At 36.9% G+C, this 144,179-nt stretch overlaps 2 protein-coding genes across 4 annotated transcripts; one reads left to right on the forward strand and one right to left on the reverse strand.

Annotated features, from left to right (window-relative positions):
* Positions 1-55,164: 55,164 nt before the first annotated feature.
* On the reverse strand, positions 55,165-66,766 carry LACC1 (laccase domain multifunctional purine nucleosidase 1). Its single transcript, XM_028106150.2, has 7 exons — positions 66,680-66,766; positions 64,961-65,576; positions 64,143-64,321; positions 63,243-63,408; positions 60,045-60,270; positions 58,795-58,955; positions 55,165-57,816 (listed from the first exon to the last, which is right to left on the reverse strand). Exons 2-6 carry the CDS (start codon positions 65,520-65,522, stop codon positions 58,796-58,798), a joined length of 1,293 nt encoding a protein of 430 aa, XP_027961951.1. The 5' UTR covers positions 65,523-65,576; positions 66,680-66,766; the 3' UTR covers positions 55,165-57,816; position 58,795.
* A 172-nt stretch (positions 66,767-66,938) lies between these two features.
* CCDC122 (coiled-coil domain containing 122) lies at positions 66,939-98,691 on the forward strand. Of its 3 annotated transcripts, none has more exons than XM_088021847.1 (7): positions 66,939-66,972; positions 70,106-70,191; positions 73,956-74,045; positions 74,565-74,680; positions 88,221-88,619; positions 89,556-89,672; positions 98,211-98,691. In XM_088021847.1, exons 3-7 carry the CDS (start codon positions 74,000-74,002, stop codon positions 98,358-98,360), a joined length of 828 nt encoding a protein of 275 aa, XP_087877973.1. In that variant the 5' UTR covers positions 66,939-66,972; positions 70,106-70,191; positions 73,956-73,999; the 3' UTR covers positions 98,361-98,691. The 3 variants fall into 3 exon arrangements, with proteins under 3 accessions (XP_087877973.1, XP_027961987.1, XP_087877972.1); XM_028106186.2 differs by lacking the exon at positions 66,939-66,972 and adding an exon at positions 67,066-67,164; XM_088021846.1 differs by lacking the exon at positions 66,939-66,972 and having other exon boundaries at positions 69,115-70,191.
* The last annotated feature ends 45,488 nt before the right edge of the window (positions 98,692-144,179 follow it).

The following is a 144,179-nucleotide window of genomic DNA, read 5'->3' on the forward strand; positions in this document are numbered from 1 at the left end:
TCCTATAGGAAGGGGAGACTGACTTCTCTGCCCAGAGCAAGACACACCTATCAGTATACTGGCTGACTATTGATATATAATTAGTGACTTTTATGTGCCTCTGTTTCACTTTTTCTTCACATAGTTATCTCTCCATATTTATATTTCTCCCAAGAGTTACTATTTTTAGTTATTTAATCATCTGCCTCTTGGCTGCAGCTCTCTGCCCACATTCACATCTCTTGCTCCACGCCAAGGATCAGCAAACACCCAAGGAGAAAAGCAGACACTGAAGTCAATTCCTCCCTCTGCTATTCCCTTTTCTCTGGGATCTTAGCACCTTAAGCTCTGCTTGCTTTTGCAAGACTTCAAAAATAATTTTTTAATGGTTTTTAATTTTTCAGTGGGAGCACAGGTATGCCACAAGCTCTTCCATCATAGGTGGGAACTGATGACATAGTTTAGTGTCATAAACCAGACAACTGCTCCTAGTAACAGAATGAAATTCATAAATGAACATCAACCATTCTAAAATCCATCATTTTGAGGCCAGAAACTCTAAATTTTAGTTAGTTTGTATTAAATAGTGTTTTATATTAGTTCTTTAAATTAGACTATCTTTGGTTTTCTAATGGATACTTCAGTTGATTAATATCACCTAATTGTAACATTTTCCATGATGCTAAAATTTCTGTGGGCATGTATTATCCCATAATACTTCTAGATTGTATGGTGAAGTGAAACAATTAGTTAATTAAATTACTTAAATTAGCTAAACAATTAGTTAATTTTCTGGGGAAATTCTTAGCCCTACCTAAAGATTTATCAACCCTTGTGTGAAGGTGAGGCTGCCACCCAGGCAGCCACACTCCCTGGTTAGACCTCTTACTTAATACTCATAAAATTTCATACAGAAAAGTCAATCCTGCCCTTCCTTAAAATCCCTATATTCCCTAAATATATTTAGGAAACTTCCTCTTATCAGTAACCTGGAGATTGGGTTCTCTTCTATCTAGAAGAGCTAAAGAGAAAAAAAAAATTGCTTTAGATTTCATTGCTTTTTGGTCCCTCATATGCAAACTATGTTTCAGCCTTTTGCCTTTAACTTGCATACAGGGAAGTAATAAGAGGAAGTCATTCTAAACTTGCCATTTTATTTATTGCAGAAATATTGTTAAGGCTGTTGATCTGCTTGAGAAGTTATAGGAGATGTTTCTGCCAGCTCTCAGTATCGGGAAGAGCAATGCATCTCTGAAAAAATGATTTGTTTTCATTTTTAGACACTCTAAACATTGTAATCAATTATGTTTCATTTTGTTTGGCAACTAGGAAGCTCAGAGCCAAATCTGAAACCCTCTTCAGGCTGTTATTTCAAGTATTTTGTATATTAATCTTGTCTCCAGTTTTACTTTATTTTCCTTATTTTTCCTTTCCTCTGATTTCTACACAGTTATCCTGCAGCATTGTAAATATATTTTCAGAGACAATCTGAAATAATTTGCAGAATAAAACAAGGGATAAATAATATGCAAATAAATGACCTTAAGAATGGGGATGGGCTCTCCTTAGGGCTCCATTGTTTTCATCTTTTGGATCTACCCTCAGCATGGGCAGAGCAGGCTGCTGCAGGACTCCACTGCTCCAGCCTTTAAAACAGTGATTCACCGGAAGCTCCCGTGTGGCAGTACCAGGAAAGCGAGGTGAGAGGAACATGGCAGCCCATCAAGAAGGTCAATCCATAATTCATTACAATTGATAGGTTAAAAATCTGTTGTAAATATTTGTGACAGTCCCTTCCAGCTCTAAAACTTTATTTTATTCTATAATTCTATAAGCAGTCACTGCACTAACAGGTTAATTCTAGTTTTGTAAGTTCTTGATGCTCTTGTGACCACTCTTCTCTGTGTTTCTTGAAGCCCTTATCTGTAAGAGTTCCTGTGCTCAGATTCTTCCAGAAGGTTCTGTTCAACATTAAAATCTGAATGAGGAGGACTCACAGTCTCTGTTCCCATGCCTCAACAGCACAACAAAAATGAGATTAGTAGCATACTTGCATCAGCTACCCTAGTCCCTACGGAAGTGATTCTTAAAGGCGGTGGGGGGTGTGTGGAATATTAAATGTATTTACCCTTTTAAGAATCCTAAAGAATTGGGATTCTATGGAAAAATGTAATCAACTTCAGAATTATTTGCCTCCCTTTCACCCACTTTGTTTTCTGTGACTCTTTGCTTAGACCTGTTGCCTGGGGCAGGGTATACATAAATGAAAACATTTTCTTCTTCTATGGAACACATCTTACAGTCCTATGATGAACTGCATATGTAGATTGCTAGGAGGATATACCAACCTTAGTAGATTTCAGAAAGGGTCCTTAGCAGTCTCTCATCCACTCAGTCAATATCAACCATGGGCCAAACATAATGCAAAGCCACTGAGGGTAACTTCTGAAAAGGAGCTTAAGGTCTGATAGAATAAAAAGAAGAGAAAGAGAGAGAAAGAATTTGAATATGTACTACAGTTGAGAAACAGGGAAGGTACAATAATGCCTCTATGAAGAAAACGATCTACCATGGGGGACTTAGAGAAACTTCAGAGACTTAACCTTGGTAGTGAAGGATAAGTGGTGGTTTGCCAGGCATAGAAGGGGAGGGCACAACTCAGGCAGAGTGGGCAATAAGTACAAGATGTGGCAGGAAAATCTGCAACGCATGTTTGGGGAACTTCCCAGAAATATGCACTATTTTTCATGAAGACTGAGAAAAGACCAGAAAAAAAGTAAGAAAGCCAAAAAAAGAACAACATAATAAAGGTGAGAAAGAGAAAGAGAGGAAGGGATGGGACAGAGGGAAAGAGGGAAGGAGGGAGGGAGGGAGGGAGGAGAAGGGAAGAGGAAGGGGAAAGAAGGAAGGAAAGAAGGGAGGGAGGGAGGGAGGGAGGGGACTTCAAAAGTAATCAGGATTGCTACTGATCTGGACTTCTAATGAACTTGAGTTCAAGAAAATCAGAAGCTACATTTAAAAACTGGAAAACTATAATTCATATATTTTGAGAGAAGCTGGGTGGAAAACTTCATTTTTACAGAGTAAAGTCACAAAATGGTTAAGGCCCCCCAGAACCTCTCTAAAGTCTTTGGGATAAAATCTATACAAACTCTTTTGGTAAGTACATATCTGTTCTTTTCTTTTTCTTTTATTCCTTTTTTTTAATGATCTAGGCTCTTATTCTCCTTCCTAATTCTTTGGAAAATTGTCATTACCCATTGTGCATAGGTTTGGTGGGGTAAGGTCAGAGACTGAAACTTACTATTTTCCCTTCCCTATCTCTTGGCATTTCAGATCTCCCTTGGTTTCTGACCATTGCTAAGCCCTTGTTCTCAAGCCTAAAATCAAATCTGTGAGAACTATGACGTTCTCATAATGCCCTCTTATGCTCAGATAAGCCCAATTAGTGGCTTTCAACCAAGAATGACATTTTGACCAAGTATATTCATTTTCAATTGCTGCTGTAACAAATCACCGCAAACTTGGTGGCTTAAAGAATACTAATTTATTATCTTTACAGTTCTGTAGGTCAGAAGTCTGACAGAAGTGTCACTGGGCTAAAATCAAGTTGTTATTGGGCTGTATTCCTTTCTGGAGGTTCGAAGGGACAATCCATTTCTTTGTCTTTTCAGCTTTTATCGGCTGCCTAAATTCTTTGGCTTAGAGCCTCTTTCTTCCAGTTTCAAAGCCAGCAAGGGTGGATTGAGTCTCTCTCACACTGCCATCTCTCTGGTTCTCTCCAATCTAATAAAGGCTCTGGTCTTTATAAAGGACTCATTGGATTAGAATGGACCCACCTGGGTTATCCACCAGAATAATCTTCCCATCTCAAAGTTTTTAACCTTAAATATACCTGCAAGGTCCTTTTTGCCATTTAAGGCAACATATCCACAGGTTCCTAGAATTAGGGCTAGGACATCTTTGGGAGCCAGTAGTCTGCCTGCCACATGAGGTGATGAAGGTTTACTTCACTATGGTGGAATGGGTCAACATCACACTGTCTCCTGTGGGGTGCCCTGTGAGGAGCACTGTTAGCAGCATCCCTAGGGAATCGCTGCCAAGAATGCATGGCATGACTCTGGGCAAGAGGAATCACTGAACAGACCCAGGCTGAGGGACATCATACAGAATGAATACAGAATTAAATACAGATACAGAATTTAAAATGTCACGGCCATAGAATACAGGAAAAGAGTGAGGAAATGTTCCAGAGAGAAGGAAATTAAAGAGATACAACAACTAAATGCAACACATAATTATGAATTGGGTTTTACATCAGAAGAAAAAAAGAGAGATTTGGGAACAGCTGAGGAAATGTGAATGGGTCTATGGTTTGAGGGGTCGTGTTGCATCAATATTAATTTCCTAATTCAGCAGCTTATATGGCAGAAACATAGAAAAGTTTCCTTTTTTGAGGGTAGAGGTGGAAAATACACACTGGAGGGTCTAGAAATGATGGAGCATCATGTTTGCAACTTTCTCTCAAATGAGTCAGAAAAAGACTAATGACAATGGAGATATATATATATATATATATATATATACATATATATGTATGTGGTGTGCATATGTGTGTATAGATATAGAGAGAAATGGAGTAGTAAAAGGGGTAGAATGTTAATCTAGGGGGATCTGGACAAAGAAAATATGGCGGTCTTTAGGTTTGAAATTATTTCAAAATAAATTATAAAAAATTATGATGTGGGATTTATGTTTATTAAAATGGGAAAATGCCCATGATTTATTTTTTTTAAGATTTTATTTATTTATTTTGAAAGAGAGAGAAAGAACATGAGAGTGAAGTGAGGGGCAGAGGGAGAAGCAGACTCCCAGATCAGCATGGAGCTCGATGCCAGACTCAATCCCAGGACACCTGGATCATGACCTGAGCCAAAGGCTGATGCTTAACCAATTGAGCCACCCAGGCGCCCATCCATGATTTATTTTATACATTATTCCATACATTTATGTGTTAACAGGAGTAATCTCTTTACCATAGAATTATAGATGATTGTTAACTTTCTCCTTACACTTGTCTGAATTACCGGACATTTTTATAGGCTTTTAAATTTTTCTAATCAGAAGGAAATAAAAGGCATTTATTTCCATTTTGAAGTCAGTTTTTTAAAAACTCTATCATTACAATTTCTTATTTGCAAACCTTTTCAAGTCCCTTTGCTCTTCACAAACATTAAGATTAAAATTACACTATTGGAGGAGGAGAACCATGAGAGACTATGGACTCTGAAAAACAAACTGAGGGTTCTAGAGGGGAGGTAGGTGGGGGTTGGGTTAGCCTGGCGATGGGTATTAAGGAGGGCACGTTCAGCATGGAGCACTGGGTGTTACAGGCAAACAATGAATCATGGAACACTACATCAAAAACTAATGATGTAATGTATGGTGATTAACATAACATAATAAAAAAAAAGAAAAGAAGAAAAAAATTACACTATACATACAAATACACCCATGCACATAAGGTACTCACACTTATGAAAGGCTCAAATACATAGATGTGAAATCATCACTTAAAGCATACATTTCAATCATTTCTAAGCAATGACCTAAAGTTCTCATTATATATACTCAATTACATAATTAAGTGCTCAATTACATTAATAGTCCTAAGTCTTACGGACCAGCAGCTCAGAAAATTAAAATTAAATCCAGTAACATTTATATAACATTCTACAGTTAACAAAGTGATTTCATTAAATCTTCAGAATCACATTGTTTGGCTGTATTGCAAGAATCCATCTGTGCCTCACCTCAGACCTCTCCTCCAGTAAGACAGAAGCCAGCAAAGGCCTCCTCTCACTTGATGGAGCTCCTGAGAGTGTATGAGTTACCAAGCCAGTCAAGGGTGGGGAAGATCAGGAATATGCCTCCACATATCAAAGATCACTACTCTCGTCCTCACTTCTCACCCTGAACTACTGACTCAGGCAGTCAGCTTGTGGTCATGCTCACAGCCCAGCCTATCTTCTGAATCATCCTCAGAGAAAGAGAGGAATCTGGTCGGAGATCAGCAGGCATCCTTTTCACCATTAAGCTCTTATCTTCATTCATTAATCCTAAGAAAGAGAACTGAAACCCATGGATGTGGGGAAGTAGGACACTGAAGAGATGGCAATTAAAGTCTCCTAAACAGAGTAAATGATGAAAGCAGTTTTCCTCGAATCAAAAATCATTAGCAGATCAATACCCTTAAGTGATGCAGATATACATACAAAGGTCAACCTCATTAATAATAAAGCATCTGCATCTCCAATTCTAGCTGTTGAAACTGAAGCTGAGCAGGGCCTACTTTTGTAGGGATCTTAATCTGGTTAGCCATTTACTTTCCTTTGCAGAAGGAATTTTGTCTTTTGAGTATCCCACTAGTCCCTTATTTCTGAGTGACTTCCAGTGGCCTTTACCTCTTGGTTTCTTTCCACATCATGCTTTTTCACTAGTCCTGGCAGATCTGCACCATTGCTGAGAGAATCCCATCTTACTCCTTTGTTAGGAATCTGTGGTTGTCATCAAGGGGGAAAAGGAGACACCATGGCATTTGAATAGAACGGCAAGAGGAGCAAAAGTTGTTTCTGGATTATACCCTAGCATCCAGCCTGCTCGCGAAACCAGTCGCACAGGTTGTAACTTGCCAGCAGATAGCAGGGCAGGAGTGAAACTGCTCTGTATAAGGGGGTGAAGATAGACACAGAGGGAGAGAGGTGGACGAATATTCAGGAAGCAAAAAGGCTAAGCACCAGGAGGAAGAGAGGCAACAAAGATCAAGGACAGAGATATGAGAGAGGAAAAATGTTTACTGGAATATTTAATTAGAAACAGTCTTCTGGTTATGCCATAATCCATCTTCTTTTACCCTCCCCCACTCCCTCCACAAAAATCCTCAGCGATAAATGGATTTCAAATGATCTCAGGCAAATGGAGTTTTGTTTGCTCATCTCCCCTCTTCAATTCTTTTCCCTCTCATCCATTCTTCACATAGCCACCAAAAGACTATTTTTAAGATATAAAATGAGAGGGGCGCCTGGGTGGCTCAGTCAGTTAAGCCTCTGCCTTCAGCTCAGGTCATGATCCCAGGGTCCTGGGATAGAGCTCCGTGTCAGGCTCCCTGCTCAGCGGAGAGCCTGCTTCTCCCTTTCCCTCTGCCCCCTCCCCCCAATCTCTCTCTCTCTTTCTCAAATAAATAAATAAGATCTTAAAAAAAAAAAGATATAAAATGAGACCACTAACTCCCCTGTCTAAAACACTTCATTTGTTTCTCACTGTACTGATAATAAAAACTAAATTTCTGACCATGACCCCAAAAGTCCTGTATGATCTGGCCTCTACATTTCTCCCTAGCCCCAAGTCATATCCCCTTTCCCCAACTTACTCTCCTTCAGCCACTCTAGATCCTCATAGTCTCTTAAAAATGCCTGGTCCTAAAAGTGCTATTCTGAACCAGATAAACTGTGTTTACAGGTAAGCTACCTACAAATCTCAGGTCTTCCAGAAACCCACAGAAGGGTTGAGATGTCAGCCAATGAGGAAGCTTTATTCTGACGTCAGACCAACATTTGTTATTCTACAGTCAATATATGAAAAAACTAAATGGGCAGCTGCCTAATTCTTCCCTGAGTGCCAGGATATCCCCATCATCACTCAAGTGAGGCTGCAAGGTAACATCAGGCTCCTATAGTAATAGGATGTCATGGTTCATAATACAAGTTTGATTTAGACAAAACTAGGTTTGAAACCTGATTTTACCACTGTGGCTGTATTACTGAATCACATAATCTTACTGGGCTTCAATTTTTCTACACTAAAATGTGGTAATTTAGTTGACTTTATGAAAATGAAATTAGAAAAAGCACAGAAAGCTCTTTGGCATAGTAAGAACGCAAGCACTGCTAAATCCTGAACAGTAACTAAACAGAATTGCAATTTTGGCTTTTATTTTTTCTTTTACAAACCTCATAAAAGATGGGTTAGGCAAGGAAAGAGCCAGCAAAGCAGTCAACTTGTCATGGATTGGGACTGTGTTAGACTTTGCCTGAAGCTTTGGGAATATCTGGTATAGTACTGGGCACACAATGAAGCAATGTTTCTCAAATGAGGCATGTCAACCCCTGTATCAGAAACTTTTGTCATGAGGCACATTCTTGAGATCCACCCAAGACCTTTCATCCAGAATCCCTGGGTTGAGGGCAGTAATGGATATTTTAAACAAGTTTCCTAGATGATTTTTATTGCACACACACATTGACAACATGTAACTGGCACTCAAACCAAAATTGACTGATTTATTGAACAATAGAATCTATAGTTCTGATCTCAGATGCACACAGTCTCCATTTAGCTTTGCATCTTTTTAAAAATCTTTCTCCAAAACATAAGCAATATGTTAGTTTAGTTTTTTTTTTTTTTTATGCAATGAACAAAAGGTCAAGGGTTGCTGGGATATTTATTTCAAGGCCCCAGAGACCTCCTCAACATTCCAAAAGCCCTCAGTGGGCTTGTAAATTGAATATTATATAACCACATGCTTATTAAAATCCATTCTCCCAGAGACTTGCCTCCATAATGCAGGTTCTAACAGATGGAGGCTTATAGTTCATAGTTCATTTATAATATTAACATAGCACCCTCATTCAGCACTTTATCACTCTTATCAGTCTATGTATCTGTAATAAAGAGTCTGACTCCATTTTTGGTTTCTGATTGCTGACAGTGTGAAGCCACATCATTCCCCTCCTCCTTCTGCTCCATATCTGGACAAGCTGATAAGAAAGTCTGGGTGCTTCCTCCTTTGGCACCAGCGGGAAGTTCAAACCATGCAAGCCTCAGCACATGGAAGGAAATACTCACTCCAGCCATATACTCCAGCCACCATAAAAATCCATGTGGTCCCCCCTCTCTGTTCTCCTAAGCCTTGTGGACCTGCTTGGGAGTTTGCTTTGCCCTCCCTAGAAAGCCTCATTGTGTGAGTAGTAAACCTTTTCATACCTTCTTAGAGTGTGTGTGTGGCATCATCAGTCTAGACATCCAAATCAAATTTTGCATGGTGGGAGCTCCATCTTGTATCCACAGAGTGACCTAAACAATCTGAAAAAGGGAAGTATCCTTTTAGTCCATCTCAGTGTCTGAAGTTTCTCTGTCCAGTCTGCATATAACTGAGATAACTCCATCTCCCTAACATGCTGCTCTGATTTTGTCATTTCTGCACTTAAGGTTAGAATTAAAATTTTCAATGGTTTCCCTATAAAATCAAGTTCTAAAACCTTAGCCTGGCATCTAAAGCCCATAATTTTAACCCAATTTATCTTTCTAGGCTTGTCTCCTGAACCATTTTTCAAAAATCCTGTTCTTTAGTCAGATAGTTGAATTACTGATTCCCAAAGGAATTTTAATGTCTGATTTGTATTGATAATTGCCCTTGTGTGTTCTTTTCCACTGTGGTCTTAAAGTATTACTTATGTCTTATGATGTTATTTAAACTTTTAGTCCTCAACAATTCTCCTCTACAAGCTTTTAAGAAGACAGGAACCTCCTTTGTTCCTCCCATAGGACTTATGGCAAAGCCTGGCACATCATATGTCCTTAATGAATAGTTATTCTTCTGATTTGATTTTATAAAGAGTCATAAATCTACTCTAAGATTTCTCAAGGGTGAAAAATTAAAATACAGGATAATTTTTGATGTTGACTTTTATCCAAATTTTATGTTTTAATCATGTATGACTTTATGGGATTAGATCTGGGAAAATATTTTTTAATGAAATGGATCTGTCCTTTAGTCTGTTGTGATAAGCAAACTTAAACTTTTCTCACAATTATTACTTATCAAGGATAACATTTACTTAAACTGAATTATTAAATCAATTGCTTTGTTTCAAATGTACTTATTTTTACAGGACTATTTCTAATCACTGCTTTTAGTGCAGATTTGAATGATTCAATCAGCACTAGTAGGCATCTTATTAATAAAAAAGTAAAACTTGATCTTTTTTTTCCAATGCATTGGGGTTTACATGGGCATACACAACAGAGACTTATGGCCCCTTCAAAAAACATTTCTCTTCTTTAAACTCCTCCATCTAGTCTCCTTCCTGAGCAGATAATAATTCAAGAAGAAGGACTTGGGTCAAAACAACTGTCTTAGTAACAACCTAGTCATATCAGTAAAGCTTTTATCCAAAGATATAGGATATAGCATGGCAACCAACAGAATTCTAAACCGTTCATGGGAAGGCCAAGGAACACAGGTGGCTCACTTTTCCCTTAAAGTTGGCTAGATACAAAGTAAAGGATGGCCAGGCTTCTATGATCTACAAGCTACTTGAGCAATATTTATACCAATATCTTTCTCAAAATCCTACTAGTAATAGCCCCAAACAGGTTCTATTCTTGTTTATTAGATACCTTGCTCAATAAAAACATTTGTCTATTGATCTGCATACATAACCACCTGGGAGCTGGGTGCTGCAGATTAGAAAAGAGAAGGACTTTAGTAAGAAATGCTTTGAATCACATACTTGGACTTCCTCAAATATTTTTGAGAACCATATTACAGCTTGGACTGCCTATTTGTGCTGTGCTTTTGTAAATGTGACACTGCTTAGGAACACGACCACATGGGTCATAGCTTTATAAGTATTGTATCAGCCCCAAACTCTAAATTCCACAACACTTTGTCAGTTTCTCTGCTACAACTTTAGTTCTCATTCACTTTATAAAAAGTTCACTATACATACACAACACTCAAGACATTCTTCAGTGTCCAGGCATTTCTCCAACTCACTCAACACTCTTCATATATCTCCTTCCCTCTAATTAAGTGTAATTCCATTCATTTTCCTTTTTTTTACTCACAAACTCCTACAAACAGGGTCACATGTCTGAAATAATTCTCATTCAGCCACTCTCTACATTCTGCACTTTTACATGTTCCACGTATTTAGATACCTGAAAAATTTCAAGTTTCTGAAGTCTCCTTACAGGAGTTTTATGACTATCCCTATTAGTTTACAACTCTCAAACATACTTTGCCATATTTTCTTCCTATCTTCTAATTTTTCTGGCTGTGTAATGTTGATCATAGCAGCATTTAAATCTGGTAATGGAAGACTGTCCCTTATTGATGGGAAATAAATCTTCCATGATGATGGAAGCTAATAAAGCAGTTATCTGAGACAAGGCTGTGCAAGTCACAAATGATGGCATGTGAGCCACATGTTACCAAGCTCCAATTGCCAAGATTTATTTCATTCCTTTAAAAAAAATGCAGTCTAATTTTCCAGCTGCACAAAGCAAAGTGGAAAAAAAATTATCACAAATTAGTGTTAGGTTTCTCAAGAATGTGTATTTTTTGGAATCGCCACCTATGACTTGTTGCAACACAAGCGACATTTATCTGTAAAATATGGAAATAATTCTGTGAAGACTCAAATTGTAAGTAGAGAATATTTAAAGCACACTCAAATGCTTGAAGAACTTCCTGTAAATAAAATCTGAATGTTCCATTGATATTCCAAATTAGGTTTCTCATCTTTGCAACAAATGAATAAAATAATCATTCCTAAATAAAGACCATGTGTTCAATAATGATTATATTCTGTTATTTCTTTTGTATTCACCCTGTAATAATCAAGCTAACAATTCCAGAACAGCAGTTTTACATTATAATGCTGTCACCTTCTTGTGGGGATTTGATCCTAAATATGACCAGAGAAGCCAGCCCCCAAATGTCTCCTTGGCAATGATCCATCTTGGCTCCCATTCCATTCCATCATATTCCCCAAAGGGACATGCTAAATAGAGGTATTTTTCTTTATCAATTGGCTATTAGAACAACAGTAGGAAAAGTAGCAGTTCTTACTTCTGTCTCCGAGACTTCAAGAGCCGGTCACTCTGATTTCAAGCAAGAGCTGACTTTGAATTTTTGAATACTGACTAACTAGCTTCCAGTTAAAATGTAGACTGAACAAGTATTTACTATTTTCTCTCTAGAAACCTCACTAAGAAGGCAGTAAAGGTGTTAAGATATATACATCCACAAGTGTAAAGAGAATGGAAAAAGAAATGACAATAAAATTTTGAAAGCTGAAAATCAGATGGATGAGTGGTTACTAACTTAGGAAACTAGAAAAAGCCCAGAAGTGGTTTGAGGTGGGGAAACCTCAAGGTAACTTCAGAAACAAACAGATGCATGTCCTAAAGCCACAGAAAGCCTGGGTATTTCGGGTGTCAATCACCTCTGAAAGTGGAGGTTAGAGTGAGGAAGAAAGCCAGAAGCTTAGTTGATAATCTGTATAAGAAACAACCTCATAGATCTCCTCCCCCAGCCTGTTCAGCCAAATGACCACCTCTTCCCCCACCGTGAAAGCAAACAAAAGGTTTGCTCACTGGAGAAACTGAACCAGAGAGATTCCAGCCTTACTTTGCCACAAAATACAAAAGAAATGTACTAAAAACAGGGAGAATAGATTAACTATGAAACTTCTGAGAGGTGAACTTCCTCCACATCTGCCCCAGCCTCTTCCACTTAGTCCCAGAAACTGGCAGGAACTCATAACCTTAAGGCATGAAAATGGAGGATTCACCTCTAGGGAACCTGAGCCAGCAGAAAGATGCATTGATATTGACAGCTGGATCCTCTAAGAAAACACCTCAGCCAGATTATTTTAGAGTGAAGCCCACTACTCAACAAGGCCTATCCACTCATTCAGAGTTTTTAAGCAACCTTTTTTGGTGCCTAAAATATGAGCACACAGCCAATAATAACACTGAATATGAAAAAAACCTATGATATAAAGGGCATTGAACAAAACAAAACAAAAAAGAACCAGAAAAGAGGTATTGAAAGAAACAGAAGAAAACTTCAAATAAACAAACAATTAATACTCATAATCCTCAGAGAAATGAAAAAGATATAGCATCCACCAAACAAGAACAGAAGGCTATAAAAAAGCAACATTTACTGAACAAAAACAAACTCTTGGGAATAGGAGGACACAGCAGAAACAAACATTTGAATTGAAGGAATATGAGATAAAGTTTACTAAGTCAAGTAGAAAGTATGACATATCTATTTAGAGATAGAAAATAGGAAGAATGATAAAATTAGAGGATCAATCCAGAGGTCCATCATCATTTGAATGGAATATTCTGAAAGAGAAAAAAATAGAACAGAGGGGTAGAAATTATTACAGAAATAATTTGAAAATGTGTCAGCACTAAAAAATTATCTTGCAAAGGAAGAGACCCATAAAATGCCCAGCACAATACATGAGCAAAGATCCATATCAATTCCTTTAGTCTGGAAATTTTAGGAGCTAAGGGACAAAAAGGAAATCCTAAAACCTTCCAGAGAGTGAAAAACATACAAGAGCAGGAATCAAACTAACATTGATTACATCATGTTATTACAGCAACTGCAAAATAAAGTGCAACATCAGAATCTAGAAAATAATGGAGTGATATTTCAAACTCCTGATGGAAATGATTTTCACTCAACCAACCTGGTCAAATGATCCATTAATTACAAGACTAGAATAAAGACAGCAAGTTCTCAAAAAAATATGTCCAATGAACTCTTTCCTAAGAAGCTATTATAAGATATGCTCCATCAAAACAGTAGAGGAAACCAAGAAAGATGAAGACATGGGATCTAGAAAACAGTACGGTCCAAGGTCCAACATAGGAGAGAGGCAAAGGAAATCTCAAAAATAGTAATGAAAGAAGATTCTTTGGCAACATCTGTGTGGCAGGTCTAGACAGCCAGTCCAGACTTGAGGGAGGATAGAAGGTTACAAGAGATGTGTCTTCAAGAAAAAAAAATATAATATGATAGGTTACCTGATGTAATTGAATATGTTCAGAGGAGATTTGTATTTCTAGCAGAAAGTTTAAGAATGAATTAATGGTAGTAAACAGCACATAAAATTTAAAATTGAAGAAAAGAAGTGATTAGTCTAGGGAAAACAGGTATAAAAAATGCTGTGAATAATATTTACAGGAGAATAATAATGTAATTAATGAATACTGATCTAAAAAAATATGTTGAGAAAACTGTGAGAGTTAAATTATCTTCCATAGTAGGAAGTTGGTGGATAATATCTAACACTGAAAATCAAGTAATAAAACTAGAAGGATATTATTGACAAATATGAAATTAAATACAAGAAGGAAACTAAAAGATGAGGGGGATTGCACCTTGAAATGGAGTAGAAAGAGGCAAAGTAAGAGACCACCGTTTTTTACTGAAGCCTTATAGAGCAATTTGAGACTTAAAAAGCTGTTTAAACTGTGTATATAAGTAATTTTTATTAAAAGTAAAATTAAATATAAAAAATAGAAATTATAAAGAAAAAAGAGCTTAATTAGAACTGATTCTAAAATGTATATGAAAAGGCAAAGCATTGAGAATAGCCAAGACAAGATAGAAATACTTTTTTTTTTAATGTAGGCTCAGCATGGAGCCCAATACAGGGCTTAAATTCACAACCCTGAGATCAAAACCTAAGCTGAGATCAAGGGTCAGACACTTAACTGACTGAGCCACCCAGGTGCTGCAAGATATAAATACTTTTTATACAGCTTCATAATTAAGGTAGTGTACTACTGGCATAAAGATAGACAAAGCAATGAGAAAAAGTAGAATAAACAAAAAGATCTATACATGTACAGTCATGTGATTTACAACAGAAGCACTACTGTAATTTAGGGGGAAAGGACTGGAATTTTCAATAAATATTGCTGAACTAATTGAATATCCGTTTGCGGGAAGGATATGAACCATGGCCCTTACCTCACAGAATATACAAAAGTTAATTAGATATGGATTATAGAGCTAAAAGTAAAATATAAAGCTTTTAGAAGAGAACAGAATAATAGATTTGTGAACTTGGGGTTAGATTTAAGTAGCATAAGAAAAGCACTAATTATAAAACAAGAGATTGATAAAATAAATTTTATCACAGTTAAGAACTTCTATTAATCAAAGACTTAAAAGGCAAGTCACGGACTGAGAGAAGATGTTTACAACACAAATATCTGACAAAGGGATTGAATTTAGGATATATAAGTAACTACAAATCAATAGTATAAAGGTAGACAACCAAACTTTATGGGCAAAAGACCAGAGTAAGAACTTTATAAATGTGGATATCCACATGGGCAACAATTATTTGGGAGAAAATGCTCAATTTCATTACTCATTAGGCAAATACAAATTAAAACCAGAATGAATACCACTGTGCACTCACCAGGATGTCTAACATTTAAAACACAGGTAATAGCAAAAGTAGGTGATAAAGGGGGGCAACTGGAATCTTCATATGCAGAAATTTAAATTGTATAACCACTTTGGAAAATTGTTTTGGTATCTATGACACATTAATTCCACTCCTAGTAATATATACATTCGAGAGGAATGTATGCATACATCCACCAAAAGATGTATACGAGAATGTTATAGCAAATTTATTCATTAAAGAAAAACACTGGAAACAACCCAAATCTTCCTCAGCAATGGAATAGATAAGCTATGGTATTTTCCTACAATGGAATATGAAGTAGCAATTAAAAAGAACAAGCCACTATTAAATGCAACAATGTGGATGAATCTCACAGACTTATGTTGGGTGAAAGAAGCTAGACACAAATGAGTACATATAGCAAGATTTCATTTATCTGAGGTGTGCAAGCAAAATAAATTTTTAGTAATACAAATTATAGTAATTACTCTGAGGACAGAAATAGTGACTGGAAAGAAGCACAAGGAAGCCGTCTGAGATCCTAGAAATGTGCTGTATTTTGATCTGGCTTGTGGATCCTTAGGAATGCTCATAAATAAAAATTAAATAAACTACACACCTAAGATTAATGCACATATATATATGATATACCGCAATAGAAAAGAAAAGTTTGTTTGGGGGACATCTTTTTAAGCTCCTTCACCTCACTCAGGGTCTCCCTGTTGCTACTACCCCCGGTTTCCAGGAACCTCTGTGCGCTCTATTTACTCTTAGAGTCCAAGCTGAAAGCAGGTTCCCAGTTGTTCAGCCCATGAGTTTTTCAGTGTCACAACACTAAACACCTTCTTCCCCCAACTATTCAGAAGTTAGAGTTTAACCATCTCAAGCTTAATGTTCTAGATATCCTGGCCTTCCATCAGCCCTAAGTAAAATTGCTGCTCTTGTGGAAAGTGCACAGACTATTTTTAAGATTCCATGCTGTCATCTTACTCCACATTCTAAGCTTGCTGAAGTCCTCTTCTTCACCTAAAGAATCTCCCCAGAAAAAAAAAGAAAAGAAAATGGGTGTGTGGGGGGGTGACTATAAGTTAAAAATTTTTTTTTCTGGTGGCATAAATTCCATTTTCTTTATCTTTTTGTAATTTTCATATTTTTCTACCTTTTTCTTTCCTTTACACTATTCTTATTTCTTCTTTTCTATCTATACATGAAGAACGAGACAGTTCTAGAATCATTTTTTTTAAATAAATAGACTTTTTAGAGCAGTTTTAGGTTTAGAGAAAAATTGATCAGAAAGTACTAGAGAGTCCCATATACCCCCTTTCCAAGACACCCATCTTTCCACCTAGTTTCCCTAATACTAACATCTTTCATTGATGTAGTACAAATGATGAAACAATATTGATACAATATTATTAACTAAAGCCCATAGTTTACATTAGGCTTCACCTTTTGTGGTGTACAGTTTCATGGTGTTTTAATCTTAAGTAGGCTCCATGCCCAATGTGGGGCTTGAACTCATGACCCTGGGATCAGGAGTCATGCTCTACCAACTGAGCCAACCAGGTGCCCTTTATGGGTTTTGACATATGCATAATGTCATGCATCCATCATTACGGTATCACACAGAATAGTTTCCCTACCCTAAAAATGCCCTGTATTCTCCCCTATTCACCTCCCTCCTCCTCTATTGCACCCCACCTCAAACTTCTGGCAGCCTCTGATATTTTTACTCTCTCTATAGTTTTGCCTTTTTCAGAATGTCATATAATTGGAATCATATAGGATATAGCCTTTCAGACTGGCTTCTTTCACTTGCAATATTCACTAAGTTCCTTACACGTATTTTCATGTCTTGATAGCACTTTTTACAAAATTATTGTTGGGTAATAGTTCATTGTTTGGATGTACCACAATTTGTTTACCCATTCACCCATCGAATTACATCTTGGTTGCTTCCAATTTTGGCAATTATGAGTAAGGTTGATATAAACAGTTACACAACTGTGCATGTTTTTTGTGGACATAAGTTTTCAATTCATCTGGGCAAATGGGGGTACAGGTCATATGGTAAGATTATGTTCAACTTTGTGATAGATAATTTTTTAAACATTCTAAATATAAAAAAAAATGAGGTGCTTATTCAGAACAGAACATTGGAAATGGCCTTTTTTTCCATTGCTACCTCAGTCCTACTTAGTAAGAGATCTCAGAATAGTGTTTTTACATTTTAACCTACGTTTCTTCTCTTTAAGGAGCCTCTAAGCTCCTCTGTAAAACAAGTCAGAGTCAAGTAGATTTGGGTGGTGAGGAAGAGAACCAAAATGTTATAGAAAAAAATTCCATGGGTAAGATTCCTTTTTCTTGGGTTTATGAGCTTTGAAATGAGGTAGGTCAAGCTTGACTCCAAAATCTACTTACTAGTTCCTCATTACAGTTACTTAACCTACCATAGCCTCAGTTTCCCATTCATAAAATGGTCATTAGTGGCATAATGGCATTGGAGAAAGATTTGATGAAATGGCATATTCTAAGCACACAGAACAGAACCAGGTATATGGGAGACCCTCAACAAAAGTTTATTTCCCTCCTTTGATTAAGACTACTTGAATACCACACTATACTTTCCCTCCCCCACCTCATTGGGGCAATAACAGTAGGACCTCCTCTCGAGAGATCAGGAAATCTCCTCCAATAAGACTTCCAAATGAATTCTTGAAAAGACTTCTAAGAATGAGTGACAATTCTGTGGAAGTCATTAGAAGTAGGATGGTAATAGGCCTTGGGAGTTCTCTTGATAGCTTTACTCCCTAATGCCTTTTAATATATTACCCTCCCTGTAGTATTTGCATTTTAAATTAGGATTTCAGAAGATAATATGAAGAAATTAGTGCCCAGTTGAAAATTAATCAATCTTGTGGTTGACTACCCTAAACCTTCCCCAAGAAATACCAGTCTTTTTGCAACATAGCCTAATTGGTCCACAGAATTCAACTCAGATTCTTCAAACAACAACGGAATGGAGGATCATTGATTCTACACTACAAAGTTCAAATGAAAGGAACACAATGTTGAGACTGCTTGGAGCCTTATGAAAATGAGACTGCTATTTTCTATGGATGTGAGTGTAAAAATCACTTTTAATGGAAATATATCTATCTTTAGATGTGTTAGCTCTACCTACCACAAGGAGTATCCAATCAAAGTTAAGTGACTTCACAGAGATCAAAAGTGCTGAGATTTGCTGATCACATCTGGGATATGTCAGACTTTTTAGAGCTAGCCCTGTGCTTTCAGTATCATAATAAATGACAGGTCCATTTTTTCTCCCTAGATGATTACCAGGGGATTAACAGCTATTTAAATGCACCAATATCATGGCTTTCTGCAAGATCCCAATATTATTTCCCAAGATAATTTACCCTCCCAATTCTAAGGGTTATATTTGTGTCATGGAGCCAGTGTGTCCCTTCCTCAAAAGAGGGCAGGACCCATGTCTTATTTGTCTGTGTACTTGGTAGCATGAACACTTGTGTACATGGTATTGACTATCTATTGGCAAATGCCATAGCCTTATTGTAAAATAGGAAATTAAAGATGCAAATTCTCTCTTTACAATGTGATTTGATTACCAACCCAGCAGTTAATAATTTGCATTTTACAATTTACAGGAACTATGTGGTAGTAGTAAAAATAATCACAGCAGACCCTGACATTCTTAATATATATGTCCTGAGACATTTACAAACTCCTCAAATCACAGATTCCATTTATAGTATAGAATTTTTCCTGTGAGGTTCAGTCAAGTATCATGAAAAACTTTTAATTGATCCCTTAAGACCTTTATAATTCTATAAATAGAAGACTAGACTCATTTATAAAGATAACAGTATGAATTCTGTCTGGAAAATTTATTGAAATAGTTTGCGAATTGCCTTTCCTTTTTTCTTTATGGAGCACATGGTAAAAACACTCATATCGTGGATCCAAGCCACTGCCAATGTAGCATTCCCTCTCAATAATGCGTCCCAAACATCTATTTCTCTATATAAGCAGCATCTATTTCTTAGATTGCTTAACTTTCTCTTCACACCATGACAACTGTTTTTAAAGATTTTATTTATTTATTTATTTATTTATTTATTTATTTATTTATTTATTTAGAGAGCGAGAGCCTGAGCAAGTGAGGGGTGGAGCAGAGGGGGAGGGAGAGAGAATCTCCCTGACTTGGGGCTTGATCCCATGACCACGAGATCATGACCTGAGCTGAAATCAAGAGTCAGAATTTTAACCAACTGAGCCTCCCAGGCACCCCACCAACACTGTTTTTATTCCCTAGTTGGTTTTAGTTGTCTGGTTTTTTTTCTGTTTCTTCGTTTAGCAGGGGCACTTTCCATAAAATACAGACTTCCTTCCTTCACAGAAGTTGCATGGATGGGGAGATGAGCTAAGAACCATAAAGTCAAGCTGAGATGAGGATGTTTGGCATTGGATAGGCTCCACCTGAAGAATGTGACTCACTCCTGCCAACTAGCCTCCTCTCCATATGTAGGATCCAATTGTGTACCTCGGCAAAATTCAAACTATTACATTATTTGGACTATTGGAATTACTTAGCAATAGTCAAAACTGCACATATTAATTCCCTGAATGCCAAAGGTCTTATAATGATTTTTTTAAATTTTAATATAATTTGTGAATATACAGCCTGTTTTGAGAGGAAGAAAGTGGTAAACTAATTAGTGAGTCCTATTGTGAGTAAGGAACTGGGTTGCTTGCCTTATGCTCTAGAGACATGACATCATTTAATTCTCCCAGAAACTTTATGAGGTAGGTATATTATTCCTGGTTTTACAAGAAACTAAAGCTCTGAAAAGATTTAAACTTGCCCAATATTATACAACTAATAATTGGCTGGAAAATCATTCAAAGCTGGGTCTGACACAACAATGCTATTTTCACTGGAATCTTTGCTGTTCAAAATGTCCACAGCATTAGTGTCACTGCAAGGTTGCTGAAAACGCAGAATCTCTGAGAAATATAAACCAATTTACAGATAATTCAGATTGAGGCCTACCAAATCTCATAGGTGCCTCGGAGAGAATGGAAAACTAAGAAACTGAGGTACACAGGGATTGAAAGTGTTGACAGAGTTTAATTCACTACTTAATTGTGTAATCTAACCTTTGAATCTGTTCCTTTTCTCCAGGAGAAGTTCCACAAGCCAATAGCAAACAGGATAATATCTCTTAATAAGCCAATAAAGAAGTATTATGCTCCAAGCTAATGACAGATTAACCACATTATTTTTCCAGGCAAGGGAATAGGAAAGGAATAAAGTCCAAGTTTAGTTGAGGTGTACCCTTTATAGGAGACCTGATGTCCAGCTGCTAGTGCCAAGAGTCCCCTGTTGCTAAAGCATGTTGCTAGGGAATGTGGGCCATGGTGTTGGTGTTGTCCTGCAAGAAGATCTCTGAGGGCCACTCCATGGTCTTCACCACTGCAGGGAAGAGTTGTCTTTACTGGCAGGAGCTAATAAACACCTCTTGGATAGTCTTCACAAACCCTCAGTCTTTATACTCTAAATGTCCCCTTGCCATAGGTGCTTCTTCATGTTTTTATTGATGAGCCCCCAGGGGCACCCCTCAGCAGCTCAGCTTATCACCGGCAACAGAGGGGATGACAACACTCTGTCACAGTGGACTTTACTCTTATAGCAAAGACAACTTTACTCTTAACAATTTTATTTTTGTCATAAATAAATGGATTTGAAATCATATCAAACCCATATACAACCTCAGGTTACTTTCAATTTCCTCTTCCAAACATGGTCCTCTACTAGTCTTTCCGAGTTGTGACACTGCCCCAGGTGCTCAGGCCAGTCCTAAGGGTCATCTTTATTCTCTTTTCATTGTTCTACATATAATCCATCACAACTTCTTTTGGATTCCCCTGCAAAATATATACTAAAAGTCAACCACACTTCACCATCACCACCTCCTCCAAAAAACCCCATCTTTTTCCTGGGTAACTATATGGTCTCATAATTCACTATTCTTTCTTATTCTACTCTTTAACTCCTACAAGTCATTCACTACACAGAAGTCAAAGTGATGTTTTTAGTTACTTCTAATAATTCCTCATTGAATTTAGAATAAAAATCAAATCCCATGATCCATCCACTCTTTCTACCAGCCTCTTTCTCATTAACCATGCTTGAGTTGACACTGGCCTTCCTTCTTTTTCTGGAACATGTCAAACTCATTCTCACCTCAAGGTCTTCATGTGTCCCCATCTGGAATGCTACTCCCTCAATTCTTTCTGTGCACTTTCTCACATTCACATAGCTCAAATATCAGCTTCTCAGAAGAGCCTTCCTTACCTGACCATCTTAACTAGAGCAGCCCCTCGTGGTACTGAAATTTATTCCAAAAGACAGTTTCTTTTTTTTTTTTTTTCATAGCACTGTTGCAGGTTGGGTTCCCCAGGAACCAGAGACTGGGCAGTGGCTTTGCTTATAGGAAGTTATTAGAGATTTTCTTGGTCAACATCTGATGAAGAGAAGGAAAATAAGAGGCTTGGACAAAGGGAGAAGTTGAGCTACAAGTTCAGTCTCAACAAAGGCTTCACCCAACCCCACAGGGAGCTCTGAAGCTGCAATGGCCCTTTAGAGATAGATCAGCAAGGCAGGGGGACACATTTTTATATCCCCACATCAACCAATTACTGGCTGCCAGTGGCCCCAAGGAGACACAATGGCTCTCTTCAGTTGAGACAATTCCCAAAGAAAGCTGACAGCTAACACTGTCTGTTTGTAGCACCCCAAAGAGCTGCAGAAGTATGTTTTTTTATACTAAATGAGGTTTGGGTAGCACTGCACAGAGTTCACCAGAGTCTCCCTTTAAATCCACTGTTTTGTATACAATCTGGAAGCAGCTTTGTTAGGATGCTGGTGTATCTCTTTCTCAGGTGAAACTTAACAGAGATTTACTGGAATGAAATACAGCCCCAGCCACTGCAGCCAACCTTAGGATCACATGTGAAACTCATTGTCTTACTTACTTTCTATTCTATATCTTCCCCAACCTCACCTAGCATCTCCACAAGTCTAGGTTTCTACCTGGTGGCATGACAAGACCCTTAGACCTGAGGGGTCTGAGCTCCAAGTTACTACATTTTTCTCTGACTGTGGCTTCTGAACTTATCTATTAATGTCAAAATTGGGCAAAGGCGTACCAAGAGGCACCTAAATAAATCACTTGGGTGCCAAATAAACTTTTCCTTATCTCCATTGTGTAATAGTCATCCAATCCCCTTCTGATACCAAAAGGGCCGTTGGTCCCTGAGCACTTTGGGTTCCTTATGCCAAATTCTAATTTAGTGTCTGGTTTCTTAGTCCCATGATGATACTACTTTTGCAGGTCGGGGCTCTCAAGAAGCAGACTGAGGCAGAGATTAGTAATCGGAAGTTTATTAGGGAGTGCTCTTGGGTCCTTGTCTACGGAAGGAAAGGAAATAGGATTGGGCAGAGGAAAAAGTTGGGCCATGATGCATTAACAAAAGCCTCAGCCGACCCTACAGAAAGCTGGTATGGACCTTTAGAGTTGTTCTGAGCTAAGATGAGGGTGTCCATCCATTATACCTCCATGTTGACCAGTTATTGGATATGGACTACCCTAGAAAAGGAACATGACCTTGAGCAAGGTGACTCTCTTTAGGTAAGGTAATTCTCAGAGGGGGCTGGGAAGTGAGGGCTGTTGGCTGACTGCATTCCCAACGGGAATGTCTAAGAACATTAGACCTAAAGGGGTATCTGGAAAGGTCATCATAGAATTAATTATAAGCATGTGTCATTATCTGAAATTATTTTGCTTTTAAAAAATGTTCTCTCATTTATTAAATATCTCCCTCAATTAAAACTAAACATCATAAGGACAGACACCTTACCTGTCTGGCATGTAGTAGGTAGGTTCTCAACACAATAGTTATTGAATCTGAATGAATGAGTTTAAAACTGATTATAGTGGAGGCACCTGGGTGGCTAAGTCAGATAAGCGTCTACCTTCGGCTCAGGTCATGATCCCGGGTACCTGGGATCAAGCCTCATGTCCAGCTCCCTGTTCAGTGGGGAATTTGCTTCTCCCTCTCACTATGCCCCTCCCCCACTGGTGTGTGCACTCTCTTTCTCGCGCTCTCTCTCTTCTCTCTCAAATAAATAAAATCTTTAAAAATACATAAAATAAAACTAATTATAATGCCTATCAAAATAACCAAAGATAATCTATGGAGTGTTATTTGAGGGAGCGATTTCACTGTTAGATTGGGAGTTTGTGTGCATTTTTTTTCTCTTTTTTTCTTTCTTTTTGTTGTAACTCAAAGACAGAATATAAAGGTCTAGAGAAGTCACAACCCAATAGTTCAAGGTCATCCTTTTTTTGTATGTCATCTGCAGGATAACAAATATTTGGGGGAAAAAAAAGAAAGAAGAAAGAAAGAAAGAACCTCCATTAATATATATACTCTGTTTTACTCCAATCTCAAATTATATTTTAAAGAAAACAAAAGGAAAAATTATATTCTTTAAATTAATTATGTGGATTTGCCAATTAGATGAAAAACTAGATGCTGGCTTATTGCTCAAGCCAAGTGGAACTGAGGTTAGATTTTACATACAGTTACTTAAAGAAAAACACATATATACTTAATATTTTATGTGTAGAACTATCTGTATATCTATGTACAGTGACATATATAGATATGTAAGGATATATTAGATGCCAGCTGATTTCCAGGTAGTGAAGTTTATAAGATCCTATTGAAAATAATACTCTTCAGAGCCATAATTTTTTACTCAATTGTTAGGACCAGTCTATCCAAAACACACTTTTAATAATGACATGAGATATGTGGAAATACAAGGAAGAAAAATCTATGCAAACAGCAAATGCCAAAATCAAACTGAAAACGCAAGGCATGCCAAAGTCTAAAAGGCATTATATGTGTACAGAAGCAAGCTGAAGTGGTCAGCCAGGCTCCATGAAATAGCTCTCAGCTCAGCTGTAAGGTCCAGGATAGGATTTTCTCATCTACCGTGTTCTTCATTCTTTGGTTTCTGCATGAACCTAAATAAATACGTTCTTTATCTAGACGGGTATGTCTGCCTTCTGGTGTGGGTCTAGTTACTGGTTTTAGAGAGGAACTGAGTATTGAAATTGGCCACAGAAATCTTGGTTTACATTGCCTTTGAGCCGCAGTCTTGTTTGCTCAGGGAGAGGAGCTGGCTGCAGGGAGGAGGCACCTTCTTCCTCTGCTGCTGAATTTCAATGAGCAGAATCAATCAACAAAGGCAGGTCACTGTAAGACCTGACAGGCTCTGGGCCTCCTCTGGGATGAGGCCAGACTGGGGATTTAAACCTGACACAGAACTTGTTAGATTTAATATTAAAGAAACATGAAGCAATGGCATGTCCCCAGGAGGTTCTTTCTCCTTGACACAAGAGTGGAAGTTATGGCCACATGGCCTTCTTTTTTCTGCCCTGCTGTCAGAGGCTACTCAGAAATAAAAGACGTCTTCTTTTAGAGAGAGTTATGGAAACAATGTAAAATAGTGGCTAGTTATATGTTTTACGAACATAATTAGCAAACAAAGGCCATAGGTTATAAACTGGGAGTGTGTGAATTTAGAATTTCATTCTGTCCATAGTTTTCCCTTCCTTGAAACTTGAAAGCCAGTACATTCAGCTGCCGGAATAAATCAACTCCATATTTTGGAGGCTTAACCCCAGCACAGTCACTAGGCAAGTGAGATTCAAGGGTTTGCCACAGATTCTGGTGTGTTTCTGGTTTCCCAGGTGTACACTGCTGGGATAATGTTTAGTAGTGGTAACTCCTTCAGTGTTACTCCTCCCGAGGTGTCTCTGATTCCCCTCAATTTATTTCATCAACAAAAATCACATTTTTAATCTGTCTGTATCTCTGAGCCAACTGAGAAAAGAGGGAACACAAAATGGCCCCCATTTCTTGTGAATTATCCAAACACATTATTAGCAACTCTAAATCCTGCTCAAGATTGATTGCTCCTTTGGTTTCTTTCTTGTGCTTTGGCCCTGAGCTTTGCTAACTGTGACTTTTGGCTCTGGTTCCTGTTGGGCTTCCTCCTCCTGGCTTTCACCTTGTCTCAGTAGCTGAACTTTCAGCTCTGACCATCAGCTATGTCCTTGATCTGGTTTGTTGCATGTTCTTAAGGTCTCCTGTTCTCTTTTCCCCATAGACCTGCACTGAGGTACTAAGGCCATTTCAAAATTCATGGCCTGGTTCTGCTGGCATGTCCTGGAAAGGAGAAAGGAGACCAGAAAACCTTATCTTCTAATGCTCTTTCCCTACCCTGAAAAACAGACTACAAAATGTATTTTGCCCTTCTGGACTGCATAGGTGTGTTATAAAGATTAATATCCGGGGAGCCTATGTGGATTAATGTGAAAAGCAGCCATGTAGAAGATTGCCAAGCTATTGCCTTGGCAACATCTCCACAAAAGAAGAAACCTTTAACACAAGCTGTAATTATAAACTAAGGAGACTGTTTTTGTTTTTATCAAGCACACCAAACTCTGTACTTCCAGGTGCTTCTGTCTCCTTCAAATTAGCCATTGGATGAAACTGTCACTTATTTCACTGATTTATGCAATTAATCCCTGCTCAAAAAAATTGGAATGAACTTTTGGTATTCCCTTTAGGCCTGGTGGCAAATTTCTTTCAAATATCCTTAATGGTAGAAAGTCTTCATCCTATTAGGGTGGCCCTGAAAGTGCCAAATGTAGGTGGAAAGTTAGCCATTAATCTAGGAAACATTAGAGAAAGAGAGAGAGAGATGGAGAGAGAAACTAGACTCTATCTATAACTATAACCACATATAGAAAGAGACCTGACTCTAAAGTAATAAGGTGGTTGTGTGTGTACAAATGCATGCACGTGGGAGGTAGGGGTGAGTGTGCGCATGAAAGAGAGAAAGAGAGAATATTCTAGGTTTGTTGGTAGAGTAGTGACTTTATGTTTCACTGAACAAAGAAAGCAAATCTAACAGACCATGCATGTTACAACTTCTACTCTGTCAGGAAAATTTCTCAGCTTCACTCTTGATTGGAAGCACACACACACAAAATTATTTTTTTTGAAATAGGTGATGCTGTCAGCTAGAAGGCAAAAGGTCCCATGGGGCACACCACGGGAACATCCTTCCCGCATCCAGGATTCACATAGCCTTGTCCTCATCTCCCATCTCTGCTGCTATAGAAGACCAGCCAACAGGACTGGATGTGCAGACTTGTCAATGCCTTCAGTTGGATTTTTGAAGAAAATGTTACTTTGCAAACTGTCAGTCTGCCCCTAAAATGCAAGCTCCCCCCTTCCCCAACCACTCTCCCCTTTTTCCACTACTGCTAGTATCTATTCCCATTATTCCTTCCCTCAGGCCTCTCTCTACCTTTATAAAGATAAGCAATTATTTTCAACTTCAAGAAGGATGCTGCCCCTTAGGATCTTTCCAAATGTAACAAATCTGGGAAAGGTGGATGATTTACAGATCAACAGCTACCTGGCAGATACTGTGTGATATTTTGCTGTCAACACTGTCAACACCAAGGAACTGATAAGCATAGTTTGCTAGCCACAGAAAATCTGTAAGAAAAAAAAGAGGAATCAAAGCTTTTCCTCTCTGGTTGTTTCTTTGCTTCCCATTGGCAGATAATTCCAAAAAATGGAATTTTTTGGAGACAGAAACATTCTTACTTTGTAAATTCTGGTATTTCTGAACTCATACTGTATTATGATTCTTGATTAACATTAACAAAGGATGGAATTCCTGGGCTTGTAATATTTCCTGGATCCACAGGTCAGTGTGTGTGTTGGAAGGGGCAGGGTTTTACCTATCAGATACTCCTGGGGACCACTTGAGGCTAAGTCAGGACATGAGAACTCAGTTTTTTGGGTTTTTTAAAAGATTTTATTTATTTATTTGAAAGGGAGAGAGAGAGAGAGAGCACAAGAGCATGGGGAGGGAGAAGCAGACTCCCCGCTGAGCAGGAAGCCCAATGTGGGGACTCTGGGCTTGATCCCAGGAGGCTGGGATCATGACCTGAGCCCAAGGCAGATGCTTAACCGACTGAGCCACCCAAGTGTCCCGGGAGCTCACTTTATGTTGTCACTCCTAATTCTCAGTGGTGCTAGTCACCTCTCACCCTGTAATTGACATCCCTTCTCACTTTGCCAGACTGACAATTTGCCACATTTCAGGAAATGCTTTCATGTACGCCAGAGCATACCCTCCAGAAGAAGCTGACTTCCTTCCTCCAACAGAAAAATTATTCTATCAGAAACAGACGGTATAACATTTCTCTAAATAGACCCAGAAGTGACTCATTTACTTCCTCCTTACCCAGTAACCTTTTCTTCAGACAATTCTGTTCATCTTTCTTATATCAAGAGGAAGTCTACTTCCCTGCAATCTCCACCAGATGAACATTAAAACCTTTTACCATGAAAGCCCTGGGAACAGGTATCATGACCCATCATTCATCAGTTGCTCACCTTACCCCTCCATACCATTCTCTTCTGCAGCTCAATTCACCAATCCACTCAATAAGTATTCCCTTACAATTCTTTTATTTTGTTTGAATGCAAAAATAATCAGTGATTATAGTAGAAAATATATTAAGGCATTAAGGAACAACTCTAGAAGCATGTGGTCTAGTTAGAAAGACAAATGTGTGATATGGATTCTATAAGAGCATAAAAGAGGGGCATCTGAATGAAACTGGGTGACAATGACACTGAGCTGACTGCTGATGGATGAGTAGAAGGATAAGAAGCAGATCTAGAGATGTTTCAGAGAACACATTGTGATGTCCAGAGCTTGTGCCATAGCCCAGAGATTGGAAAGTGGGCAATATTTAGAGAATGGCAGGAGGTCAATTTGGCAAATGGTTTTTTTGACAGTGGTAAAAGATGAAACTATGAAAAACAGTGTGGAGATTCCTTAAAAAATTAAAAATAGAACTACCATATAATCCAGCAATCCCACTCCTGGATATGTATCCAAAATAATTGAAATCAAGATCTTGAAGACACATCTGCATTCCCATGTTCATTGCAGCATTATTTACAATAGCCAAGATATAGAAACAACCCGAAAGTCCATCAACAGACTAATGAATTTAAAAAAAAAAGTGTGGTATATATGTACAATGGAATATTATTCTGCCTTAAAAAAGAAGGAAATCCTACCATTTGCAACAACATAGATGGACCCAGAAGCCACTATGCTAAGTCAAATAAGATATGAAATGTTTGGAGCCAGAGCCTAGTCCATGGAAAATTCCTCCGAATTTTAAAATTATATATGAAAGAAACTTTACTGAGGTTTTCCAAATTTGATAACATTAAAAATGTTTATGATCATTCCTATAATGAATTGTAAAAATAAAATAAACTGTTTTAAACATTATCAATAAGAAAAATAATTTTAATTAACCAGAGAGGATCATCTATTATTTCTATAGAAAATATTGTAAAAGTTATTGTCCTATGAAGAATCAAAGGGTAAAAGGATATGCAACCCAAATATATTTGGGCAGTCATTTATTTAAAAACATGTTGCTTATTTCTGGATTTCCTGATGTTTGTGGTATTTGTCAGCTTTCTCAAATTTGTAACTTAGTATGATCTTATATAAAAAGTAAATAGAAAAAAAGCATAAATTTAAATTAAACAATAGCACTAATTATATCAAATATTATTGGCCTAGCCACATCAAATAAAAAGCAGACATTGTCAGATCAGATATCAAAAAACAACTATATGCTCTCTATAAGAAACCCACTTTAAATATGAAAAAGCAGGTAGGTTAAAGGTGAAAGGATTAAAAAGACAGTTCATGCTAACGCTAATTAAAAGAAATCTGCAGTAGTTGTATTAATATCATATAACGTAGATTTCAAAGGAAAAAATATAAGCAGGGATAAGGGAGTCATTTTATAATGACAGAGAAGGAATTCATCAAGAGGGCATAACAATTCTTTTTTTTTATTTAATTTTTTCCTCTGGTAACTAGTTTATGTTTTATTTTTTCTTTAAATTTTTTATTGTTATGTTAATCACCATACATTACATCATTAGTTTTTGATGTAGTGTGCCATGATTCATTGTTTGTGCATAACACCCAGTGCTCCACGCAGAACGAAGAGGGCATAACAATTCTAAATGTGTTTGTACCTCTTAACTGAACTTCAAAATACATGAAGCAAAAACTGATAATACTGGAAAAAGAAATAGACAATTCCACTATGGGACTGCTCTCTCAATAACTGACAGAGGTGGACAGAAAATCTTTAAATGTGTAAAATACTTAAACAGCACTGACAACATACTGGACCCAATTAATACTTACAGAAGACTTCATCCAATATCAGCTGAATACACATTTTTTTTTTTTTACAAATGTACATGGAACATTTACCAGATGTATTAGTTTCCTAGGGCTACCAAAAAAAAAAAAAACACCACAAACTAGATGACTTAATTTATTTATTTATTTTTTATTTTTAAAAATTTTTTAAAAGATTTTGACAGAGGTGACTTAAAACAATAGAAATTTGTTCTCTTGCAGACATTGAGATATAGGCACACTAATCCAGTATGACCTCATTAGATTTGCAAAGATCCTATTTCCAAATAAGGTCATATTCACAGGGACCAGGGTTAGGACTTGAACTATCTTTTGGGGGGACACAAGTCAATCCACAACACCAGATTAGACCACATTCTGGACCAATAAATAAGTCTTAATAAATTTTAAAAGATTGAAATAATATAATGTATATTCTCTAACTTCGATTGAATTAAATTAAAAATCAATAACAAAAATATATGCAGGATTTCTCCAAATATTTGGAAGCTAAACAACACACTTTTAAATAATCCATAGATCAAAGAAGAAATCATAAGTGAAATTAGAAATTAAGCTGAATGAGGGGCGCCTGGGTGGCTCAGTCATTAAGCGTCTGCCTTTGGCTCGGGTCATGATCCCAGGGTCCTGGGATCGAGCCCAACATCGGGCTCCCTGCTCCGAGGGAAGCCTGCTTCTCCCTCTCCCACTCCCCCTGCTTGTGTTCCCTCTCTCACTGTCTCTCTCTGTCAAATAAATAAAATCTTTAAAAAAAAAAAAATTAAGCTGAATGAAAATGAAAACACAGTATTTAAAAATCTGCTGGATCCAGCTAAAGAGTGCTTAGGAACGTCATATAGTTGTTTAAGTGTTTATAGCATAATATGCTTATATTAGGAAGTAGAAGGGCTCAAACAGCATAACTAAAGTATGTACCTCAAGAAAGTAGAAAGGGAAGAGCAAATTAAACTCAAAATAAAGATAAAAAAGGAATTAAATGGATACAAACAGAAATCAATGAAATAGAAAACAGAAAAGCAATAGAGAAAAATCAGTGAAACAAACAAAAAAAAACAGTTCTTTTAAAAAAATTAATAAAATCAATAAATTCTAGCTAGACTGGTCAGGTAAATACATAAATAACCAATATCAGGATTGAAAGATCCTTGCTAAAGATCCAACAGTCACTAAAAGAAAAATTAGGAACAAGTTTATGCCAATAAATTCTCAACTTGGATGAAATGAAAAATTCCTTTAAACACACAAATAACCAAAGCTCACCTAAGAATTAGCTAGCCTAGATTACCCCTATCTATATCTTTTAAAGAAACTGAATTCATAGTTAAAATTCCAAACGCACACAGCTTTTTAAGAGTTACCTTTTGTAACTGATTTACATATTTTAATTTTTTGTCCCTAATTGCTTTCAAAAATCTCTTTATCTTGGTGTTCTGTGGTCTCACTATAACGTTGTCTACTATGTTTTTTTGGCATGGGACCCATTATGTTTCCTAAATCTGAGGATTTATGGCCTTCATGAATTCTGGAAAATTCTCAGTCATACTGCCAGAAATGGAACCTCCACCATTCACTCCTTACTTAAGTAGTGTTGGGCTGTTTTTGATCTACAACTGCAGACCATATGTAGGCATACAGCTCCTACCTCGCTCAAATTCCAGTTCTCCTGGGCACTCAATTATTGTGATTCTTTTAAATTTAGATAGACTCTTTCATAAATCACCAATGCCCTGTCTCTAATTAGTGGATGATTGAAAACTCCAATCCTGAAGTAGATGAATTTCAGGGTATCTGCTGAGTCCCCGCCCCTTCTTTATGACTGGCCTTTCACCCTCAACCCCTGCTGCTCTATTAGTACCATGTTACCTCTTCGCCATTAACTAAGCAAGTTGAAACAAAGACCGATGAAGCCCAAACTGAGTTCCTTTCTTAGAATTTAGAATGAGAACATGAGAGAGAGTCACTTAATGGAAGGAAAGAAGAGAAAGAAACCAAATGAAGCTGAGGCTTTTTGAAGGAAGTCACGACAGTGAGGACCAGAAACTCCAACTAGTAGCATCCCCAGAACTGATACTCTCTTCCTAAAAGGATTAAATTCCACTAGATTTGAAGCCTCAAAAAACCACCCAATTTACTTAGAGAGTGTTATGCTTAGTGAAATAAGTCAATCAGAGAAAGACATGTATCATATGACCTCACTAATATGAGGAATTCTTAATCCCAGGAAACAAACTGAGGGTTGCTGGAGTGATGGGGGGTGGGAGGGATGGGGTGGCTGGGTGATAGACATTGGGGAGGGTATGTGCTACGGTGAACGCTGTGAATTGTGCAAGACTGTTGAATCACAGATCTGTACCTCTAAAACAAATAATACATTATATGTTAAAAAAAAAAAAAAGAAGAAGAAGAAGAAGATAGCAGGAGGGGAAGAACAAAGGGGGGGAAATCGGAGGGGGAGATGAACCATGAGAGATGATGGACTCTGAAAAACAAACTGAGGGTTCTAGAGGGGAGGGGGGTGGGGTGATGGGTTAGCCTGATGATGGGTATTAAAGAGGGCACGTTCTGCGTGGAGCACTGGGTGTTATACACAAACAATGAATCATGGAACACTGCATCAAAAACTAATAATGTAATGTATGGTGATTAACATAACATAATAATAATAAAAATAAATTAAAAAAACTAAAACTAAAAAAAAAAAAATTTCCCTCTAGTCCCAAGTATGGTCCATTAAGCAGGGAAAGGGAGAAAAGGGAGTGAAGAGGAGGCAAAAGAGAGAGAGAGGAAGCAATAAATAAAGAGAAATAAAAAGGAGAAAGGCAGATAGAAAATGAGGAAGGTAAAAAGTGACAAAAAGGGAGTCAGATATACCAATAAAAATAAAAGAGGAACATCTGAAATGAGTACAGATAACAATTTTTTTGGTAAAAATTGAATAATTATAAAATACCTCTCCCTCCTATTCCTTTTACCTTCTTCTTTACTGGATTTGTTTTTGTTTTTTGGTTTAATTTTATTATGTTATGTTAGTCACCATACAATACATCATTAGTTTTTGATGTGGTGATCCACGATCCAGCATGGATCGTATAACACCCAGTGCTCCATGCAGTACGTGCCCTCCTTAATACCCATCACCAGACTAACCCATCCCCCTTCCCCCCTCCCCTCTAGAACCCTGTTTGTTTCTCAGAGTCCATAGTCTCACATGGTTCATCTCCCCCTCTGAATCCCCCCCTCATTTTTCCCTTCCTTCTCCTAATGTCCTCCATACTATTCCTTATGTTCCACAAATAAGTGAGACCCTATGATAATTGACTTTCTCTGGTTGACTTATTTCACTTAGCATAATCCCCTCCAGTTCCATCCATGTTGATGCAAAAGTTGGGTATTCATCCTTTCTGATGGCTGAGTAATATTCCATTGTATATATGGACCACATCTTCTTTATCCATTCATCTGTTGAAGGGCATCTCAGCTCTTTCCACAGTTGGGCTATTGTGGACATTGCTGCTATGAACATTGGGGTGCATATGGCCCTTCTTTTCATTACATCTGTGTCTTTGGGGTAAATCCCAGTAGTGTAATTGCTGGGTCATAGGATAGCTCTATTTTTAATTTTTTGAGGAACCTCCACACTGTTTTCCAAAGTGGCTGTTCCAACTTGCATTCCTACCAACAGTGTAAGACGGTTCCCTTTTCTCCACAACCTCTCCAACATTTGTTTGTTGTTTCTTTCCCTGTACATTTTTGCCATTCTAACTGGTGTAAGGTGGTATCTCAATGTGGTTTTGATTTTAATTTCCCTGATGGCTAATGATGATGAACATTTTTTCATGTGTCTGTTAGCCATTTGTATGTCTTCTTCAGAGAAGTGTCTTTTCATGTCTTCCGTCCATTTTTTGACTTGATTATTTCTTTTTTGGGTGTTGAGTTTGAGAAGTTCTTTATAGATCTTGGATACCAGCCCTTTATCTGTAGTGTCATTTGCAAATATCTTCTCCCATTCTGTGGGTTGCCTCTTCGTTTTGTTGACTGTTTCCTTTGCTGTGCAGAAGCTTTTTATCTTGATGAAGTCCCAAAAGTTCATTTTTGCCTTTGTTTCACTAGCTTTTGGAGATGTATCTTGAAAGAAGTTCCCATGTTGACAATAAGGAACATATAAACGTTTGAATTTTTTAATGCTTTAATTTTTAAGTTTTAAAGAATCATAAAAATATAGTTATCTAGGAAAGTTATCTAGAAATTTTCAAGTTTTAACAAGGTCTCTTTTGATAAAATATACTAACATTGTTTCTTGCATTATTTTGAAAGTCATCATGATACAATAATTTGCAGAGTTGAAATATAGAAGGAGATGGGGGGAAAATTTGTTCTTTGCTGTTGTTGTTGTTTTATTTTCAAAGTTCCTATATCTTTTTGACCAGAAAATAGGCCCTGAGCTTGTATTCAAGGTCACAACAGTCTCTTTGAAACAAAGAAAGGAAAAAGGATTACTACTTCCCAATGCCTATTAGTTAAAATACTGGGAAGATCTTCTTTTTCCTTCTATTCTTTCCCTCCTCCCACTTTCCCTCCCTCCTCTCTCTCTTTCTTCCTTCCTTCCTTTCTTCCATTTTGTAAAAGGGTTAAATGATCAACCAATCTGTTTTTGTCAAGTGAGTCTGTCAAAGTGTTAAATCTAGTGAATAGACAAGGGGGGGAAGTTGCTGGATATTTACCCATTCATTCCCTATGCTACCCATAGCAGTGACTAGAGCAATATTACTTAGTTTGAAGTCATCGAATACAATCTATATCAAAGGTTTCATCCTACATTAAGATCATGCCTAGTACTACTCCAAATGGTTCAACTATCTAAATTTTCATTTCTTAACCGGTCAAATTTCCTCCTCTTATGTTTGTATTAACAAACTTCGGCAGCACATATACTAAAATTGGAACAAACTATGATAGTCTTATTTTGTTACTTTTTTTTTTTAAAGATTTTATTTATTTGACAGAGAGAGACACAGTGAGAGAGGGAACACAAGCAGGGGGAGTGGGAGAGGGAGAAGCAGGCTTCCCTCCGAGCTGGGAGCCCGATGTGGGGCTCAATCCCAGGACCCTGGAATCATGACCTGAGCCGAAGGCAGACGCTTAATGACTGAGCCACCCAGGCGCCCCTTATTTTGTTACTCTATGAAAACTCTAATGTACCTGTAGTGCTGAGATTTAGGTACAGATTGGGGCTATATATAAATTCCCTATACTTTAAACACTTAAACACTTATACAACTATGAAACCAAAAGAAATTTATACTTATATACTATACATATTAAAACAAAATTAGTAAAATTCAAATTTGCAACATTAATTTAGTTTAATGTATGGTACTGATTTGCTGAAAGTAGAACTCTCATATAGAAAAATGTCAGTTCAGATCTAGTTTTAAAATATACTCTCTTTAGAATGGTGGGTTACCAGGGATTTGGAGGTAGAGGATATGGGGAGATGCTGGTCAAAGGGTACAAGCCTTTAGGTATGAGATGAGTAAGTCTGGGTATCTAAGTACAGCACAGTGCCTATAGTTAATAGTACTACCTTATGCATTTGAAATTTGCTAAGAGAATAGACCTTAAGCATTCTTACCACACACAAATAAAAAATATTACTTACGTGAGGTGATGGATGTGTGGTAACCATTTCACAGAGTATATGTATGTCAAATCATCACTTTGTACATTATAAATACATGCAATGTTGTCAATTAAACCTCAATAAGCTGAAAAATTTTTTTAAAGATTATTTATTTGAGAGAGAGAGAGAGTGCACATGAGCAGGGGGAGGAGAAAACGGAGAGGGAGAGAGAGAATCTTAAGTAGGCTCCACACCCAGCGTGGAGCTTGAGGCAGGGCTCGATCTCACTACCCTGAGATCATGACCTAAGCTAAAATCAAGAGTTGGACACTCAAATGAGAGAGCCACCTAGGTGCCCCAATAAGCTGAAAATTTTTTTAAAAAAATTTACTCTTTTCCACCATGAAAAAGATTATAGTGTATAGAATAAAGCCTAACTCCTTAACATGGCATTCAAGACCTTCCAAATAGATCCCTTTCTAAACTCTTTTCTTTCTGTATTCCCCACTCACCATTCACCAACTTCCAACTTGATGATTTGACATGATTTGCCAATCAATATCCCAGAAAAATCCAGTCCTTGCACCTGCCTGTGACTTTGCCCATGCTATTTTCTCAGCCTCTAGTCTCTGCTGCCTATAACATTCTAATTTTGCTCTCAGTTTCAGTTCCAATGCATTTATTTCATAAAGCCATCTTCCAGCCCCCTAGACCTAACAGCTGCACCTTTCCCTGAGTTTCCAGAGTGCATTGTTCATGTCTGTTTCACATTTCCCAGTATCATGTTAACTGTTTATAGACCTGTGTTCTTTACTATATTGTTAACCTTATAAAAAATAACAACTTTATTGAGATTAATTCATATATCATACAATTCACCCATTTGAAGTATGCAATTGAATGATTTTTAGTATAGTCACAGAGTTGTGCAACCATCACCACAATTTTAGAACATTTTCATTACTGAAAAAAGAAATCTCATACCATTAGCAGTCACTCTGCACCGCCTTACCCCCAGCCCTAGGCAAATCTTAATTTTCTTTTTTGTCTCTGTAGATCTGCCACTGCTGCACATTTCATATAAATGGAAACATTTAGATACTTATAAATCTTTTAAAGTTAAGGACAAAGCCCTATTCATGGAAGGAGGAGTTAATGAGCAGGATATGTGATATAAGAGAAAGAGAATGAGTATGGGGTCAGAGAGACCTGAGTTAAAATTTCAATTCAGCCATTTACTAGTTGTGTAACTTTGGACAAGTCACTTCATCTCTCTGAGTCTCAGTTTACACATCTGTAAAATGGGGATAAACAATTCCTCTCTTGAAAGATGGTTGTGAGGATTAGAAAGAGGATATGAAAAGTTCCTAGAAAAGAGCTTGCTCAATAAATGGAAGCTGTTATGTGTATTTATCTCTGCATATCCACAGTACCTGGCCTAGTAAACAGTAATGCATATTGATTTAATTAATGGATGAGTGATAAAAAAATTCTAATGCCTTTCATTCGGAGTGCCAATGAGTTTTCAACAACTTAGGTAAGGACATGAGTTCCTAGGGTCAAATCTGACCCGGAATATCTAAACTAGCTTCCTTTTGTTTCTCAGTCATTGTTCTGTCTCAGAGACTGGTCAATGAAGAGAGACAACAAAGCCAATAAACAAATCTAGGATCTGAAATCAGAGAGAAGAAGTTGCTTTCTGGCCCTGATACTGGCATTCTGAAGGCACTTTGAAAAACAGCTCATCCATCTCAACCTCTAGTTTTCATTTATGTACACTTCTTCATTAAATAGTAATTTCTGCTTTCCCTATTACAGAACAAAAGAAATGTGAATCACACCTGAATACTGCTTGATTTCTAAAGATAGACGGTCAATACCATCTGAATCATGAGTAGATAAAAGTACAGAAAGGGAGAGGCACAGAATAGGTGTCAGTCCAAAGGAAAGAGAAGTCCCACCACCATAAAACAATTCAATTATATCTAGAGATGTCCAAATAAACTGGTAAATAACAGCAATAAGGCTTCCTCACAGGAAAGAAAGGCACTAGCATACCAATCCAATTCTCAAAATAAAGATTTTTTTTCAAAAAGTCATAATAATAAATTTAGCTGAGTCATACTTATCATAGAGAATATAATGATTGAATCAATGGCCTGAAAGAAATTGAATAGTCTGCCTTAAAACAAAAAGTGTACACAAGTAATTCAATCTCTATGGGAGATAAAAATGGCAGGGTTTTTTTTTAAAGGATCTAATTTCTAAAAGATGGTAGGGCAAATTACATGAGTTGTCTGTAGGATTTAATTTTTAAAACCATAATCCTGCAACTCATGGGGATTATTAAGTATATAATCATTTAATTGGGCAACTGAATACTGAAGTAATGTAGTCTTACCAAAAAAAGACACTAAAAAAAGGTAGAAATGATCTTGGAAACTTTTGCCATTTTAACCTTTTTTTTTTTTTTTAATATATAAAAAGCCAGGAAAATTACCTTCGAGCTAGAAGCAACTATGCGAAATTCAGATGGAGACATATCAAATTGGTGTCATGGAAATGCCTGAATTGATAAATTCCAGCCCTTATAAGCAGGCTGAAGAAAATCTCAAGCACTGACATGAAGTAATATCCATTATTGTCATAAAGATAGGCTAAAGCATTCCCATCTCAAATTGTTCTCTTTCATTTACTCTTTTCCCAATAATTTATCCCAAGATGAGAGAATGTTTACCTTCTCATCCAAATAAAGAGGGCCAACAAGTTTTTCTATCCACTTACCTTTTTAAAAATAAGACAAAAAAGAAAATATATTGATTCCTAATGGGTCTAGTTCTTTATACCAGTGGCCTGCTCACATATGTTCATGGACAAGTCATTCTAAAAATCTCATGCCATCACCTCACCTCCCTTTTGTGTAAACAAATATTCTCTCAGTGGGTACAAGCAACCTGAGACCTCATTTCTATTTCAAATGTACACAGGTGGGAATAGCTCCTAAAACTCTCCAAAGATATTTGCCCACTGTAAATAAAAAATTCTTTGAGTATCTAGACCTGAAGTTAAGATGATGTATATATATTTTTCTTGTCACTATTCTCCAGATTCTATCAGAGGTCCATTGAAAGTGAAAGAAACAGAGACATTCTATAGGAACAGCAACTTTATAGATAATACAATGGTACTAAATTCATATCTATCAATAATTACTCTGAATGTAAATGGACTAAATGCTCCAATCTAAAGACAGAGGGTATCAGAATGGATAAAAAACAAGACCCATCGATATGCTACTTACAAGACACTCATTTTAGACCCAAAGATAGATGGAAAGTGAGGGGATGGAGAAACATCTATCATGCAAATGGACATCAAAAGGAAGCTAGAATAGTCATACTTATATCAGACAAACTAGATTTTAAACTAAACACTGTAATAAGAGATGAAGAAGGGCACTATATCATAAGAAAGGGGTCTATTCAACAAGATCTAACAATTATAAATATTTATGCACCCAACTTGGGAGCAGCCAAATATATAAATTGATTAATAACAAACTTAAAGAAACTCATTGATAATAATACAATAATAGTAGGGGACTTTAACATCTCACTCACAGCAATGGACAGATCATCTAAGCAGAAGATCAACAAGGAAACAATGGCTTTGAATGAGACACTGGACCAGATGGACTTAACAGATATACTCAGAACAGTGCATCCTAAAGCAGCAGAACACACATTCTTTACAAGTGCACATGGAACATTCTCCAGAATAGATCAGGCGTCAATAGATCAGGGTCACAAATCAGCCCTCAACAAGTACAAAAAGATTGAGGTCATAATCATGCATATTTTCTAACAGATCAAATAGTTGGGTACTCCCTGAAGAACAGGCCAACTCAGCTCCAATACTCAGTCATCAAGAAGGGGAAACAATGTCTGCAGCTTTGACTGGACTTCTGTTTGTATAAGAAACTCTCAGTACTGAGACAGACTTTCAGTACTAAGCATCATGGAAGGGTTCCCTCTAGTGCTGACAAGCTTGGGAAATGAGAAAGAAGAGGGAAAATTGAAGTAATAAATGTTGGCATCTAGTATTACATTAACTATAACTGAAGTGAACCAAAATTCAGACCCTAAATAACCAACATGAAACTCACTGCAAGAAATGAACAGAACACAAACATCCTCCAGTGTAAATGATGGCATAGAAAAATTCTTCTGATTCACCAAGCTTCCTTATCCTTTCTAATATTCATAATTATCCTGGTTCTTGCCCAAGCATTAAATGTGTTCATTAGTTTCTGACAGGCCACATAAAAATTAAGCCTTAGTGGTTGGGTTTATTTTTGTGCCCTTAACATTCCCCAAAAGTGTTGTTTCAAGAGCCAAAAGTCTACCATCCAGGCTAGTAGTCACTAGATTCGTGTGCTATACTGGACTTTTCCAATGACTTGTTACTTTACCTTAGTGAAGTGCTGGTTTCTCTTTTTTTAACATGGGAACAATAACATGGTACCTATAATTTGCCTTAACAGGGTTATGGTGAATGTTCTGCAAACATTAGCTCATGGATATTCTTCTGAACAAATACGAAGAGCCATTTCATATTGAAACTGTTATTACACACTATTAAATATTGATATAGAACATTATAGTAATAGCTTCATAGTGGCTAACAGGGCTGAAAGTCATAATTATACATACCTTTCAGTCCTCAGGATACCTTATTACTGCCCATAATCCTTTTTACTTCTCAGGAATGGAAGCCCCAATGGTCCATTTAGTTTTCCCTTTATCATCAAAATAGCTTATATTAACAAAAATTCAATCCACTAAAAGACTATGGCCTGTAACTCAGATATTTTTAAAACTGACCAAAGTTTTAAATCTCTATTAGCCCAGATTTCTATTAGCCCAGGCTAGGTATGCAAATCAGACTTATGATTTAAATATTATAAAGGTTAGTTTGATGAAGAATCTAAGTCAAATAGTAAAAAAGGAAGATTTACAAATCAGCAGAAAGCGTATGTAATCCATTCTGCATCCATTATCAGGGTGTTCAATTCACTGAGATGTTGGTTTTTTGCTGCCTTAAGGATACAAGGATTCAGCGCCAAGTGAAGTATCAGACGGAATCACTTTTGTGTTCATTTTCTGAGGAAAGATATGTGGAATGACAGGAAGTTTAGGTTTTTAATCCTCTGCCCTAAAAAGGGGTAGGATTTCAGTTTTGTCTGTTATATAATATTGTACAAATCATTTAACCATTCTTAGTCTGTTTCTTATGTAGAAAATGAAAACAATAACACCAACCCTAGAGAGCTGTAAATGCTTTTGATGCATTCATCACACGAAATTCTGATTTGCTTATAGGTTAGTCTCTGAGCTTTTTTTTTTTAATTTTATTATGTTATGTTAATCACCATACATTACATCATTAGTTTTTGATGTAGTGTTCCATGATTCATTGTTTGCGTGTAACACCCAGGGCTCCAGGCAGTACATGCCCTCTTTAATACCCATCACCGGGCTAACCCATCCCCCCGCCCTCCTCCCCTCTAGAACCCTCGGTTTGTTTCTCAGAGTTCATAGTCTTTCATGGTTCGTCTCCCCCTCCGATTTCCCCCCCTTCATTTTTCCCTTCCTACTATCTTTTTTTTTTTTTTAAGATTTATTTTATTTATTTAAGAGAGAAAGGGCACAGGAGCACATGTGAGTAGGGGGAAGGGCAAAGGGAGAGGATCTCAAGCAGATCTTGCTCTGAGCAGAGCCCAACATAGGGCTTGATCTCATGACCCTGAGATCAGGACCTGAGCCAAAATCAAGAGTCAGACACTTAACCAATTGAGCCACCCAGGCACCCCAGTCTCTGAGCTTCTTGAGGGCAGGGACTGTCTCATCCATCTCTATTTCTTGAATACCTAACACACACCAACAAATAAAAATCACTCAATAAATATTTGTTAAATGGTACTGAGTCAACTATTTGCACTGCTTTTGATAACAACATACTAAACATTATTTTTGTAAAGAAGAAAATACCAGTTTTAAATTCAGATGGTAGATTAGATCCCTGTTTATCAGATATTCATCCTCATCCCTCTCCTGAACGAGAAGAGCGTATTTTCTCACCCCTTAAATTTAGGCTTGGCCATTTGCTTTGTTTTGCTTTGGTTCACAGGATGTTAGTGGACATGACATGAGCAGAGGTTTGAACTATACTTGCACAATTGGGCTTGCTCTTGTGAACTCCTGCCTTTCACCGTAAGATAAGTATGCCTTGAGTAGCTACTAGTCCAAGAAGGATGAAAGACACTTGGTATCAAGCCTTGGAGTCTGGGCGTAGTTTGATAATCGGCATTTTTAACAAGTTCTCAGGTGATACTGATACCAATGTAGATTGTGCCTGCAGATTACAGATTAGATAAATGGAAAGAAATCTTTTGAAAAAGACTTAACCAGCCTAAAGTATTCATCATTCTACCTGCGTCAGTCAGTTTTTTAAAGAGAAGGTAATAGAGATATAAGTAGTGAACTTGGTAAGTCGATTAAGCAGCATTTTGGTTAAGAAATCTCCTACTTTCCACTTCATACAGTTGCTGGAAATTTTCACTGAGGTTATGACTGTAAAGTAGTCAGCAGGGTGCCTGGTATGTGAAAGCACTCAATAAATGTTATTATTATTATTTTATTACTATTCTAGTTTTCTTTTTATTAATTTTTAAAACTCACCCAACACAGCCAAATAATCACCTCTGCATCTTCATGTAAATTATTTAATCACCTGGTCACTGAGTTTATTAATCTGTAAAATAAAGTGGTTAGAATAGATGATCTTTATTGTCTTTCTCTAGATCTAAGTCTCTAGTTTTACATTAACAGGAATTTATCACACCTGTTTTAATTAAGGTTTTATAGTCATTGAGGGTGCTCCCTCTTTCTGATCACAACTGATGTCCTGAAAATCTTGTTTCTTATTTATCTCATTTGAATTTCTCATCCTGTAGAATACTTCTTTTTTTTTTTTGGTAAAAAGTACATTGGACTTTAGGTCAGTTTCCACCCCTATTTATGCCTGAGAACTTAGAACTGAAGCATTATAAAGAGAAAAACCCAAACAGGAAAGGTTGTATTTTCTGTTCATAGGGTCATACTTTTCCCATTTGGGTTTTCTCTGAGGCTTTCCTCAAGAAAACTAAAGCCCCATTAGCAGACATGCTACAAAAAGAAGCTGCTATTGCTTTAATGATGTGGGTCTAATTACAATAATGTGATGTGACAGATTACCATACACTGGAGAGTGTACATCTCAAATTATTCTAGGATTAGACACTACAAATAATTCACTAAGATAACCACTGACCTCACTGACTGGTCACTGTCTAAAATTCTGTATATCAACATTCTCACTACCAGTGTAACTTCACTTATTCACTTAATTTAATGATGAGAAATCAAAACAGAGAAGAAATGAAATGCACACTTGCCAAAATGATTAATTTACCATTGTCTGTTTGCCTTCTTTGGCAATGCCCTAAGTCTTTGGCTGAAAGTTGTTTTTACTGGAAGAAATGTGTTCTGCACGCACACTGAATCTGCCTCTTGCTTATATGATAACCCCTCTCTCTTGCCATCATCAGCTTCTCTCTGCTGCATCTTTGTTCTCTGCTCACAAAAATGGTATTTTATTTCTCCCGTTTTAGAAAAATCAAGGCTTTTCTTGGTCACGGCTCTCTCTAGGTTCTGCCATTTTCTGCTTCCTTTTGTAGCAATGTGCTGCAAAAGCACTGTGTATATTCACTCTCCATTTCTTCTCTCATTCTCTCTTGAGCAGACTCCTATCAGGGTCCCCTCCATTTCAACAAAACAGTTATTTCCTTGATCGCCAATTAACTTCTAATTGCCAAAATCAAGTCGATTCTTGGTCTAAGGTGACTGTCCTCCTTTTTGAAATACTCTCTCAATTCGACTTCCAGAACGCTACTCTCCTGCTGGCCTGTCCTTCTATCTCAGTGGCTAGTCCTTCTTGATCTTCTTTCCTGAATCCTCCTCAGTTCCTCACCTCTAATGCTGGAATGCCCAGGGCTGAGTCCTCAGACATTTCTTCACTAAGTATATTTATTCTCTACATTATCTCACTCATCTGTCCTATGGATGGATGGCTTTCAGTAACACATTATGCAGATGATTCCAAAATGTCTCTAGTCCAGGTCTTCCCTGACCATTCTTTCTAAAATAGCACTCCCTCCTGTTATTTTTTTCTGAATTACTTTTAAAATCTATTCTCTTAGCAACTTTCAAATATATAATATAGTGTTACTAACTATAGTCACCATAATGTACTTTAAATCCTCAGGACTTACTTATTTTATAATAAGAAGTTTGTACATTTTGACTATCTTCATTCATTTGCCCACCTCCCTCTGGCAATCACTGATCTGCTCTCTTATCTATGAGCTTGTTTTTTTGGGGGAGGCAGTTAGAGTCCACATATAAGTGAGATCATATGGTATTTGTCTTTCTCTCTCTGACTTATTTCACTTAGCATAATGCCCTTGAGGTCCATCCATGTCAAATGGCAGGATTTCCTTCTTTTTATGGCTGAGTAATATTCCATTGTATGTATCCTCTTTATTCAGTCAGACATTGATAAGACACTTAGATTGTTTCCATATCTTGGCTATCATAAATAATGCTGCAAGGAACACAGGGGTAGATTTATCTTTTCAAATTAGTATTTTTGTTTTCTTCAGATAAATACCCAGAAGTAGAATTGCTGGATCATATGGTGGCTCTATGCCCACTTCTCAGCCCATCATAAAGCCCATCTTCGCACAATGGAAGCAGTTTGGCTGAGATTGTCCTTAGGGCCCCATGGTCACTGAGCATCTCACTTGTGGCTTCAGTCACTCAGTTTTGGTGGCTCTATTTATAATTTTTTGAAGAAACTCTCTACTATTCTGTACAGTGGCTGCACCAATTTACATTCCCACCAAGAGTGCACAAGGCTCCCTTTTTCCACATCCTTGCCAACACTTGTTATCTCTTGTCTTTTTGATAATACCATTCTAACAAGCATGAGGTGATGTCTCATTGTGGTTTTGATTTGCATTTCCTTCATGTTAGTGATTTTGATTAATGATGTCATTTTCTATTCTCTTTCCCTTTGTTTCTTCACAACACTTACTTTTTAGCAGCAACTTTATATATCTATTCATTTACTTGCTTATCGTGTTCCATCTAGACTAGAACGTAAACTCCATGGAGGGCAGCGATTTGGTCTTGTTCCTTGTTGTATCTCTAGCACCTGAACAGCATGTAGTATGGTATATATTAGGTACTCAGTAAATATTTGTCAAGTGAATAATTAATGACAAAATTAATTCTTTCAAATTGTTCAACACCAATTTCTTTTATGTAACAGTGATAGACAAACAAGAGCTTTAGCTCTCAGAGTGGGATTATAGGCAGGATGCCTGAGTTACATTCAGCATGCCAGGATGAAGGAGGATGAGCTGAGGGGCACAAGGAAGGGGACCCTGTGTAGTGGTAGCAATTCTAATTTGTGTCCAAACCAGGGAATGGGAAATCCAGTCCAGCCCAATGCAGATGTTGGTTTTAGGGTGAGGAAACAATGGGATGGGACGGCCAGAGTGTAGGGACACAGCTTTATAACTATCAGGTGAAGAGTATACACTACAGGTCTCTAAATAGCAAACAAGGTTATCCAGGGAAACTATCAGATGTTCTGAAGCAAAAGAAAATGTGCTAAGCCCACAGGAGACCTACCACCTTAATGCCTATCTCCTTAATTTCAGTGTAGGACCATGGCTGCCTGCAGATGGCTTCATGCTCAATCCAGTATCAGATGTGGGATGTACTGGTGCAGGTATTGTGGGAAATGCAAAAATAAAACAAAATTTCTACTTTCAAAGTTCCTATAGACTTATAGGAGATGATAAGACACAGCTAATAAAAATAAGAGCATTACATAACATGTAACCTGCTCTGAGAGAGTCATGGAATCAAAGCAAATTATATCTGTAAAGAGGTTATTTCTGGATTGTGTTTAAATATAGAACTAGTCTCTTGAGAACAAGAAAAAAGAACAATTTACCAGTCACAAATCTCTTCATCTGTAAAACGTAAGCTTTAAAGAGAATTCTTTTTATTTCCTTCCAGTTCCAAATTGCTATCATTCTTAATTCACATATGTATATACATGTACATATTTAGATAATAAAATATCATTAATTTGGAATTGGCTTATCTGGAATTTATGATCAACCATCAAAGTGAGCCTAGTTGAATTTTAATTTTGCTCTAACAGAGACATCAGTAGCCTGTTCACTGAACAGTGTAAACAAATTATAAAAGGAATGCTCACAAAGTTTAAAGAACAAACTGTTTTCAAAGACTTCAGAACTTGTATTTGTGAACAAATAGCTGAAGTAGACATCAGCCACTTGGACTAGTATTTTGATATACTTCATACAGATCCCTGAGCTAGGGCCCAATGGACAGAAGGGGGTTGACACACCAGTTCCCTGACCCTCACCTCCATTCAGAGCATAAAAGTCAGCTTGATTTGACTGAAGAAGACAGAGGAAATCATATCCAGAAGAACCATGGCCTTGCTGCTTATTCCTTGAGCCTCCTATGGTATTACTTATTCTGATAGTAAAAAGTGCTAGGCAAAGTGTGCACCAAAACAATGTATTCTTTTTTTATTGACAGATTATTATGTAAAATCCATTCATTTGGGAAGATTTATCAAATGTCTACTGTGCAGGAGGCACTAATACATATCCTTGTCACATGATGGATTTTTCAGTGCCACATGTTTATTTGTCCACAGCTCTTGAAAATATGCTAAAAGAATATCTCATTATTACATAATTCTAATGGGAATTTCAACTACATTGCCTCAAAAGGCTGCATGTGGACCTCAGAGGCAAATGGGAATGTTAACAAAAATAGAAACTAAGGTGATTAGAAATAGAAAATTTAGCAAAACTTTTAGGATGAAGGCCAGAAAAACAGAAATTCAGAATGAAATGCAAATTGAAAAAAGCCAGGAAGGAAATGGAAAAAGAAATCATGGAAACCATACAACTAGAAATCTTCACTATAACTCAGAAAAATAATAAAGTGAATCATGAAGAAGAGGTGGATATGGGAAAGCAGAAATAGGAGACATACAACCTATCAGCCGCTCTGAGTCAAAAGACAAGTCAAGATAGGCCATGGTCCTCAATCTCCCTTGAATACACTGAGGTCACTTCCAACTTGGTGTCTTTCCTAATGCTACTCTCCTCACCCACGGCCTGACTTTCCAGATACTGGTCACTCTTTAGAGCACTGTTTCCAAATCTCCATGTGTTCACCAACCTGCAAGCTCTCAGAACCCCATCCTTTTGGGTTTTTATGGAGGCTTCATTACGTAGCACAACTGATTAAATCATTGGTCATTGACCATCAGTGACTGATTCAACCTCCAGCCCCTAGATGCTCTCCCCGCCGCCCCTGAGGTCAGGGGGTGGGACTGTAAGTTCCAAACCTCTGATCATTTCCTTCTTCTCCTGGTAATCAGCCTCCATCCTTTAGTTATACAGTTTTCCAAAAGCCACCTCATTAACATAATAAAAGACATCTTTCTGGTTCTCATTACTTAAAAAATTCCATGGGTTTTAGGAGCTCTCTGCCAGGAAAGGGGACAAAGATCAAATATATATTTCTTATTATAAATCACAATATCATATTATCAAATTCTGCTGATGCTTTCAGATCCATCCCTGCCTCTCCTTAAGCACAGTTTTTACCTTGGCTCAGGCCTTAGCATCCTCACCCAGGTACTATGGTCATTTCCTAACTGGTTGCTTTATATCTGGCCTTACCTTTCTCCAATCTGTGCCATACAGAGTTGGGGATGATCTTTCTAAAATGCAAATCTATTTGTGTCATCCCCCTTCCTAAATATTGTAATGACTTTTAATGCCTCAAGGATAAAGTCCTAACTTCCCTGCATGTCATTCAAGGACCCTCATAATCTGGTCCCTACCTTTCCTTTTAATAATCAACTTTGGCCATTTACCTATACATCATAGCTTCTAACCATGCTAAAATTGTCAGACTTTAAAATACCATGCCATTTCATAAATAAAACCATATTTGACTCTGTATCCATTTAAACTATTGAGTTACCTCCAGACCTAACTCAAGGGCCAATTTCTTTGTTGACCACCCCTGCAAGGCTGATACTTTGGTCATCACTAGTCCTGGTAATTGCCTTCAATCTATTTGTTCATATACCCATTTTACCAACTGGATCTTCTTTACTCTCAGAAGGGTAGAAAGGGACATAGCAGATTCTGGTATGGAAATAGAGTACACAGTTTGTCTTCTAGTTTATCAGCATCATCATAATAACCACTCAAATGTTTGTTGAATACTGGTAAGTCAATGATGAGTTTACAAGAAAAGGAATTTCAGGGAAGAGAACAGCAGGAACAAAGGCTCAGAAGTAGCAGTGAACTTGTAGTAGGCGGAGACTAGCCCAAGGTGTTGTTTTTCTGAGGTTGCTAAATTGCAGGTTTTTATAAAGAGGCTAAAGGTGAGGAAAGGAACCAGTTTGAACAAGCAGTGAGTCAATGAGCAAAACATGAAATGAAACAGAAAAATAACACAAAGAGTTGTGCCTGGAAGGCTGGCAGATCGGCAGCACCTTAATAGAAAACAAGTCTGATTGCACATTCAAACCAGTTCTCATCATCTGAGTTTGAAAAAAATGTCTAAGAAGGAAAACTGAATGGTTACCTACAAACTACCTATAAATGTCCTTGCCAGTCTGAAGGCTTATGCCACCTGGTGGCAGTTTACTCAATTTTAGCTTCAGCTCTTTAAAGTGGTGTCACTATAAATTTGTACCTGCAAACCTTAGCACAGTTCCAGGAACAGAGCAGCTACTTAAACACTTTCTGATGAATAGATATATGAGTTGAATGTATAAATCAATGATTAAATGAGACAAAGCTCTGTGGTGAAAAGAGCTCTGACCTGAGGATCGAGACAGTAAACATACAGCTCCACATTATTACCTGTGAGATGACCCTAAGAAAGTCACCAGATATCTGGGTCTCAACACTGGTGTCTGTAGACTCTCTAAGTAGACGATCTCTAGCGTTGTGTCCGGCACTAACATTACTGACTTTATATTGGGACTTCAGTATGCTCATCTGGAAAAAAAATTAGGTAGTCAAAGTTGATGATATGTAAAAATCCCTTAACATTATATTATTTGGTTTTGAATAAGTGTATGTGGAAAAAGGGAAAAGTCCATTGTCATGCAAGAACCACAGAAATAAGAGGATACTAAGACTACTGGAACTGAAAAATAGGGGAATTCAGACAGGGCATGTGTGTGTTTAAGGAGTGAGGTATGAACAACTCTAAAATGGTGAGGGATAAGAAGACCATGAAGGATCATCTATTTTGCAAATGTGTGTGTGAACATATTGGGAGGACACAGAATGTGGTTGAGAGTCAATGGCAGGAAGTATTAACATTATTGAAATCTCTGTAGTCACTTCTGGGTAGGAGCTTGAATATAGATAAAACTGTTTATGATTTGATACAATGGCTATTTTTCAGGTTAAAAAAAAAGTTTCACATCTTAAATTCAGTTACAAGGGGGGTGGTGGGAGAAGAACAGGGTACTAGAAACAGTACACATTCTTGAGTATATATTGCCACCCAGTGGATGAATGTGCATAACACACAAAACATTTATAAAGGGAAAGACAAAGGAAGACATTAAGAGGTTATGACCATGATGCTAGTGTTAAAGCTTTGTTTATGCTCAGTGAAGGCCAGATATCATAGGTGATCCAAACTTGAATCACCACTCTTAGAATGCCAGACTAGATTTTAATATACATTTTCAAAGTATTCTGATAAACAATATCAGAGGCTTTCGGCAATGAGAGAAAAGTATTATGAGTGTTCTTACCTCTGCGTTAGATGCTAAAAGTCTCATTAATACTAATGAAACTTATGTCCATGAATTTCCAATAAAACTTAACTTACAATAAGGCAGAAAGAGGGTTCTCAAGGCAGATTAGAGATTCAAATCTTGACTGCCAGGGTGCTAAGAGCTTTGATATGAAGTCTAGAACCAATTATATTTTTGGCATAATAATCTTGAGTTTCCCTTCATCTGAAAGCGAATAAAGATTTATTAGAGGAGAGATATACAGAGACAATGGATGGAAGTTGGATCATTTATGTATTGAGGTCATGTTTCTGGAGGGATTTCCTAGTGGTTCAACTTGGAGGGGCACAACAATATCCTTCTCATTGGATAACTCCATAAGAATCTTCTGGTATTCTGTAGACAAGTCTAAACCTATTTACTAGGTCTTCTAAAAGGAATAATAAAATTCAGGCTATTGTGTTTTTTTAAGATTTTATTTATTTGAGAGAAAGAGAGCATGAGCAGGGGGAGGGGCAGTGGGAGAGGGGGAGAGAATCTTCCAGCAGACTCCCCTCTGAGCGAGGAGCCTGATTGGGGGCTTGATCCCAGGACCCTGAGATCATGACCTGAATGGCAGATGCTTAACCGACTGAGCCACTGAGGTGCCCCAAAATTCATTCTATTGTAATGACATTAGAAGTCCAAGGAAAACTAGTCTGGGGTTTTATTTCTTGCTATGTTTAGGTAGTATCCCCAACAGGGGATTTATCCATCCACTTATGAACACCTCTAGATAGGGAGCCCAGTAACAAATGAGCTTCTTCTTTGTTGGGTCTGGAATTTCTTTATCTAACCCTTCTTATAAGCTAATAAATTATCTAATAAACAGCCTATCACTGTTTCATGGATGTTGGCAGAAGACATGAGATACCTGAGTCAGGGACAAAAGACTTCATTATTCACAATTAGCAAGTAGGATGAACACTACATTTGAGTTAGTTTCCCTAGCCGCCAAAGTCCCATGGGGGCACCAGAGAGGGACCTAGGTATATTCTTGTGTACACAAGTTTATGTCCTAGGATAAGAATACTGAATTTCGGGAATCTACCACTTTTATAATATAATAAGTGGTAAGGAACTATGCCTTTTTCCAAAGGGATAATGCAATGCCTGTCTGGTCCAAGTTGGGAAGAAAAGCTTTAAATTTAGATCAGATTGGACTCAATATTCTCAAATTTACTACAAGCTGGAAACAGGAAAGACTAATGACGGGTAAAAAAAAAAAATGGCTGAAAGCCCGAAGATAGATCTCTATTGCAAACATTCTTTCTTTATACTGCATTAATATATAATTATTTAAATAAATTCAACTAAATGAGGATAAACAAGTACCTGGTGACCTGTGGTTCTCAGTTGGCTTTGAAATGCACTGATGCCTGCTCCTAACACTCCCACCTGTCATTCTAATTGAATTGGTTTTGGGTGTTATTTATTTAAAGATTTTTATTTATTTGAGAGAGAGAGAAAGAGAGAGCACAAGTGGGGAGAACAGAGGGGAGCAGAGAGAGAATCCCAAGCAGACTCCACCATACGACCTCAGAGCCCGACATGGGGCTTGATGCCATGACCCTGAGACCATGATCTGAGCTGAAATCAAGAGTCAGATGCTTAACCGAGAAGCGACCCAGGTACCCCTGGTTTTGGGTGTTTTTTAAAGCTTACCAGGTAATTCTAATCATGTAGCCAAGGTTGAGAACTACTGCTCTAGAGTCTACCAAAACAAGACTCTAGAGAGTCTACCAAAACAAAAGAAAACAATTTTACTATTTTACTTTCAAATATCAAGAGAGCTATTGAAAATCCATTTCATTTTCATGGAAAAGACCTACCTATTTGACCTTTACTCTCTGGATCCCTGTCATAGTGATTTGATTAAATGGTTGTATTCATTTCATTAACAGGATGTAAATAAGTAAGTGCCATGGGGTCAGGGACCATGGCTCTTGTGTAATATAAAATAAATATTAAAATATATTATTACAGGAGTGAAAAAAATCAAGTTTTGCAAAATACATATTGGTCTCTAACATACGGCATTCCCATAGAAGACACATATTTTATTTTATTTAAGATTTTATTTATTTGTCAGAGAGAGAGCACAAGCAGGGGGAGCAGCAGGTAGAGGGAGAAGCAGGCTCCCCACTGAGCAGGGAGCCCGATGTGGGACTCAATCCCAGGACCCTGGGATTGTAACCTGAACAGAAGGCAGATGCTTAACCAACTGAGCCACCCAGGCATCCCGAAGACATGTATTTTAAAGCAATAATTTAAAGTTTATATTATTATACAAACTGGAAACCAGAAATTCCAATGTTTTTAAGAAACATGGCTGAACACTTTAAACAGATGTTCTCTGTAAAGAAACATGGCTGAACACTTTAAAACAGATGTTCTTTCTTTAAAAAGACAATGTATCATGATTATTTAAATTCAACTAAATATTGAAGATAGAAAACTACTTGGTAAAAAATGACAACACACACACTCCCCCCCCCCAAATGGTTTATAATCTTTATCTTTGGACTTTGTATTGGATCATTAAAAGATTCCTTCCCTTCTCCCTCCCTTTTTTCCTTCTATAGATATAAGTGATTACAATGTGTTAATCTTTGCCAGATATTAAAAATATGAAGACAAGTGGCCTGGTCCTTACTCTGACAGAGCTTACACTTACTAGTAGACAAGTAAACAGAACATTTAAAAATCAGTACACTGAGGACTATAAAAAGTGATGCATAGGATGCTAGTGAGGAAAATGACCAAGGAAAATGTTCTGGAAGAGAGATCACTTGTCTGAGCCTTAAAGAATGGTTATGAGTTGTTCAAGAAAAATGAGTTTGAGAACTATGCACACAGAGCCAGCAATAGGTACAAAGCCAGGAGGCAAGATAAATCACCACTATGAAAGATAATGGTAAGACCTGCTGTGAACCCAATGACATGGCAAAAAAAATTATTCACGTTTAGATACAGCAAAATTTTGTTATATGGCAGAAGGTAGACTTTGAACATTAACATGGCCCCTCACCCTGCCTAATGGAACAAAAACTACTGAGCTGTTTCTATATATGACTGGCATACCACTCACTGAATATATACTACAGTGACAACTGAATTTTGGTCATATCTCCCTAAGGAACTAGGGGGACACTGGAGTGCTATATCCATCCACCTAGGTGTTTATATTATATGTCCTTGGTGTTGCTTGTTTTCTAATTCAGTAGAAAGCCTACGTGAAAGTAACCTTAAACCTAATTTGACTTCTAGTCAATCTTTGAATGCAAACCAACCTTTGTGGTCTGACCTAGCTTAATGTATATTCTAGGAAATGAAAAAAAATGCAGAATGGCTAGAATATGTGATATAGATATAATGCGGAGTGGTGGAAATTGAAAAGGTAAGCAGGGGTGAGATCATAATGGCACTTATAAAAGTCAGTGAGCACGTCTTTATCTTGGAGACAGTGGAAAAACCATAAAATAATTCAGAGGGATGTAATATGACCAGACTTGCATTTTAGAATAATCAATAACAGCAGTGAAAGAAGGGATTCAATGAAGGACTAGTTAGAAGGCTGCTCAAATGATGCACATGAGACATAATGATCTGAGTATCTGGCAGTTTTGACGGAGACACAGGAATGGATGATAGATTTACAAAAGTAGAAGCATAGGAAAAGAAGAGGTGAAGGAAAGGGAGACATTCAGAAATACTCTTAAGATTTTTGGATGGGCAACTTCATGGAAAATGATTTCATTCTCTGAGATAGAACATGAGAGGGGAACAAATTTTGGAGGGAAAATGGTAAGTTGGAGGATATTAATTTAAGGGCCCACAGGATATGTCCAACAAGGAACTTTTATATCCAAGTCTGAATATGTACTTGAAAGTATAAAATTGAAAGAATTAAGTTACCTTATGAATACGAAACATCAATTATGAAAACAAGGATGATGGAGGATAAGAAAATATAACTCTAAAACGTACTTAAGGAAAGTAAAGGAATAGGGAAGTACGTGTAAGATATAAACTGAAGCAATGTGCAATGCAAAAGAATTAAGAAAATGGAAAACTCAATTGTTACCATGAACAAATCTATTTTCCACAAATGTTTCTCATGAAATGAGAATACTCTTTTTGTTGTTGTTGTTAGAAAGGAATGTGACATTCTGAGCTAAAGAGTCTGCTGAAAATTTTAGTTGGTTAATAAAATACATAACTGAACACCCCAGCCTTCTGAGAATTAAATAAAACAAAAAGCCTGCTCCAGATTAAGAAAAGACATAGTTTACCACCGGCACTTGGCACAAGGACTCAGGAAATACGATGTAAGCATTTATTTCTCCATTAAAAAAAAAAAAATGCATCTAAGGAGAGTAGGAAAAGTTTATCTCCACAAAATTGACATGCAATCATCATGAGTCCAAACTGAATGTGTTAACCTGGAAAAAGCAGTACTGGCAGATTCTAATTCCTTCACTAAGCAAATATCTAGCACAGAATAATGCATTATTTGCAGCAGCTGCGCCATCTTCGAAATCAGAAGTTTTAGAACACTGCCTACAATGGAAACGTAGGTGCACCAGACCACAGTTCCCATAAACATATACAGTAAGCACATAAACCATGATTCCCATTCTTTACTGCACAATTTACAAAAACTTTATAGAAAGAAATCTATTAATTCGACTGCATCCAATATGTTTTGTGTGAATTTACATTTAGGGCAAAGAGGCTATGTATCATATATAACATACAGATTTCTTGCTTGCCATTTAGCATGAACACTCACAGATCCACACATACACACACACAAACACATAGATAACTGAGCAGTGCTTTCTTGAAAGTCCTGAACTTCTATAGGTTGGTGGCATTCTCTAAGAGTTCACAAAAAAGTAGGATGGATATGTTCTAAGTATAACTTTAGGACAACCAAGGGAAAACCATATCAAATCCACTTTGGGATATAAAATGATGTAATTCATATGTAACTGACAACTTATCTTTCAGCTTCTGAATTCGTGGGTATTATTTATGTTTTTGTCATGTGTCACAGAATAAGCTTCTGTGAATTTTTCCCCCAAAAATCTACTTCCAGAAAAAGAGTTACTAGAGATTCTGTAGAAGTGAGATAGTTCCAGGGTTCCTAAATGCTTTTATATACTTGAACTACAAGATATTTGCATATAAAGTAGGACCAATACATTCATTAAGTTTAAATGTCCCTCTTTTTTTTTTTTTGGTATAACTAAATACAGAGAATGGATTGGTTCAACTTTGTATCAAGAAACAGAGCAGAGTTACTTGTAGAAATACTGCCTCCTAGTGGAAAGATCACTTTTTTGTTTTATAAAGCACTGTAGTATAGCATATTTAGTCACTATGCTACTATTCACAATTTAAAATTACAATTAAATTTTAGTTTGATAGTACCTCCAAAATAATCAAGTCATGAACTCTCATCTGATTTACAAATTTAATTCCTCTTCTTAATAAAACGACAACCAATATTTCCTATGTGCAGTTAGTAGCAGTGCTTAGATTGAAAACAAAACTTACTAAAAATAAAAATTATCATTGTGATTGTACCCCCAAAGTCCCAGAAACCTATATATAAATGCTTGAGAGTGACAGAGATCTTATAGAGATAATAAGATATGATGATTTAATAACCTAGTCATTATGTTTCTCAGTTACTGAAAAAATATGTTTCACTCAGTAAAACAGCAAGGAGACTTTTCATTAAATACTCTGAAGCAGATAATCTAAAATCACAGATAATCAAATATAATTTTTATTTGGTTTTAGAATATTTTGGTACATAAAGTGAAATATGGCCACCTAATACTTTTTTTTTTTAAGATTTATTTGAGAGAGCGAGCGAGCACAAACGAGCAGGGGGAGGAGCAGAGGGAGAAGCAGACACCCCACTGAAAAGGGAGCCCAACATGGGGCTCAATCTTAGGACCCTGGGGTTAGACCTGAGTAGAAGGCAGACACCTAAGTGACTGAACCACCCAGGTGCCCCAGCCACCTAATACTCTTGTAAATTTGTAAACTTCAAAAAAATAATGCACAGAATTGGAAAATTATCAACCTTTCTAAATGTATGAAATTATTCTTTATAATTATCATTAAACAGAAAAGTTTTTTGCATGAGTCTGAAATTATCGTCCTATGCTTTGTGTTTAATGCCTTTCACCAACTGGAAGAAATGAGGTATTTTATTTAAATTTTACACTGAGCTCCGAGTTGCATAGAAGAATTCAACTAAATAAGGTATCAGGTTGTGACAGCTGTACAACATAAATCACAGTATTGAAACTGCTGGTTTACTGATTCCACCTTTCACTAGATATTAAACATCTGAAAGGCTACGACTATATTGTTTTTAACCTATCCTTGTATCTCAACAAAATTTTGGCTGAATGTATGAATGGATGATTATTAACAAAAAGTTGAAAATAAAAATTAACTTAGATAGCTTTGATTAACTATAAAATCTGAAATGAGATTTCAAGTCACAAGATATGGGTTCAAATCTTATTTTACCATAAATTATATGATTTTAAGCTCCAACGAGACTCAGTTTTCTCACCTGAATAAAAAGAGTAACAACTGACCTATGTATTTCAGAGTAGCTATAAAGGTAAAATGAGATAATGTATGTAAAAGTCCTTTGTAAATACCTAACAAATGTAATTTTCCATTATTCTACTACATGTTCAGTTAGAAACAAATGTATAATAAGATAAATTTTTAAGGTGAAATGTAACTACTCACATTAAAAATACATGTCATATATTTTATGTCACACCATTTTCTCCCAAGTGAAAACAGCTTGACTCCTCTCTTCAGCCTACAAATATACTTAAAAGTACTGATCTGAGATACAACCCCAGTACTTTATTTTCTCTAGTAAATACTATCAAAGAAGAGTGGACACTTATGCATCCTCCTCCTCAATGCACTGAAATCAGACTCTGTCCCCATTGCTTGTAGAACAGCTTTGATGGGGTTAATCCACTGGCTTCCTTCTCAGTCCTCCTTTTATTCTCTCTCTGAAAATTTCTTGTACCTTGTATCTCTGGAAATTCTGAGTACCTCTCACATTCATACTGGCTACTTTCTTCAAAATAAGTATACTCTGTTTTTTCCCCCCTTATTTCTAATGATTCATCTTTTTTTACTAGTTCAGCTTCTTGTTCTTCAAACGTAGGTGTTGTATGAGGTTTCACACTTGAACCTCCTTTTTCTCACCCTGTAGTTCTGTCTAGATGATTCAGCCTACCCCAATGGACTCAGGCCTCATATCTGCATAGCCAACTTCTAAATCTGTATCTTTCTCCCAGCTCCCACCAGGACGGGACGTCTGTATTTCTAGTTATTGACCAAATAGTTTCCATCTGGATATACTTCAGTCTGCATGTCAAACTCATTATTTTTCTCCCTTTTCCCAAACATCTTCCTTCCCCTTACTGCTGTTCTTAACAGTCAACCAAGCAGAAATCTTGGAGTCATCCATGACTTCTCCACTCTTGCTCATCTGTCATCTTCATTATCTATTAAGAGGATCTACTGATTCCATGTATGAAATGTCTCTTCATCTACTCTCCTCCATCTTAATTCCACTGTCTTGTTTCTTTTTTAAAGTATTTTGCCTCTTAAAAAAGTCGCTCTGCTTTGGTTTCTCACAATTTAAATCCATCCTGTTACAAATGACACTAAGGAAATAAAAACACTCCCCTACTTTTTATGCCTCTTTACCCAGAAAATCAACTCTAAACTCTTTGACATGGCATTTGAGACTGACTAATCCCTTCCCAACCTGTTTTTCTGGTAACCTCTGCCTACACCCTTCTCTCTCTAGAACATGTTTTACACTTTCAATTTCACGCCCTAGTACATGGTGTTCCCTCCACCTGTTATGGTTGTTCTTCATTTATCAAAAGCCTGTACATCTTTTGGGCCCATGTGACATATCATTTTCTCTACAGCCCTTTCCTGACACTTCCTTCCTCTGTACTCTTCCACTGCTATCAAAATTAAAGTATTATAAGTGTTTATCTCCTCCACTGCATTAGACTCAAGGAGAAAAGGTCTTACTCACTTTGATTCAAAGTGAATTGAATTACGTTTCACACAATGCCTGACAAATAGGGCATACCCAGTAAATACTGAACTGAACAGACCTATTTCTGATTTATATAACAAACAGAACAAACTTTAAGAATAATCCTCACCTAAATTTTACTAGAATCAAGTGAAAGTCATTTGGCTTTGGATAATAGTGAAAATATACCTAAAGATGAGTTATCCATTGTAATCCTTTCGGTTTTAAGTAAATCAAACAGCTAAATTTCTCTCTTGTAATCAGTTTAGAAGGAGGCAAGAAATAGTTGTATAAAAATCCAGTCAAGTATCTGTAAAAATACATAGAAAACAAATATAAGACCCTTACTAGTGCTATTACAATATCAAGGTAAGGATCATTAAGCCTACTAAAGTCTCTTTTATATTAAAGAGTTAAAGACATTGTGAAGATTAAAAATAATATTAATTCAGTTAAGAGTAAACTTAAGGAAAATTAGATATATGCTAAAGGGTCAGCACTAAATCACCGTCATGAAATATTTTTGTATAACTCTAAAAAAACATCTGAAATAAATACTAATTTAATGAAATTATACTCAGTCTTAATGACTATAGATCGTGTATCAGCAAATTATAGCCTGTGGGCCAAACCTGCCTGGCCCCTCACCTGTTTTTTATAAATAAACTTTTATTGAAACACAGTCATACTCATCTGTTTGTGTTGTTGTATCTGCTTTTGCTCTATAATGGCAAAGCTAAGTAGTTGAGACAGAGACTGTATGTACCACAAAGCCTAAAATATTTACTATCTACCCTTTAAAGAAAATTGGCCAACCCTTGCTACAGATAAGCAGTTGCAAATCTAGTTGAAAACCAAGCCAGTTTGGATATGTGAGGACTTTTTATTATCCTAGAATTTAGAATCTTTATGAAAAGATTTCTTCTCAAAAATCAAAAGAAGAAAAAAGAAAGGTATAAAGATGTTATGATAGGAAATATACTGATGTCAAGTACATAGGTAATAAATGGTATACATACAGGATTTTTTAAATAAATTATTTTATTTTTATATGCTGGCTTGATTATTCTTCATTAAATAGGAAAAGGAGTGGCTATTCTTTATATTAGAGCATGCCCCTAAAAATTAACTTTTCTACCTCTATTCCTTCACTAAAAAGTAGAAACTTAATTCTTCCTCTAAGAATAAAGGGGTAAAGTTAAATGTAATTATTTTTTAAAATGAGGGGACAGAAAGGTGGAAAGAGGAAGAAGAAGAGAAGTAAAGGGAGAGAAAGAACCTACTGTACCTCATTCTCTAATTGATATGAAGCCAATCTGTGTACCAAAATTAAGGCCATCTCGGACACGGGAGAAAAACTTGTCAGGATGGCAGGATGTACAGAGGTTAAGATCTTGGTTCAGGTCCTGGATATTCTGTGGTAGAATTCCTCCCCGTTCTAGAAGAATCCTTAGGATAAAGATTTGTCAAAAGATACCAAGATTTTATTTTACCAATAGCCAAAGCAATAAAAAATATACACATATGAATACTGGTGTAAAAGAATTCTGGGAAAGATCTGCTTGAAACAATGCAAATTGGTTTTCAGACATAAAACATGAAAAAGTCAGGAAATGGAAGATTTTATCACCATTAATCTAAGTTCATATATGAACTGTAAAACCTTCTATATTGTCCTGCAGACATGACGTGGGTACAGAATTTTATAATCAAAATCAAGTACTTATTTAGAAGAAACTTCTAAAGTTACCAGGGTATTTGCAGAAAGATTCATTTGGTTCAGATCAGACAGAGCATGCTTTTTAGTCATTTGGCCCTCCCATCTCTTGTCCTCCTATTAAAAAATTTTTCACAGAGAAGTTGCTTCTCCATAAATACTTTATAATATAAAATATGACTATAAATTAGTGATACTAATTCCACAAGTTACATTTAAGAATCAACTTCAATCCTTCCTACTTATGTGCTAAATCATGCAGAATCTGGGCAAGGTTTTGTTGACGAATAGAAACACAATTCAGATCAATTTTCTTTTTTAGAAAAGACAAATAATGGCTTTTAATAGCAAAACTTCATAATTCAAAATTGAAAGGGACCATAGAAAGCTTGAAAGTGACTATGTGCTTATATTATCTAACATTTTTGCTAAGAAATATATTCCTCTAGTTAATTAGAGAATAATTTTAAAATATCATCTTCCTGATAGTTTATTACATTAGAGATTTTAGCTGAAGGGCTATGAAGTACATGCAACTTTTCTATATGAAGTTTAAGTAGATCTCTCAAAACTATATGCCAAATATATCTTCTTTCACTTTAAAGTCAATTAAGAGATAACAGGAAAATTTGTTAGTCAAACTTAAATGAGAATATATTTCATAATCAAAATAAGTTTTTGTATATATGTGTATGTCAGCTACTTATTTATCTGCCACCTCAAATTTTCTTGGAGTTACTAATTGTTGTCTAAAATAATTTTCATTTTAGAAACAATAAGCAATAACCAAACTTGCAGTTCTGAAATGAAATCAAACATACCTGGTGGCTTTACGAATGTCAACATAGGGATTTGGTGAATCAAATAACCGTACACATTCAGGATCAAGATTATGAAACCCCTTTGCTGATTCCCCTGGCAGAGTAAAACAGCAAGGTCCTACTGAAGGTCCCAGTACAACAATAATGTCTTCCAAACTACAGCCGTATTCTGTGATCATAGCATTCACTGTAGCCATAGCAATACCTAACAAAGTACCCCTCCAACCTGGTAAATAGGAAGAAAAAGAGATAAGGGATGTTAAAACATAACATTTCACCTTGATTTATACCTAACTTAAAAATGAGCAGAGTCAGTTTCTTTTTTTCAAAGTCAGAAATAGCAAATGAATCACAAAATCAATTAATTAAGCTAAGTAATCAATTAACTAAAACACTGGTTTTTAAATGAGGTACACTTTGCAAAGCATCTGACATGGGAGAGATACTTAATGGGAGGTCCCTTCCACTTCCTTTAAAAATATTCTACACTTTCAGTTTCCACTGGGATTATACCATGTTAGTCTTCTTTCTCTCCTTCACTTTTTATTCACATTTTTTTAAATTGGGGGGAAATACACATAGCATAAAATTTACCATTTTAACTCTTTTTAAGTGTATACTTCAGTAGTATTAAATATATTCACATTGTTGTGCTACCAAGCTCTAGAACTTTTTCATCTTGCAAAACTAAAACTTTATGCCCATTAAATAACAATTCCCCCTCACCACTTTCTCCCAGCACTCCTGCACCCACCATTCTACTTTCTGTTTCTATGAATTTGACTACTTTAGATACCTCATATAAGTGGAATCTTACAGTGTCTTTTTATGACTGACTTATTACATTTAGCATAATGTCTTGAAGGTCTTCATTCAGGTGTTAGGATTTCCTTCCTTTTTAATGCTAAAATAATATTCCATTGTATGTATATATCACATTTTCCTTATCTAATCATCCATCCATGGACACCTAGATTGCTTCCACCTCTCTGCCATTATGGATAATTCTGCTATAAGCACGGGTGTGCAAGTATCTTCTCAAGATCCTGCTTTCAATTCTTTTGGAATGACACCCAGAAGTAGAATTGCTGGATCATATGGTAATTCTATTTTAAAATTTTTGAGGAACCACCATACTATTTTCTATAGCAGCTATACCACTTTACATTCCCACCAACTGTGCATCAGAGTTCTAATTTCTCCACATCTTCACCAACATTTGTTATTTTTTGTTTTTTTAGTATTAGCTATCCTAATGGGTGTGAGGTGATATCTCATTATAGTTTTGATGGCATTTCCCTAATTACTAGTGACATTAGGCATTTTTTCACCATTTGCTTACTGGCCATTTGCTTATCATATTTGAAGAAATGTCTATTCAAGCCCTTTGCCCATTTTTAACTGGGATATTTTCTGTTGTTGAGTTGTAGGAGTTCTTAATATATTCTGGACATTAACCCCTTATCAGATATATGAATTGCAAATATTTTCTCCCTTTCCATGGGTTGCCTTTTAACTTTGTTGACTGTGTCCTTTGATGCATAGTTTTTTAATTTTGATGAATTCCAATTTATGTCTTTATTCTTGTTTCTTGTGCTTTTGGTGCTGTTTCTATGAAACCATGGCCTAATCCAAGTTCACAGGGATTTACACTTTGTTTTCTTTGATAAGTTTTATAGATTTAGCTCTTACATTTAGGTCTTTAACCTATTTTTTTTTAAAGATTTTATTTATTCATTTGGAAGAGAGAGAGAGACAGAGCACACAAGCAGGGGGAGAGGCAGAAGAAGAGGGAGAAGCAGGCTTCCTGCTGAGCCAGCCAGGAGCCTGATGTGGGGTCAATCCCAGGACGCTGGGATCAAGACCTAAGCTGAAGACAGATGCCCAACCATCTGAGCTACCCATGCGCCAGGTCTTTAACCTATTTTGAGTTAATTTTTATATATGATGTAAGATAAGGATCTAACGTCATTCTTTTGCATGTGAATATCCAGTTTTCTCAGCACTATTTGTTGGAGACTGTCCTTTCCCCACTGTATACTCTAGGTACCTTGTTAAAAATCTTTTGATCATATATGCAAATGTTTATTTCTGGGCTCTTTCTTTTATTCCATTGGTCTATATGTCTGTCTTTAGGCCATTACCATACTGTTTTGATTACTGTGGCTTTATAACAAGTTTTAAAAATCATAAAGTGTCAGACCTTTAACTTTATTCAAGAGTGTTTCATTTTGACAGCTTTAATCTTTGGTATTTAAAAATAATGTTTCAAAACCTAAGAAATAACAAATAAGATTCTCTTTTTATATCTAGGAAATAAAACTCAAATGTTAAATAACTTTTTGATACTGTCAAATCATAAATCTGACTGCTAGTTATCCAATCCTGTAAGTTTAGCTAGATCAAAAAAAAATATGCCACTTCCTTATTTATCTTTTGTCTAAAAAGCAAAGTCAGAGATTTACAAGCAGAAGGAACTCTAAAAGATCCCTCATTTCACAAAGTCATAACCACAGGATAATCCAAATAGCATTTTAAAATACCTTCAGAAAACAAAATTCCATACCTTAACACAACATTTAAAAATCCTTTGTTCTTAACTATACAGAATAAAGGCACTAGACTATAACATATTAAACTAAATGCAGTTTTCCAAACATATCTTGCTTCTTAACTCTTTACACATGCTGCTGCACCTTCATCTTCATGAATACCTTTCTCCAACATGCCTTATCTTCCTATTCCCCATTGCCTAGACTTCAAGGGTTCTCAACCAGAGGCAGTACCACTCCCTTTGGAGTGCTATAAAAAGCATGTAGGCGCTTTTTTTGTTGTTATTACAACTGGGGGTGCTACTGGCATTAGGAATTTTGAAAGCCAAGCAAACTGCAATATAAGATTATCTTGCCCAAAATGTTAATAGCGACCCTGCTGAGAAACCCTGGCACCTAGTCAAGTCCTACAAATTTCTCAGAAATCAGCCTGGGTATTGCTTCCTTTGGGAATTCTACTCTGATTCACATAAAATGACTGAGGTACTGCTTTTATCTGCTCCTATAATAAAAGTATCCTGGCTCTATCCCTATTTTTACACTTAATACCATGTAAAGTAATTAACTGTTCATGCCCAGCAGAAAGAAATTATAATTTTTCCTATACTACAAAACTGGTAAAATCCTAAATGCTTAATATACTTACCAGAGTGAGCAACACCACATGCTTTTCTGATAGGATCCGCAAAAACAATTGGTATACAGTCAGCAGCAAGAGCTGCTATTGTGACTCCCCTCTGATCTGTGGTGATTCCATCATAAGATTCAGGTTCCTTCCTTCCCATAATCCAGACGTCACTGGCATGATCAGTCTAATACCAAAGATGTGTGATAAAAATATTTTGCAAGAAGAATTTCTTATACCATAAGCTTTTTCTGAAAATACTCATTTTGTATAAAATTATATAACTAGTTTAATATTACTAGTAAGCATTAAAAATATCACTTCTATGGTAAAATACCAAATTTACTTGTCATTTAACTTTTGGTATTATAATCTCTGCATATTTTGTGAAAAGGAAAACAGACTTTAACACTCAACAATTTAATAAAGTCCATCACAAATATCTCCTACTACAGATGGGTAAATCTCTACTTGTAGCACTTTCCATAAAGTACTATTTATGGAAAGAAGTTAAATTAATTACCAAATTAAAGATATTTTTACTTTCCCTGACCCAAATAAAGCTAGAATTCTGTAAGAAACAAAGCATCAATAGAGATCCTAGTTCTTCCTAATGTTGATTTAGAAAATAATGGCCTTTCCCACCATTCTGGAATCTTCCTTCTAAATCAAAAAGGGCAGTGGTACTATAAGAATTGACTGTACTTTTAGATATACTGAACTTCAGGTGAAAGATATCTATCATAGAATTGATTTTTAGGCTATAGTGTATAGATCTAAGAAAAACAACCATAAGCATTATCCTGAAATTTTAGATAAAACACCAGATGCAAAGTTAAATAGCTTGATTAAAGTCCATGTAGTCATTAGCACAGTCAGGAATATATTTTAGAGCTTCTAAAACATGAAACAAAATTTTACCTTTATTTGGTAAAATTTCTCCACGTTAAATCCTGCAGCATTTCCCAACCTACGCAGATTTTCTTTAACAACCACCTTGGGATCTCTCCTTTTGGAACTACTGAAGAGATTGAATGAGCTAAGAGTTGGGATGTAAGATATTCCACCTGTTCTTGTAGTAAATCCATGTAAGAAAATATCTGTTGAATAGAAGTAATAAAGATTAAAAATACGCTATACAAAAGACTATAAGACGTTATAAACCCAGTGTCTCACTAAGACTTTCCATGATCACCTCAAGCTGCATGTTTTTCTGGCTTCCAATTTCTACAGCACTGTGTACCTCATGTGTTCTTGTTACATATGGCTTTGTGTTTTCTTTACCGTCCCCATGGGATTATTGCTCTTCAGAGTATCTTCTGTCCCCTTCGTCTTTGTTAATCCTAACAGCATATAGCCCACACTAAATATCATTTAACCAAGAAATAAGATTGACTTTTTTAAAATTTCATTCTTCTGTGAAGGTGCCAATGAGTTAAGGTATCAAAATTTCTAAACAGGAGATGCTTAGGGTCATAAATCTCATTTTAAAGGAAGGCTGGGGGATTTGTCTTAAAACTGAATTTGCATAAAACAAATTTATTTATGAAGGGTGGCTTTGAAGGGACTATCCCTTGATATCCCTTGACATCCCTCACACTCCCATGGTGCAACTGATGCCAATGAGCTCATAAACCTATAGTCTACAAAAGAAAGGAGGGGAAAAAAAGGCGAACATCCTCTAAAGAAAGACTAGTTTTTTCATGTATACAGTAGAAACAACACAATGTTTAACATACCTGAGATCAAAGGAGATGTGATAATGGTTAACTCTCCTTTCAGTGCTGGCAGACTTCTCAAATATGTTTGTATTTCATTCTGGATTGCTTCTACTTCTTGAGCTGTGATCTTGCTTATTTCAGTGGATTGTTTCAGAGGACCGCCCCTCAAAGTCACCTGTAAGTCTTCAAACTCAAAACTGTAAACATTGGTGAAGAGTTGATCAATAAAAGCCTTCAGTAATGTCTTCCGGTGCATGGGTACAATTACCTTAATGCTGCTCAAATTTTTTTCATCAATTTTTTGCTTAATAGTATACAAGGAGGCGGCCATACTAGGATTGCTAACAGTCTCAAATTCTCTCAAGAGAGTTGATAATCCATTGCTTGCTTCTAATTCACAGTTATTATGTGCACCATCCCTTTCACAGCTGATGTTATTGCAACACATTATGCAAAGAAACTTGGCCTTGGCAGCATGGTGGTATCTGACAGCATTCAATGTCTTCAGTAATGCCTGATGACTATTTTTCTGAGAGTTAAATTTCAAACCAAAGAAATCAATCAACACTGCTTCTGCCATCCTTCAATACCGTACAAAGCCCTTCAAAGATTTCTGTACCTCCTAAGAAATCACCTATAAAGAAAAATTAGCCTAAGAATGCAAAATTATATCAATCTTTTCATAGTTACAAATTTGTACCTACCTTTTAAAAAAAAGTTTCACTGATCTAAAAACGTAACAAAATAGTAGATCTGGACGATTCAAAGCAAAGATAGTCCATTATTTGTCCTAAGAGAACCATAAGAGTGGAACCATCTCTTAATTCGTTTTATGAAAGTGATTTGTACATCTTTCCAGCAGAACAACGGTTACTCTGTGTGTGTGATGTTCTTCCATACAGCAAATTTTAAGTAGGGAATTACTTATTAACTTTGACAAAGTTCTGCTTTTTAATTACAGGGTGTCAATTTATCTTATATGTATATCATTAATCCTGACATGACTGGCATGTTGGGTCATATCCTTCATATGAAATATCGGGGCCTTCAATAGGTTAATGGAGCTGCACCTAAAATTTACGTTTTATAAGGGGATAAAAGCTGAGACGATTCCAGGATTTACACAGCACTCCAGGTGAGCGATTTGGATCAGACGTGCTACCCACCTACTTCCTTACTCCGTACCAGCACCAACCCCCCCTCGCCCTGGCAGTCGGTTTCTCTTCAGGGGCCGCCTTTGGTGGTGACCCCCTTGGCCCGGGACGCTTTTCTCCTGCAGCCACTCCCAACCTCCACTCCGTACGGTACTGGGCTCCCACTGAAGTTCATTTCGCCAATTTTGAAAAACGAGAGCAGCGAGGGGGGTGACGACCATACTCCCTTCTGCCTTGGGAAATGCCCACTAAAAGCATCTGTCCTCCCCGCCCCGCCCGGTCCTGCGCTCGGTCCCCACCTGCCCCGGCGCCCCCACCAGCCCCGGCGCCTCCACCGCCTCCACCCTGGCCCTTTGGGACTTTCCGACCCACCGACGCACAACGCAGGCAGTTTTCCCCGTCCCGCCTGCCGGCGGTCCGCCTTCGCTTGTACTCTCAGTCTTCCGCGAGCTCCTCGGCGCTCAGCCGCCGCCACCCCACGCCCAGAGCCTGGACGGAACCCGGAAGCCACGAGCGTCGCACCTGGAGTTCTAAGCCCGACCCCAAGACTCCGCCGCAGCAGCGCCTGCCCCACCTCACCCACCTCACCGCTGACCGACCACGGGCGCCCGGCCTGGCGTGGGCACGACGGCTGGGGCTCCGCGACTGCGGAGGACCGGGCTGGGTTAGGCCGGAGACCCGCAAGGAGGCACGAGCGAGTTCGGGGGAAGAGGGCTGGGCACCGAGAAGCGCGGGGAAAGCCCGGGAGGAGCCGAGCGCCGGCCTTCGTAGCCGCCTCAGCAATTCCGGGTCAGCGCAGCCAGTCGAGGCCGTCCTCCGCCGCCCGGTCGAGACTAGAGAAACAGGAACCAGAGACCTCTGGCAGGAGCCAGCCGGGTCAGCTGGCGTGGGCCGGGGCGGCGGACCATGAGGGAAGCTGGGAGGGAGGCGGGCCCGTGACGGGGGCGGGGCGGAAGGCGGGCCCTTGAGTGGGGGAGGCACGTCGGGCGCGCAGGTGAGAGAAGCGGGGCGACTGGCAGGCGTGCTGGCTACTGAGTGGAGCCCGGCGGCTGAGAGGCTTGCTGGCGGGTGAGGGGAGTAGGGCGGCTGGAAGTCTGATGGGCGGGTGAGGGGAGCAGGGCAGCAGGAGAGCGAGCCAGTGAGGGGGGCTGGGCGGCGGGAAGGCGGGCGGGCCCCTGAGGAGAGCAGGGCGGCGGGAGCGACCCGGGGAACAAATGGCAGATTCCCTTCTGCGAATGGAAGCCCTCTCCCCAAGCCCGTTCCCCAGCGCTTGAGGACGAGCAGTGTGGGTCAGACACGGTTTAATCACCAGAGCCCAACCCCGAGAACCAGCCTGTGTTAGCCCTTGGCAGTTCCCCCCAACCAGGGTTCAAGTAATCGGCCTCCTTGGGTGGAGTTTGTTTGTTGTTCTTGGTGTTTTTTACAGTGTGGTTTTTTTGTTGTTGTTGTTGTTCCCAGAAACACTTGGGTTGAACCTTCCTTTGCCTTTTTGCGGATTCCATCTTGCTGACTGGACCAACACTCTTTATAGCTCCTTTATTTGTACTGACAAAGTCTTGTATGGCCGTTTAAAATCTGTGCCACTAGGAGAAAATTAGAAGACAGTAACTCTTAGAATTGTGATAAATTAGCATCCCTTGTCTAACCTCAAAGAGTATAACATTTATTTAGAAATAGCGAACAGCTACTACTACATGGAGGGCAGATGCTAAGATAAAGGGACAATCTCTTCAGCCATTGAAGAGTAGGAGAAAGGATGCTTCCTATGGAACTGATTATGGTGGAAGGAGAGGTCCCTTTTGTCTTTACTGTTGCTCAGACCGTAAATGCTGAAGAAGTTTTGCCTGAAAGAGAAAGAGTCCTAGATATCTAGGAGTTTAGAAGAGCACTTGGAGGTGGGCAAGTGCTTCCATTCTATTTGACTAGGTAATGGGATCACCAACCCAGAATAGGAACATGCTGTTCAGTATCCCTGGCAGATATTTTTGCCAAATTTGTATTTTCATGATTTTTGTGGGGCATTTAAGAGCCCTGAGCGGTAGATGGTACACCTGATCAGAAGGGACACTCTGCAATCTCTGAGTTTGTTTATGTTAAATATTATCTTAAGCAAAATAGAGATCTTTTGAGGTACAACCCTGTTTTTATAGACAATGATGGGAATTCATTTTCTTTCATGAAACAATAGTGGCAGTAAAAAATTTAAAAATATTTCAAAATAGGAAAGCTGGCAGGGAAGAGATAGTTTGTCATTGTGTTGTATTTACATAGCATTTCCTTTCACCATTTTTTCCTAGACTATCTACCCCCATCTAACTCTCTTACCTCATCTCCATTCACCCCACTCCAGTGGTTCTCCTGGCTGTACGTCAGAACTACAAGCAGAACTTAAAACTAAATCTAGGGACTCCACTTGGTATACATTTGAATCAGAATCTCTGGGAGTCAAGTCTGGGCATGTTTTTCTTTGCTGTTTATTTTGTTTTAATCTATACAGATGATTCAGATCCATAATTAGGTTTGAAAAACAACTGCCTCATTTCCAAGCCACTCAAACTGGAGGCTGTTTCTTGGATGAGCTACGAGATTTTACCCTATACATATGCTATTCCTTTTACTTAGAACACCCTTCTCTTTTTATGCTTACCTAACTGCTACTTATTTAAGATCTTTCAAGCTCAATCATAACTTTCTTTGGATCCCCATTCCCTCACCAGGCAGAATTAATTGCTTCTTCCTTAGCATTTTGTTCATACAAAAGAAACCCTCATTGATGCAGTCTGGACCCATAGCCTAGTAATAAGTTGAAAAAGTCAATTAAACACTGAAGTGTACACTTTATAAGGATGAACTTGATAGTATATAGCTGTGTGACTTGGGACTCTATGTCTTCATACTCATATGGTCTTCTTAATGTGTGTCTGAGTTTGAAATTTCCCTCTGCCTTTCTGCTATAAAAACAACTGTGTGGAAATAATGACCAGCCATATGAGAAAAAGCAAAGAATTATTTATTCAGAGTTTGCTATGGCAAGGAAGTCAGCCACCATCACTTGTGTGTTGGCAGAGTAGGAAAGCTTTAATAGTGGAAAAAGGGGAAATCTTCAGGTATATCCCGATTGGAGGCTACTGGCATGGGGAAGCTGTACGTAGGCTAACTAGAAGCGGGACTTCCTATGTGATTGGTTAAGAGTGTACATTTTGGCTTTCTCTGATTGGCCCCAATTAGGGAAGCTGTTAGTTATTCATCAAATACTGGTCATTTGGGGCCAATTGTTATAGGACTTATTGTTTGGCTTCTGGAATTGTTATTAGAGATAGTGATCTGGCTTCCTACAAGTCTGACATAGATAGCCGTATGGCTTCCTAGTCTGGTTACTATAGATAGCAGATTGGTTTCCTGAATTGGTTGCTGCAGGTTGTGGGTGAAAGTGCTGTATTTATATATGGTCTGACCACTTTTTACATAGCCAGTCTCTTACCTGTCATTGGATTTAGGGCCCACCCTAAATCCACCATGATCTCATCCAAGATACTTAACTTAATTACATCTGCAAAGACTATTTTTCCAAATAAGACCACATTCACAGGTTCTGGAGGTTAGGATATAGACTTATGGGCGGGCACCATTCAACCCACTACAAGCTCCTTATGGTTTAGAAATCATGCTTACTTGTAGAGTAACAGAAGACCTTGCTTCTTACTGTTCTCAGTGAAACAAGCAGGTAGGTTATGACTGGATTTCATCATAGGCCTAGAATTTCTATTTGAAACAGTGGCCTAGCCATCCCTTAAAGCTTGGATTCAAGCTGCTGATCAGTCTCTGTATGTCTACACTTTAAAAGGACACAGTTGGTAGTCCAGCACTATCAGAACATTCAGAGAAATCTCACCTTTGGTAGAAAGCTAGAAGCAATGTGGATAATATATTATTGTTGTCTGTATTGTCTTTGATAGGAAGTTAAAGAACAGTACAAATCCTCTGGGTTTTTGTTTTATTTTGTTTTCAGCATCCTGAAACCTTAATCTCACTGCCTGGTCAAAGAAGAGAGTAATACCTAGTCCTAGCAGATCCTAACACACAAGTATATAACAGGTATGAATAAATTTTTAATGATTCAGTGAATTAAATCCTTTGGATGACTGATAATGTTGTAACTTCTCTTGAAAACATGTGGTTGAAAACACTTATGGTCTTTTTTTACCTGAAATATGTCTTATTCTTACTCATTTGCACAGTGTGTCACATTTTCCCCACTATTATCTTGTTGGAATTGAACCACTCAAATTTGATTTCATCATGCTTATGGCAAATATAGACCATAATTTAAAATTTGCTTGATACCAAGGAACTCTTTTATCTCATCTTGCCCTAGGCTAATTTTTAGCTTTCTCAGTTAAATGTCAGGTTTACCCCCCTTAGAAAACAGTTTCACACAAGGAAAAATTATCTGTTTTCTGATAAAGTATCTATTCTAAAGGGGTAGAATGAAATTATAAACTTAACTACTTTAACTACCTAGCAGGTTCACGTGATAGCTTTTCCCATTCAGAATCAAAAACAGTGCCTGTGTGGTATGGATGCACATGTACAATTGCCTCTTAATTCTTCTAAGCTAAAAGCTCTCAAAAGCCCCAGAGTAGTTTGACAATCTTGCTTTATTTTGCTCATTAACGTGGAGGAGGTACCAGATGATGAGTTTCCAAAAGCTGGAACCATGGCCTTTTTAAATTCTCCCAAGGGTCAAATAGAGGGGTTTGCCTCTTCAATGGAAAAGAGATAATGCACAAATCATGCTTATCCCAGTGCTTTAGTACATATGAAGTGCCTAATAAACGTTAATTTGGATCCTAATTGTTTCAAATTCCATCCTTCCTACTTGTTGGATGTGTGGCCTTTGGCTAATTTCTTAATTTCTCCAAGTCTTAGTTTACTCATCTACAAAATATAAATAAAAATAATATCTAGGTTATAGGATTGCTCTGAGGGAAAATGAAGATAATTCATGTAAAAGCACTTAGAAAAATGCTAGTTACTTATAAGTACTCAATAAATGTTAACTATAGTTATTATAAGAGAATGGTAGTTTAATATAGTATCTGCATTACATTGTTTTCTGTAAAGCTAATTTTCTTTGTTAAAAATATTTTTTCTAAATGTGTTTTAGATGTAAATTGGACATTTACTATGGAATACTGTAGATATTTTTTTAATCAGAGTCACTTAATTCATCTTTATATTCCTCACAATACCTTGCATATTATATGTACCTACATATATGGTTTGAATGAAAGAGTTTGATACTGTCTAGTCTAAACTCTGTTTTCATTGATTTAAGCAATTGTAATGAATTATCAGTAGGTGGCAGTAGTTTTCATTTTTATCTTTTGTCCATTCTACAATAGAGATCCAGAAAAAACAAAAACTTTCCCAATTTAATTTTATTTTTTTTAAGATTTTATTTATTTATTTGAGAGAGAGAGCACGAATGGGGAAGGCGGGGAGAGGGGCAGAGGGAGAGAGAGAAGCAGACTCCACCCCTGAGCAGGGAGCCTCACTTGGTGCTCAGTCCCACCCATGACCAGATCATGGACCTGAGCCAAAGGCAGACACTTACCTAACTGAGCCACCTAGGCGCCCCTAAAACTTTCCCAATTTTAAAGTAGATATCCTTGGGGCACCTGGGTGGCTCAGTTAGGTAAGTGTCTGCCTTTGGCTCAGGTTGTGATCCCAGGGTCCTGGAATTGAGCCCCGCGTCGGGCTCCCTGCTCCACGGGAAGCCTGCTTCTCCCTCTCCCATTCCCCTTGCTTGTGTTCCCTCTCTCACTGTGTCTCTCTCTGTCAAATAAACAAATAAAATCTTAAAAAAAAAATAAAGTAGATATCCTTTCACAAATAGTTGGTTTAAATAAATGTCACCCAAGAGTTTTTCAATTTATGTTGCTTCAGAAATAAAGATCAAGAAGTATCAGTTATTTTATTTTTTGTTATATAAATCTAATTTTCTTCATTTTTTAGATTTCTAAACCAAATTTTTTAGGGAATACAAAAATGTATAAGACATTATATCTGTCTTCCTGGAGCTTACAGTTTAATGGGGAAATATAGTATAAAGTAATGGAAATAATAAGAACAAAAACTTTTGAGTAGCAGGAATTTGCTAAATGCTGTCATGCATTATTTCATGTAGTCCTCCCAATAGTCCTAATGAGACAGGTATTACTATTGTTTCTTTTTTTTTTTATTTTTTATTGTTATGTTAATCACCATATATTACATCATTAGTTTTTGGTGTTTGTTTCTGTTTTATAGATAAGGAATCTTAGGCCCAGCTTGGAAAGAATTTACCTAATAAAGTAGTAAGTGGTACAACCTGAGTTCAAAGCTAGCTCTATCTTACTGTATGACCTAAACTGTTACAGAGATATAGAAACAATTGCACTAAAGAGAGGGAAGGATCATATCTGCCAAGAAAGATCAAGAAAGACTTCTTAAAGAAGATGCCATCTATGATGGAGTTGAAAGATTGGCTGTGATGTTGACATGGTGGGAACAGTATTTTAGGAGCATAATTCTATCATTAGAACAGGGTAAATTGGAGTGGAGATAGACTACAAATAGACACCTATTAAGTAAGTGCCAGGCACTGTTCTAAGGTCTCTGCCCTGGTGGAGCTTACATTAGTAAAAGGACATAGAAAAGAAACAAATGTATATAAAATATCAGTGGTGACAAACGCTATTAAAAAAAATCAGGCAGGGTAAGGAAATGGAGAATGAAGGAGGAGAGGTCCTGTTTTAAAGGTTATGAGGGAAGGCTTCTCTACTAAGATACTATTTAGAAGTGGTAAGCAGTGAGTGGATTCTAATATAATTTAAACGTAGAACCAATGAGTTTTGCTAAAAGAATTGCATGCAGCATATAAGAGAAAAGTCGAGATTCTGGTTTGTCCTTTGAGTAAACAATTGGGGAGAAGTCCTGGGCCATATACTTGGAAAATGTCTTAAAGGATTTCCCAAAGGGCCTATGAAACATCAACAATGAGCTCTCATTTATGATTATCTTGGGCAAGTCTTGTTGAATTTCCATGGACTCTACACTCTTCTAGAGACCTCCTTGCTAATGTCTCCAGGGTTTGGGGCCTGAACAAGAAAAACTTGTAACTTACTGAAAGGAAGAGACTATGAAGGAGGAGGTTTAGTGGTGGTGATGGAGTGAACAGAGACATCAAGAGTTCAGTTTGGGATGTATTAAGTTGAAATGACTCTAAAAATCCGAGTCAAGATACCAAGTAGGCAATTTAGAATGAGTCTGGAGCTCAAGAAGGATGTTCAAGTTAGAGATATAAATAAGATAAAACCTGTAAGTGGATTTTAAAGCTATGCAACTAGATGACATCACCTGAAGAGTCAGTTTAGAGAAGAGGCCTAAAGACTTAGCACTGGGACACTGACGCTGAGGAGGAACTAGCAAAGGAAACCCTAGACAGAATCCATAGTAATGAATTACTCACTATATATGTAAGGTACTATGCTAAGCATGCTACGTATATTACTTTATTATGACAGTCCTGGGAGGTTTTACAGATGAGGACCCTGATGATCAAAGAGGTTAAGAAACTTGCTCAAAATCATAACAGCTAAAAAGTAGGAGAACCAGGATTCAAATACAGTTCTATTTTCTCTATAAAACTCTCTGACTTAACCATTGTGTTTTAATTCTTGGAACAATGATGAAATATCATTGCCATCCCTATGAGGTATTTGACAGTGAATTTGCTTTCAGTATCACCAGGATAAATGATGGGGGAAAAAAAAACAAAGAAGAGTGAAAATTTGTCAATACTGATTATTTTGTAGGCATAAAGAAGGTGAACAAAAAAGGGAGAAAGAGACAAAGTAGAATGTCAGGCAACAAAGAAAGGAAGAGTCAAGGAGTTCCTGAAGAAGGTAATGAAGCAATCTTAAATAAATAATTAAAAGATAAGCAGCAACAAAAAGGTAGTATGATAGGATAATTGTGTTAACATGTATAGCCAAATAGAATAGAGGGAAGCTATTAAATTTCTCCAGGAAGAAACTTACATGGTGTTTAGAAAAGGCATAACAACCTAAAAATGCAGGCCTGTACTGAAAATTCATCAACTATAATTGTTATATGGTTATTATGGTAGCACTGTAATTATGTATATGTATAAGTGGTCTGGATTAAAAAAATGAGGACTATCAAAATATTTATCCTGTTCCATACAGGAACAGGTATAACATTACAGTAGGCAATTCTGAATTGTGTATTAATATGGCTTTTGATTTTGGTTTTGTTTGTAGTCAGAAAGGTAATATTACCAACCCTAAATCTACTTTATTTAGAGAAACATCACATTTTTCATGACTATGTGTGAAGAAACAATAACTTTCTTAGAGTATTTGCAACTTTCATTTTTTTATATACTTTATTCTTTTGTTCAGCTCTGGCTAACCAAGGCACATCTTCATTAACTGATGCTGTAGAACAAGTTGCAAAGCAACAACAATCACAAACATCAGAAATAGAAAAAAACAAAAAAGTTCTGTTCCATTTGCAGGTAATCTACTTCATATAGTCTTTTAAATGAGTCATTACTATCTTCAGAACTATATTAAATTATTAATAGGGAAGTTATTAAGGATACTTAACTTGGGAGGCTATTTGAAACTCCTGTTTTTCATGCTTACTCCTTCTTAATTATTATGTTATCCCAAAGTGAAGTCTGTACAAGTATTCTAGTTTCATGGAACATTTCACACACCCAGTATACAAGGATTCAGCAATGTCCTTACAACTGTAGTGTGTACATATAAAACCCAATGTATCACATAGAATTATTTTAAACTCACTTCTATTTGATAGTTTTTCCTAAAATGCTAAATTGAAGGAAGGTTAAGTTTTTAAGCCAGTGTTTTTAAAGCCATGGCTTTTGAGTTATTAGTTGTCAGTGAACATTTCAAGTTGGTAAGAAACATTTTTGTGTTCCTTATATTTCATAATATAGTCATAATTCCACTGTGCGGAATCTGGAAGCCATACTTGTTTTTTGTATGCAGCACAATTAGATATAACTATACTCTGTTAATATAGCTAAAGAAACAAAAATGGAAATGGTATGTTTACTTTGTGCTTTGTAAAGGTTATTATTAAATATATCATAGAAGTGAAGACTAGGCTCTACAGCCCAGCTACCTAGTTTGAAAGACAAGGTTTGCCACTTTCAGTGCCATGGTTTAATTTCTCTGTGCTTGTGTTTTGGTATTTGTAAAATGGAGATAATAATATGACCTGCTTACAAGGTTTTCATGAGGATTAAATGAATTAATATTTGTAAATATATGTAAAGAATCCTGCTGGGGCCCTGGTGGACAATATAGAGCTAGATTTTGATGTTGGCTTTAGGTATTAATGCATCAGCAGAGCTGTGACGATAATAATTATACTAAATATGGATCTCATAAATATTTGCATTGCATAGTCGCTTTTAGAAAAGAATACATTTTTTGCAAGAGAATATAATATAAAAATAATAATGTCTTAGCTTCTTATGAAGAAATTTTCTGTAAACCTTCTCAGTCTTCAATGAGTTTCACAGGGGTTATTTCACTTATATCAAGGGCCTACTTTTTTTTTTTAAGATTTTATTTATTTATTCATTTGACAGAGAGACAGCGAGAGAGGGAACATAAGTAGGGGGAGTGGGAGAGGGAGAAGCAGGCTTCCTGCTGAGCATGGAGCCCGATGTGGGGCTCATTCCCAGGACCCGGAATCATGACCTGAGCCAAAGGCAGCCACTTAACCAACTGAGCCACCCAGGCGCCCCTTGAGGGCCTACTTTTTTTTTTTTTTTTAAAGATTTTATTTATTTATTTTAGAGAGAGAATGAGATAGAGAGAGAGCATGAGAGGGGAGAGGGTCAGAGGGAGAAGCAGACTCCCCGCCGATCAGGGAGCCTGATGCGGGACCCGATCCCGGGACTCCAGGATCATGACCTGAGCTGAAGGCAGTCGCTTAACCAACTGAGCCACCCAGGCGCCCGAGGGCCTACTTTTTATTAAGCATTTTGCCAAACATTGTCCTCACTCATCTATTGAATAGGGAGACAACGAAATAAATAATTATATGCAGGTTAGTAATGTCCACAATAGAGGCATGAACACAAATTTAACGCTGAAGACGGAATGATCACAAAGCGATATTTCAGTTGAGTTTAAAAGAAGACAGCTGGAGTTCACTTGAATATTGGGCATCTAGGACAGGTTTAAGGGTTAGGGGGTGAGGAGGATGGTATTCCGGACAACAGGTTTCTGAGAGAATTCACAGAGGCCTGAAATAGCATTTGATACATTCATAGAACTACAGTTGACCCTTGAATAAGGTGGGGGTTAGGAGTGTTAACCTCTGGCCCAGTTAAATCCACATATAAATTTTGATTACCCCAAAACTTAACTACAATAGGCTACTATTGACTAGAAGACTTAACAATAACATAAACAGTCAGTTAAGACAGATCTTTAAGTTACATGTATTATATACTGTATTTTTACAATAAAGTCAGCTAGAGAAAAAATGTCATTAAGAAAATCACAGGCGGGGCGCCTGGGTGGCTCAGATGGTTAAGCGTCTGCCTTCGGCTCAGGTCATGATCCCAGGGTCCTGGGATCGAGTCCCGCATCAGGCTCCCTGCTCCTTGGGAGCCTGCTTCTCCCTCTGCCTCTCTCTCTCTCTCTCTCTCTCTGTCTCTCATGAGAGAAAAAAAAAAAAAAAAGAAAATCACAGGCGGACGCCTGGGTGGCTCAGTTGGTTAAACAACTGCCTTTGGCTCAGGTCATGATCCCAGGGTCCTGGGATCAAGCCCTGAGTTGCAAGTTGCATTGGGCTTCCTGCTCACCAGTCTGCTTCTCCCTTTGCCTCTCCCCCTGGCTTGTGCTCTCTCTCTCGCGTGCGCGTGTTCACTCTCTCAAATAAATAAAATCTTAAAAAAAATTATAAGGAAGAGAAAATACATTTACAGTACTGTAGTGTATTTATATATATAAAAAATCTGCCTATACACGGACCCATGCAGCACAAACCTGTGTTGCTCAAGGGTTAACTGTATATGTAGTTTGGTGGCAGTATAGCACAGGGTATGTTTTGAGGTCCGGAATACCATCCTCCTCACCCCCTAACCCTTAAACCTGTCCTAGATACCCAATATTCAAGTGAACTCCAGCTGTCTTCTTTTAAACTCAACTGAAATATCGCTTTGTGATCATTCCGTCTTCAGCGTTAAATTTGTGTTCATGCCTCTATTGTGGACATTACTAACCTGCATATTAAGAAACTTGGACATTATTCTAAAAGTGATGGGAAGATTTTGATGGGCTTTAAGCAAGAGAGCAAATGATTACATTTATATTTTAGAAAGAGAACTATAGATGCATAAAAAATACTTTTCATAATCCAACATCCATTCATGATAAAAACTCTAGGAAATTAGGAGTAGAACTTCCTTAATCTAAAAAAGGGCATATACATCCCTTTATGAATCCTATAGCCAACTTCATACCTAATGGTGAAATACTGATTGTTTCTCTCCTAAGATGAGGAACAAGGCAAGGATATGTGGTCTTACCCCTTCTGTTATTTCTATGGTACTGGTGGTTCAAGCAAGTGCAGTCATGAAAGAAAAATAAATAAAAGGGATCCATATTGAAAGGAGGAAGTAAAACTTTTTATTCACAGATGTTCAGTACAAGCACTTTGGAAACAGTTTACATTTTCTTAAAAAATTAAGATATAATTACTGTATAACTCAGCCATTCAACTTCTAGATATTTGTTTACCCAAGAGAAATGAAAGTGTATGCTCACTGGAAAATTGCATACAACCCAAATACCCATCAGAACAAAGTGTGGTATATCCATACAATGGAATGCTACTCAGCAATAAAAAGGAAGAGCCACTGATATATACAACAATACAGATGTATCTAAAAGTAATTATGCTGAGTGAAAGTGGTGAGACTAAAAAAATATATATGGTGAGATTCTATTTTTGTAAAATTCTTGAAAATGCAAACTTATCTTTAGTGATAGAGAGCGAATGAATGATTGTCTGGGAATGGAGAGATGGGAGAGAAGGATGGATTGCAAAGCGGCAGGAGGAAACTTGTGGGTAATAGATATGTTTATTATCTTTATTGTGATGTCTCATGAGCATAAAAGTAAGTCAAACTCATCAGTTGTAAAGTTTAAATATGTGCAGTTTATGTAAATTCTACATCAATAAATCTATAAACAAAAAAAAAGGAGAGGGGAAGAGGAAGGGAAGGAAGAAGAAAAGAGGAGGGGTAAAAGGAGGAGGAGGGCTTTGGCATGAGGAGAAGGAGAACAGCATCAACAAATTCTAGTGAAAGGGTAGAAATGGGTTGAAGGAGGAATTGACTAAAGCCAGGGAGAAACATTAATAGTCTATTACATTAGTCCAGGAGAGAGAAGAGATGATGACCAAATCAGTGGAAATACCATCTTTCCCCATATTGATCAATAGTGTCAATAGCCTGATCTAGCTGGCCGTGCCTATGTCCCTGTGCATCACTCATTCAATCATTTAATATTTATTGATCACCTTCATTTTACCAAGTACTATTTTAAACACTGAGAAGATAATGGTAAAGAAGACAAAGTTACTGCACCCATGGGGCTTACTTTCTAGTCAGGGGAGGCAGGCAATAAAGAAATAAACAAAAAAGGTAATTCCATTAACGGATATGTTACAAAGGAAATATAATAATGTGTAGAGAGTAACTCAAGGAGAAGGATAGGTGGTTAATTTATATTTTAATTCAGGGAAGACTATTTGAAGAGTAATAATATAGCTGAATTGTGAAAGACAAAGACCCCAACAGGTAATAACTAGGGGTAGAGAAGTCCTAAGGTTGAGAGAGCAATTACAAATATCCTCAAATGAGAAGGCACTAGGCATATTTAATAAACAGAAAGGAGGCTGGAAGAGGGGAGAGTAAAACATGAGAGGGATGGCACAGTAAATAGTGACTAGAGGATATATGACCTTATAAGCCACATTAAGGAATTTAAATTTTATTATTACTGCAATAGGAAATCACTGGAAGGTCTTGAGCAGGGAGGTAATAAGATAGGCCTTATGTTTTTGAAAGATTCTTCCATCTAATATGTGGAACATGATTGTGGGAGAGAGGGAAGAATAGAAATAAGAAGACCAGGCAGGAGGCAGGCCACACTACAAAAATTGGTCAGAAGTCAATTTGGGATTTTATGTTGGAGGCCCAACCATCAAGCTTTGCTGGTAAGTAGGTTGTGGGGGGATTAGGTAAAGAGAAGAATCAAGAATGACTTGTAGATCTTGAGTATTAATTAGGTGTAAAGTGGTGCAATTTATCGAAATCAGGAAGACTAGGGGAGGAACATGTTGGGTGTATAGATTATTCTTTTCTGAACATGAATAGTTTAGATGTCTATTGGGTATCCAAAGAGGAATGTCAAGTGGGCATTTGAAATCTCAGAGCTGGAGATAAAAATTGAGGTTCATCAGCATGTTGTACTTTTCTCTCTCATCTCTGCCAGGAAAAGGATAACTGGGTCTGTCTTTTTAATGCACTGCTCCTTCCCAAAATTATAAATTTATTTAAAGAGAATGCTATACTAGATAGGGAAAAAAAAAAAGAATGGATGATGGTCTGCAGAGTTGTTTTGGTGAGAGGATCTATAAAATTTGGTGAAGAGATATAAATAGCAAATAGAAGGAAGGAATTAAGGCTGGCTCCCAAAGTAGTACCATTAGTTAATTAGTTTGGGAAACTAGGGGAGTGGCAATTTGCATTTTTGGTCCCAGATCCTCATCTTTGTCTATAGTTACACCCTTGCCATGTATCATTACAGTAGGTGATCATACTTCTACCCTTTGACTGTGAGTTTCATCATGTGACTAACTGGGATATTACCAAGTATTATAAATAGAAGCTTGAAAAAGCTCTTCCATAATTGGACTTCCATTCTTTTGCATCTGCTGTCATCTTGAGGACATGCCTAACCTAGCCCACTAGAGGATAAGATACATATGAAGCAAAACCAAGATACCACAGCCACCCAGTCAGCCAAACCAAACCATCTTACAGCCAGTCAAGCCCAGACATTTGAGCAAATCTAACCAGTGTCAACATCTGGCCAACTCCAACTGTTCTCACTCCTGTGAGCAATAAATATTAATTGTCACTGAGGTCTTATGGTTCTGACAATAGATAAGTAATGCAAGGAAGAACAGGATGGGAAGGGGAGTAGGATTAGTCTGACTGGTCTGATTTGAGATGGCCAGTGGCACCTGGGTGTAGGACTCAACAGCCACTATGTTCTGTGAATCATCAGCATATATGTAGCTCAGTATGTAAGTATGGATAAGATTACCCAAGGAGTATACATAGAATGAGCAGAGGAAATTATGATAATTGCACCCTGAAGAAGACCTGTATTTGAAGGAACAATTGAGATTGAGAAGGAATGCTCAGATATCTGAGGAGAACCAGAGAAGAATGGTGGTGTGAAAAGTAGGTTTTAAAAAGGAGGTGCTGGTGAGAAATGCCAACTGTCCCAGAGAGGTAAGGCAGACATCTTTATACTCATTTACAAATGAAGAAAGTGAGATTTGGATAGGGCAATTAAGTTTGCTATGTATGATCATACCAACTAGTAAATGGCAGTAAGGCCCTGGAACCCAGACCTTTTGATTTTTACCCTAGGGCTTTATCATTTTTATCGTATTAACTTTCTTCAGTGAGTACTTCTGATGTCCATAAATATATTATTTAAATGATTATAGAGTAACTTTTACAAATAAATGTTAACACAAATGATAAAATTTTTAAAAAATTTTTTATTAACACATAATGTATTATTTGTTTCAGGGGAACAGGTCTGTAATTCAGCACTCTTACACAATTCACAGCACTCACCATAGTACTTACCCTCCCTAATGTCCATCCCCCAGCCACCCTTTCTTTCCCACCCCATCACCCTCCACTCCAGCAACCCTCAGTTTATTTCCTGAGATTTAGCATCTCTTATGGTTTGTCTCCCTCTCTGATTTTGTCTTGTTTCATTTTTCCCTCTGTTCCCCTATGATCCTCTGTCTTGTTTCTCAAATTCCTCCTATCAGTGAGATCATAGGATACTTGTCTTTCTCTGATTGACTTATTTCACTCAGCATAACACCGTCCAGTTCCATCCACGTCGTTGCAAATGGCAAGATTTCATTTTTTGATGGCTGCATAATATTCCATTGTATATATATACCACATCTTTATTCATCTGTTGATGAACATCTTGGCTCTTTCCATAGTTTGGCTATTATGGACATTGCTGCTATAAACATTGGGGTGCATCTGCTCCTTCGGATCACTACATTTTTATCTTTGGGGTAAATACCCAGTAGTGCAATTGCGGGTCATAGGGTAGCTTTATTTTCAATTTTTTGAGGAACCTCCATACCGTTTTCCAGAGTGGCTGCACCAGCTCGCATTCCCACCAACAGTGTAGGAGGGTTTCCCTTTCTCCGCATCCTTGCCAGCATCTGTTGTTTCCTGACTTGTTAATTTCAGCCATTCTGACTGGTGTGAGGTGGTATCTCGTTGAGGTTTTGATTTGGATTTCCCTGATGCCGAGTGATGTTGAGCACTTTTTCATGTGTTTGTTGGCCATTTGGATGTCTTTGCAGAAATGTCTGTTCAGGTCTTCTGCCCATTTCTTGATTGGATTATTTGTTCTTTGGGTGTTGAGTTTGATAAGTTCTTTATAGATTTTGGATACTAGCCCTTTATCTGATATGTCATTTGCAAATATCTTCTCCCATTCTGTCAGTTGTCTTTTGGTTTTGTTGACTTGTTTTCCTTTGTTGTGCAAAAGCTTTTTATCTTGATGAAGTCCCAATATTTCATTTTTACTCTTGCTTCCCTTGCCTTCAGAGCTGTGTCTAGGAAGAAGTTGCTGAGGTCAAAGAGGTTGCTGCCTGTGTTTTCCTCTAGGATTTTGATGGATTCCTGTCTCACATTTTGGTCTTTTATCCATTTTAGTCTATTTTTATGTGTGGTGTAAGGAAATGGTCCAGTTTCATTCTTCTGCGTGTGGCTATCCAATTTTCCCAACCATTTGTTGAAGAGACTGTCTGTTTTCCATTGGACATTCTTTACTGCTTTGTCGAAGATAAGTTGACCATAGAGTTGAGGGTCCATTTCTGGGCTCTCTATTCTGTTTCATTGATCTTTGTGTCTGTTTTTGTGCCAGTACTATACTGTCTTGATGATTACAGCTTTGTAATAGAGCTTAAAGTCCAGAATTGTGATGCCACCTGCTTTGCTTTTCTTTTTCAACATTCCTCTGGCTATTCGGGGTCTTTTCTAGTTCCATACAAATTTTAGGATTATTTGTTCTATTTCTTTGAAAGAAGTTGATGGTATTTTGATAGGGATTGCATTAAATGTGTAGATTGCTCTAGGTAGCATAGACATTTTCACAATATTTCTCTTCCAATCCATGAGCATGGAACGTTTTTCCATTTCTTTGTGTGTTCCTCAATTTCTTTCATGAGTATTCTATAGTTTTCTGAATACAGAATCCTTGCCTCTTTGGTTAGATTTATTCCTAGGTATCTTACGGTTTTGGGTGCAATTGTAAATGGGAGTGACTCCTTAATTTCTCTTTCTTCTGTCTTGTTGTTGGTGTATAGAAATGCCACTGATTTCTGTGCATTGATTTTATATCCTGCCACTTTACTGAATTCCTGTATGAGTTCTAACAGTTTTGGAGTGGAGTCTTTTGGGTTTTCCACATAAAGTATCATATCATCTGCAAAAAGTGAGAGTTTCACTTCTTCTTTGCCTTTTATTTCTTTTTGTTGTCTGATTGCTGAGGCTAGGACTTCTAGAACTATGTTGAACAGCAGTGGTGATGGTGGACATCCCTGCCGTGTTCCTGACCTTAGGGGAAAAGTTCTCAGTTTTTCCCCATTGAGTATGATATTCACTGTGGGTTTTTCATAGATGGCTTTTATGATATTGAGGTATGTACCCTCTATCCCTACACTGTGAAGAGTTTTAATCAAGAAAGGATGCTGTACTTTGTCAAATGCTTTTTCTGCATCTACTGAGAGGATCATATGGTTCTTTTTTTTTTTTTTAAGATGTATTTATTTATTTATTTGACAGAGAGACAGAGAGCACAAGTAGGCAGAGGGGCAGGCAGAGGGGCAGGCAGAGGAGCAGGCAGAGGGAAAGGGAGAAGCAGGCTCTCCGCCGAGCAGGGAGCCCGATGCGGGGCTTGATCCCAGGGCCCTGGGAACATGAGCTGAGCTGAAGGCAGACGCTTAACCAACTGAGCCACCCAGGAGCCCCAGGATCATATGGTTCTTGTTCTTTCTTTTATTAATGTATTGTATCACATTGATTGATTTGCAGATGTTGAACCAACCTTGCAGCCAGGAATAAATCCTACTTGGTCGTGGTGAATAATCCTTTTAATGTACTGTTGGATCTTATTGGCTAGTATTTTGGTGAGAATTTTTGCATCCATGTTCATCAGGGATATTGGTCTATAGTTCTTTTTGATTATTGGGGGTCTTTGTCTGATTTTGGGATCAAGGTAATGCTGGCCTCTTAAAATGAGTTTGGAAGTTTTCCTTCCATTTCTATTCTTTGAAACAGCTTCAGAAGAATAGGTATGAATTCTTCTTGAAATGTTTGGTAGAATTCCCCTGGGAAGCCATCTGGCCCTGGGCTCTTGTTTGTTGGGAAATTTTTGATTACTGCTTCAATTTCCTTACTGGTTATGGATCTGTTCAGGTTTTCTGTTTCTTCCTGGTTCAGTTTTGGTAGTTTATACGTCTCTAGGAATGCATCCATTTCTTCCAGATTATCTACTTTGCTGGCATATAGTTACTCATATGTTCTTAAAATTGTTTGTATTTCTTTGGTGTTGATTGTGATCTCTCCTCTTCTGTTCATGATTTTATTTATTTGGGTCCTTTCTCTTTTCTTTTTGATCAGTCTGGTCAGGGGTTTATCAATCTTGTTAATTCTTTCAAAGTACAAGCTCCTTGTTTCGTTGATCTGTTCTACTGTTCTTTTGGTTTCTATTTCATTGATTTCTGCTCTGATCTTTATTATTTCTCTTCTCCTGCTGGGTTTAGGCTTTATTTGCTGTTCTTTCTCCAGCTCCCTTAGCTGTAGGGTTAGGTTGTGTATTTGAGACCTTTCTTGTTTCTTGAGAAAGGCTTGTATTGCTATGTACTTTCCTCTTAGGACTGCCTTTGCGGCATCCCAAAGATTTTGAACCGTTGTGTTTTCATTTTCATTTGTTTCCATTAATTTTTTAAATTCTTCTTTAATTTCCTGGTTGACCCATTCATTCTTTAGTAGGATGCTCTTTAGCCTCCATGTATTTGAGTTCTTTCCAACTTTCCTCTTATGATTGAGTTCTAGTTTCAAAGCACTGTGGTCCAAAAATATGCAGGGAATGATCCCAATCTTTTGGTACAGGTTGAGACCTGATTTGTGACCCAGGATGTGATCTATTCTAGAGAATGTTCCATGGGCACTAGAGAAGAATGTGTATTCTGTTGCTTTGGGATGGAATGTTCTGAATATATCTGTGAAGTCCATCTGGTCCAGTGTGTCATTTAAAGCCTTTATTTACCTGTTGATCTTTTGCTTAGATGATCTGTCCATTTCAGTGAAGGGGGGTATTAAAGTCCCCTACTATTATTGTATTATTGTTAATGTATTTCTTTAATTTTGTTATTAATTGGCTTATATAATTGGCTGCTCCCATGTTAGGGGCATAGATATTTAAAATTGTTAGATCGTCTTGTTGGATAGACCCTTTAAGTATGATGTAGTGTACTTCCTCATCTCTTATTATAGTCTTTGGTTTAAAATCTAATTTGTCTGATATAAGGATTGCCACCCCAGCTTTCTTTTGGTGTCCATTAGCATGGTAAATGGTTTTCCACTCCCTCACTTTAAACCTGCCGGTGTCTTTGGATCTAAAATGAGTCTCTTGCAGACAGCATATCGATGGGTCATGCTTTTTTATCCAGTCTGATACCCTGTGTCTTTTGATTGGGGCATTTAGCCCATTTACATTCAGGGTAACTATTGAAAGATATGAATTTAGTGCCATTGTATTGCCTTTAAAGTGACTGTTACTGTATATTGTCTCTGTTCCTTTCTGGTCTATGTTACTTTTAGGCTCTTTCTTTGCTTAGAAGACCCCTTTCAATATTTCTTGTAGGGCTGGTTTGATGTTTGCAAATTCTTTTAGTTTTTGTTTGTCCTGGAACCTTTTTATCTCTCCTTCTATTTTCAATGACAGCCTAGCTGGATATAGTGTTCTTGGCTGCCTGTTTTTCTCATTTAGTGCTCTGAATATATCATGCCAGTCCTTTCTGGCCTGCTAGGTCTCTGTGGATAGGTCTGCCAATCTAATGTTTCTACCGTTGTGGGTTACAGACCTCTTGTCCTGAGCTGCTTTCAGGATTTTCTCTTTGTCTCTGAGACTCGTAAGTTTTACTATTAGATGTCGCGGTGTTGACCTATTTTTATTGATTTTGGGGGGGTTCTCTGTGCCTTCTGGATTTTGATGCCTATTTCCTTCCCCAAATTAGGGAAGTTCTCTGCTATAATTTGCTCCAATATACCTTCTGCCCCTCTCTTCTTCTTCTGGGATCCCAATTATTCTAATGTTGTTTCGTTTTATGTTATCACTTATCTCTCAAATTCTGCCCTCATGATCCAGTAGTTGTTTATCTCTTTTTCTCAGCTTCTCTATTCTCCATCATTTGATCTTCTATATCACTAATTCTCTCTTCTGCCTCATTTATCCTAGCAGTTAGAGCCTCCATTTTTTATTGTAGCTCATCAATAGCCTTTTTTTATTTTGATTTGGTTAGATTTTAGTTCTTTTATTTCTCCAGAAAGGGATTCTCTGGTATTTTCTTTGCTTTTTTCAAGCCCAGCTAGTATCTTTATAATCGTCATTCTGAACTCTAGTTCCAACATCTTACTAATGTCTGTATTGATTAGGTTCCTGGCAATCGGTACTGCCTCTTGTTCTTTTTTTTGAGGTGAGTTTTTCCGTCTTGTATTTTGTCCGGAGGAGAATAGATGAATGAGAGAACAAAATGCTAAAAAAATGCTAAAAGGGTAACAAAGGCCCCAGAAAAATATACACTAAACAAATCAGAAGAGACCTGAAACCAGGGGGAAAGGAAAGGGGGGAAAATGAATATGATCAGCCTGGTGAAAATAACAGAGCCACACACTAGATTTTGGGTGTATTTTTGTCTGTTAGAAGAAATTGCCTCCCAAAATTTTAAAGAAAGAAATACACACACACACACACACACACACACACACACACACACACACAAATAAGGGTAAATACAATGAAGGGATAGAATATGACTGTAAAGACGAAAATTAAAAAAGATTTTTTAAAAGGAATTGATAAGTTGGTTGAAAAAAGAATGAAAAAAATTAAAAAAAAAAGATTGTGAACAGGCGGGAGACTAGGACAACGTCATACACTAGATTTAGGGTATATTTTGGTCTGTTAGAAGAAACTGTATCCCAAAATTTTAAAGAAAAACTTATATATATTCAAAAAGTAAGGTTAAATACAATGAAGAGATAGAATATGACTGTAAAATGAAAAATTAGAAAAGATGTTAAAAAAGGGATTGATAAGCTGTTGGTTGAAAAAGGAAAGAAGAAAAATTCAACTAAAAAAATAGAAAAAGAAGAAAATAAAATTAAAAAAATTAACTTTGAAAGACTAAAGAATCATGGGGGAAAAAGCCATGAATTCTATGTGCTGTACTCCCTTAGTGTGGGGGTTTTGCCATTCTCATTGATTGGTAAACTTGGTCTTGGCTGGCTGTTCTTGCTAATCATCTGGGGGAGGGGCCTGTTGCAGTGATTCTCAAATGTCTTTGCCTGAGGCAGAATTGCCCCACCCTTGCTAGGGGCTAGGCTAAGTAATCTGCTCCGGTTTGCTGTAGCTTTTGTTCCCTGCAAGCTTTCTGTACAGCTTTGGAGGACAAGAATGAAAATGGAGGCCTCCCAGTCTCTGGTCCCAGAGGAGCCTAGAGCTCAGGGCCCCACTCCTCAGTGTGCCCTCAGAGAAAAGCAGCCAGTCACTCCTGTCTCCCTGGTCTCTGGCTGCACTCTGTGCTCACCCGGCCTGTGACTGAGCATTTCTATCTCTGGTACCCGACCCCATGGGGAGTCTCCAGACCCAGCAGATTCCTGCAGTGCGCTGCCGTGCCACTCCTCCCAGGGGAGGAAAAGGAGAGAGTCTCCCCAGATCTGCCACTTGTTGGGTCTCTGCTGGAAGAGCAGTGGCCAGACTGTGCCGCGGATGATGGTTTATGGCCACCCCGAGCTGAGAGCCCACTCCTCGGCTCCATCTTTGCAGCCGGCTTCCCTGCTCCAATACCTGGGAGCTCTGCCATACTCAGGCACCCCCAGTCTTTCTGTGACCCCGAGGGTCCCAAGACCACACTGTCCCAGCAAGGGTTCCATCCCCCGCTTAGCCACTGGAGTGACGTCCCTCAGTGAAGCAAACTTCTAAAAGTTCCGATCTTGTGCTCCACTGCTCTATTGCTCGCTGGTAGGGGCTGATGGAGGCTCCCTACCCCTGCGGTCTGTCTTCCCGTATATCGCCTCGGATTCACTTCTCCACATTTCCTACCTTCCAGAAAGTGGTCGCTTTTTTGTTCAGAGAGTTGCTGCTATTCTTTTCTTCAATCTCCTGTTGAGTTTGTAGGTACAAATGATAAAATTTTAATATTTTGAATTAGATGAACATTAAAAAGTAAGAAATATATAACTCTGGGCTCCCTTCAACATTATAAAATAATTTTGTTACTTATTGAATGGTTCCTTTTATTGTATATCAATTTTTCTATATCTGATAAATATGTATTTTTTATGTTGTGATTTTACTACAGACTTATGGATCAAAACAATAACATTCTTAATGTTGAATATCATGAATTAATAATAATAATATTGAAATATTTTACAGAATGAACTCCATAAACTTGAAAAACAAATAGCATCTGTCTCTGCAGAAACTAAAGAAACAGAAAGGCAGATTTATCAGCAAGATGCTGCCATAGAGCATGCCAAACTTCAGTGTGGGAACCTGGAAACTCAAATCAAATCCTTACATACAGAAAATGTCAAGCTTAAATTTGACATAGAAGCAGCCCAAGAAGACTTTGAGGAACACATGATAAGATATAATGAATATTATGCAAAAATAAAAGAGCATAAAGATAGTTTGGGGGAAGTAGAAAGCAAATGGTCATTCATGACTGCACTACATGAAAAACGAGATCTTGTTAAAAAACTAAAAACAACAAAAGAGGAACTTATGCAAAATCTCCAAAATCCAGAAGGAAATCGCATAAAACAAGTACAGGTTTGAAACACCACTTATCATAACTTTTTCTATTACTCCTTTTTTGCAAGTACACTTAGTAATACATTTATCATTAATAAAATGTCCATAGCTGCCTTAATTAGAGTCAGAAACTATTTTCACAACTTTTAAAAACTTAAATACATGGGTTATGTAACAACTACACCAAATGTACAAAGACATAAGGGAGTTGTTCTCAAATCCTCAGTGGATTAATAAAAATAGATGGTCAAACAAAATTGCAGTGAACAATTAATCCATTGTTTCAGAAAGTGTGACTCACAAAAATGTTGAAGCCCTATCTTCTTAGGCTAATGGATCTGACCAATTCAAATCAATTTTGTATGCTTAATGCTATTATATAAACAATAACAATAATTGTACCTTATTAATTTTTCTTTTTTAATACTATTTTAAATACTTTAAATTTAAAATAAATTTTAAATACTACTATGTAGTATTTTTAATACTATTTTTTGAAGACAATGGGAGATATAAACTCAATATATCTGTCATTTCTTGCTAGAGAATTTAAAAGTATCCTTTATACTGTTATTGGGCAATTGCCACTATGACTACCGCTTTTCTTAGTTTTAATTTAAGATTTTTATTTTTATTTTTTTTTTAATTTAAATTCAATTTAATTAACATATACTATATTATGAGTTACTGTTGCTGGGCAATGGCCAGTATGACATGACTACCACTTTTTTTTATATCTTACTTGCACTTATTAATTTTAAGTTTTTAAATCAAAGGTTTATTTGTTTGAATAACAGTTCTTTATTTGTACCTATAAAAATAATATTCTAATCCTGTTTACTGAAATTAAATGTGATGGTTAGTTTTTTTAAATTATAGAAATACTGAAAATGTTGGACTTATATTGACCATTCATTGTTTGACTTGTATATTTTAAACTTTATAAACATATAGGAAGACATTACAAAGTTAAAGGATAAAATTGTAACTATAAAAGAATCTATCACTGAAAAAACTTGTTTTCTTGAAGAAGAAAAAAAGACACATGAAAAATTAAGAAAAGAAATAGAGGTAAGTCTTAATTATCTGATTTCAATGTTTTACGGTATTTCTTAAGCTTATACCATATTTATAATTTACATAGTTTACTCTCAATTTCTAAAACAGCTAGAGAACAAAAAAGAACTATAAAAAGTAAAGTTCAAATCATTAATAGAGATAACTCCCTCATTTAGATACTTAAATATGTGGAATGTATTCAAACAAAGCAAGCACTCATTCTTATTAAAATGTGGCCTAGAATTATTATAGGTCTTATTCCACCAACACCTTGGTTCTCAATTAATGTCTAGAAAGCAGAGATTATCAAGTGAAAAAGGATGACCATTACTAGAGAGACATCAGAAACTCTTTAAAATAGAGTAAGAGACAATGGAAGTCATTAGTATTCTATACCTCTCTGACTTTATATTTTCTATTATTAAAAATTAAAAAACCTGATATGCAAAACTGAAAGTGAGATTGAATTTGGGGTACCACTAGTAGACTTTTTTTTTTAAAGATTTTATTTATTTGACAGAGAGAGACACAGCGAGAGAGGGAACATAAGCTCGGAGAGTGAGAGAGGGAGAAGCAGGCTTCCTACCAAGCAGGGAGCCCAATGTGGGGCTCGAACCCTAGACCCTGGGATCATCACCTGAGCCAAAGGCAGACACTTAACGACTGAGCCACCCAGGCGCCCCTGGGGTACCACTAGTAGACTTCTATGGTCATTATTAAATGAATGGAGAACAAAAATGGAAAAGAATCTGTTGTTGAGGGCAAATAATTTTCACCCTTAAGACATTAATTTGAAAACTAAAAAGATGCATTTACTTGTGATTAATTTGCTTGTGGCTAATTTGCCACAATAGGAAAGCATCTGAGGAATTTGAAGATAAAAATCCTCACCTTTACAAAACATTTATCTAAGAAACATCATTACTTTATCTTACATTTTTCTAGTAATCTGAATAAGTGATTATTTTTTTACCTTCTAGATCAAGATTTATTATAAAATTATAAATAGACACTATCAGTGGCATTAAAATAGAAATAAAATGATTAATGAAATAGAAATAAGAATACAGATATAATCAATCATAAATGGTACAAACAAAATAGGTTAGCCATATGGAAAAATAAAGCAAATTTAGAAATAAAATTGTATTTCTGTCTTATAATACACACATATAACCATTTCCAGGAAGATTAAAGACAATATAGGAGACAAACTTACCCACTTGTGTCAGAGAAGTATTTCTTTTAAAAGACACACACTCAAACTGCATGATTAAATATTACTTTTGACAATATCATAAATTTCTAGATTATTAATAATAAATGCACCATAACAATAGAGAAGAGAAAACTCATTTTGAGAGAAGGTATTTGTGATTTATATAAGTGACTAAGAGATAAGATGTCAAACCAGTAGAACATTGAGCATATGATATGAAAAGTCTTATTTTTTGAAACATGAATATCCAAAAAATAATGGGAAAAATTACTAACCTAATTAATAATAACAGACTAATAATTAAAACCACAATGGGGTCCCATATTTAGTCCCTCAGTTTATCAATATTATAGTTGGCAATATGTGGAGCACTTGAATTTTAATATACTATTGGTATGAATGTAAATTGGTAAAAAGTATTTTGGAAAGGAATTTGAGATTACCTATTAATTTTTTACTCTAATCTTCATTGAGGTATAATTATAAGAGTAAGTACACAAATTAAAAGGTTTAGCTTGATTAATTTTGACTATGATATATATTTACACCCATGTTATCATTACCTAGATCAAGATGTAAAACTTGCCCATTCATGCTTAGGGAATTCTTTTGTACCCCTTTCCTTAGGCTACCACTATTCTGATTTTTAAAAACAACTTTATTGAGATACAATTCACCCATTGAAAGTGCATAAGTCAATGATTTTTGGTATATTCACAGATAATTTCTAACCATTACTTCAGTTAATTTTAGAAATTTTCATCACCTCAAAACAGAAATTCCATACCCATTAGCTGTGACCTCTCCATTTGTCTATTGTATTTACCTATATATATATATAGAGAGAGTGTTTTGATTTTCACTTTTCAAAGAGTAAACAATGTAATTCGGTACATTAACAAAATCGAAGGAGTTAAAAAGAAATAATTTGATAGTTGCAGAAACAGCATTAGACAAATTTCAACACCATTCATATAACAACTCTTAGCAAATTAAGAATAGAATTCTAGGAAATTTTCTCAGCCTAATTAAGGGCATCTATAAACCAACTTACAGCTAACAACATCATATTTACTATAAAATGTTGAATGATTTTCCCCCAAAGATTGGAAACAAGGCAAAGATGTATTATCCTACCTAAAACATATTAGAGGTCCTAATCAGTGCTATAAAGCAAGAGAAAATAAGGCATAAAGATTGTAAAGAAGTAAAATTATATTTACAGACAGCATGATTGCTTATGTAGAAAATCCTAAAGAATCTACAAAAAGACTAATAAACAAGTAAATTTAGTAAGGTCACAGGATAAAAGGTTAAAACAAAAAATAGTATTTTTTTCTATTCTATTTCCATTCTATATAGATTCCATGAAGTAGCAACAAACAACTGAAAAGTGAAATGAAGAAAATAAAACTCTTCATTGACACTAAAGAACATAAAATATTTGCTAAGAAATTTAATGAAAAAAATTTATAAAACTTCTACAATAAAAATATTAATGAGAAATTAAAGAACAATAAATGGAATGATATAATATGTTCATGATCTATAAAACTCAATATTTTAGTGTCAACTTTCTCCAAAAATAATCTATAGGTTCAACACCATTCCATAAAAAATTCCCAGTAGATATTTTTTGTAGAAATTTACAAGCTGTTCTAAAATTGATATACAAATGCAAAGGATCTAGCTAGCTAAAACAAACTTGAAAAATAATAAAGTTGTAATATTGCCCTAACTGATATTAAGATTTATTATGAAGCTACAATTATTAAGAAACTGTAGTATTGGTGAAAGAATAAATAAATGGACCAATGGAACAACACAGTTCAAAAATCAATCACACTTTGTTATTTTGACAAAGATGTCAAGATAATTCCATGAAGAAAGGAAAGCCTTATCATAAATGGTGCTGGAACAACTGGATATCTGTTTGGAAACAATGAACCCCTGTGCCTACTTCACAACATACATAACACTGCATTTGAAGTAGATCAGAGGTCTAAATGTAAAAGCTAAAACCGTAAAGCTTCTAGAAGAAACCATAGGAGAATATCTTCATTAAGATTTGGGTTAAACAAAGATTTCTTAGAACACAAAATGCACTAACCATAATGGAAAAAATTGATACATTGGACCTTAAACTTTGAAACCTCATTCTTCAAAAGATGCTCTCAAGAAAATGAAAAGATAGAGGTGCCTGGGGTGGCTCAGTTGGTTAAGCATCCGACTCTTGATTTTGGCTCAGGTTGTGATCTCTGGGTTGTGAGATTGAGCCCTACCCCCAACAGGGAGCCTGCTTAAGATTCTCTCTCTGCTGGGGCACCTGGGTGGCTCAGTCATTAGGCGTCTGCCTTCGGCTCGGGTCATGATCCCAGGGTCCTGGGATCTAGCCCCACATGGGCTCCTTGTTCAGTGGGAAGCCTGCTTCTCCCTCTCCCACTCCCCCTGCTTGTGTTCCCTCTCTCGCTCTCTCTCTCTCTCTCTGTCAAAAAATAAAATCTTTATATTAAAAAAAAGGATTCTCTTTCTACATCTCCTTCCATGCCCACCCACCACCCCCTCCCCCTGCTTAAAAAAAAAAAAAGGAATGAAAAGACAAAAACACAGGAGTAAAAATATTTGCAATACATATAGCTGAGAGAAGACATATCAAAGGCCTATATATAAAGAACTCTTAACAATCCATTTTAAAAATGGGCAAAAGATATAAACAAATTTCACAGTAAGTACATGAAAAGATGCTCAGCATCTTTAACCACAAGGAAGTGAAAATTAAAACCACAGTATGATATTTCACAACCAATAGAAAGGTTAAAATTACAATGAATGATAATACCAAATGTCAAAAGTGTGGAGCAACTGAAAATCTCTTGCATTTTTGGTGAGATTATAAAATGGTGCAACTGCTTTAGAAAATGGTTTGGCAGTTTATTAAGAAGTTAGCACATACCTATTGTATGCTTCAACAATTCCATCCCTAGGTGTTTACTCAAGAAAAAAGAAAACATATGTCTTAAAATAAAACTTGCATATGAATGTTCATAGAAGCTTTATTCATAATAGCCCCAAAAGAGAAACACTACAAATGTCCCTCAAAAACAGAATGGATAAACAAATTGAGGAATTTCCGTGTTATGGAATACTATTCAGCGATAAAAAGAATGAAATACTGACACACACAACATGGGTGTATACATTTGTCAAAAGTCATTTAACCATAGCCTTAAAAATCTATGTATTTATACTTCCATAAATATATTTAACCATAATTTTAGATTGAACAACCAGAAGAGAAGTTACAGGACATGTTCAAATGGCAACCAGTGAGCTCCAAGTCTCTTAAGTGCAGCATTTTCTCCATGGTAAAACAGTGACATTTTAGGAGTCTTTGTTACATTCTGAACAATACAGAATTTAGTAATATATTTTATATAACATTCTTCTCAAAGTAGGGTAGCAGTCATTTGGTTTCCAAAAGCGGTCTCATTTTATTCATATATTTATTCAGTAATTTATTCAACTTAGTTATTGAGCTCATACTATGTGCTAGTTACTCTTTTTAGGCTGACAATGGAGTGGTGAATAAAATAGCACGTGACTCCTTCACTTTTCTATGTGTGTGCTATATTCTTCATAAAACCCTTTCTAATATATGTCTTCATGAACTTGCCTTCTAGTTGGAGAGACAGACCTAAACAAGATGTGTAAGACATACAGCATGTTAGCTAAGGATAGGGTTAAGAACAAAAAAAAATGGAGCAGAGAAGGGAATATGTAATACATGTATTGCAGGGAGAGAGAAGGTGAAATATTAGATCTTGCAGCCATCAAAATCTTTACTGAGTAGGTCTCTTTCAGCAAAATCCTAAAAGAAGTGAAGGAGCAAGGCATGCAGATCTGAGGAAGAGCTTTCCAGGAAAAAGAAAAAGCAAGTGTAAAGGTCTTAAGATAAGAACATATGTTGGCTTAGAGAATAGAAGAACACTGTGGCTAGAATGGAGGGAACAAAAAAAAAGTAGTGAAATGAGGTGAGATTTGGCTTATACAGGGCTTTGCTTTCTTTTTGCCACTGTGTTTTGTGGGCACCACCCCTCCTTCACTATTGCTCTTAGTTCTGCCTAGCCAGCAACAGTAATTAATGAGAGTAGTAGCCCATCTACTTCCTAGAGGCAAAAAGTTATGTTCTAGACAGAACCATTTACATCCTTAGTGCCTACAGATGTTCAAGGTTGAATATTAAGACACATATCAAAGTCTGAATGTAACCAGTAGAGGCTGAACAAATGCCTGTCTTTCAAGAAGGCTCACAATGCGACCTTTGCCTTTATAAATTCACTTCTTGTTTTTTTTTTCCTTTGCTCATTTGTTGGTGGTGGTGGTGGTGGTGATGGTGGGGTGTGTGTGTGTGTGTGTGTGTGTGTGTGTGTGTGATGTGATGTCTTAATTGGTTGTGTTTGGGTTTTTTTGTTTGTTTAGTTTCAAGTTTTTATTAAATTCCATTAGTTACCAGAGGGGAGGTGGGTGGGTGGACAGGTGAAATAGGTGATGGGGATTAAGGACTGCACCTGTGGTGATGAGCACTGGGTGATATATCGAATTGTTGAATCACTATATTATACACGTGAAACTAATATAACACTATATGTTAACTGGAATTCAAATAAAACAAAATAAGATAAATGAAATATTGGCATGTGAAAAAAAATAAAGTCACTTTTTGGTCAAAACTGCCTTTTAGCCTTGTGAACTTAGAAACTTAATCTTGTTAGTGTCCCAGTGTTCAGTAGACATGGAGAGATGCTAGAAGAGTTCAAAAGAAACTGATGTATAAAACTCATACCAGTTTATTAATTTACAATAATAAAACTCTCACGGAAACCAGATAACTTATGTCAGTCATTAGTGCTGCTTCTTCCTTATAAGGAAACTACAGTAGAAACCAAATTATCACAAGTTTTTAGTTAGTGAGCATGGAAATCAAGTCAGTCATCTGAGTTTGACTGTTCTTGGCCTCTGGCTCTGGGTGCTCAAGCCAATCTCCATAACAGTTATACTTGTGTCAGATAAATAGACCCTACCAGTGCATGACTCCTTCACCTTCCTATGTATGTACTACATTCTTCACAAAACCTCTTCTGAAGATATTCTTTCTTTAGATACATTCTTTCTTTAGATACATCAATATCTTCTGTGACATCTAGCTCTGACTGGTGATCTGGGGTCCCCCTAAGGGGACTTTGCACATCTCTACTCTGATCCATTGTGTATTAGTTTCATAGCTTAACTATTGAAGAATAATTTTAGAGATATGCTACTGTGAAACTGACCAAATGTATTGATTAACCAAAAATTTGTTTTAGTTATTTTATTTCTATGAGTATATTCTATGAACAGGAGTATGGGCATATTTAGTTATTATACTCTCCCTATGAATATATTCTATTGAATATACCAATGAATATATATTATATATAAATATATATAGTGAATATATATTTTTAAATAGAAATATATTCAATGTTTAAAAAAATCTTTTGAATATAGCTTCATATCTAATATGTTTCAATTTAAACTAATTTTAATCCTTTTCAAATCATTTTTTTATTTTGCCAACATACCAGTAGGCCTGGTTCACCAACTTCAATGAATTATCTGAATTTACAGAATTAAGAAAAACTGGAGACTTAAAAAGACAAAGTTTATAGAAATTTATGTGAATTTTTAGTTGACAAGTTTTCACTTCATTTTTACAGCAGTACTTTAGAATACTTAGAGTGTCTTGGTCCCTGTTCCTCTGCTACTGCTGCAGAGTTGTGTTTCAATATAATTGATTTCCTTTGTAATCGTGCATGTTTTATTTGATGCATTAAAAACATTATTCTAAGGAGTCCATACTCTTCACCATACTGTTGAAAGAACCCATGGCATAATAAAGGTAAAGAAGCCATGCTGAGGTAGGAGCTTGGAAACAGGGAGTACCCTTTGCTGGGGGAAAAGCAGAGAGGAGATTCAAGATGTGGAGAAATTTGAACCCTCACACAGGAATCATGGGGATGTAAAAATGGTGCCGTCACTATGGAAAATAATCTGGCAATTCCTCAAGTGGTTGAACATAGAATTACCATATGATCTTAGTTCTACTCCTAGGTATAGACCCTAGAGAAGTGAAAATATAAATCCACACAAAAACTTGCACATGAATGTTCATAACAGCATTGTTCATAATAGCCAAAAACTGGAAACAAATGTCCATTATCTGATGAATTGGGTAAATAAAATTTGGTATTATTCTACAATGGAATATTATTTGGCAATAAAAAGTAATGAAGTACTAATACATGCCACAACATGGTAAACCCTTAAAAGGATTATGCTAAGTTGAAGAAGCCAATCAGAAAAGACCATGTACTGTATGATTACATTTATAAGAAATATCCAGAATAGGCAAATCTATATAAAGAGAAAGATTAGTAATTGTCTAGTGCTAAGATGGGGGGTGTGGGAATGGGAAGTCACTGCTAATGGGTACTATCTTTCTTTTTGAGGTAATGAAAATGTTCTCAAAATTGATTGTGGTAGCAGTTGTACAACTCTGAATGTACTAAAACCCATTGAATTGTCCACTTTAAAGGATGGACTGTATGATATGTCAATTATATCTCAATAAAGCTGTCTTAGAAGATTGGGTATTTTTTGTATAGCTAACACTAATATTAGGAATTTTTTCCTTTCTACTTTCTCATGGCCTGACACCAAAAGCCTTGCACTTTCCACTGTGCTTCATTGCCTTCCAGTGTAGTAGCACTGTCTGGCTCAGCATAAATATACTGCTCTACTTATTATTATGACTATATGATCTTTTGGATCTTTGAGATGGATGGGTCTATGTTTCAATGAACCACTGGATATAGGGAATGAAACCATTTCTCCTAACTGGTAACTGTTTTGATAACTCGAAGGCACTCCATCACAGATGCTTTGCTTGAATTCAGATCTCAAACACCATCACTTGCTAGCTATGAAGCCTTGGTTGAATTACTTAAACTCTTAGATCTTCAGATTTTTTTGTACAAAAATGGAGATAATAATATCTATCCACATCATATGGTATTATAAGAATTTAATTATATCTAAAAAACTCTCAGTATAGTATCTAACATGTAATAAGTGTTGAATAGTTATTATTACTGTTTATTTTTATTACCATTATCATTTACAGTGAGTAATTCCTAATCAAGTGTTTTCTTTAGAGTAGTCAAAATATCCTTTATGGCTATTTACTACTTACCCTTCTCAAGCCCTGATGACATGTACTCTTCTTTTAATAGGTGCAACATAAGAGATATGGTGCAATTCTTAAGCGTTTGCATTGTCAGGTGAACAAGCTTCAGTCAAATAAAAGACAATGGCAATGGAACATTCACCAACTGGAAAAAACTGCAGCTGAACTAAGAAAACGCATTGGAATGAAAGATTAACATGGCCAAAGGGCAATGTAGAACAGACTATGCCAACAAAAATGATAGGACAAAAGGTTCAGAAAATTCTTTGGGTTCTTAACCAGCATCCACTAACAGAGGTCTGTTTTAATAACAGATACATTTTCTCTTTTTTTTTTTTAATCGGTTAATCTGTGCCTGCAATTGATAGCAGTAGATAGACAATAGGAATGCTTACAGAAGACTAGTGGAAGACTCTGTATAAATATTTCGAGTATGTAAGATATATTTCTATTTATGAATGCCTATTTATAAACGTGTTGCCTTCACTATCATATGAAGTAAAAATGTAGAAGAAAAGAAACACAAAGTTACAATGATTTAAATTGTTAAGATATTTTAAATGATTCTGTTTCAAACTTTTTATTAAAACTTGCTTTTTTACCACTGTCTTCACAGTAGTCCATAAATAATGACATTTACAATAATGTTGTATGTTCAGTGCTTCAGGTATTTTACTTTTTATCTTATTCAGAAGGTAACAATCATTTTTTCTTTGTTATTAGATAACAGTTTTAGAGTGTTGCAAGGCATAAAATTTTTTGTTTACTTTTTCTCTTTAAATTCTTTTGTACTATTCTGTGAAAAATTTGAAGTTATAACATCATTATAAGGTAAATACCAGCTCTTAAAAAAAAATGTTAATGAGTGTAGACTACCGTGTATTTTTTTCTCACTGAGAGTTGTATGCTATTTCCATGACAACATTTCAAAATTTAACTTGTGCATATTAAGATAAAAGTGCTCCTTCTCATGGCTCCACTGAATCAAATTTTTAGGAACAGAAAAAATATTATTGAAGATAATGGTTTTTAAATATTTACTTTTAGGATTTAATGCTTTCAAAACAACAACATCAAAAAGGTATCTCAAGTTCATTTTCTCCTCACCTTTCTTCATGACTAAGACTAAGTAAGAGGATAGCTGATATAAAACCTGATATTAATAATCTTGTTATGTCTAACATTAATAATTCTATTATGAATTAACATGGCTATTATAGCTAACACTTCAAATGGCTTTGCTGTAACACAATCAACTTTGGCACATGACTCAGAAATGCAGTTACAAATAAAAATGGTTAAACGTACAGATTGTAGAGAGTACCCACTATGCTCAGCTGAAGACGAGGCTGAAACATTTTAAGGCTGATTGTATAAAAATATTTCAATTTAATTCACATATTTAAAAGGCTATTTTTATAACTATACTTCATAAATTTATTTACAGTTTATAAAAGAAAAATTCTAGTTTTCTAAACTCTTTTTAAGTTTATAATAGGTTTCAAAATATTTGTACCTGATAGCTAACTCCTTGAGTTATATTTGTGAAAGTTATTTTTCAATTAAGATATAACAAAAATAGGTTTAATCTGTTTAAGATAATGTGCCTATTTGAGAAAGTAATTTTCACTGTAGTGTTCTGAAATACTCATGATAATAATACATGTACCTATTTAAAATTTTGTGACAGAAGAAAGTATTATTTGAACAAGAACATTTTTCCTTTCCTTGCTCTTTATAATCTTGAAAATCATTTCAGATGATGGACGCTCTCAGATTAGCCAAGAAGAACTAAAGCTTGGGGTATCGTCAAGCCTGATCATATAGTTAGTGGATGTGATATCTTAACATGGTCACAAACTCTAAAGTTAGAAAATGAATTAATTTTAAAAATTTCTCCAGAACTTAACCTAGCTTAGAATATGAGCTCTTCTGCTTAATGGCCTTTGTCACATACACTTTTGTCTTAAAATTCAGTCTCTTTTGGGTTATCATTCAGTTCAGAATTCTGCTTCTTATTTTCTTCCTGGAAGTAACCTAAATTCCTGGGGCAGGGATTGGAAGGTACACTCATGTTGTTTTGTCATCAGGAGAAGGGTCCTGGTGCAAGTGCCATTCTCACTGGCCTCTGCAGAGGTGTAATCCATCTTCTTGGTCTTGAGCATTACCTTTATGCTGTACCTGCAGTTGTTTTCTCTAGTCAATGGGGTCAGCCTCCTTACCCAATCGCAAAGCCTCTTCTGGTCATATTTAATTCTCTTTTTCTTTATGCAGGCCAAATTTTACCTCTTTGGGGCCTGCTATTCTACCCATGCATTCTTCCTTACTCAGATTTCTGGTATAAAATGAGTCATTCAAGTATCTCAGTGCTTTGGGGCTCAGCAAATTCTTCTCTCAAAATGGCCCTTTTCTGCAAAGTAAAGCTATGATTTCAATAATATTGTTTCTACTGCGAATTTTTAAAAAGCTTAATGTGAAGCTCAAAACTGATTAAGTGACTTCTTAATTCTGAGTAGTGTCTGTCATGACTCCAGCCTGCTAGGTTCTATTACCTAAATGATCAGGAAAAGGTAACTAATGCAAGGAAGCAGTAGGAGGGAAAAAACCTATAGTTAAATATCAAAATATTACTTACTACATGTGCAATCTATGGGCAAATTATAATTGACCAATGTGAAGAAATTGATATCTGCTTTTAAGCCATATCTTAATAGCAGTGATTTCCATTGTCAAAGCAGCCATCATGGACACTGTCACGGCCAATATAAATGATCTATATGTTATCTGTTAGGGTATGTTCTTCCACTCAATTGATTAACCATGCTATTTTCCAAAACACTGCAGATGTGAAATAGCAACACTAATAACAGACTGAGTAACTACCCTGTGTCCTATTTGGCAATTTGTACACATTAGTTCATTTACAGAATAATGAGAATAATGGCTTAAAGTATATATTATCCTTGATTTACTGATGGGGAAACTGAGGCTTAGTAACTTGCTTAAGATCTTATCACACAAGTCATCAGGATCAGAGTTGAAATTCATTGCCCTATTTTTTTAGCTACATAAAATACCCTGTAAGAAATGATTCCAAGGCGGGTGCCTGGGTGGCTCAGTTGGTTAAGCAACTGCCTTCGGCTCGGGTCATGATCCTGGAGTCCTGGGGTCGAGTCCCGCATTGGGCTCCCTGCTCAGTGGGGAGTCTGCTTCTCCCTCTGACCCTCTTCCCTCTTGTGCTGTCTCTCACTCTCCCTCTCTCTCTCAAATAAATAAATAAAATCTTTAAAAAAAAAAAGAAATGATTCCAAGGCAAGCCTCGATTTTACTATGAATAAATAATTATTTGTATATTTAATCAATTTTTTAATAGATTACAAGGCATAAGATGAATTTAACTAAAGAGAGAAATCTTATGATTAAAAAACAGGTTCCAAGGGTGCCTGGGTGATTCAGTCAGGTAAGCATCTGACTCTTGATCTCAGGGTCGTAGGATCGAGCCCTGTGTGGGGCTGTGTACTCAGTGTAGAGTGTGCTTGGGCTTCTGTCTCTCTCCCTCTCCCTCCCCCACTACTCCTCCCATTTCTCTCTCTCTCAAAAAATCTTTAAAAAAGGGGGGTTCCACATATAAGTCACAACACCATCCTAACAAGTGAGATAGGCTGAAAAGTTAATAACTCCTCTTGGATCCCTAAGAGAGGTAAGGACAGAGGAAAAACCACTGTCTCTGAAGTTGGAGAGACAGGTAGGCAAATACAGGAAGTCACAGTGACCAGAGCAGAGACTCATAAACCACCACGGGAAACAGTGTTAGGATAGCAAAACCTAACTGTAATTGATAAAATTTCTGGAGTCTTGGTGTAGACAACTCTAAGAGTTAAAAACTCCAGGGGAACCCAGTCAGAGGGAGGTCCCCACAATATTGTGAGATTTACCTCCAGATAAGAATTACATCTGACTTCTCAGGAACCATGCAAGCAAGCAGAGAATGATGTGAAATATTTAAAGTGTTGGAGAGTGGAAAAGCCCACCAACCTAGAATCCTGTACCCTGTGAAATTATCCTTCAGAAGTGAAGGAGCAGGAAATATTTTCTCAGACAAATTGAGGGAATATGTTGTCAGTAGACCTGCCTCACAGGAAATGTTAAAGAAGTTATTTAGAGAAAACAAAAATAATATAGGTCAGAAATTTAAATCTACATTTAAGGAAAAGCATCAAAGAAGGAATAAGTGAAGGTAAAACAAAAACTTTTACTTTTATTGTTCTTAATTAATCTAACAGATAATTTGTTCAAAATAGGGCGCCTGGGTGGCTCAGTTGGTTGGGCGTCTGCCTTCGCCTCTGGTCGTGATCCCAGGGTCCTGGGATCGAGTCCCACATCGGGCTCCCTACTCAGCAGGGAGCCTGCTTCTCCCTCTGCCTCTCTCTGTCTCTTATGAATAAATAAATAAATAAATCTTTAAAAAAACCAATTTGTTCAAAATACTAATATTAGGAACAATGTATTCATATATATGCTTATGTATATACAAATATTAATGCTTCTATATTTGAAATGAATGACAGCAATTACACAAGGTATGGGAGGAAAGAATGAAAATTATTTTGTTATTATAAGATTCTTATTCTACCATTGAAATCATACAGTGTTATTTGAAAGTGGACTTGGATTGGTTGTAAATGTATATTACAAACTCAAGAGCAACCACTAAAAAAAGTTTAAAACGAAGTATAACTGATATTCTCCAAGAAGAGAAAATGTAATCACATAAAATTCTTGATTAAAACCACAAAAGGCAGAAAAAGAATGAGAGGCAAAAATTATGAACCAAAACCAAGGGCAACAAACAGAAAATATTAGCAAATATGCTAGGTATTAATCCAACTATATCAATTATCACTATGAATGTCAATGATGTAAATGCACTAATCAAAGACAGAGATTATCAGAGTGGATCAAAAAAACACAAGTTATATGGTGCCTATATGAAACCACTATTTTTTTAATATTTATTTATTTATTTATTTATTTAAGAGAGACAGGAGAGACGACAGAAGGAGAGTGAGAAGCAGACTCCCTGCTGACCAGGGAGCCCAACGTAGGCCTCGATCCCAGGACCCTGGAATCATGGCCCAAGCAGAAGGCAGACACTTAACTGACTGAGGCACCCAGGTGCCCTGAAACCACTTTAAATATAAAGACACATACAGATGAAAAGTAAATGGATAGAGAAATATACCATGCTGACATTAATAATTAAAAAATAAAACAGGATTAGCTGTATTAATTTCATAACTGAGTAGACTTTAAGGAAAGTTATCAGAGATAAAGAAGGACATTACATGGTAATAAAGGGGTCAATTCTCCAAAAAGACATAACAATCCTTAATGTGGATGCATCTAATAACAGAGCATCAAACTATATGAAGCAAAACCTGATAGAACTGCCAAGGAGAAATAGATAACTCCACTATCATAGTTGCAGACTTCAATATCACTGTATTAGAAATGGACAGATTCATCAGACAGAAATTCAGTAAGGACCCAGATTAATGCAACAACACTATCAATCAACTGGATACAACTCACACCCATGCATTACATCGTCCAACAACAGCAGAGTACACATTTTCTCAAGTTTACATAGAACATTCACCAAAATAGACAAAATTCTAGGCCATAAAACATACTTAGATGAATTTAAAAGAGTAAAAATCATAAAATATCTGCTCTCAGACCACAATGGAATTAAATTAGAAATCAATAACAAAAACATAAATGGAAAAATCTCCAAATAGGTAGAGGTTAAATTACATACTTTTCAATAAATAGATCAAAGAGGAAATCTCAAGAAATTTTAAAATATTTTGAACTAAGTGAAAATGAAAATACAATTTATCTAAATTTGTGGAATGCAGTAAAATCAGTGCTTAGATGGAAATTTATGGCATTGAATGCATATATTAGAGAAGAAGAAAGATCTTAAATTAATCATCTAGGGGCAGCTGGGTGGCTCAGTCGTTAAGCGTCTGCCTTCAGCTCAGGTCATGATCCCAGGGTCCTGGGATCAAGCCCTGCATTGGGCTCCCTGCTCCGTCGGAAGCCTGTTTCTCCCTCTCTCACCACCCCCTGCTTGTGTTCCCTCTCTTGCTGTGTCTCTCTCTGTCGAATAAATAAACAAAATCTTTAAAAAAATAAAATTAATCATTTAAATTCCCACAGTAGGAAACTAGGGGAAAAAAGTAACTTATTTCTGAAGTAAGTAGAAGAAAAGAATAAGATTTAGAGCAAAAATCAATGAAATCAAAATCAGAAAATCGGTAGAGAAAATCGACGAACCAAAAGCTAGTTCTTTGAAGAAATCAGTAAAATCGCTGAATCTCTAGCTAGATTAACTAAGACAAAAATGCCAAGACACAAATTTTTAATATCACAAATGAAAGAGGGGACATCACTATAGATCTCACGGAAATTAAAAGGATAATAAAGGAATTCTATGAACAACTCTATGCCCACAATTTGATACCCTAGATGAAATGGACTAATTCCTTGAATGATAGAAACAGATTATCTGAATAGACCTATATTTTTTAAGGGATTGAATCAATAATTCACATTCCAAAACAGAAAGCACAAAGCCCAGTGGGTTCACTAGTAAATTCTTTTTTTTATTAATTTTATTTTATTATGTTAGTCACCACACATTACATCATTAGTTTTTGATGTAGTGTTTCATGATTCATTGTTTGCATATAACACCCAGTGCTCCATGCAGTACGTGCCCTCCTTAATACCCATCACCAGGCTAACCCATCCCCCCACACCCCTCCCCTCTAAAACCCTCAGTTTGTTTTTCAGAGTCCATTGTCTCTCTTGATTCATCTCCCCCTCCAATTCCCCCCCTTCATTTTTCCCTTCCTACTACCTTCTTTTTTTTTTTTTTTTAACATATAATGTTATTTGTTTCAGAGGTACAGGTCTGTGATTCATCCGTCTTACACAATTCACAGTGATCACCATAGCACATACCCTTCCCATTGTCCATCACCCAGCCACCCCATCCCTCCCACCACCCTCCACTCCAGTAACCCTCAGTTTATTTCCTGAGATTAAGAGTCTCTCATGGTTTGTCTCCCTCTCTGGTTTCATCTTGTTTCATTTTTTTCCTCCCTTCCCCTATGATCCTCTGTCTTGTTTCTTAAATTCCTCATATCAGTGAGATCATATGATATTGTCTTTCCCTGATTGACTTATTTCACTTAGCACAATACCCTCTAGTTCCATCCACGTCATTGTAAATGGCAAGATTTCATTTTTTGATGGCTGCATAATATTCCATTGTATATATATACCACATCTTCTTTATCTATTCATCTGTTGATGGACATCTTGGCTCTTTCCATAGTTTGGCTATTGTGGACATTGCTGCTATAAACATTGGGGTGCACATACCCCTTCGGATCACTACATTTGTATCTTTGGGGTAAATACCCAGTTCACTGGTAAATTCTACCAAATATTTAAGAGTTATACCCATTCTCTATAATCTCTTTCAGAGGATAGAAGCAAAGGGAATACTTTCTAACTCATTCTGTGAAGCCAGCATTACCCTAATACTAAAACCAGATAAAGACACTACAAAAAAAGAAAACTACAGACCAATATCTCTTGTGAACATAAATGCAAAAATCCTCAACAAAATATGAGCAAACCAAATCCAAAAAAGTATAAAAGAAATTATATGCCATGGCCAACTGGTATTTATCATTGGTACACAATGCTGGCTCAATGTCCAAAAATCAATTAACATAAACCATATCAATAGATTTTAAAAAGTAAAATCATGTGATCACATCAATAGATGCATTTGAAAATCATTTGACAAAATCCAAATCCCATTTATGGAAAAAACCTCAGGAAAGTAAGAATACAGGGGAATTTTCTTTTTTTTTTTTTTTTAAAGATTTTGTTTTTTATTTTTTTTGACAGAGAGAGACACAGCGAGAGAGGGAACACAAGCAGGGGGAGTGGGAGAGGGAGAAGCAGGCTTCTGGCTGAGCAGGGAGCTCGATGCGGGGCTCGATCCCAGGACCCTGGGATCATGACCTGAGCCGAAGGCAGACGCTTAACGACTGAGCCACTCAGGCACCCCTACAGGGGAATTTTCTTAACTTGATAAAGACCAAACACAAAAAACCCTACAGCCAACATCATACTTCATGGTAAGAAACTCAAAGATTTCCCACTAAGATCAGATACAAGGCAAAGATGTTCCTCTCACCATTCCTTTTCAATACCATACTGTAAGTCCTTGCTGAGGCAATAAGGCAAGAATAAGAAATAAAGTATATACAGACTGGGAGGGAAAATATAAAATTGTCTTCACAGATGACATGATCATCTAGGTATAAAATCCAAAATAACTGGGGGGGGGGAACCTCCTGGAACCAATAATCAATTATAGCAAGTTGCAGGGTAATATAAAAAAGTCAGTGCTTTCTTATATACCAGTAGTGAACAAGTGAATTTATATTAGTACCCCCAAAAATGAAATGCTTAGGTACAAATCTAACAAAATATATGCAAAATCAATATAAGAAAAACTACAAAACTCTGATGAAAGTAATCAAAAAAGAGCTACATAAATGGAGAGATATTCCATGTTCACTGGTAGGAAGACTCAATATAGCCAACATGTCAGTTCTTCCTAAGTTGATCTTTTAAAAAAAAAAAAAGATTTATTTATTTATTTGAAAGAGAGATACACACACAGAGAGAGAGAGAGCACAAGCAGAGGGAATGGGAGAGGGGGAAGCAGGCTTCCTGCAGAACAGGGAGCCCGATGTGGGGCTTGATCCCAGGACCCTGGGATCATGACCTGAGCTGAAGGCAGATGTCTAATGACTGAGCCACCCAGGAGCCCCCTAAGTTGATCTTTAGATTCAATGCAATCCCAATCAAAATCCCAGCAAGTTATTTCATGGATATTGACAAACTGATTATAAAGTTTATAGAGGAGGCAAAAGACCAAAAACTAGCCAACACAATATTGAAGAGAAAGAACAAAGTTGGAGGACTGACACTATTTGATGTCAAGACATACTATCAAGTTGCAGTAATCAAGATAGTGTGGTACTAGTGAAATAATAAGTCAACGTAACAGAATAGAGAGCCTAGAAATAGACCCACATAAATATATCAACTGATCTTTGACAAAGGAGCAAAGGTAATACAATGGAGCAAAGATAGTCCCATCAACAAATGGTGCTGAAACAATTGGACATCTACATGCAAAACAATGAATCTAGATATAGATCTTACACCCATCACAAAATTAATTCAAAGTGGATCATAGACCTAAACATATAATGTAAAACTATAAACTCCTAACATAGGAGAGCTAACATAGGAGAAAATCCAGATGACCTTGGGTACGGTATTATCATTTTAGATACAAAACCACAGGCATAACCCACAGAATAAATAATTGATAAGCTGGACTTCATTAAAATTAAAAACTTCTGTCCTATAAAAGACACTGTCACAAGAGAATGATAAGACAAGCCACACAGTGGGAGAAAATACTTGCAAAAGATCCATCTGATAAAGGACTGTTATTCAAAATAAAGAACTCTTTATAAAACTCAACAACTAGATTTTTAAAATGGGTCAAAGACCTTAACAGACACCTCACCAAAGAAGATAGACAGGTGGCAAAGAGCATATGAAAAGGTGTTCCACATTATATGTCACTAGGGAAATGCAAATTAAACAACAAGATACCACTACACACTTATTAGGATGGCCAAAGTCAGGAACACTGACAACACCAAATGCTAATAAGGATGTGGAGCAACAGGAACCCTCATTCATTGTTGATAGGAATACAAAATGGTACAGCCATTTTGGAAGACAGTTTGGTGGTTTCTTATAAAACTAAACATACTTTTACCATACAAACCAGCAACTGTGCTCCTTGGTATTTATCTAAAGGAGTTAAAAAACTGATGTCCACACAAAAACACAGATATTTATAGCAACTTTATCTATAATTGTCAAAGTTTGGACACAACCAAGATATCCTTCAGTAGGTGAGTGGCTACATAAACTGTGGCATATCCAGACAATGGAATATGATTTAGTGCTAAAAAGAAATTAGTTATCAGCTATGGAAAGACATGGAGGAACCTTAAATGAATGTTACTAAGTGAAAGAAGGCAATCCGACAGGGCAACAATACTGCAGGATTCCAACTATAGGACATTCTGGAAAAGGTAAAACTACAGAGACAGTAAAAAGATCAGGTGTTGCCAGGGCTGGGGGTGTAGGGGAGAGATGCATAGGTAGAGAACAGAGGATTTTTAGGGCAGCAAAAAATACTCTTTATGATATTAAAATGATGGATATATGTCATTATGCATTTATCCAAGTCCATAGGTAGTATAACACCAAGAGTGAACCCTAAGGTAAACAATGGATTTTGGGTGATTATGACATGACGGTACCATTCTGGTAAGTGAAGTTGATAATGAGGGAGGCTATGCATGTGTAGGGACAAAGAGTTTATGAGAAATCTCTGTACCTTCCTCTCAATTTTGTAGTAAATCTAAAACTTCTCTAAAAACATTAAAGTCTTTTTTAAAAAAGTACTCAAATGCATAGTTAACACTACAGAAGGGTCAGTATCAGTATAACATTTTGGCTAAGGAAAGTGGAATCCTGCTTATAAATATTGCTTTGGAACCTTTTAAAGTTCACATAGGTGATCACAATAAAAACCCTAAATTCCTATATCACCTAACATTGAACATGGTATCCATTGCTCATATAAAAATCATTAAAGTCTATATTAATGTTATGGAGATTTGGGACTATTTTGGGGGGGCAGGAGAAATCAGTAGATTCAGAAGAACTTGTAGCTTTACTGTTTGATTTGTTGCTTATATTTCCAATATTATAAATATTTTATTTTTCATTAAGCTAATGATTACTAAAGCTAATGATCAGGAGCTAAAAATTATATGCCTGTCAAAAATAACATATGCTATATTTGTTTATTTGAATTTATAATGTATGTCTAAGGAAAGGAGTTTTTTCTTTTCTGATAAATTTGGCAGTGTGAGTAATGGGTTTTCTATATCACATTAGTTATCATATAACTTTCCCCGAATGTTACTGAACTATGACCAAAACCAGGAAAAATAAATTGAAAAAGATGCTAAGAGCAGGATAGCTTTACTCAATACATAGCTAGGAATGGGATGCTCAAATTGCTTCTTCTCTTCTATAATTTTCCATTTGAATGATGGCTTTGGGATCTAAATCTTTAGAAAAATAAAAATAGTATATGATTTGGTAATGACAGAGCTTTTTACACAATCTTGTGAAGATAGACATGAAGTAATGAAACTTAAATCCCTTAATTAATGAAATGATGTATTCCAAAAGCAAAATCAGAGCTCATGTGGTAAATAGTTTTAAAAGGCTTCTTCCCCAGAAAGCTCTCTGGCATAACAATCATGACAAAATTGGAATAAAACACATAAATTACACATGTTTTCCAATACTGCTCAGTCCACATGGCACAAGGTCATTTAGAGACAGTGATAATACACTGACAATCTAAGATACATTTTCAAATATTTTTTGTCCAAAATATTCAAGTCAAGACATACTGTCCACCTCATCTACTATTACTTATTACTCCCTGTGACATTATTTGACAGAGTAAGACAAATATAATCCGTGTGCTTGTATTGAAGAAGCTTCATCAAGGTGCTCTTAAGGTGTTCTTAAGACGGTGCCTCCTTGAGCCCACAGTGCTTCTTGGCAAAAAAATAGCACACCTGCAATCTGCATGAGTTGTTTTGTCTTCAGTGACTAATGTTAACTAACTCATGTGCAGTGATCCAGCCAGATGTCAGCACATCTACTTGACTGAAAATATCACATAGTTTTCTCTTCATCCACCTTTTCCACAGAGACTGTAGAGCCATCCTCAAGTGTTTGTCATTCTTTAGAATGAGACCCCTTTGGGGACACTTCCATCCCTTAGGTATAACATTAACTTTGCTGGGTTGTTAGATAATGTTGATATTATTTTAATTTGTGGTTCATAATGATTTATATAAAGCACTCACTATTCTAGAAAGTTGCAGTCTTTTTCTAATATTTCAGTAATTTGGATTATTCATCTTCCAAGCCTTTCAGTCTCAATCTGTCAGTATAATTTACCCCTGCATAGTTTTCTAATAACTAGTGTAACTCTCTCATTTTCTTACATTTCTTTCCATTAAAAATGCAGGAGGGGAAGAATGAAGGGGGGAATCGGAGGGGGAGATGAACCATGAGAGATGATGGACTCTGAAAAACAAACTGAGGGTTCTGGGGGGGAGGGGGTGGGAGGATGGGTTAGCCTGGTGATTGGTATCGGAGAGGGCACGTTCTGCATGGAGCACTGGGTGTTGTATGCAAACAATGAATCATGGAACACCACACTGAAAACTAATGATGTAATGTATGGTGATTAACATAACATAATAAAAAAAAAAGAAAAAAAATGCCATGTCTTCATTCAGAGCTCACCTGTTTTAGTCTCTGCAGGGCCACAGCTGTATCATCTTCAGGCTCCAGTTGTCATTTTTTGTTGTAACGCCAAAGTTTAATCCATGGCCTTAAGTTAGATCTCGAACATTGAAAACAATCTCTTCATTTATAACTGCTAATGCAAGAGAATCTAACTTTTCTTTGAGATGCCTCACAGAAAGCAGCTTTCTCAGAAACACAGTGTAGTGGACATGGTCAGGGCTCTGCCCAGATCCTCTCAGATATATTTTTTATCCTTTTTGAGCACCCCTCTCCCAATTGAGGCATTCTTTTGCCTCCAATAACTCTCATCTAAGACTTCCTGTGGGAGGTTTGCTTCCCTCAAAAAGACTGCGTGATATTGCAGCCTTGCTTGACTTCTTTCTCCTTATGAGTCTTGCTTCCCTTACCAATTTCACCTGGGAGGGCTTCAGTGATAAATTACTTGCTCAGAGTCTGCTTCTGGGAATCCCAAAGTAAGTCCCCTTGCAAAAATAATCACACACTGAAATCTATTTTTAAGAGATGACGATTACTTTACTCCTGCTGCTCATTCCAGATCAATTGTAGTCCCAGTGGCAGCAGCAGCAACAGGGGGAAAAATTTGGGTGGGCGAGGAGAAACTTATGCCTTTGAAATTTAATCACTGTCCCATTTAGTATAATTTTGATATTATTTATTTGCTTAAATATAAAAAGCAAGCCAAAAGGTACAAACTTTATTTCACATATTTAGTGTGAATATAAAAGTACACTATTAGTCTCCAAATATACTAATTCAATCATTATTTTGCATTTATCTTTTTTGATGTTAATGTTCTTAGGAACTACCATGTTGCTGCATATAATAATTTATTAAATAAATCTTGATTCTGAGATCCTAATTTAAAAGTTTAGGCTATTTTTTCAACTGTGTTAGGGTCATATGACTTCATACAGTTGTATTAGAAGACTCATGCAACCAGACAAAAGGGGTGATATTTAAGGGAAACATCTTCGTTGTTTTCATCCCAACCAAATGACAAGACAGGGACAGGAATAAATTATGTGTGCTCATTCCACAGACCCTATCTCTTTATATAATCATTCTGGTTCTTTCAAGTCATTCTTTCCCATCTTTTCCATTTTTTAAAATTAGCAGTTCTCCCTTCTAATCATTCATTATCCTACCTACAGCTCAAGAACACTGGAATAACAGTCTGTTGCCAGATCAAGAGTAATTAATTCATCAGGGTGCCTGGGTGGCTCAGTTGGTTAAGCATCTGACTCTTGATTTCGGCTCAGGTCACGATCTCAGGGTCCTGAGATGGAGCCCCGGGTAGGCTCTGCACTGGGCTTGGAGCCTGCTTAAGATTCTCTCCCTCTCCTTCTGCCCCCGCTCCCCTTCTCCCTCTAAAAGAGTAATTAACTCAGAAAACTACAAGGAAATATGGATCTACAAGACAGAACATTACAAATATGAAAGTCACAGCATCTGTCATCATGGTTTTTAAAATTTATAATAACTTTGAGAGTATTTATTGCTAATAATATAATATCTTTGTGGTATTTTTACCATAGTAACATTTAAAATATAAAATTAATAATTCTCAAAAACAATTATTGCTGTTGTGAAAATTATTTTATCTTAAACTAAAGTAAATATAACATTTTTTGCTCTGAACCTCAAAATACTTTTAAAGTTAATGTTACTGGTCCTCAAAACTTCTGATAATATGAATAATTTAAAACTACTGCAAAATGTCATACACTTATGGAAGTGGGGCCCAGTAATAGGAGTAAAACTTGAATATAGATTTTCATTTCTGTGATGTAGTCTAAAAAGAAGCTGACTGGTATGTGTTATAGCTCAAAACACTGAACTGATAGCAAAGAAACAATTTTCAAGTTCTACCTTCTCTGTGTTAGATATCTACAAAAATAAATATGACATGATTCTTTCCATTCAGATCAATTTAGTTAGCAAGAGAGAGATATATATATAATAGGATCAAATACAATGTAAAACATCCTGTAATAGAAACAATAAACCAAACCTTGTGGAAACACAAAATAGGGAACACTTAATTCCAAATGGAGTCAGGGAGGCTTAAAAGAGGAGGTGATATTTCAGTGAGCTGCAAAGCATTTTAAGTTCTTGTGACTGTTTCCACTCATCAGACCCTGAAAGTTTCTATTTTATTCCTGTTTGCATCTCTACAAGCTAGCAGATACCTGGCATGCATAAAAGGTACTTTGATATATGTTGAATGTATTAGTGAATAAGATAATCAACCATTATTCTTGTTATCAGTATCTCCCAACATTCCTATTTTCAGTCTCCCTTGGCTCTAGTCTTACTATTAATGCTATTGCTTGAGTTCTCTTCTTTGAGTGAACACTGAGCATGTAATGCCTCTTCTAAAAAGAAAGAAAAAAGAAAAACTTTCCATGGACACAAAATCCCTTTCATCACTAAATAGTAAACATATAAAAATCTGTCCCAACCTGCTTGTTTACCCTCATTTTTTTCTATTCAACCTAACAACCCTATACTCCAGACAAAACAAAATTCTAACTCTTCTGTAAACATGTATTTTCATATACTATTCTCTTTGCCTTAACATTCTCACGCCTACATTCAGGAGTCAGCTCCAACTCGCCCTTCAGCCTCAATTTCTCTGTAATGCCACAGCTTAGAAGTATTAAGAAATCTACATCATGATTTCTGAATCAAAATAAATACTGGCTTACAACTTAAGAGAATTTATGTAGAGCTCCTTGTTTAAAGTATTTAAAATAGGGGCGCCTGGGTGGCTCAGTCGTTAAGTGTCTGGCTTAGGCTCAGGTCATGATCCCAGGGTCCTGGGATCGCGGCATCGGGCTCCCTGCTCAGCGAGAAGCCTGCTTCTCCCTCTCCCACTCCCTTCTGCTTGTGTTCCCTTTCTTACTGTGTCTCTGTCAAATAAATAAATAAAATCTTTAAAAAAAAATAAAGTATTTAAAATAATTTTAGACTTTTAAATATTGGGCTTTATTATAAATGGTCTGTCATGGAATTATTTGGTTGGTACCAAATAACAGATAATTCATTTATCATTTATAAAAGAACATGAAAATTAGTTGTTCCATGACTATTCCAAAATCTACTTTTATGATTTTAAATCAAAGTGTGAATATTTATAAATACCAAAACTTTAAAAAAAGTTTTTCTAGAAAATGAAATTATACTTTTAGTTTAGCTCTAATGAAAGTAAACATGCTTATTAGCAAGCCACAAGAAATAGGTTTTTGTCTTCTTTAATTACAAATACTTTGAACAGTGCTTTTAAAGTTTTATATATTGAAAAATTAGGTAAATTGTTCTATCCTTTAGAAAAGAAAGCTATAATAAGCTTTATGAAAATACAACTCAACAAATGAGACCGTATGGGAATAGAAAGAAAATCTGTATTAAAATTGGAAATGAAAAAAATGGAAATCAGAACATTTCTCTTAATAGAATATTGTACATTAATCATAAATTTAATGCATATTTAGGAGAATTTGGGGAAATTTCACTTTGTTTTTATTGTTTCTATATGGGTTATACATAATTATGAAGTTTAACTATAATTTTAATATAATTTTACCAATACTACACTTTATATCTTTCCTAATTACATTTGTAGCAAAATCATTTTCAGGAAACCAGCTTTCTAAGTCTATTATATTACTTTTAACAACCCTTGAAAATAGCCTCTTTTTTAATCACTTTCAAATATTCTTCACTTTTTTCCCTTAGAATTACAATATTCCATTAGCTGGTGGCACAGGGGTTTTGAGCGCTTTTCAGAGTTTTGGCATCAGAGGTATCCTTAACCATGCTTATTAGGCCTTTGAGAGTGCTAATTTCCTCGTACAAAGGGAGTTTTGAGCTTTCATTAGGATGTTTCCCAGATGCTTTAATTTTCAGATACCGTTTAGTACAATTATGGCTGCTTTAACCAGGGTTATTTGAAAAATAACCTACATAGAAAAATGGAAAAGCACCAAGTAGCTGATAAGCAGCCATAGTAACATGGTTTAATATCCCATATACCAAAGGGAAAATATGTATTCTGTGATATTAACTATTGTAATTGCTAATACATCATGATTTCGGCAAATAAGTTCGATATTCTCCCAAGTCCTTGAAATTGTAAGCATTCTTTGAATCTGAGTTAAAATGTACCACTATTTAAAATGGTGGGCACTACAGAGGAGTGAATAAAAAATGAAAGGCCAAATATACCTTATTAAATACTGGAAAAAGTGTTTATTAATATGCATATTACCAAGAGTATGAATTCACTGAGTTAAGAGAAAATGTAAATTGTAAAACATTATGAACAATATATTTTAACCACATTTTTTAAAAAGTCACTATGATCGTGTTTCAAGAAGCTAGGAATATTTAGCCCATGTCCAGCCCAACTACTGTTTCTCTGGACTAAATATCCCCCGTTCTTTTGTAACAACTCATATGATGTAAGTTCAAGTTCCTTCACTATCCTAGTCATATCTCTCTGGTTACACTCTGCCTTGATATTGTCCTGTCAAAGGTGCAGACCAGAATTTGATACTTAAGGTATATAGTCTGAGCAGCTGTTTGTAGAAGCCTATTTCATCCTATATTTGAGACTCTGCTTTATAATAATGCAACCTAAGTTTACAAGGGCAACTTGGGTTGTCATTGTTCCTCGCTTTTTCAGTGGGCGGAATTATGAGATGTCAGTATTTTTGGACAAAAAATATCATGAATTTATACTGTATTTTCAACTCATTGATTATATGTAGTTTTACTTAACACCTTCAGTTTCATATGTGTATTTTTTCCCTCTGATGCTGAAAATCTTAGTTGCTAAATCACATTAATATGAATATTTATTTTCAAAATAAAAATGATGTTATTTTTAACAATAATATACTTTCAGATCAATCTTCTTATGTAGTCTTTCTAATTTATTTTTTATAGCTACATAGCTTTCCATTCTAATGGATATCCATAACTTATTCTTTTTTTTTACCCTCCCTGTATAGCTTATTCAACTCTTAATGAACATTTGAGTTTTTTCTAATCTTTTTCTACTGTAAATAGTACAGTAATGAATGTCTCCTTGTGAAAATGTCATTTTTTAAGATTTTATTTATTTTAGAGAGAGAGAGAGAGAGAGAGAGAGAGAGAGAATGTGGGTGGGGGAGGGGCCAAGGAGGGGAAGAGAGAATCTCAAGCAGACTCTCCACTGAGTATGGAGCCCAGAGCAGGACTCAATCCCAGGACCCTGACAACCCATGACCTGAGCCAAAATTGGGTACTCCACACTCAGCTGACTGAGCCACCCAGGTGTCCCTGTCATTTTTTTTTTTTTTTAAGAGAGGGAGAGACAGAGGAGGGGGAGGTTTTAGAGGGAGAGGGAGAGAGAGAATCTTTTTTTTTTAAAGATTTTATTTATTTATTTATTTGACAGAGACAGAGACAGCAAGAGAGGGAACACAAGCATGGGGAGTGGGAGAGGGAGAAGCAGGCTTCCCGCTGAGCGGGGAGCCCGATGTGGGACTCGATCCCAGGACCCTGGGATCATGACCTGAGCCGAAAGCAGCTGCTTAATGACTGAGCCACCCAGGCGCCCAAGAGAGAGAATCTTAAGTAGGCTCCATGCCCATCAAGGACCCTGAGGAGGGGCTGGATCGCACAACACTGAGATCATGACCTGAACCGAAATCAAGAGTCAGATGCTTAACCGACTGAGCCACCAAGGTGCCCCAAAAATGTCATTTTCTATTTTAGCCAGCATATCTTTGGAATAGATTCCTAGAAGTGGAATTGTCAAGTTGAATTTTATATATAATTTACATATATGTGGATATATATATACATATATATAATTTTGCTTGATATTACCAAATTTTTCTCTGTGGTGTTGAACCATTTTGTATTCCCATCAACAACAACATATGAGACTGCTTGCTTCTCCAAAGTCTTGCCATCAGACTACATTGTCAAGCTTTTGGACTTTTTCCCACATGATAGGAGAGTGGACTTTTATATAAATGCATTTTAATTGACATTTCCCTAATAATTGAATTTGAGCATCTTTCATATGTTTAAAGGCCATAAGCATTTCTTTTTCTGTGAATTCTTTTTACGTTTTCCCTTTTAAAAAATTGAGTTGATGGCTTTTTCTTCTCAATTTTTTGGGACCTCATATAAGCAATAAAAATCCTTTGTTGTTTATTGTGGTAAAATATATATAACATAAAATTTATCATTTTAGCTATTTTTATGAGTACAGTTCAGTAGCATTAAGCATATTCACACTGTTGTGCTGTTACCATCAACTCTCACTCCCAACCATATCCAGAACTTTTCATCTTCCCAAACTGAAACTCTGTACTGATTAAACCATAACTCTCCATTCCTCCTCCTCCTGGTTCCTGGCAACTGCCATTCTATGTCTCCATGAATTTGATTACCTTCAGAACCTCATGTAAGTGGAATCATATGCCATTTGTCCTTTTGTATCAGGCTGATTTCACTTGGCATAGTGTCATATTTACCCATGTTGTAGTGTGTGTCAGGATTCCTTCCTTTTTAAGCTGAATAATATTTCATTGTATATATGCACCACATTTCGTTTACCCATTTATCCTTCTACCAACATTTGAGTTTTTTCTACCTTTTTGCTATTATGAGTAATGCTGCTACGAACATTTATGTACAAATGTGTTTGCGTCCCTGCTTTTAATTCTCTTTGAGTATATACTAAGAAGTGGAACTGCCAGATCATATGGTAATTCCATGCTTAATTTTTTGAAAAACCACCATACCTTTTCTCCAGCAGCTGCATTATTTTATATTCCCACCAGCAATGCACAAAGTTTTTCAATTTCTCAATATCTTCCAGCACTTATTTTATAATAGCCATCCTTATGAACATAAAGTGATATCTCATTTGGTTTTTATCTGCATTTCTCTAATGATTAGTGGTGTAGAGCATCTTGTCATGTGCTTATTGGCCATTTGTATACCTTCTTTGGAGAAATGTCTGTTCAAGTCCTTGTCCATTTTTTTAACTGAGTTGTTTTTGCTCGTGGTGAGTTGTAGGGATTCTTTATATATTCTAGATTATTAATCCTTTATCAGATATATAATTCGAAAATATTTTCTCCCACTCCATGAGTTGACTTTTCACTCTGTCCTTCAATGTGCAGAAATTTTTAATTTTGATAAAATCTAATTAATTTTTTCTTTTTGCTTGTGCTTTTGGTATCTTATCCACAAAATCTTTGCCAAGTTCAATGTCATGAAGTTTTTCCTCTACATTTTTTTCTAAGAGTTTTATTGCTTTGGTTCTTATATTTAGGTCTTCCAATCTTTGGAAGGTTGTCACTTTTTTTTTATATGAAAATAAAACTTTAATTTGCCAAGGGAACATCATAGCGACCCTTCACACCCTGTACCCAAGTTCTCCTAGGACTGGGCAAGCAGGGCCTCCCTCCCTTCTCTCTGGAAGTGGACAGTGCTCAGCTGGGAGAACAGTCACAAACCAGAGGCTGAGGCCATGCTCAGAGATGAGCAGGGGGTTGGCCGGCTCCTTTCATCCCTCACCAGCGATAGGTTGGCCTCGCTCTTCCCAGATGGTGAGGCCATCGTAAGAGCAGATCTGCTTGGGGTTCTGGAAGCGGCCAGCCTAGTGTGCAATGATGTCACATGAAATGCGAAACTCCATTTCGACTTCACTGTTGTGTCTGATGAAAGGTAAGGGTCCAACTTCATTCTTTTGCATAGGAATATCCAGTTTCCAGCCCTATTTGTTGAAGATTCTCCTGTCCCCATTGAATGGTCTTCACACGCTTGTCAAAAATCATTTGACCATATATGTGAAGGTTTGATTCTGGGCTCTGTATTCTATTTCATTTGTCAGCATGTCTGTCTTGATGCCAGAATAATCTTTTGTTTGTGATGCCAAGAGCAAATATTTAGTTCAGTTCATCATTCTTTTTTTTACTTTGTTTATAGTACTTATTTTTCGCCATGCAAAAGTTGTTTAATTTTATGTAGTTAAAGTTATGAATGTTTTTCTTTATTGCTCCTGTATTTCGTGTCAAAGGAAACGTTTCCCTATGCTCATAAAGGAACATGCCATGTTTTCTTCTAGTACATGAATAACACTGTAAGGTTTTCAGAGAAAAAGAGTTGACCCCTGTCAGCAGAAACATGATAATAAACCAAATTGATAAAGGACTACAAGAGGACTGCTGGCCCAGTTAGAATGTGATCATTTGTTTAATAGGAATGGTGACAACCTACTGCAGATGAGGATGATAATGATAATAGCTAGCTATCGAATGACTTCATATTCTGTACAAGGAAATATAGGAGGTCTTTGTACACAGTAAGTATAGGGAAAGAAGAAAAACTCAATTGTGAAGAGCTTTAACTTCGAAGTTATATAGGCCTGAGTTCTAATACGTGTTTTACTAGATTAGTTCGAAACTATCACTGACTGGTGGTGTGACTGGGCAAATTTCTTACATCATTAAGTCTCAATTTTAAATCTGTAGAGTGGGAATAATACAAGGATTTACATCATGGACTTGCAGAGTTAAATAAGATAATGTATATAAAGTTTTTAGAGATTAAAATTAAGTATTCAGTATATATTAACTACTGTTAATAAAATTAGTACTAATTATTTCATAAATTTCTCAACTTATGAATAAAACTACTGAAGCAATAGTCTAGTCTATACTAGTCATATAACTAGTGTCAGAATTGGGATTTAAACCTAACCTCTGATCTGTTTTTACTCCAAAGCTCCTATCCCTCCATTATATCAGTTGAAAGTCATTTTTACATGAATGTTGATTTTTAGAAAAGCCTACAATAGAGGGACATGATAATTAAGGGAATTCTCTTCTGATTAGAAACAACGGCAATTATACAAGAAACTTAGTGTACAAAAGCATAATGCATGACGCCATGATCTTTGCCTCTTTTCCACAGTCAAATAGGAAGTGATCAAAATTTTAGAGCTGAGAATTCAGAGGAAGATAAGGACTGAAAAGGTGTGACCAGATTAAGTAATTAAGATCTTACGGTTGATTTCTGAGGCAGAAATCACAGTGTGTAAGGTTAAGGAGCGAGTGTATTTGGCAGCAACAGGGCTGGCGTGGTGGCTAAGATTAGACAAGCTTTCTGGGGCATAGCAGGAGTTAGGAGAAGCCCCAGCGAGGAGGCAGAAGATGGGTGATGTGGAACATTTACTGCCCATGACTCATATTTCCATAAAGGGAAGAGAATGTCCCATCTAATTATTCTCCAGGCATGGAAAATTATGGGAAGAACATTTCTAGCTTATCTTTCGTTCCAATAGATGAGTGACTTATTTTTTATTAATTTGGAAGAAGGCTTAGCTCCTGACTCTGCTTTAAGCCAGCCTGCAAACCAAGTGCAGAGAGGGTACATTCTAGGCTTCTATAATAGGACAAAGTTCCATTCAGTAAAGCTATTTGCCCAAACATCTACAGACACATTTCCCAATTACCTTTATCAATAATGAATTTAACATTTTGATGTCTATTTGTCCAAACATGAAAGGAGAAGAAAGGAGTGTAATAGGGGTCAGCAATAGGCAGAACTTGAAGATGACAGATGATTGGCTTCAGTAAATTCTAGTAGTAGTGATATAAGCAGAATCTACTTCTAGGTTGGGGCACTTGACACAGAGATTCAAAACTGGGAATCTAAAGGGTGATAGTTGCTTCCTTATGACTAGATTTAACCTAGAATCTAAGCACAAACTCACCCCTTAGGACTAGAATCTGTGGCCTCAGGTGTGAGGACTGGAGGAATGCCATGCATCAAAACAAGAACACAGATAAACAGAGATAACATATGTTGATTGCATTTTTGAGAAACAAGATAGTAAATGAAAAGCCAGAAATACAACATAATTTATAAGGTAGCAAGAAGGGTTAAGAAGAGGATTTTCTAGGGCGCCTGGGTGGTCAGTAAGTTAAGCATCTGCCTTTGACTCAGGTCATGATTGAGTCCCATATATGGCTCCCTGCTTAGTGGGGAGTCTGCTCCTCCCCCCACCCACCCTCTCTCTCTCACTCACACATGTGTGCAACAGTAAATAAATAAAAAATCTTAAAAAAGAAAAAAGAAGAGGATTTTCTAAGGTCTGGGAAATTTGACCATGCTTGTAGATCTCTTGAAAAGGGCAACATTGAAGATACAAGACTGTGACTGTAATTCATGGAGTGGATCCCAGTAGGCCGGGTGGGAAGAGGCTCCAGGGCAGAGAGGAAGGGGGTAGCCTTGAGGAGAAAGATCACTTCTGAGAAAGAATGGAAAAAAAAAAAAGAATGACTAAAAGAAAAGGAAATTTGAGAAAGACTAAAAGAAAAGGAAATTTTTTTTAAGTTTTTATTTAAATTCCAGTTAGTTAACATATAGTGTAATATTAGTTTCAGGTGTACAATACAGTGTGATTCAACACTTCCGTACACCCGGTGCTCATCAGAACAAGTGTGCTCTTAATCCCCTTCACCTGTGTCACCCATCCCCCCACTCACCTCCCCTCTGGTAACCATCAGTTTCTTCTCTATAGTTAAAGAGTCTACTTCTTTGTTTGCCTCTCTCTCTCTCTCCTTTTCCCTTTGCTTGTTTGTTTTGTTTCTTAAATTCCACATGTGAGTGAATGCCATTTGCAATGATGTAGGTGGAGCTAGAGAGTATTATGTTAAATGAAATAAGTCAGAGAAGGAAAAGGAAATTCTAGAGAAGAAAGGAAATGCAAGGAGTTCTTGTTTAGATGAAAAGGAGGGATCAGAAGGTGACAGTGTAGAGTTAGCACATTTGAGGAGAATGAAATGGTCTATAAATCTATGAAAAAATGAGATTGGCATTAATGATCTAAGTGATAAGGATTAGTGTAAATCCATGGTGAGCCTACTAAAATCAGTTTTGCTATTTTTATTCTACTATGTTCTGTTGTCTAGGATCAGGAGGCACAGCAAAAGATGGGATGGAAATTGGATTAAATAAATTCAGTACATCAAACACATTTTAACTTTTCTTTCTTAATAATTATGGATTTTTATCTCAGAGTCATCATTTTAAATAGCTATTCTTTCTCTCTCTTTTTAAAAAATTTTATTTACTTATTTGAGAGAGCTAGAGAGAGCACAAGGAGGAGTGGGAGAGGGAGAAGCAGGCTTCCCGTGGAGCAGGAAGCCCGATGTGGGACTCAGTCCCAGGACCCTGAGATCATGACCTGAGCTGAAGGCAGATGCTTAACTGACTGAGCCACCCAGGCGCCCCTAAATAGCTATTCTCAATATGGTAGTATAGTGTTAAATATATAAGTTATAAAAGATAAGACTGAACTCAAAACATACCTGGGAAGTAGTTTGGTTTGTTGGTTTATTTTAAAACTAAATTCAATATCTCAGATTACAAGTGGAATGCTAATATTTATTGAATACCTAAGAAATACTAGACATTTGCTTGGGTACCACACAAACATGTAACTTGATTTAATTAAATATTCCAAAGTTCTGAGCTATTTATTCAAAAACTCTGGATCATTTATTCAACAGTTGTATATCTACTAACTGCATCTCTCTGCAACATAATATAATGTGCAGTACATAGTTCTTTCTCTCCTTTATCTCACACCCAGTTGTGCCAGTAAGACATGAAACAGATGAATCACTTGAGCAACAGGGGAAGGGTGAGTATAATGAAGTATCACTATGTTTCACAAATTTTCAGAGGAATAAAGAGCATGAACTATCTTTGGAATGATGGACAGGATTTGGATGAAGAGGAAAGGAAAAGATTGGATATTTCAAACCATAGCTGTTGTGTGCAGGAACGACCACAGTACACAGTTCTAACTACTTTGAGGAAGGGGTAAAAGAGAGTGTATGAATCAGATATACTGAGATTCAGAGGCTGGGTAGGAGTGGAAGGGCTGCTTGGTGCAAGGAGAGTAGAGAAATGTATCCCTGAGAGTCTGCACCATTGGTTCATTTGCTGTTTTGGACACGAAATCATAATGCGCCATGATTCTTTATATAATGTTCTATGACTATTATTCCATCATAAAGATTTTCAAAACATGAAGGCTGTAAGAATCAGTGTTGTCTGTAACCATTAATGTAATTCCCTTTACCTCAGGCAATCCTCAGCTGACCTACCCATTCGTCTAAGTTAAACTGGAAACTACTATCTTTGGAACAAGCCAAGGCTTTCATGCAACCTAGAGTTTTTTTCTTTCTTAAGTCTTAAAAATATATTCAATAAATATGAAGAGGTAGTAATTTAAATTTTCAAGTTTATCTCTTAGAGCCCAAAACTGAGTTCAGATGTTTTTATTGTTTATAGCTCTAAAAGTAGCTAATGAGTTGATACCATTTTATCGTGCCTCTTGAAAGTAAAAAGAAATAGCCTGGAAAATTTTATTTTGACAAATGCTTGAATAAAACCTGCCAGAACATATCCTATATCCCCTAAACCTACAGCAGGTCAGATATAACACCATGCTGACTGACAGAAAAGCCCTGGACAGTTGCATGAGTTGCAAGGGGTCTCAGGAGTCAACTGAATTTAGGCCTACTCCCGGACCCCTGCCTCCACCCAAATCCCCGGCTCTTCATACAAAGCAGCTAGATGGGTGGTCTGGCCCATGCTGCCACACCTTTTGGTCCATACTTCCCACCACACCTAACATTTCAACAGATTCATTTATTTAACAAAAATACTTACGAGCAGCCACTCTATGCAAGTTAGTAGGATGTACTGTAGAAAAACACATGTGGTTTCGGAAGTTATGGAGCTTATAATTGAGCAGGGAAGGCAGATGTTAAATAACTACAAGGTTAATTATTGAGTTGTAAAGATGGCAAGTGCTCTGAAGAAGTAATACAGGGAACCCCTAAGAGAATGAGTTAGTTTGGGGACTCAAGGAAGTCTTGAGTTGTCCAACTAAGGAATGCTACACATGTAGAAATTCATTGCCCTGTCTAGAATGTAAAGAACAAGCAAATTATCATCAACAAACACTTCTTTTGCATTTATGATGTCTCATACACTCTCATAAGCACTTTATAAACATTAACTCTATAACTTCCCCATGAAGTAAATGCTATTAATATAATCATTCTCATTTCATATGTGGGGAAACTGAGGCACAGAGAAGCTAGGTAACCTTGTATGGTCACACAATGACATAATGGCTTAGCCAGGATTTGGACCCAGGTGCTCTCAACAACCATGTTCTGATGCTTCTGTTACACAGTCCGTATAAAGCATAAGGGAAGAAGCAAGCATATCAAGGTATAAAATATGCTGTGATTGGCACATTTGTCTTCTGCATCCAATAGCAAAATTCAATCAAATCAAGGATTACTAAAATCCACCCGAAATCAAAGTGGAGCTGGATAATATTTTTATGTATGATTTGTATTTTTTTCTCACCTAATTTTTCCCCTTACCCTTTTCCATATTCAAGCCAATATCCAGCTCTGTGCTCTTCTGCCTCAGGTGTAGAAAGTAAAGTAGCCCCTCTCCTTTCTGGCTTTTCTTTCTAAAAATAAAACTAAGCCCATAGAGGAATTTACACTGTTTATAGAGGATTCATTAGGGAGAAAATGTTTGCAGAAGCAAAATTTGAAAAAAGTAGAAGGAAGAAAAGGGCTTTCCCCAGAGAGGGAGTCACATGCAGCCTTCTGGAAACATCTAGGGAGGCAGAAGACCCTAGTGCAGAGCGGCTCTGACTGTCAAGGAAGGAGAGCATGGAAGCATGAGAGGGCCACCAGACTGGAAGGGACAAAGCATGTGGAATGAGAAAATGAGTGTGAATCCTGTCAGATACAGTCGAGAAACCACTGTCTTCATCCATGTTCCAGTGGGTGTCTCCTCCCTACATCATCTCAGAGAGATCCTATAGCATTTCTGGATAATTTGAACCACAGCTATAGTCTCATCGTTAGGTAAGTATAAGTCTAGCTTTAATTTCCTATTTTGACTAAAGCTTCTCTTCTCCTGTCAAATGAGGACTGACTCCAGCCTTTGATTGGGTCCCAGGAGTGGACATGCAGGCTGTTTCTACTGCTGTCTTCTAAACTCCAACTGCCAAAGCTGCCACCTCTCCTCCCCACCCTAATGTGGAGGAGGAGGGCTGAGTAGAAAGAGCAAAGACCTATTTACTCAGAGGTTGCTGTTTGTATTTTTTTAAAATGTAGACTCTCCCCTTAAGTTATATTTGCAGATTATTTAAATACCACCCGCCCCCCGCCCCCATTCAAGGAATTCTAGCCTGCATCATTCTCTAGTGGATACCTTCCAAATGACCTCTTACCATCCCCTGCAGCTGCCACCCTCTAGTGGTGCACCCACAGCCTCTCTCTGCTGGGGTCCTGTCACAGTGACAGGACCCCAGCAGAGAGAGGTAAGGGGATGATGGTAAGGGAGTCATTTGGAAGGTATCCTACAACAGGATGGTAAGGGGATGGTAAGGGGGTCATTTGGAAGGTATCCTACAACAGGATGGTAAGGGGATGGTAAGGGGGTCATTTGGAAGGTACCCTACAACAGGATGGTAAGGGGATGGTAAGGGGGTCATTTGGAAGGTATCCTACAACAGGATGGTAAGGGGATGGTAAGGGGGTCATTTGGAAGGTATCCTACAACAGGCTCCCCTGTAGAGTTCACTCAGAGATGTACAAAATCCCAGAACAATGACATATTTGGGGCAGGGGAGGCTTCCAAGAGAGGCAGGGGTTAAATTTTTCTCCAAGCAGGAATGATAGGAAGTCTAGAGTCAGAAATTAAGTTGAGTTATAGAAAATAAATGGATATTTATTTCTGTGTTTATGGTTTGAGGCCACACCTGCTAAAATGATAAGTCCCCTATATGAATGCTGCCTTTGGAATTGTGTAATATATGGCCCTAATCATCTATTAATGTATACCAGGTCATTGCCCATTATAATAAATTTCCTTGGACTTTCCTGAAAGAGTTGCAGAAAGGATAAGTCAATTGCCATTGTCCTATAGGAGGCTGAATGTACAATTTACTTTCTAACTAATCTGTAACAATGGAAATTATAGTATCTAATGAAGAGTACCTTCTGGTTTCTCATTCAAGGGCTTAAAAACAGTCTTTTTAAAAAATTATTCATTCAATAAACATTCATACTTCTCCTACTGAATACAGGGGCCATGAGGATTCAAAGAAGACTACATGGTTTAAGAAGTTGGAGAGGATATAAGACATGTCACAGATACTGAAACTGAAGCGAAAATATGATAAATGGCACGGGAGAGGCAGGAACAGAGAGCACAGCGGTTTCCAACCAGAATCTATTTCAACTTCAAAAAAACGTGGGCCCCTCATAACAAGAACAAAAAAACAGTCTTCTTTAGTAGAGCAGTATGGAGAAAGAGATTTCTTCCCCCCTCTCCTCCCACTGGTCTCCCTCTTTCTTCTTTTGTTAATTGATCAGTAGTAGCTCAAAATCCTCAAGTCATTGCTAATCACTAATTGTCACAAAATTGGCTTCTGTTCACCATCCACTTTCTAGATTTTATCTTGTCCTTATTGTGGCAGCAGGGGACCATCATGTTTTGACAACTTTCTGTTCCATTGATCTTCTCTGATAATTTTCAAGTCGGTTAGCAAGAAAGCCCTGTACTCCGTGTTAGGGAGGAAAAACTGTTAGCTGGGCATTTTTACCCAATATTAACAGTTTTAAAAGAGCAAAATTTAATACTTAAAAGTATATGATGCTGTTGTGTCACTAGATTCCTCTTTATCTCTAAAGAGCTATTAAATGCTGCTGGGTCAACTTTGACATGTTTAGTTAATGGGAAAGAGAGAACAAAGAAAATAAACCTACATAATGGGTCTGCAAATTAAAAAGAAGGCAGCATGGTTGGGAGTCTCTCCAGAATCACACATCTATATGTTCTGCCTCTCACTCTGGCTTTTTGACTTGTCAAATCTTTTTGATTTTTCAATTACACATCTCTGGATCCTTAGAAAGGTAACAAATCATACATAAACAAACCTAAACCTAGCAAATCTGTTAAAAGTCTCAAAAAAGAAACAAAAAGCAAGGAAGGTGGGACAGAAACAGAAATGGCTGTTCTCAGGTCCCAGCACATGTTTTGGGAGGATGACATAGTTTTGCAACAATTTCAGTCAATATTTCATTCTACTGTTCTCAGGCTCATCCCTCAATTGGTTATGAGTTCCTTTATAATTGTCCTCCAAGTTCCCTATATATCCATAAATGCCTGTTCAGTGAAAATGGCAGATTAAAAACTCTCAGTCTTTGAATATGTTCAAAAACGCATTTTACAAATGAGTTATGTATTTCAGATCTGCTAATTTTTCCCGATAAAATAAATGTTAAACATGCAGATTTTAAGCCATCATCATTTCCGTTGATTACTGACAGAAATATTAGGGATCCAATAGTGTAGAATAAAATTAAATAAAACAACTTCAAATGGATGGAGGTGGGCATTTTGTCCAAATATGAATCATTTTATTTTAGTGAAACCTATTACACACATATATTTATTAGCCATTCACATATCCCCTGGACACTTATGTGCCAGACAAAGCATAGTGATGGGCTGAGAAATATCCCATGCTATTGTACTAGATGGTAATTAACATCTAAAATCCTGGAAACAGTGCACCGAGTGGGCAGTAAATTGGGTTAGATGTGATAGCTGGCAACATCACCCACTGGGCAGCACTTTTGAGGGGGAGTCATGTTTCCACATTCCATTCAAGGCAACCCTCTCCTCACAGAAAATTACATCTCTTGACTCCTTAATTTCTCCAGCATTAAAGACTGGGAGAAATGCTTGGAAAGAGAGTATTGGTGAAAATTCTCGAGATCTTGGTTTTTGTTTTTGTTTTTTGTTTTTAACCAGAGCTTTCCATGTCATACCATTTCATAATTAATGCATTAACTAAGTAGTTATTAAACCCATTTGGGACATCCCTTGCCTTGAAACCTTTAAAATATCTGAAGATTCTAGTTACCTCCCTAAGGTAATATAAGTAGGGTAGAGATACTCTATATCACTGTCTGCTAACTTTTTGTAAATGTTTATACTTGAATTTATTAATTTTCAATAGTTAAACCTGAAGCCAGGAATTTTGACCTAAATTTGGGGATAAAAGCAAAATAGGAACTTCTTAGTTGAGCATAAGAAAACTGGAGTGTTCTCAATTCTGGCTGCATATTAGAATTACCTGAGAGATTAAAAAAAAAAATACTGAATCCTTGGCCCCACTCCAAACCAATTAAATCAAACTTGTTTAGGAAGCTTGGGAATCAGCATTTTACAAAGTTACCCAATGTTTCTGATGTGTAGCTGGAGTTGTGACCCATTGGAAAAGGTAAACCAACAAGGGTTGAGATGGGGGTGTCTTCCGGCTGTGGAAGACCCTGGGGAAGAGGACAAAAGTTCTGCTTAGATAATAATGGAATTGCCTCAGGAGCAGTTCTGTATAAAGGGAATAGTGGGGAGAACCGAAGAGAGCTTGGCTGAATGAAGTACATAGATTTCCAAGACCACTAAGCAAGAAGGACTTGGTCTGGGATGGGACTGAACTTGAATGAAAAGATAATCATGTCCAGAGATTCTCTTAATCTGAGACACGTCCTGCTGTGACTTTGTAATCACCAATCTGCAGAACAGTAAAGAAACCCTACATTAGAAGAGCCTTTGCGAACTCAAAAAATTGCTATTTATGTCTTATTCCTGAGGAAGGGTAGGAGAGAAAAAGTTGCATGAACAACTATTTATTAATCACGTGGCCTTTGTGGGATACTATGAAAGATACAAATAAATATAAGACATGGTCCTTGCCTCCAATGAGCATGTTTTCAGTGAGCTGGAAAGATCATTGTAATAATAATATTCCTTACTAATCATTGTAAAATTTCACTTTTTTTTGGTTTGCAAATTTTCACTTTTAAATCATTCTTCTTTATGCCTTTCTTCTTCACAACTTAAGAGCTATTTAAAAACAGTCTGTAACTAGTTGTCATGTAGTGACTCAGACCGTAAGTACCATGGTTTTAGAGAAGGAAGACAGAGCTGTGGACAGGGCTAACCTAGGAGAAGCCTTCATAGGAGTTTAGACCTGGGCTGGGTTTGATGGCTGAACTGGCTGTGGATAAGTGGAAAGAGGGAGTTCGTGGTTCTCGGGATATCTTCCCTGGTGTCACTGTTGCGTGTTGGGGAGGTTAGACAGGAATGTTTTGCCGATGCTCAAGAGGCCCCACTGCCTCCATGGTGTGCACCAGCCTTGCCAGGATAGGCAATACCTCATGTGAGCATACTTCCACAAAAGGCTGGATAACCAAGCTTCTGTCTACGCAGCCACACCATTCACAGTGTGCTCTGTGATCCACACCTGCCCATCACCATAAAAACCTGGAAGTCTTTAGCAAGTCAAAGCAATTGACATTTTAACTAAAGGAACAGCACCGAGTCTGAAAACAGTTAGTATATAAAATAAATGGTTTATGGTTATTACATCACAATACCTGACAAAATAATTCTTGTTCCTAGACTTTATGGCTATCCTGTGGCATGTAAGTTCATTAAAAGCTAACGATCTAGGAGAGGTTAGTTGCCATCAAGAATGGGATGAATGAAAGGAATCTGAATCTAAGGACTAAAAGACAGAAGAGGGGCCCACAGGGGATGCAGGGTGCCAAGAGAAAGGGGTGCACTCAAAAGGCTATGGGGAGACAGCCAACACATGCTGTCTGCTGCATAGTTTTCCTGAGGACTAACTTTGTAGGGTCCTGGAGTTTCCCTAGAGCAGCAGGAATGTTGCGTACATTGGTATGGCCTAGGGGGCTACCCTGTGAATTAGAATCACTGAGAGGAGACCCAGGAATGTACAACTTTTAAAAGTACCACCGATGGTGCTGATGTTCAGGCACATACTGTTCCAGGACAGTCCTCTGAAAAAAGGCCTAGAAGGAAATCACTGGAGGCTTACCCACCTGTAGTTTGATCTTAGGCACCACCAAAGCTACAGAGTAAAGAATCCCAAGGTTCTAGACAGTGATCGTCACACTCCAACGCGCATAAGAATTAATCTGTTAAGTGAAAGCATTTGGGTGCCAGACCAGAGGTTTAAGATTCAGCATGTCTTAGGACTAGGATGAGAACTTGTGTCTTTCACCAGCTCCCCAGATGATGCTGATACAAGTGGTTTGAAGACCACAATTCAAGAAACTCTGTGCTGGCATGTTGCCAGGGTGTGGCTCACAAGCCATCTGGTGCACAAATGACTGCACTGGCTGGGAGAGAAGCCAGCTGACCCAGCACGCTGAGTACCCCCGGGAAAGTGTCGGGGGCAACACATCCAACCCCTTCTTCTCCATGTGGGTAGCATAAAATGAGCATGTGTCCATACCTCTGAGCCTCCTCACTAGGAAAAATGTTCCTCGTTTCCACCTTTTCTTTGTAAAGAAGGTAATATGCTAGCCTCTGAGGTAGATCAGACTGAGGATGGATGGGAGAATTGTCAGCTGAGCAGAGGAGAAGGATTATTTCACAAACCTGTGGAAGTTTTTCTCAATTTTTATTTGATTATGCTTCCATGTAAGGTCATTTAACTTTCCTTCTAGAAAGATTTTTTTTTTTTAATCAAAGTAGATTTCTGTGAAGGCAATTATTTTTATTGAATATTTCTTTTAATACCAATAGGAAAATGACTTAGAATGTATTAGTAAAGAAACAAACACAGCCATTTAAAAAACTCTTGCAATCTTCATGACGGATAACAAAGGACTTTTTAAATTTCTGTGTTATTTGTGGTTGTGTGTGTGTGTGTTCAATGTGCACACCAATCCCATGATCGTCTGCAAAACCTCCAACAAAGAGAACATGAAAGCCCAGTAGATGGCACTGTTTGCTACTTTTTTACAAGTAAATTCAGTAAGGAAACATTCCCCTCACCCCAAACCTATTTGTTTTTACAATAATATAAATCCAACCTCCATTTTTAAAGAGCATTACTTACAAGGAGCCCAATCATTATGTCCTTTTCCAGACTCACATTGAGTAACTCTGTCACAATTTATTAAACAGAACAGTACTTAAGGATTATTAATCTTGCCTGAGAGTAGAAAGCATTTAACCTGCTCCTTTTCTTTCAGTGCTAAGACAGCTGCATTTCTCCTCCCCCGCTAGTCCCCATATACATTACAGATGCTCTCTCTTCAAAAAAGATGTAGGTTAAAATCAATTTCAGGCCAGAACTGCACCTGTGTTTAAATGACATTTTGTTTGTATTAGGATTGTACCTAGCTGTCCTCTCACAACTTTTTTCCCCCAAACATTATGATACATTTATGAATAAATACTTTATTGTATTTTTTGACATGAGAAAGAACTAATGTGCAGTTGATGTAAATAGGTCACTGACATCAGAAGGGGCACTGGTGTGGTGCCCTGATCGTACAACCTCTAATCATAGGACCCTGGGTACAGAATTAACTTCTTTGAGCATCATTTTAATCACATGTATAGTACCCCAAATCACATGATGTCCATAAGGATATCATGAAAATGAAACTAGATAATATAAGCATCCAGTACAATGCATGACCCATAGTAGGTACTCAAGCAGTGCTATTGTTTATGTTGTTATATCAAACTTAATTTCCTAGAGTCAGGCAGGCCTTATGCAAAACTTTTTTCAAGAACTTCAGAAAAATAAATTCCATAATCTCCATTAGCAAAATAGTTAGTCTTAACTCTCCCCCCACCCCAAGTGATGCTAATTTACTGTGTTTTCTCATCTTCAGCATCAAACGTGTATTTTTAAGCTTCTTGGGCTTTGGAGGCACATGGAGGCAATTCAGCAAGCACCATTTACTGCTGAAGGTTAAAGCAGCTATACCCTGTAATCTCCTACTCAGCTGCCAATAGTAATTTAATACAGAAAGGTGAACATGTAGCTGAAACATTTAGCACAGTATCTATTTTTCCCATCTTGGTTTAAGATTATGAAAATTATATATTATCTACAAAAGCTAGTATTTCTAGTTAGTGATAGTTTCCCAACATCAGGGCACCAAATACATCAAAGTGCCAAGGTACTCTATGAATTAAAATTTTATATCTGTAAGCATTTAATTTGATTAAAATTCAGAAGCCAAGCAGAAAAAGATTAACAAAATGAACTGGAATATTCAGAAGAAAGAAAAATAACACCTAGAAAAGAGAAAAGGCATAGGGGAGGGGAACCACCCTCACAACAACTTGAATTTTCTATATTTATCCATGTGTATTTGCTTCACTTGGTTGTCAATTTTAATTGGTCTGCAACATGCTGTGGTTCTAATGTATTCAGAATTTCAATTGTTGTTTCTGCCATCTATTATAGTATCCCCAAATGCAGTCTATTCTTAGTGCATAATAAGGGTTTCTCTCAGTATAGAAATAGCTTATTAAATCTACTGGTAGTTTTTATACTTGATGACACAACTGTTTAAAAAAACTGTCTCTTTCACAAATCATATTTATTTTACTATGAGCAAAGATGATTTATTAAGGGTTGGCCTAATGTTAATTAAGATTTTGTAAAAGTTAAGCCAAGGCAGGTATATACCAAAATGTCAGAAGTTCACCACTAATGCTCATGTCTTTCCAATGCAATTGTGTTTCAGATGCCAAGACTATTTTTAAAAAGGAAAGAATCCTACTCTGTTTGTATATAAGTATGTGTGCTGGTAAGTACATCTATATTAAAACTTGATGGTTTTCAAATTTGAGAGCCCACAGGATATACTGTGGATTCCTAGGTAGATACTAACCCTTATTAGTTTTCTTACCTTGGAAACTTACTTACCCTTTCTGAAGCAGAGCTTTGTCATCTATAAAAAATGAGAATAATATATGCCTTACAGGAAGTGATTGGTGTATTTCATCACAATGCCTGAAATGTAGGAGATGCTCAATACTCGATTAAAAATTAGAGCAGAGGTGAGTCTTTAAACAACTTCATATGCAAAAATATAGATTTACAACAACAAAAAACTAGTTAATAATTATTTTTAAACACAATTTTAAGAAGAAATAATAGAATCACTTTTTTAAAAAAGATTTTATGTATTTATTTATTTGACAGAGAGAGACACAGCGAGAGAGGGAACACAAGCAGGGGGAGTGGGAGAGGGAGAAGCAGGCTTCCCGCCGAGCAGGGAGCCCAATGTGGGGCTCGATCCCAGGACCCTGGGATCATGACCTGAGCCAAAGGCAGCCGCTTAACGACTGAGCCACCCAGGCGCCCCCAGAATCACTTTTAAAAGCACCTATTAATACATTTGATATTTAACAAAAACAACGCTGTATAAAGTGTGTTCAATATAGTGATATATACTGTAGAATTAACAGAACAGCAAAGAGCAAGGTGTTATTATGTTTCTTCATTTGTTCATTCCTATTAATAAAAATGAATTCCCCTACCTGAGTATTCCTAAAAGTATTTTTCTATGCTTTACTTCGAATAGGATAGGTTAAGATAGTTAAATATCTAGGCTTGTTAATTTAGCTCATGTCAATACGTATGTGTGTATATATTCTTTTGCCCTGTTCAGAGACATTAGCTAATATGTGACTAATAAGTATATGGAAATTAAAGGTCAAGCACAATAAAGAGGACTTAGGGAGTTGAGACCCACTTTCCCCTGTCATTTTCTCTGCCTGTCTCTCAGACCCCTCACTTGATAGGATAAGTTGGGAACATACCTAAAGTCTCAGATGGCTTTAATGAGGGGTTAATAAAATTGAACTACCACATTTTGATACTGGATGTTTTAATGAATCCAGGGTTGTATATTCTATAATTATTCAAAATGGTATTAGAATATATTATCATAAGGTATTCATTCTAAATAAGATTTTCTTCTAAGAGAAACAGCTTGAAGTTTCGTGGCTTTTTCTGAAAAATGAAAAACTGAATTGAGGACATGACGTTAGCTGTAATTCAACAATACGTGTGTTTAATAGAGTCTGTGTGGGTGAGAAAGGGTTGGTAGTCTGTTGAATTGATTGTGATTCTAAGAAATAAGACTTAGTAAGCTCAACTACTGACTTCCTTGATGAACCATTTTGAAAGATAATTAGCCAAGATGCTACTAAATGACTAAAATACATCTGTAAAGTGATAGCACACATAGAAAGGATGTTGAGGATAATGACTTGGTCTCTAAGCTAGTATACATATCAAACACGTACACTGTCATTGGATAGTACCTTTGAGGGTTGTAGGACACTCCAGCAACTACTACGTGAGCAATTCCTTCAGCTCAAATCTGGGCTAGCTAACTGAATTACGGAACATCTCCTGCCCCATCTAAGAAAAGCAGCCACTAAACACTTGGCCATTCTCACACCCTTCTCTTCATTACTACTTTTCCCCAGCTCACCTATTGACAATCCACACCTGTGTGCCCAACAATTTTCCAAAGCTCAATATAGCACACAAATGTCTTAGAACTTGCATATGCCATTAGCATGAACAGAGGGCATTCATAGCAGACTCTCAACTATAAGTTGTGTGTGTCCCGGTATCACTTTCTGATTTCTGGATGGTCCAGAAAATTTTCGCAGTAAGCACATCACACATTTCCTTCATAAAATGAAAAGTTAAACTTACACTTTTTAAGGCCCTTCCATTTATTGCATATTGCAGGTTATAGTTGGGTCTACTAGAGAAGTGGCTCTGTGCCTGAGCTACTGAACAGAGGTAGCAACTTAGCAGGAGAATTGATAGGACTGGAAAATAGTCCTGAAAACTGGCATCACAAGGGTCAGCAACAGAAAATTAGCCATACAGAATGGTTTTTGTGGGTTGAGCAGCAGGCTACACAGCAAAGATGTCATGATGCAATAATTAACCCTTGAGTCCTGCTGATAGGATATCCATAATATTAATTAATTAATTAAACAAACTCTTTATTAAGCACTTGGTGCGAGCCAGGGTCAGAGTTAAGTGTTGAAATGCAAGGGGAAGAAAATAGTTAAGCTTCTCGATGTTCTTGACATACTCCCAGACCCGTCATGGTTCCAGCTATGAAGTCCCTACAGCATCAGGTGAGGACAGCACGGGTTCCAATTCCCCTCCAGCTGTGCTGCGGACTTGCCAGGGGGCCCTGGACAAGGCATTTAACCTCTTAGTCTCGTGTTCTGCCTTCAGACAAGGAGGCTAACAGCAAAACTGCCCTCTCTAGCTTCCTCACAATGTCAGCGTGATGGACAAACGAGATAATCAATAGGAGAATGCTTTGAAAATTGTAAAGGACCCATTTTATTTTCACCTCACTATACACAGAAATAATAATTTCCACCTATTCACCTCACATGGATGCTCTTGCTTCTTGGCATTTATTGAACAACAATGCTCTCTCCCTGATTTACAAATAGAATTAGACAGAGTTCCTGCCCTGTGATTTTAAACGAGGCAGACATGCATGATAAAAAGATATGAAAACGTTCAAGGTAGACAATGTTGTGTGATGATCATTAATGTGTTTATAAAGGGCCCACGTGATTCTTAGATGGGAGGTACTATGGGCGTTTTTCATAGTTCTTAGGATATTTGCTTATTGCAAAGGAAAAAAAAATCTCTACAACATGAAACAAGAAGAAAGGTACAGGAGGACTGAGAAGAAATAAAGTTGATTTAAAAGAAGGGAATAAATAGCATGATGTACTGAACACCTTACTAGTTCTGAGCCGTAGTTGGGCAAAACAGGGGTGTGAGATGAACAGCGACTCACTTTGCAAGTGGGTTCTTTATTTTGCTCTAGAAACTATGCCAAATAAATTAGTTCATGGTTGACTGTGTTACTATCTTTGAAAATATTAATATTTTAAAATAGTAACAACTGTAGTAATAACCCCCAAATATTTCAGCATTTACACGATACCTTAGATTTTATAAAATTTTTATGTGAAAAATTTCATCTTGCTCCTAATAACTTTGTGAGATGAGCATTGCCATTATGTCTAATTTAGAGATGAAAAAACGGAGCAAGAGTTGGTAAAATCATTTACTTAAAGTAAGACAGTAAGTGGGAGACCCATGGCTTGAACCCAGGCTTTCTGGCACTAGGGTCTATTTTCCATCTTCATTCCTCATAAATAAGCCAACAGTCTACAATAAAGTACCATTACAACAGGCTAGAAAAAGAAAAAACCTGGAAAATAAATTAAAAAGCAAATTCAAAGCATGGATTGAATTTGGAAGCATTGTCCCTCATACCCCTCATCTTATTCCAGTTGCAGAATTTACAAGTCAATTGCATTGGTTTCCAGAGTGATGCAGTCATTAGAAGGATTTCGTGAAATGGTAGTTCTGGGCAAACACTGCCTTCTTGAGGGATGTTGATTAAACTGTGAAGGTTTAATTGTGATTGTGATTCTGCATATGTATAGAATGTATTTCTTGCATATGTTTAATATGCTCAAAAAAAAGAGCCTTGTTGTGAGACTCACTAAAAAGTTTAAAGCATCTATTTTATTTGCATCTAGCTACAGGTAATCATGTATAACATGAAATCTGAAAAGAGAGTAAAAATGGCTTTAGAAAAATATAAGCCAAACCCAAGTCATAATTGACATTTCCATGTTAAGAATGAAACAAGATTCTAGTTAACTATATTAATGACAAGTCTATACCAGTAAAACACATACACATTCACATAATTATGCAAGGTTGTTAGCAAGACGTTAATAATTCCCTGGAAATTCTAACAGTCTTCTAGTCCAAGAACAGATTACTACATGGCAGTTAAGGTAAAACACAACTACTACAGTAATTCTTGGGGTAGTATCTTAGTTCAGGCTGCTATAACAGAATACCATAGACTGGGTAGCTTAAACTAACATTTATTTCTCACAGTTCTAAAGGTTAGGATGTCCAAGATCAGAGTGCTTGCAGATCCTAGGGTTGACGAAGGCTCTCTTCCTGGCTTGTTGATGACCATCTCCTTCTCACTCTTACAGAGTGGAAAGGAAGCTCTCTTATTTCTTCTTGTAAGGACACTAATCCCATTCATGAGGGCTCTACCCTCATGACCTAATAGGTGAGTCCTCCCCAAAGCCCCACATCCTAATACTGATACCATCACTTTAGGGGTTAGGATCATGTGGATTTTGGGGGGCAGGAACACAAACATTCAGTCCATAGCAGGTAGCCTAGCATATCATTTTCTCTCTCTCTCTCTCCACACAATAAGAACAAGATCTTTAATACAAGATCTTTTACCACAATTAGAACAAAATCTTGTTTCTTCTCTCCCAAACTACTGTCTCCATTCTAGAAATCTAAATGGAGATTATCTCACTAAAACAGCTGCTAAAGGCCAATTTCCATTTCTTTTCATTTTTCCTTCTATAATTGTCATGAAATAAAACTATTAAAATGTATCAAAATAACATCCTAGTCTGGATTTTTCTATTCTATAGCATCAGAGAATCATCTGACTAAAAGAGTACTTAGTTGATCATCAGTGTCTGGCTTTAGAAAGTACTATGCATAAATACTTTTATTTAGACCCATTTATAAAGATATATACGTGTGTGTGTGTGTGTACATATATAGCTATACGTACGTATGTATGTACGTGTGTACAAGCACATATATAAAGAGGACAATCCCACTGTCTTTCTTAACTCAATTTGGATAGAATCATTTTCTTTGTCAAGAAATGCTTCTTTATACTTTGATTAAATCCCTCCTATACCACAGATTAAGAAGTATAAATACATACACTTTGCATGTGAAAGCTTAACTCTTGGAGTAGTATCTTAAATATGAGAAAGAAATTGAAAAAGCAAAGGAAACAGTCAACAAAACAAAGAGGCAACCCACAGAATGGGAGAAGATATTTGCAAATGACACTACAGATAAAGGGCTGGTATCTAAGATCATAAAGAACTTCTCAAACTCAACACCCAAAAAACAAATAAGTCAAAAAAATGGGCAGAAGACATGAACAGACACTTCTCCAAAGACATACAAATGGCAAACAGACACATGAAAAATGTTCATCATCATTAGCCATCAGGGAAATTCAAATCAAAACCACATTGAGATACCACCTTACACCAGTTAGAATGGCAAAAATTGACAAGGCAAGAAACAACAAATGTTGGAGAGGTTGTGGAGAAAGGGGAACCCTCTTACACTGTTGGTGGGAATGCAAGTTGGTACAGCCACTTTGGAAAACAGTGTGGAGGTTTCTCAAAAAGGTAAAAATAGAGCTACCCTATGACCCAGCAATTGCACTACTGGGTATTTACCCCAAAGACACAGATGTAGTGAAAAGAAGGGCCATAAGCACCCCAGTGTTCATAGCAGCAATGTCTGCAATAGCCAAACTGTGGAAAGAGCCGAGATGTCCTTCAACAGACGAATGGATAAAGAAGATGTGGTCCAGGGCGCCTGGGTGGCTCAATGGTTAAGCGTCTGCCTTCGGCTCAGATCATGATCCCAGGGTCCTGGGATCGAGTCCCGCATCAGGCTCCCTGCTCCTTGGGAGCCTGCTTCTCCCTCTGCTTCTCTCTCTCTCTCTCTCTCTCTCTCTCTCCTCCTCTGTCTCTCATGAATAAATAAATAAAATCTTTAAAAAAAAAAAAAGAAGATGTGGTCCATATATACAATGGAATATTACTCAGCCATCAGAAAGGATGAATACTCAACTTTTGCATCAACATGGATGGGACTGGAGGAGATCATGCTAAGTGAAATAAGTCAAGCAGAGAAAGTCAATTATCATATGGTTTCACTTATTTGTGGAACATAAGGAATAGTATGGAGGACATTAGGAGAAGGAAGGGAAAAGTGAAGGGGGGAGATTGGAGGGAGAGATGAACCATGAGAGACTCTGGACTCTGAGAAATAAACTGAGGGTGTTAGAGGGGAGCGGGGGAGGTGGATGGGTTAGTCTGGTGATGGGTATTAAAGAGGGCACATACTGCATGGAGCACTGGGTGTTATACGAAAACAATGAAGTGTGGAACACTACATCAAAAACTAATGATGTGTTGTATGGTGACTAACATAACATAATAAAATAAAAATTAAAAAGAAAACGGAATTGAGTTCATTAATTTTCAAAAACTCATGTTATGATTTTTATGATATGAAACACTGAATGTTTCAGGCTGGGTCACACAGGATGTAACCCTTAATGAAATCTTCATGGTTTGGGGCTTGGTCCACAGTTTTGCAGTTGCAAAAAAGCTGAGTAGTGGTCTGGCTCTGAGGGACTGATTCACACTAGCTGAAATCACAAGAAACTGATTTACAAGGGTGAATATATGGTATGATATGAGGGGTGTAGAGTTGAACAGGAAGGAGGAAGGGCAGATGTATGCCTTTTCTGCTGGGTTGTTCTTTTTCAGATATCAATGTATCTGAAAAACCAAACCCCAATAATACTTTATATATTTAGAATACAGTCTGAAGTAAAAAAAGACTGTAGTGAAAAACATATATTTCCAAGTCTGTGCAATGGAATTCTCTTTGGAGCAGACAAGAAGCTAAGATTAGTGTAACTGATAGAAACAAGAAGAGACAGCTGACATCTTGAAGAAATATCAGAAAGCAGACATGGGAAAGCAAAGGTCCATTTAGTGGTGGAGGAAGGTATGCTATGGTTCTGCAGAGAAACAGAACCAATATTCATATTTAAAGAGATTTATTAGAAGGAATTGGCTCACATGATTGTGGAGGCTGAGAAGTCCCACCATTGGCTGTCGGCAGGCTGGACACCTAGGAAAGCCGATGGTGTAGTTCTGGTTGCGGTCCAAAGGCCTGAGAATCAGGACCAACGTCAAACAGAGAGAGCAAATTCTCCTTTCTGCTTTTATGTTCCCTTCGGGTCCTCAGCAGATAGGATGATGCCCACTCACATTGGGGCGGGCAATCTGCTTTTCTCAGTCCACTGATTGAAATTCCAATCTCATCCAGAAACACTCTCATAGACATACAGAAATAATGTTTAGCCAAATCTCTGGGTACCCTATGGTGCAGTCAGGTTGACACATAAAATTAACCATCACAGAGAGTAAACTCTATGTACCCTCAGTAGCCCCCAGGGGCATGTCAACATTAGGAAAGGAAATGCTGAGTATTGTCTCATTAATCTTCACAAAACATTTTAACAGGTATTAACTTATCCCTATTTTCTGATGAGGAAATGGAGGCCTAAAGAGGTTAAAGAAACTTACCTAATTTCACTCAGAGTGACAAAACTATGATTTAAATCTAGCTTTATCTGATCTTAAATCACATATTTTTACTTTTCTATGCTAACTATAAAAACTACTCTAGTGATTCTAATTTGTGAAGTTTAGGTTAAAGGATATGAAGCATACCATATTTTAGCAGAAAGTAATTAAATTAAAACGATTTTTGTACTTATTTCCACTTTTCTTATTCTGGTCAAATATGTTTTTATTATAATAATTTAAAGACTGATTTTTAAGGATGGGTCAAACAAATTGAAGGTGCACAGCATCCGTCTCTGAGCTTCGACCAAGCCGTATATCACATGGAGCACTCACATATTCCACACTCAAGGACTTGGTTCTGGAGCACTGGCCTCATTCTCCCGATCTCAGATTTTCTGTTTCTTCCCTCACCTTACCTTTCACATTTAATGGTGTGAATTTGGCATCTTATGGCATCTAGCACAGGAAAGAAGATAAGTGATCCTGTGCAATAAGAGTATACCTTTCTAGTTGCTGAAACTCTCTAATTTGCTAAATTTGATGGCTCTCTCCTTTGATCAATGCTGGAGACATGTTATCAATTCTTGAAAACTTTTTAATACATATTGTTATTCCCTGTATACAATTTCCAAGATTATAGCTTGTCTCATATGTTGCATTTTATTATCTCATTATTTTCTTTTATGAGTTGGACATACGATGTTGTAACTTACTTACTTAAAACTTTCATAATTCACAATGTAGGGTCTATATTCCTCAGAGAACTCCTGTATGTAATTAATCTCACCTTGTTTTCTTGTTTTCTTTTTTTCCTTCCTTCCTACAGTTAGTTCTTTAGCTCTCATTTTAAGAAGTGGCACTGGAAGTCCTGGGCTCTTGGATGTGCAGGCGGACAGGTTGGGTTGTGGTTGTTTTACTCTGGAAACCTGAAGCTCTCTGTACAACTAGCAAACCGACAAAATTATAAACAAACATTGTTATACATTTCATTAATAACCATAGCTTCTGGGTAAAAGAGTAAACAGACTCAATTGCTAAAGTTGGAGATTCTATTGGAATTATAGCCAGCATTTGTATTGTGAAGGACTGTTTATAGATTCTTAAAAGCAAAATAAAACCAACTTCCCAAGTTTTGCCCGCAGCAATTGACATAAAACATGAACTCAAATAATTCACCACTACGCCAACCTTCTGTAGAACCGGTAGATGGTCACACCAACGAACACTCTGGTTACTTATTGAAACCAAGAATCTTTTTTGCTCCATCAGGGAATGCAGTACCAGATCCAAGGTCAGAGCTGGACCTCATCTTGGGGGTGGAGGCTAAGTAATGCAAAGCACCCACAGAATGGCCAGAGGCCAAGGGGCAGTGCTTGTGACTCCAGATCATGTCAGCTCAAGGTGAGATTAAGTTTTTAAAGGGTCATTAAGAAGTACTCATTGTTAGAAGTTGTGAAAGTGGGGAAATTGGAAGGGAAGTTTCCAAAGATGACTAGTTAAAATCCTAGTTAAAATCCTGTTTAAAGGATGTGCTGAGCTGAGGGCCCATCTTGGAAAGAAAGAGTAGAAGGGGAAAGGGAAGAAAACTCCACATTTGAACCTTTTTGTGAAACTATTTAACTGTTTTTACTAAAATGCTAGTATGCATTTAAATGGCTGAACATTGACTTGAATGACTTTTAAAAGAATAAATCTATGCAAATAAAATGTCTGGAAGGGTATATACCAAAATAGTAATGGTGGTTGGTCCCTGAGAGGTGATGTTACAGCAATTTTTCTCTTCTTTATACATTTCTACATTGCCTATTTTTCCCCCAATGAGCACACACACTGCTTTTACAATTAAGGGGGAGAAAACAGTGAATTATTCTTGTTTAAAAAAATTACTGTTGGTATTAATCTGTAAAATAAATGTTCGCATAGCTATATTCGCAGGGCAAAGCAACAGTGAGGAGGCAGAATCGGTGTGACAGAAAAAACAGACTAATTAAAAACAAATGAACACAAAAGCTTGGGTTTTGCAATAGCAGAATTTATAGAATTACAGCACCTCTAGAATTACGGAACCCACAATTTTCTGCATGTGTCTGTTTCTGCCAACATTTGGTTGTCTGTGGTTTTCCTAAAATATCCTTGGAAGGGACTCCCAGGAATCATCAAATCAGTTCAACATTATTTAAGTTATAATCTAACAAAAGCTTCCAGAATTTCTGTGGGAGCCTCCCATTCATTTAATGTACATGTTCCAATTTTCTGCCATATATATATATATATATATATATATATATGGCCTATATATATATATATGTATAAATTATTTAGATCCCAAATTGCACAGAGTCACTTAGCTCCTACAATGTGAGGGATTCTTCCTCACATTATTTCATGTAATTGTCTTAACGAATGAGGCAGTCTACATTACACAGGAGGACCACCTGATGCTCCAAAAGTGAGCTGCCCCAGGTCTCACAGCAAGTTGTTGGCCAAACTAGGATTGAACTGAGATCTTTTGACGTGGTGCCCAGTGCTACTTTTATATGACACTAAGCCTCTGGAAAGGTAGAAAGATATGACTGACAGTCTTGGTTTCCCCACATGAAGCCTCTGGGGTCCTTGGGGAGGCAGGCTATGTAAAGTTTTAGATACATGGATGGTTGGGCTTTCCACGGCTCTAATTTTGTGACTGGCTTTATGTCTATGCCACCCTATGAGTGCGAGGGGAGATCACGGTAACACTGCCTTAACCACTGAAAACTTCTTGTTTCTTTGGATTGTTACTTTTCTGTTCTTCATCATTTTGTCATGAATTGAGTGAAGGAGCTGTATTTTTTAAAAGTTATATTAACCAGGGTGCCTGGGTGGCTTAGTGGGTTAAGCACCTGCCTTCAATTCAGATCATGATCCCAGGGTCCTGGGATTTAACACATTTTAAGGAGAGTACTTAATAAAATATTACATTAATATATTATGTTAAATGATAAATACTATAATATTCATTTTATATTTATTTATAATTTATAATGAAATATTGTATAAAATTCTCCAAAAATAGACTGCTGGGTCTTTGTAGATCTAGAAATCTCAAATACATGGGTGCCCCTACTAATTCTTTGATGAATGCAAATATGAACTCTAGTATATTCTAATCAATTCCACTTTGCCCAGGGATCCTGTGATAGGTAATCCATAGCTGCCATTGCCAACATAGTCCGTATTTCTTGTCAATAATTTTCTTCACATCTCCAATCTAAAATTCAGAATACAGCAATAAACTAGCTTTTTACATTATACATCATGCAATAATCTACATGATTAGTACTATGGAATATGAATACGAAAACATGCATATATACATTGGCAACTAATAATCAATTTTCAATGGAATGGTTTATTTAACAAATGGCCTAGTAAGTTGTATTGGTAATTCAAACTGAGGTTTGTTGTACGTGGTCAAGTGTTAAAATTATGCTTATGTTTACTTTTTTGTTCCTAAGAATAATGATAGCTAGACTGTAGGCCCTTTAAAGGCAGAGATAGATTGTATTTTATATTTTATTGGTAACAACCACAGCATGAGAAACAGAATTGATTATGAAGTAGGTATTCAATAAATACTTGTTTGGTTTACTGATTTGCTTATGCATCTTTCTGGTGTTAACAATCAAATAAATTATCAGATTAAAAATAGAAGTGAGGATATTAGCAAATCTACCAATTCATCTCTCTGTAGCTATAAATGTCAATGTGCAAAGGATGTATATTAGACAGGGGTTCTTAACCTCAGTTTCAGAGGGGATTCCTTTAACTCCTGAAATTTTATTCAAAAAATTTTTTTTATATCTTCAAATGTTCACTTTCATGAGGAGAGGATACATAGATTTCTTCAGCTTCCAAGAAATCCATAACTCTATCATAAACTATTAAAAACCAGTGGTATTCCATATATTCACCCGTACCCTAAATGTCAGCACTGATGATGACAAAAACCTGTTTACTTTGCTTTTTTCTCTGATTTTTTTTGGTTCTTTCTCTGATTTTTGACTTTCCTAAGATGCTTGATCTTTAGTCATAATTAAGGTGCCCTAAGTAATGCCAGGAATAAAGCAATGTATAA

Source organism: Eumetopias jubatus, unplaced genomic scaffold, assembly GCF_037043125.1.
Source record: "Eumetopias jubatus isolate StellerSeaLion01/CBP00866 unplaced genomic scaffold, mEumJub1_p1.0 scaffold_3, whole genome shotgun sequence".
Lineage (NCBI taxonomy): Eukaryota > Metazoa > Chordata > Mammalia > Carnivora > Otariidae > Eumetopias > Eumetopias jubatus.

Coding starts and splice junctions, on each gene's coding strand:
- LACC1 (XM_028106150.2), bottom strand. CDS start 65,522: ATGGCAGAAGCAGTGTTGATTGATTTCTTTGGTTTGAAATTTAACTCT. Junction 60,271..63,242: donor ATGTGGTGTTGCTCACTCTG/GTAAGTATATTA, acceptor CCTATTTACCAG/GTTGGAGGGGTACTTTGTTA. Junction 58,956..60,044: donor GACATTCGTAAAGCCACCAG/GTATGTTTGATT, acceptor CTTTATCCTAAG/GATTCTTCTAGAACGGGGAG.
- CCDC122 (XM_088021847.1), top strand. CDS start 74,000: ATGTCAGGCAACAAAGAAAGGAAGAGTCAAGGAGTTCCTGAAGAAG. Junction 88,620..89,555: donor ATCGCATAAAACAAGTACAG/GTTTGAAACACC, acceptor ATAAACATATAG/GAAGACATTACAAAGTTAAA. Junction 89,673..98,210: donor AATTAAGAAAAGAAATAGAG/GTAAGTCTTAAT, acceptor TTCTTTTAATAG/GTGCAACATAAGAGATATGG.